General features: G+C 37.9%; 2 protein-coding genes and 1 pseudogene across 10 annotated transcripts; 2 read left to right on the top strand and 1 right to left on the bottom strand.

Moving 5' to 3' along the window:
• The first annotated feature begins 14619 nt into the window (after positions 1-14619).
• Positions 14620-96569, top strand: RAB27A (RAB27A, member RAS oncogene family). Of its 8 annotated transcripts, XM_079129996.1 has the most exons (7): positions 15048-15067; positions 37465-37560; positions 66562-66736; positions 74664-74749; positions 76114-76217; positions 80202-80325; positions 95039-96569. In XM_079129996.1, the coding sequence occupies exons 3-7, from the start codon at positions 66584-66586 to the stop codon at positions 95232-95234; spliced, it is 663 nt and encodes a 220-aa protein (XP_078986122.1). In that variant the 5' UTR covers positions 15048-15067; positions 37465-37560; positions 66562-66583; the 3' UTR covers positions 95235-96569. The 8 variants fall into 8 exon arrangements, with proteins under 8 accessions (XP_078986118.1, XP_078986119.1, XP_078986120.1 ...); XM_079129993.1 differs by lacking the exon at positions 37465-37560 and having other exon boundaries at positions 14933-15067; XM_079129994.1 differs by lacking the exon at positions 37465-37560 and having other exon boundaries at positions 14950-15063.
• LOC306655493 (mortality factor 4-like protein 2) lies at positions 86652-95027 on the bottom strand (annotated as a pseudogene). The gene has a single exon. The product of its transcript is annotated as a mortality factor 4-like protein 2 (transcript).
• A 3512-nt stretch (positions 96570-100081) lies between the features above and the next one.
• RSL24D1 (ribosomal L24 domain containing 1) lies at positions 100082-117747 on the top strand. Its single transcript, XM_079130013.1, has 6 exons — positions 100082-100242; positions 103940-104053; positions 107463-107535; positions 110371-110434; positions 115534-115619; positions 116698-117747. The coding sequence occupies exons 1-6, from the start codon at positions 100162-100164 to the stop codon at positions 116769-116771; spliced, it is 492 nt and encodes a 163-aa protein (XP_078986139.1). The 5' UTR covers positions 100082-100161; the 3' UTR covers positions 116772-117747.
• Positions 117748-123170: the final 5423 nt, after the last annotated feature.

Here is a 123170-nt window from a genome sequence, read left to right as displayed (position 1 = left end):
GTCTTTTCCTGGTTTGGGTATGAGGGTGATATTAGCTTCATAGAATGAGTTCGGTAGGGTACCCTCCTTTTCTATTTCCTGTAATACTTTGAGAAGTATTGGAATGAGTTCTTCTTTGAAGGTCTTGTAGAACTCCTTTTCTCTTCATGGAATAATTTGAGTATTATTGGCATTAATTCTTCTTTAAAGGTCTTGTAGAACTTGGCTGAGAATCTGTCTGGTCCTGGGCTTTTCTTGGTTGGTAGACTTTTGATGGCATCGTCTATTTCATAGCTTGAAATTGATCTGTTTAAATTGTGTATGTCCTGGGTAGATCATATGTCTTTAGAAATTTGTTGATGTCTTCAAGTTTTTTTTTTATTTATTTGAGTATAAATTTTCAAAATAGTTTCTAATTATATTCTGTATTTCAGTAGTGTCCATTGTGATATTTTCCTTCTTTGACACGAATTTTAGAAATTTGAGTTTTCTCTGTCTTTCTCTTTGTTAGTTTGGCTAAAGGTTTATCAATTTTATTATTTTTTTCAAAGAACCAACTTTTTGTTTTGTCAACTTTTTTGAATTGTTTCTTTTGTTTTAATTTCATTTTTTTCAGCTCTGATGTTAATTATTTCCTGACTTCTGCTTTTGGTGTTGATTTGTTCTCCTTTTTCTAGGGCTTTGAGATGTAATGTTAGGTCATTTATTTGTTGACTTTTTATTCTTTTAATATATGTGCTCAGTGCAATGAACTTTTCTCTTAGCTCTGCCATCATAGTGTCCAAAGATTTTGACATGTTGTATCAGCGTTCTCATTTACCTCTAAGTAGTTTTTTATTTCCTGCTTGATTTCTTCTTTCATCCATCCATCATTCAATGGCATGCTGTTTAGTCTCCAGGTGTTGGGAATAGCTTCTATTTTTTATTTTATCATTTATTCCTAGTTTCATTCTGTTATGATCTCATAGAATGCAGGATAGTATTTCTATTTTTTTGTATTTGCTGAGAGTTGCTTTGTGGCATAATATATGGTCTATTTTAGAAAAGGATTTATGTGCTGTTGAGAAGAACATGTATTCATTCGATGATGGATGAAATACTCTACATATCATTGATTGTATTTTTTAATTCTATAGTTTCTTTGTTTATTTTTTGTTTGGAAGATCTATCCAGTGGTGAGATAGGTGTGTTAAAGTCGCCTAGTATTATTGTGTTGTGGTCTATTTGATTCTTGAAATTGAGAAGGATTTGTTTGATGTACATTGATGCTCCATTGTTTGGGGCATATATATTTAAGATTGTTATGTCTTGTTGGTGTATGATTTCCTTAAGCAGTATGAAATGTCCTTCTTTAAAGTCCACTTTGTCTGATATGAGGATGGAAACCCCTGCTTGTTTACACTGTCCATGTGAGTGATGTTTTTTTCCCAACCTTTCACTTTCAGTCTGTGGATTTCTTTTCCTAGGAGATGAGTCTCTTGAAGACACCATATTGTTGGGTCTTTTTTTTTTTTTTTTTTTTTAATTCAATCTGCCAATCTATGTCTTTTGATTGATGAGTTTAGACCATTAGCATTCAGAGTTATTATTATTTTTTTTATTGTAAACAAATGAGATAATGTTGTTTCTCTGTTTGTACATGGCGTAAAGGCATACCATTTGTGTAATCATAAATTTACATAGAGTAATGTTGTTTGATTCATTCTGTTATTTTTTCCCTTCCCCCCACCCCTCCCACCCCTCTTTACCCTCTATACAGTACTTCCTTCCTCCATACTTGCCCCCCTCCCTAACCCTAACTCTAACCCTAACACTAACCCTTCCCTCCCCCCCATTATGTGTCATCCTCCACTTATTAGCGATATCATTCGTCCTTTGGCTTTTTGAGATTGGCTTATCTCACTTAGCATGATATTCTCCAATTTCATCCATTTGCCTGCAAATGCCATAATTTTATCATTCTTTATGGCTGAGTAATATTCCATTGTATATATATACCACAGTTTCTTTATCCACTCATCAATTGAAGGGCATCTAGGTTGGTTCCACAGTCTGGCTATTGTGAATTGAGCAGCTATGAACATTGATGTGGCTATATCTCTGTAGTATGCTGATTTTAAGTCCTTTGGGTATAGGCCAAGGAGTGGGATAGCTGGGTCAAATGGAGGGTCCATTCCAAGTTTTCTAAGGAATCTCCACACTGCTTTCCAGAGTGGCTACACTAATTTGCAGTCCCACCAGCAATGTATGAGTGTACCTTTCTCCCCACATCCTCGCCAACACCTGTTGTTGCTCGTATTCTTGATAATCGCCATTCTAATTGGGGTGAGATGGAATCTTAGGGTGGTTTTGATTTGCATTTCTCTTATTACTAGAGATGTTGAACATTTTTCCATATGTTTCTTGATTGCTTGTAGATCTTCTGTGAAGTGTCTATTCATTTCCTTAGCCCATTAGTCGACTGGATTATTTGAATTCTTGGAGTAGAGTTTTTTGAGTTCTTTATAGATTCTGGAGATTAGTGCTCTATCTGAAGTATGATTGGCAAAGATAATCTCCCACTCTGTAGGCTCTTTCTTCGCATTGCTGATAGTTTCCTTTGCTGAGAAAAAGCTTTTTAGTTTGAATCTATCCCAGTGGTTGATTCTAGCTTTTATTTCTTGTGCTATGGGAGTCCTGTTAAGGAAGTCTGATCCTAGACCAACAAGGTGAAGATTTGGACCTACTTTTTCTTCTATAATCTGCAGGGTCTCTGGTCTGATTCCGAGGTCCTTAATCCATTTTGAGTTTAGTTTCGTGCATGGTGAGAGATATGGGTTTAGTTTCATTCTGTTGCATATGGATTTCCAATTCTCCCAGCACCATTTGTTGAAGAGGCTATCTTTTCTCCATTGCATATTTTTCGCACCTTTGTCTAGTATGAGAAAATTGTATTTATTTGGGTTTGTGTCCGTGTCCTCTATTCTGTACCATTGATCTACCTTTCTATTTTGGTACCAATACCATGCCATTTTTGTTACTATTGCTTTGTAGTAGAGTTGAAGATCTGGTATTGCAATACCCCCTGTTTCACTCTTCCTGCTAAGGATTGCTTTAGCTATTCTGGGTTTCTTATTCTTCCAGATGAATTTCATAATTGCTTGCTCTATTTCTGTAAGGTACGTCATTGGGATTTTAATTGAAATTGCATTGAATTTGTATAGCACTTTAGGTAGTATGGCCATTTTGACAATGTTAATTCTTCCTATCCAAGAACATGGAAGATCTTTCCATCTTCTAAGGTGTTCTTTAATTTCTTTCTTTAGTGTTGTATAGTTCTCATTGTAGAGGTCTTTCACCTCTTTTGTGAGATTGGTTCCCAAGTATTTTATTTTTTTCGAGGCTATTGTGAATGGGGTAGTTTTCCTAATTTCTCTTTCTGAAGATTCATCACATGTATAAAAATGCGTTGGATTTATGGGCATTGATCTTGTAACCTGCTACTTTACTGAATTCACTTATGAGTTCTAAGAGTTTTCTGGTGGAATTTCCAGGTTCCTCTAAATATATAATCATGTCATCAGTGAACAGGGATAGTTTGAGTTCTTCTTTCCCAATTCGTATCCCCTTAATTTCTTTGGTTTGTCTAATTGCTCTGGCCAGAGTCTCAAGAATGATGTTGAATAGAAGTGGTGAAAGAGGGCATCCCTGCCTTGTTCCCATTTTTAGGGGGAATGCTTTCAGTTTTTCACCATTTAGAATGATATTAGCCATGGGCTTAGCATAAATGGCCTTTACAATGTTAAGGAATGTTCCCACTAACCCTATTTTTTCTAGTGTTTTGAGCATGAAGGGGTGCTGTATTTTATCAAATGCTTTTTCTGCATCTATTGAAATAATCATGTGATTTTTGACTTTAAGTCTATTAATGTGGTGAATTACGTTTATTGATTTCCTGATGTTGAACCAACCTTGCATCCCTGGGATGAAACCCACTTGATCATGGTGCACTATCTTTTTAATATGTTTTTGTATGCGATTTGCTAAAATTTTGTTGAGAATTTTTGCATCGATGTTCATTAAGGATATTGGTCTGAAATTTTCTTTCCTTGCTGAGTCTCTGTCTGGTTTAGGTATCAGGGTGATATTGGCTTCATAGAATGAGTTTGGGAGGGTTCCCTCCTCTTCTATTTTATGGAATACTTTGAGAACTATTGGAATGAGCTCTTCTTTAAAGGTTTTGTAGAACTCGGCTGAGAACCCATCTGGTCCCGGACTTTTCTTTGTTGGTAGGCTTTTGATGACTTCTTCTATTTCAGTACTTGAAATTGGTCTATTTAAATTGTTTATGTCCTCCTCGTTCAGTTTAGGCAATTCATATGTCTCTAGAAACCTGTTGATGTCTTCGAAATTTTCTATTTTGTTGGAGTATAGATTTTCAAAATAGCTTCTAATTATGTTTTGTATTTCAATCCTGTCTGTTGTGATATTTCCTTGTTCATTCCGAATTTTAGTGATTTGGGTTTTCTCTCGTCTTCTCTTTGTTAGTGTGGCTAAAGGTTTATCAATTTTGTTAATTTTTTCGAAGAACCAGCTGTTTATTTTGTCAATTTTTTGTATTGTTTCTTTTGTTTCAATTTCATTGATTTCAGCTCTGAGTTTAACTATTTCCTGTCTTCTACTACTTTTGGTGCTGTTCTGTTCTTTTTCTAGGGCTTTGAGCTGTAGTGTTAGGTCGTTTATTTGTAGAGTTTTACTTCTTTTATTAAATGCGCTCCATGAAATAAATTTCCCTCTAAGTACTGCTTTCATAGTGTCCCAGAGATTTTGATATGATGTTTCTTTGTTCTCATTTACCTCTAAGAATTTTTTAATTTCTTTCCTAATATCTTCTGTTATCCATTCATCATATAATAGCATATTGTTTAATCTCCAGATGTTGGAATAGTTTCTGTGTTTTACTCTTTCATTTATTTCTAACTTCAATCCATTATGATCTGATAGAATACATGGTAGTGTCTCTATCTTCTTGTATTTGCTAACATTAGCTTTGTGGCATAATATATGGTCTATTTTAGAGAAGGATCCATGTGCTGCTGAGAAGAAAGTGTATTCGCTCTTGGTTGGATGGTATATTCTATAAATGTCCATTAAGTCTAAAGTATTGATTGTGTTATTGAGATGTATGGTTTCTTTGTTCAATTTTTGTCTGGAAGATCTGTCCAGTAGTGAGAGAGGCGTGTTAAAATCACCTAGTATTATTGTGTTATGGTCTATTTGGTTTCTGAAATTGAGAAGGATTTGTTTGACATACATGGATGAGCCACTGTTTGGGGCATAGATGTTTATGATTGTTATATCTTGCTGATTTATGCTTCCCTTAAGCAGTATGAAATGACCTTCTTTATCCCTTCTGACTAACTTTGGCTTGAAGTCCACATTATCTGAAATGAGGATGGATACTCCAGCTTTTTTGCTGAGTCCATGTGCATGGTATGTTTTTCCCCATCCTTTCACCTTTAGTCTATGGGTATCTTTTTGTATGAGGTGAGTCTCTTGCAGGCAACATATTGTTGGATCTTTGTTTTTAATCCAATCTGTCAGTCTATGTCTTTTGATTGATGAATTCAGGCCATTAACATTCAGGGTTATTATAGAGATATGATTTGGTTTCCCGGTCACTTGGTTCATTTTTAAAATTTTATTTATTTATTTGTTTGACACAACTTGTTTCCTCCTTTATTTGACAATTCCTTTAGGATAATTCCTCCCTTTGCTGATTTGCTTCTTTGTTTTTCATCTCTTCCTCATGGAATATTTTGCTGAGAATGTTCTGTAATGCTGGCTTTCTTTTTGTAAATTCTTTTAGCTTTTGTTTATCATGGAAGGATTTTATTTCATCGTCAAATTTGAAGGTAAGTTTTGCTGGGTATAAGATTCTTGGTTGGCATCCATTTTCTTTCAGGGCTTGAAAAATGTTGTTCCAGGCCCTTCTAGCTTTTAGGGTCTGGATTGAAAAATCTGCTGATATCCGTATTGGTTTCCCCCTGAATGTCATTTGGTTCTTTTCCCTCGTGGCCTTTAAAATTCTGTCTTTATTTTGTACGTTAGGTATTTTCATTATAATGTGCCTTGGTGTGGGTCTGTTGTAATTTTGTGTATTTGGAGTCCTATAAGCCTCTTGAACTTGATTTTCCATTTCATTCTTCAGATTTGGGAAATTTTCTGATATTATTTCATTGAATAAATTGTTCATTCCTTTGGCTTGTTTCTCTAGGCCTTCCTCAATCCCAATAATTCTTAAATTTGGCCTTTTCATGATATCCCATAGTTCTTGTAGATTCTGTTCATGATTTCTTACCATCTTCTCTGCTTGTTCAACCTTGTTTTCAAGGTTAAATATTTTGTCTTCAATGTCTGAGGTTCTGTCTTTCAGGTGTTCTATCCTATTGGATATGCTTTCTATGGAGTTCTTAATTTGGTTTATTGTTTCCTTCATGTCAAGGATTTCTGTTTGGTTTTTTTTCAATATCTCTAACTCTTTATTGAAATGATCTTTTGCTTCCTGTATTTGCTCTTTTAATTGTCGATTGGTGCGATCATTCAATGCTTGCATTTGCTCTTTCATCTCATCATTCAGTGCGTGCATTTGCTCTTTCATCTCATCGTTTGCTTCCCTGATCATTTTAATTATGTACATTCTGAACTCCTTTTCTGTCATTTCTTCTGCCATGCTGTCATTGGGTTTTATTGATGTAACATCTAGATTTGTTTGCAGCATTTTCTTTCCTTGTTTTCTCATATTGTTCAGGTATCAGTGGACCGCTGAGATATTGCAGATTTCCTCTATTGACTTACAATGTCCCTGAAGATTTCTATATATATCCCCTCTTAGCCTTCAGTAGGCTGAAGTCTTGGAGGAAGTTGATAATGCAGTGCTCCACAAGTAAGCTGCCTCTCTAGGAGTGGTGGCCTTCAGGTGGGGTATAATCCCTGCTAGTGGGCAGAGGTGCCTCCACTTGTTGACCAATGGTCATCCAAAGGGGACCTAGGCTGCGGGCTGAGGCAAGGCCTGTTTGGGCCTGAGTCTCTGGTTTTACCGTCCTTGTGGGGAAACCTCACCCGGCAGGTAAGACTCACCCAGTGGGGAGGTCTCGCTGGTCAGTTCCCTCCTAGAGGTTCCCCTCAATTTACAGCTACCGCCTGGGCTGGGCTGCCTTCCTCTGCAAAGTTCCCAGGGGCCCGGCCCTACCTCCTGGGCCTGGGAGCCTCACCCTTCGCAGATGAATCTCCTTGGGCTGCCCCTCCTCAGAGTATCTGCCCGCAGTCCTGGAACCTTCGCTCCACCCTATGCCTGTCTCTGTGCAGCTCTTCCACCAAGAAGCCTCCTAGATCCTGGGACCCTGCTCTGCACCTAATCGCCTGGCTATGCGGCCCCTCCTCTGAGCAGCCACCTGGGGCCCCGTACAATCGCTCTGAGTCCCATAGACCCGCCACACGCCTCTTCCTCCAGACAGCCGCCCAGTATTCCGGTGCGGTCACTAGGAGTCCAAGCAACTCACTATGTGCCTCCACCTCCCACCAACCACCCTAGCCCTGGGCAATCAATCACTCCGAGTGGAAGTGACCCTCCCCATTCCTCCTCCTTCTCCAGATAACCCCCCCGGGTGTTCAGGAGCGGTCGCTCTGAGTGGCTCTGAATCCACGTGACCCGCAGCACGGGTCCTCTGGGCAACCGCCCGGAGCTCTGGTGCGGCCACTCACGACCAAGCGTCCCACCACGCTTCTCCTCCAGGCAGCCCCCCTGTGTTCAGGAGCTGTCACTTTAAGTCCAAACAACTCACCACTCACCTTCTCCTCTGAGCAGCCGCCTGGAGTGCTAATGCAGTCACTGCAAGTCCAAACGACCCGCCATGCTCCTCCTCCTCCTCCTCCTACTCCTCCGGGCAGGCCCCGGGGTTCAGAAGTGGTCTGAGTCCAAACAGCTCGCCACGCACCCCTGCTCTGGCAACCGCCTGTAGCTCTGGCGTAGTCACCCCGAATCCAAGCGGCCGCGCTCCTCTTCCTCCTCCTCATCCTCAGGGCAGGCCCCGGTGTTCAGAAGCGTCGTTCTGATTCCAAACAGCTCGCCGCGCAGCTTCTCCTCTGGCAACCGCCTGTAGCTCTGGTGCTGTCACTCCAAATCCAATTGGCCACGCTCCTCCTCCTCCTCCTCAGGGCAGGCCCCAGTGTCCTGAGTCCACACAGCTCTCCTCGCCACTCTTCCCCTGGGCACCCGCCGGAGCCCCAGTGGTTGCTCCGAGTCCCAGCGCTGTGCCGAGCGGCCTCCTTTACGATGCTCCCAGTTGTCCGAGTTCACTGCTCCAGCGGGGGGAGGGGCGTCTCGCTGGCAGTTCTACTTCATAAAGTTTCCTGCGTTCCGGGACCACCATCCCATCCGGGACGCCTTCCCAAGGGGTGAGAGTCACCCGGCTGCTTTGAGTTGGTCCCAAGCATCTCAATATCTCCTCTTTTGAATCCTGAGTCCTGGAGCAACATGAAATGCAGCCACCCTCTAGGCCGCCATCTTGAAACCTCCCTCCAGAGTTATTATTGAGGTATGATTTGTGTTCCTGGTCATTATGGCTTATTTTTTATTTTTAAATTTATTTTTAAATTTTTGGTTTTTAACTTGACTTGTTTTCTCCTTTGATTGACTTTTGCTTTATTGTAGTTCCTCCCTTTGCTGATTTTCTTTGTTTATTTTTCTCCTCATGGAATATTTTGCTAAGGATGTCCTGCAGTACAGGCTTTCTAGTTGTGAATTCTTTTAACTTTTGTTCATAATGGAAGGTTTTTATTTCATCTTCAAATCTGAATCTTAATTTTGCTGGATATAAAATTCTTGTTTGGCATCCATTTTCTTTCAGAGCTTAATATATGTTATTGTAGGACCTTCTGGCATTGAGGGTGTGGGTTGAGAAATCAGCTGAGATCCGAATTGTTTCCCCCCTATATGTAATTGGATTCTTTTTTCTCTTGCAGCCTTTAAGATTCTATATTCTGTATGTTAGTCATGCTCATTATACTGTGCCTTGGTGTGGGTCTGCTGTAATTTTGTACATTTGGGTTCCTATATGCCTCTTGTAGTTGATTTTCCATTTTATCCTTTAGATTTGTGAAGTTTTCTGAAATTATGTCATTGAAAAGACTGTGCATTCCTTTGGTTTGTATCCATGCCTTCATCTAGTCTGATGAATCTTAAATTTGGCCTTTTCATGTTATCCCAAAGTTCTTGAAAGTTCTGTTCATGGTTTCTTACCATCTTCTCTGTGTGGTCAACTTTATTTTCAAGAGTACATATTTTGTCTTCATTGTCTGAGGTTCTATCTTCCAAGTGGCCTACTCTGTTGGTGATACTTTATATTGAATTTTAAATTTGGTTTATTGTTTCCTTCATTTGGAGGATTTCTGCTTGATTCCTTTTTATAATCTCTGCCTCTTTATTGAAGTGATCTTTCACTTCCTGTATTTTCTCTCCAATACCATCCTTTATTTTAAAGATCAATCTATGTATTTTCTAAACTCCATCTCTGACATTTCTTCTGTATTATATATGTATTCTATTGTTGGAACATCTTGGTTTGTTTGAGGCACTTTGTTCCCTTGTTTTTTCATGTCATTTATGTGTCTTCTCATCTAGCAGCATGGAGCTGAGGCAGTACAGAGTCTACCCTGTAGTCTTATAGTGTCCCTGAACACTTCCAGTACCTCACCTGTAAGGGGGAGACCAATTTTAACAGCACCAAATGCAAACAATATACCACCTTAAACCAAATGACTCCTATTAAGGTGTTTACAGTTTTGTTACAATAGAAATGAAGTGTTCAATTATTGTCTACAATATAACAATATAACAAACAGTAAGTTTGCTGAAAGGGTTTCCTGTTTCAAATGATGGACAATGAGGGAACAGAAGTAGTGTAAGATTGATGTTCATGAGGGAGAGGGAGAGAAGATAGAGGTAAAAATTTATAGTAAGAATGAGGGAAAAATTCACAGAGGTTGGTTGTTAGTATGAGAGAAGTAAGAAAGAGAATCCAGGGAGACAGGTAGATGAGAGAAAAAAATATATATATTTAAAATTGTGGTGAATGGATGGGGTAAAAACAGGGGATCTGTGGGCAGCAAGGATTACCCCACAGAGAAACAGTATTTCCTCTGCTTTAACCCAAGTTATGGAGGGACAAGGAATGCAGCCTCCCTCTAGTGTGCTATCTTGGATTGTCCTACTAATAGAATTTTGATAGAGATCACATTGATTTGTAGATCGCTTTGAATATTATTGCTGTATTTATAATACTATATTTTTCAACCCATAAACATGGAATTTTGGTTTTTTTTTAGTTCTTTATTTCAACAGTGCTTTTTAGTTTTTAGAGTATAAATCATGAAATTCCATGGTTACATTTATTCCTAAGTATTTTTTGATGCCATTTTAAATGGAATTGCTTTCTTACTAATTTTCTTCTTGGTCATTCATTGATAATATGTAGAAACACAACTACTTTGTGCGTGTTGATCTTCTATCTTGGATCTTTGCTTATTTCATTTATTGGTTGAATAGTGCTTTGGATTCTCTATAATTTTTTTCATATAAGATCAGATCCTTGGTTCATTTTATTGGAAGGGGATATTTAGAAATCAAGATCTGTGTGCTAAATATGCTCTTAGCCACTATGATATAATTGCTTCTAGGATCTCTTAGCATACATATACATATATTTAAATCTCTTTATCTACTTCTATGTATCAAAATCCATGAGTACTTACTGATATCTCCAATTTCAATCCTATTAGTAATACTGTTTCAAATTATAGTGTTGGCAAAGGCCCAGGGAAGGAAATAGGATTTATACTGCACCAAGTTTTGTGGCTGGAGTTAGAATGGAGTTAGAAGTGGTACAGAGATGATTTTGAACTGATACACAAGAGAGTTCAGTGTTCGGTGTTCTTAATTTCTGTAATAACACACACTCCAGTTTTCCTCTTACCTCTTTTTTTTAAAAACATTTTTAGGGCTGGGGATGTGGCTCAGGGGTCAAAGCGCTTGCCTAGCATGTGTGAGGCCCTGAGTTTTATCTCTAGCACTGAAAAAAAAAATTAGTTGCAGATGGACACAATATTTTTATTTATTTATTTTTATGTGGTGCTGAGGATAGAACCCAGTGCCTCATATGTGCAAGCCACCACTGAGCTACAACCCTAGCCCTTACCTCTTTTTTTTTTTTTTTTTTAACAAATTAGATTCCTTTTCACACTTCCTCTACTCACACCTTAAATGCTAGCTATTCCTCTGGACTATGTAATAAGCCCCTTCCTGGCTCACTAATTCTTTTGTCTTCCAGTATCTTTTGGATAATAGCTCCACCACACCTTGTCTGTGCTTATGTATTTACACACCAAATAGCTTCACTTGGATGTTCTGTTGGTACTAGCTTGCCAAATTGGAACAGTCCTAAACTCATTCATTATGGCCTATTTCACACTCCCTCCTGCTGCAACTAGGCTTTCTTCCTATTACTCAGTGCTTCTTGACTGCCAAGTCTCTGGCCATCTCCAGAGACTCCTCTTTCTCCCTCACCTTCTATAACCACGTCCTCTTGATTGGCTCTCCTAAATATCTCAGATTTACCATTCATCTCCATCCTCATGACCACTGCCTTACCCATATCAGTATTATCTCTCATTTGGAATGAAGCATGCTAACTGACCCCCCAAACCCATTCTTAGCTTTATAACCATTAAGATCCTGAGTTCTAAGTTCTGGTCCTGCCTATGCCACCCCATTAGCTGTTTGACCTTGGTCAGATTGCTTGATTAACACTCAAGTTGCCTTTTCTGTAACATTGGGAAAATAATAGTAACTAGGAAAAGAATAGGGTAGTGGTCAGAAGTAAATAAGGCGATATATGCAAAGTTACTAGCATATTGGATAACTCATAGTAAATGATCATTAAATGTTAGTTATTATCATTGTCATCATTCTAGGATTTTTATTATAATCCAGTCAATGCTTATTTCTCCAGCTTATTCTTTGATTGCTTCCTTCCCCTCTTGAAGCTTTTCTGAACTTCTTAGAGTTTCTCTAGTATCGAATTCTCTTTTTTGCTTGTAGGGCTTTTCTTCTGCTCCCCTTTTCTGAAATACTCTTCTCTCTCACCTTCCTGTTTTATTTACCTATCTTAATTTATACATTACTTCCTCTTAAATGTCTTGATTTGGTGTCACTTTTCTGTGTTCCAATTACCACCCCCACCAAGAGCTTTTATTCTGAGATAGAATATCGCTATGCTGTCCGGGTTGGTATGGAACTCCTGAGCTCAAGTGATCCTCCTTTCTCACTCAGCCTCCTGAGTTGCTGGGATTATAGGTCTGCAGTACCACACTTGGCTCAGTTACTGAATTATTGTTCACTACCCTACTATGGCTTGAATTTAGTTTGTCCCACAAAGGTTCATATGCTAGGTTCAGTTCCCAATGTAATGATATTGAAAACTGATTCTTTAAGAGATGGTGCTTTAAGGAAGACATTTGGATCATGGGGCACTGACCTAGGAAGGGTCAAATGCATCTCATGGGAGTAGATCAGGTCTTATGGGACTGAGTTAGTTCCTATAAGAGCAGATTGTTTTAAAAGAAAAAGTCTCATGATTCCTCCTGCACACACATGTCCCATGTACACAAGGCCTTTTCCTTTTCTGCATCTATCATGTTATGACACAGCCAGGGGGTAGTAGGGGTGCTCACCAGTGCCCTGCTGTTCATATTTTTCAGTCACAAGATTCATAAGCCAAATAAAACTTTTTTTTTTTTTCCTTTTGTTAGGGGATTGAACCCAGGGATATTTATCCTTGAGCCACATTCCTAAGGCACCCCCCTCCCTTTAAAATTTTTAGACAGGGTATTGCTAAATTGCCTAGGGACTTGCTAAAATGATGTTGCTGAGGCTGGCTTTGAACTTTGAACTTGGTGATACTCTGCCTAATCCTCCCAAATTGTAGGGTTTATAGGTATGCACTACCATGCTTGGCTTAACCTCTTTTCTTTAGAAAGTTCCAAGTCTTAGGTACTTTGCTATAGTAACACAAATATGGACTAAGACAGTCTCCCAGATCTTAATTGATCAGTGGCTCTCAGGACTGGTCCTCTATACTTGAACATGAGACTACTTTTCCTTTTTTAACCTCACCAGCAGTCTGATGGCCCTTCTCACATGGGGAACAGCTCTTGAAATCGTCATACTATGATGAAATATTACCTTTACCCCCAAGTTTATTGTATTATGTTAGCCTGCAAATATTATTTTGAATGTATGGAATTGCCACATTGATTCAAATTGGTATAAGTAATTTCATGTGTTTCATCCTGTATGTGATTTTGTAAATAGCACACATTTGAGAAACTAACTGAGTACTGCAAACTGAGGTGATGCCGGTTGGAAGGATGTTGGGCTTGGGCAGGTAGGCCTGGGACAGCTGGAATTGGTGGTGGAGATAGACACACAGATCACTGAAATTGCCGTAGATGGTAAGAGAAGCTGCACTGAGGCTTCTCAGCATTTTGCTCTGCTTAGAAGTGGAATTATTACAACCCAAGACAGTAGGCCCAAAGGCCACAGTTTAGAACCCCAGGACATTGTTGGGTGAATTTGGCTGCCTCTCATCAGGGAACCAGGCAGCTTGAACCACACACATCCAGTCCCAGGTCTAGTATCCCTGCAGGTCCGCACAAAACCATGGGTACTTAGAGGAGGAAGCCACTTGGGGGCAGCAAAGGCTCTCAGATTTCTCCTGACCCAGGCTATTCCTGCAAAGCACTGTCTTTTATTCCCCCCCTTCTTTTTCATTAATTCACTTATTATTTCATCTCCCTTTTCTCTTAGTACTGTGGGTTGAACCCAGAGGCCTCTACCACTGAGCTACATCCTCAGCCCTTTTTATTTTATTTTGAAATAGGGTTTTGCTAAGTTGTTGAGGCTGGCCTCAGACTTGTAATCCTCCTGTCTCAGCCTCCTGAGTAGCTGGGATTACTGATGTGGGCAACCTTGTGGGCTTCCTTCTTTTCTCTCTCTTTTCCATTCTCTCTCTCTCTCTCTCTCTCTCTCTCTCTCTCTCTCTCTCTCTCTTCTTTCTTTTCTTTCATGGTGCTGGGAATTGAACTTGTACTTGTGAGGCAAGTACTCTACCAACTCAGTTATAGCCTCCAGTTCTCCTTATTTTCTTCTAACAATTGTTCTCACAGTCTCTTAGAAAATCAGTGATTTCATAGTCTGAATTAGACCCTATGAGCAGACTCCGTTTGTCATTTTTTCCCCAAATTGTGTGGGTGTAGTTTTTTTTTTTTTTTTTTCCTGCTTGAATTTTACCCTATTTCTTCCCATCTCATTTCCAAAACTTTTTTGTAGGGAAGGTCATGCCCAGGAGGACCCAAGCAAGGGGAGATGGCAGGAAGGACAGGGGCAGAGTTGGACACCTGGCGCTAATGAGTGGACTCCTAAACCCAGCGGGGATGGGGGCGACTTGTGGCCTTTCAGCACCCCTAGCTACTACGGGGGAGGCACTGATCGGAAGCTCTGAAAACACTTTCGGAAAATGGTTTTCCAGGGAGGAGATTAGTTGAAAGTCACCAAACCATACCTTGCAGCTCATGATCCTGGGGCAGTTTGTAAATGTCACCCTTGTATCTCAAAACGAAAACAACCCCTATCGTTTCTCGCCTTCCAGAACAGGGCAGCGGAGACTTGGGACGAGGCGAGCGTGGCCTTTTTGCGGCTCACGGGAAGACCCGTGGGGCAGGTGCAGCCGACCGGGAGCAGCGCGCGAGGCGGCCCGCGCCTTGGCCTGTCCTTCCCCTCCTCGGCCGGGCGCGGGGTGCTCCACTAGGTGACAGGAGGAAGCGGGAGGGGGAGGAAAGGGAGGAGGGCCCGCCCCCACCTCGCTCTCCTTTACGGGAAGTGATGTGGGGCCAGACGGAAAATACCCGCCAAGGACCCAAAAAGGGCCAGCAGCGGTGGACGCCGAGGCAGGGACACTACCGCGGTGGGGCCAGGACCGCCAGGCCGAGGCAGGTAAGGGCGGGAGGCTGCTGGAGGAGCGGAAGCGCGCTGGGGTCCCGAGCACCCAGCAGGTTCCAATCCGCGGAGGACTGAGCTAGGTGGCCGGTGAGCCGCGCGTCTGCCCCGGGACTGGGGTCGGAGCCTGCGCTCCTTCTCTTCCCACCCCTCTGCGTGTGAGTCGCCAGAAGTGTCTTTGCCTCCCCCAGGTCTTTAACGCCGACCAGCAATGACATCCGCCGGGCCGAGGGTTAGTCCCCAGAAGGGGCTGGAGTCAGAGGCCACCTCACGGTGGCAGCCAGGTGCTAGAATCCCTACAAGAAGGGGTGGAAACTTGACTGGAGGAAGGTCGGGGACCTTGCACACTGCCCCCAGTTCTCGCCTTCTTCCTGTTGTTCTCAGTTTAATTATTTGAGGTTTTTACATCCTTGTTGGTAAGAGTCTGGACTGCAAACTAGCGGTCTGGGAGAGTCTCCCTTTTCTCGTGGATTAGACAGAAAATCCTGCCTGGCAGCTGGGTCCTCTGTCATGACTGGTGTTAGGGCTGATGAATGACAGGCTTGGGGAGCTATTGCAAAGTCAGGTCTCTGTCCCAATAGGTAACCATTTGCAAAGTCTGACCTGAAGTGAAGAAAATCTTGTGAGCTCTTGGTTTAGTTTTTTCAGCTTTTGACTCCTGCTGGTCACCTGGGCCCATATGGCCTCAGAATCTTCTGCCCCAGAGTCCTCTTCTTTACCCCTAAGGACCAACAGTTGTTCTTTCTTAGTGGATGAATCCTCCCTGTATGGTTGGCTGATCAGTCAGATATTGGGTGAGTGGGGATATGGTTATGCCATATAAGCATTTTGTAATAATGTCTTAAAAACTTGCTTTAAAGGGAAAACACAGTCTGGAAAATAAGGCTTCTCCAGTTTGTTAGAAATGGAGAAAAACTACTATAATGCTGAAATAACTTGTGTAAGGGTGTAAGGGTTGTTCTTTTCTATATTTTACCTTGGTTTTAATTTTTCCATTTCTTTCTTCTTCTGATGGCTACCTTGATTTTTAGTTTTGATAAAAATGTAATTAATCCATATTCTTTTGTGCTGTGCTTGGTGTCAAATTTAAGAAACCACTGTCAAATTCAAGGTCATGAGGGTTTATACTTTTATGTTTTCTTATACCTGAGTTTTTATAGTTTTAGCTCTTACATTTCATTCTTTGATTCATTTTAATTTAATTTTTGTACATGATGTGAGTTAGGGGAGTTCAACTTCATTCTTTTTCATGTGATATCCAGTCCTTCCAGTAGCATTTGTTGAAGAGACTATTTCCCCCCTTTGAATGATCTTGGCACTTCTGTTGAAAATCAGTTGACCAAATGTGGGCCTTTATTTCTGGCCTCTGAATTTACTCCATTAATCTACACATCTATTCTTGTGCTGGTATCATATTGTCTACTTATTGTAACTATATAGTAAGTTTTGAAATCAGGATGTGTTCTGAACTTCGTTCTTTTTCAAGATTGTTTTGGTTGTTCTGAGTTCCTTGAATTTTCATGTGAAATTTAAGATCATTTTCTCAAATTCTATTGCCTTGGTTTTAGAGTTTATGTTAGAGTTTTGAAGTGGGCAACAGTCTCTAGGAATCTATCTTTGATTTTCCTTCCTCAAATCTACTTGAAAGTAGTCTTCCCCATCTTAGGGAATGGCAGCTTCACTGTTGCAGATGCTCAGATGAAATACCCTGCAATCACCCTTGATTCTCTTCTTTCTCTTATGCCCATTATCAAAACCCTCAGCAATTATCACTGATTCTACCCTGAGAATGTATCTAAGATAGTAACCATTTCTCACTCTTCCACCCATTTCCTGTCATGTTACCTGGATTACTGCCAAAGCCTCCTAAAGATCTTCCCTGCTGCCATTCTCGACCTCTGCAGTCTGTCCACAACATCGTAGCCAGTGCGCTCAAAACTCTCCAATAGCCTTTTATTATTTTTTATTTTTTAAAATATTTTTTGTAGTTGTCGATGGACCTTTATTTTTATTTTATTTATATGCAGTGATGAGAATCAAACCCAGTGCCTCACACATGTGAGGCAAGTGCTCTACCACTGAGCCACAACCCCAGTCCCTCCAATAGCCTTTTATCTCAGAAGGAACAACAGAGTCTTCAGAGTGGCCCATAAGACTCTTTTTGTGGTATATGGCTTTATCTTCTATTGCTCTTTTCTTTGCTTCTTCTGCTCCAGCCTTACCTTAAGGACTGTCATACCCAATGCTCTTCCTTCATATTTGTTCATTTCTTTCAGGTCCACAGTTATTTTTTATTTTTATTTAAAAAAATTTTTTTTAATAGTACTGGGGATTGAACCCAGAGGCCCTTAACCCCTGAGCCACATCCCTAGCCATTTTTAATATTTTATTTAGAGACAAGGTCTCACTAAATTGTTGAGGCTGGCTTTGAACTCATGATCCTCCTGCCTCAGCCTCCCCAGCCACTGGAATCATAGGTGTGCGCCACCACCCTGGTCTTAAGATTTTTTAAATAAACTTGATATCACCTGAAAAACAAAACAAGGCTTGCAGGTTATAAGTCTGAGCCTGAGAAGCAACACTGTCTTGCCATTGTTAAAATATTTTGATTTACTTCTGAGGAGGTAATTTTTCCTTTCCATAGCTTTCACTTTTAAATTTCCTCATGTAGATTTACTTGGACCATATTTGTTTCTCTGGCTTTTGGTCAGGAAATTGAGTTTATTATCCAGTTTCTCTTAAGCTGATTATCCTGGGAGCAGACATGAGCTCTGAATTGGAGGCAGGGATAAAGCTCTTGCAATTAACTTCATATCCATAGCAGGAGCAGATATGCAGAGTAAAGAGGATCCAGCTTGTTTCGAACTCCCTGTCTGGTCATATGGTACACAGAGGACACATCACATTCTTTATCTCATATGATTGACAATTAAATAACACTCATTTTTTTTTTCAGTCAAGTAAAATTAGATGCCTCACTCATGAGGAATGTGAACGTTTTGTTCCTCCTTTTCTTGTTGTGTTTGTTTGTTTGTTTGTGCTTCTGTGCATGCTACCCTTGAGAAGCTCTCCCATTAGTGCCTGCTTGTTAAGCATGTGTTCTTCCGCTGAGCTATACCTCCCCACTCCCTGACTTTTGATTCTTAAAAGTGAAATTCCACTTTGGGGATGGAGGTGGGATGCCAGATTTACTAAATAAAGAAAGATAAATTTGCATTTCAGATAAGCAATGAATAATTTTTTTACTATATCCCATGCAATATTTAGGACACACATTTACTAAAAGTTATTTGTTATTTATGCAAAATGCAAATTTAATTGGATTTGTAGTTTTTCTGGCAGCCCTAGTCAGAGGTCATGTTTAGGCACAGAAAATGCATCCTATCTTGATAATGTTCGAAGAATGACGGAGTAATGACTTATTCTGTGCATGCACCCATCTTAATAAAAGAGAGGATTTGTAAGCTCAAGTAGTATTAGAAGGTTAGAGAGCATTTAGTTTTATTTCAGCTTTTATAGTTCAGGAAATTTGTACCTAGAGAGGTTGAGTCACTTTGTCAATGTCACATAGAGTTAGTAGCAGAGCCAGAACTGGAACTCCAGGACCAGTAGTAGGTCTGTTGCGTGGTGCCTTACTTCAAGAAGCCTCAGGCAAGTTACTTCTGTTTTAGTGTGACCCCTAATCACTCTGTTGTCACCCACTCAGGATCACCACCTTGTCACACTGTTCTTTCAGTCCCCAGATCCATGTGGCAGCTTAGATCATTCCCATGAGAAACCCTTGACTCTTCTCTGAGAGCTACATGTCTACTGAAAGCTACTATTTGGTTGTGTTGTGATACCAGAAAGCCTGCCATTCAATGTGTTTTTATTCCTTTTAAGGTTTTATTAATATTCTTTTTCCCTTTTAAGGTGGACTAACCAAGAATAGTCCCACAACAGCCAAGTACTATCTTATTGAATGCCTGCTTACTTTGAGTGGCCTGTCTTACAAAACTCCTCATCCCTTTATATTTTGGCAGAATAAATATGAAAGCTTGTATGACGAGGGTAAAGCTGGGTAGACAGGCGTATGTGACTGATCTGTTAAAGATGTGTCCTATTGGTTGATTGATTTTTTTTTTTTTTTCAGTTGGGAATCAGATCCAGGGCCTTGTACATGCTAGGCAAGCACTCTACCACTAAGCTATATCCTCAGTCCCTAGATGTCTACTTTTAAATTATTGTTTTACTATAATTATTATTGTTTTAAATTTATTTGTACTGATTTAAGAAGGCATCTTTGAAAAATGAAACGCTTTCTCTAACTGCCAGTAAAAAAAAAAAAAAAAAAAAAAACCCTATATTTCAGAGTTACTAATCTTGTTTTTTTCATAGCTTTATTGGTTAATTCATATAAAGCCTTACCAGCTGCCAGGTCAAAGCATAATAAAATCGGTTGCCAAGAGACTGAAAAATCTGTCTGTTCTTATTTGCTGTGGTCATCCCCCACATGGGTGGCTGGTCAAGTCCTAGCTGGGTATGGCTAGATACTAATCTCCTGGGTATTTGTATCATTAAAAGCAAAGACAAGGTCTCAATCAGCTAAACAGGATTAGAGGGTATTTTTATCCTTGCATTACTAGCTGTAATATGGGATGAGACATACAGAAGACAGTTGTAATTGATATATTCATTTGAGATACTAAAAAATAACCTATAGTTTTTGTTGGAATTTTTTTTGTTGTTGTTTCTTGAGATGTATGATTGACTTTCATTACGAATCTCACTATTATAAGAAAGTGACCCCAAGAAATGAGTGAAGAGATCTAGCAACTCTTGAAAATATAAGGTACTGTCCTTGTAATCAGATTTCTAGACCTAATGTGGCCAAGCAAACTGCTGGTTGTTCTGGGCTTTCTCTTATTAGGGACAAGGCCAGCTCTCTACCCTGTTCTCTACCCTAGGCACAAGGGCTGTGAAGTGGGTTGCGGTATTTATCCAGAGCTCCTGCTTGAATGTGAAAGAACCAACACAGCCAGAAATCAATAGGCTAGGTTTTAGTTTCCATATTGCCTATAATTAATTATGTGAAATCATATCAATGGCTTTCAGCTGGGGGTGAGTTTGTTCCTGTTCCACTAGGGGATATTTAGCAATGTCTGAAGACATTTTTGGTAGTCACAACTGGGAAGTTACTACTTCCATTTAGTTGATAGAGACCAGAAATGCTGCTAAACATTCTACAGTGCACAGGGTAACAAAACATTGTCCTGTGTGACCTGTCACTAGTACCGAGACTGAGAAACCCTGCATTGAAATCATCGAACTTCTTTGGCTTGCATTTTCCCAAGTTACTCATTCTCTCTATCATTTATAGTTAACTAAACCTAGCTCCACCATTGTGGTCTTTCTCACCTGTCCCTCACCCCAAGTCTAAGTCATTCAGTGTAGGCTAGGGCTCAGGTATCTGTGCATTTTTAAAAAGCTCTGCAGGGGATGATGATTAGCAGTGGAGTTTGAGAACCACTATCCTCAAGGATCATGTGAAATGAGGTCTTTGGTGGTGTCAGGTTGGCCACAGAAGAATGGATCCTGTGGGGAAGCCTAGCCCTAGGAAGTGAGAGGCTGGCCTGCAACACCTGTCTGTGTGATTCACAGGGCAGAAGCCTGCCAGAGAGACCACAGTGGGCAACTGAAGGGTACACAGGGTGCTCTGGGCTGACTAGGGATAGATTTCCCAGCTGACCCCCATACCTATGCCATAAATGCCGTGAAAATAGTTAAGACTGGACAGGGCTGGGGATTTGGCTCAGTGGTAGAGCATTTGCCTAGCATGTGCAAGGCCCTGGATTCAGTCCCCAGCACTAAAATTATAAAACTGGACAGTTTCTTCACAAACACCCCATTTCCTGCTTAACTAGAGCTTCACTCAGAGTTTGAAAGTCAGTAACAAAAAAACACTCCCTGTGACTCATCAGCTTATTTTGCCACCCAGATAAGGAAGCCTCTTTTCTTATACTTGCAGAATTGAAGAGCTGGTAAGGAGCCTTTGAAACTCTATGGCCCAGGCCCTCCTCCATCTCCCAGGTTCAGAACTGTGTGCCCCAGGCCACATGACTAATTGATGGCGGGGAAGGTTCCTGGAGGCAGGTCTGCTGGTTTCCTGCTACATTCTTTTTATGCCCCTATGCTAATATTTCTTGATTGTAACTGATTTAAGGTGAGTAATCCAAAATTGTATTGTTTTATTGCTCAAAGGAAGTGGCTTTTAGATGGAATTTTATTAGTGATCAATGTGTCTTTGTCATGAGCATGTTGTCATTAACCTTGACCCAACACATTCTGTCTTTCCACAGTGAATAACAATAAATTGACAGGCTACACCACTTTCATCAGTGGCAGTTCATTGAATACTTGGTATTCATATGCTGGGCAATCATAAGTTTATTTCCAATCTTATTTTAATATCTGTAACACTCAAATCAAACATACTTCATACGATGGTATATAAATAGGTCACAGAAAGACTAAAAAAGGATTAAAGTCACCATTAAAGCTGTTATCGGATGCTGTGCCAAGAGCATAGGCAGAGAAAGAGATGAATTCAGAGTCAAAGAGTCACTCTGGGTGGTCAGATAAGGATTTTAACAAACCAGTTCCATCAAATTGTCAAAGCACAAGTTCTGTACAGATAGACAGCAGTTTTAGTTTCAGCATTTCAACTTGGAGTGGGCCATATGTGGTCATCACAGGCAGGAGAAACCACACTTTGTCCTGATGGGAATAGGAAATTAGAGGTTTGTCACTGTGATGATTTTCCCAGGCAAGGCCTGTGATGAGTAACCAAGTGATGGGGTCAGGGCGTCACTGTGTTCAATCTTGGGAGGCTCCTTCTTCTATGGGTCTGGAGTGAGGGACTCTCATCTGGTAGGTTGATAAGCTCCTGTGTCTGGTGTTCCTGACATGATCTGGGATGCCCATGAGTCCAGGTACTCCTTGATGTAGTTTGATAAATTGGCACATATAAGTTATGCTGGGTAGATGGTGATTGTTTACTTGTACAAACAAGTCATTCTACCTTGGTACCTGTACTCAAAGCGGAGTAACTTATGGAAAACTACTGCTTTACAAAATGGAGTGACCCAGGTTTAGGCACAGCTTAAAAGTTTTATACATTCAAGAGTAATTCAGAGCAATGCACAACCTGTTCTCCACAGTCTTCCTTGGACCCTTCTGAAGTATCACAGAAATGAACAAGTATTTTGTGATTTTTACCTTTTTAAAGCAAGTAGTCCAGAACCATCTAAGTGTCCATCATAACAGTTCCTTGGTAACATTCAGATTTAATTTCATGTCATCCCACAAAGAAGCCTTGCTGATCACTCTCCAATCACACTCTATCCTATCATTGTGTTATTGTCTTCATAGCACTTATTACTATTTAAATTATTTTATATTTATGTTCACCGGCTTATTGTCCATCTCTTCCTGTAAAACAGTCTTTATATGAGGATGGAGACTTTGCTTTGTAAACTACCATTTACTGAGTACCTAGAACAATACCTGGAACATGGTGGATGCTAAGTTAATAATGAATGAATTAATCAATGAATGAGAAAACAGTTGGTTAGAGAAGACTGTTTTACAGATTCAATCATAGGTAATTCATATTTTCTCCTACACATTGAATTTTAATCTATTTTTAGCACTAAACCAAGAATGCTAATTTATTGATACATGAGATATGAAACTGTGTAAGCAGACTAGATTCTTTTGTTTGAGGACTAGTATATTTGTTTCATGTTAAAACAAATTCTGTGGGAAGCAAATGTAGTAGGAGAAGGTCACTTGTAGGTGCCAACTCAAGGCACCAGGAACTTAGAAATCAAAACTACCCAAGGGTTTTCATGCTGGAAGGAACATGAAAGATCAATGTGTTAAGTTCCACAGGGAGTTTTGTTTAAAACATGTCTCCACAAAGCACAGTTTTTCAGTTGCTCTTTTGGAAATTCTAATGTTAGGTGTGGGGTAAATGCTATTCTACTGATTGCAGATACACATCCAGAGCTGGAAGCCAGTGACCAAGCCCACCTCTACTGTTAGGTTAATAAATCCAGGCTCAAAGATATCATGCTCTGCACTTAGGATCTCGCATCTAGTGAGAAGAGAGGTAGAACTCAGATGTCCCCATCCATTCTCTGCATCAGTCAAAAAGCACAGTAAGAAAGATTCTCTGGGGTAGAAGCAGCACAGCCTTGGTCTTAGAAATTGTTGATTTATTACTTTTTTGTGTATTTGCATGTAGGTAACTAGTCTGGTGTTAAACAGGAAATATACACAGCATAGTTTTCTTTTTTTGTTACAAAGTGTCAGATCAATTAGATACTTTGTAGATACTCTACAAAGTGTGAGTGTGGGCCCAGCAACATCACACCACCTGGGAACTTGTTAGAAATGGCAGATTCTCAGCTCCACCCCAGATTTACTGAATCTGAAACTGGTGGGGGCCCAGAGTATTTTAAAGCCACCTAGGTGATTCTAATATATGCTGAAGCTTGAGATCCATAATCTACTGGTACCCAGTCATTGGTTCAACCTGTTGACCTTGACCTTTGCAGTTGACAACTCATTAACACCAAGTCCTTCACTTAAGCTAGCCATCTGCTTTTCTTTCTTTTTTTAAAAAATATTTTTAGTTGTAGATGCAACAGTATCTTTATTTTATTATTTATTTATTTTTATGTGTTGCTGAGAATTGAACTCAATGCCTCACACATGCCAGGCAAGAGCTCTACACTGAGCTACAACCCCTGCCCCCCATCTGCTTTTCTTGGTAACATTTATTCAAAACATGAACTGTTGTTAAAGTCTTCATTAGAATATATTCAGGAGATGGGAAAGGGATTAATTCCTGTTGAGTCCCTGTCATATGTGAAGAACTGTGCTTGAAGCTGATACTTGTTATGTCATTCATTTTTCACACCCATCCTGCTAGGTAGGTATTATCCCTATTTTACAGATTAGGAACATGAGGTTGGTAAAGGTTAAATATGATCTTCACCTATGGATTTTTGCCTAGATATAATTGTGCATTTGGCTGTTGTCTCCCTAGAACAGTGGCTCTCAAACCTTATGCATAACATGGAAGCCCCTGGGAAGTTTGTCATAAATTCAAATTTCCTTGGTCTTCTTTGCAGAGGTCCTTATTCCAAAGCCTGGGTGGGACCCAGGACTTTGGATTTTCATTAAAAGCTTCAGGTGATTCTGGCCCAGGGGGCATCGGATCATACTTGGATCCATTTACTCCTGCCCTAATTGGTTGACCGTGACCCTCAAGGCTTCTCTGACATTTTGTGGGTCTCTTGGGGATGGGTAGAAGAAATATGAGTGTGAGAGGAGGGAACTTGGGGGCCTTTATAATGAACAGAAGTCTTTATATGCTGCCTTTGTTACAGGTTTCCCAGGCTGTGTTTTGGCTTTGGATAACTGGTGGTCCTTTCTGTCATCTACCCCCAATTTTGTAACTTTTGTCATAGCAATTTTGCCCTTGTGTTAGTGTTGTGCACATATGTGAGTGACTTCCTCCAGGCTGTATTAATATCTATGGACTACTGAATTGCTTCAGGTCAGAAATGGTGTTGCGTCTGTTTGGTGATGAGAGCCCTTATTTTTTAGGTGTAGAATTAATGAATGATTTGGTGACCCATTAGAAGACTGAATGATTTGGTGCCATTGTGAAGGGAAAAAAAATGAGATACAAAATAAATTTCAGGTATGATGCTTGATATCCTTCTTTGTGAGGTGGCATGCTAATTTCTGACCACAAGTTTAGAAGTAGCTACTGTAGTGAATACCCCAGGACTTCCACAGTGTGAAAAAGACATGTGTGCAAAGACGGTGGAAACTGGATAGGACCTTGCCTAGTAGAGAAGTCAACCAACATTCAACTATCAAGTTTCTTTATTATGTCTTAGTCCTTGAAACAAATTGTGTGGGCAATGGTGGGAAAAAATTCACAAAGGCAAACATTTCAATTCCTGGGATCCACCAAATATAAAGCAAGTTACAGGTTAACTTGCTAAGAATACTTTATTTTTCTCCCCCTTTAGTACCAGGGATTGAACTCCGGGGCATTCGACCACTGAGCCATATCCCCAACCCAATTTTGTATTTTATTTCGAGATAGGGTCTCACTGAGTTGCTTAGCACCTGGCTTTTGCTGAGGTGATCCTTCTGTCTCAGCCTCCCGAGCTGCTGGGATTACAGGCTTGTGCCACTGAGCCTGGCCAAGAATATTCTCTTAAACCACCTAATATCAGAGTTGATAATAAGAGAATGCAATTGAGTACAGTAGCTACAGCTACCATGTGTCAGAAATTATACAAACATTCTCTCTATTAATTCTGAACACCTTTTTACAATAGATATTATCCTTCATTTTATGGTTGATGTAATAAGCTCAAAAGGATCAATTGAGTAATTTGCCCAGTGCTGGGGTGGGGTTTCCAGATGCAGAACTTTTAATGTTACGACTCTGATGATCTCTGGTATACTGGAATGTTATCACCCTGAGCATCACCTAGCCTGTTGACCCACGGTTGACAGTAAGGAAGTAAGCCCAAAGGGTTCTGAGCAGACAGATGGCTCAGAACTTATCATCCTGCTTCACAGAGAGACGTTTAGAACATTTCTTGGTGCCCATTTTCCTCTATTTCACACACTATTCTCTTAAGCTTGGTGATTTGGTTTCCAGGTACTTAGTTAGAAGCAGCACATCAGAGGGAGTAGGACTTGTTCTAGAAGGACACACTGATTTCTGTCGTGAGAGAGAGAACTGGCTGATTGACAGTACAGGAGTACAGGTGAAACAGGGAGAATGAAATATAAACTCATCCAAGATGTGAAATAAATATACAGGAGCCACATATTACAGAGGCAGATGTACCTTGAAAATAGCTATTATTGATCCAACTACTATGTGTCAAACATAGTTTTAGGCACTTTCTAGACATTATTATGTAGTTCAGTCTTTACAAAACAATCCTATTATTATTCCACAGATGAACTAACTGAGGCAGAGAAGTTAAGTAATTTGCTTATGGTCACCCAGAGTGGTAAACCTGAGATTCAAAGGCAATTTGTCTTGCCTTTCCTCCCATGTTTCCTTGTAGGAATTTTACAGGTTGTGTGTGTGGTGTGGTACTGGTGATTGAATTTAGTAGTGCTCTACCACTGAGCCACATACCAGTCTTTTTTTTTTTTTTGATACAGAGTCAAACTAGGTTGCTGAGGCTGGCCTGGAACTTGCAATCTTCCTGCCTCAGCCTCCCAAATTGCTGGGATTCCCACTGTCTTCCACCAGACCTGACCAGTTTCAGGTCTTATGTTTAAGTCTTTGAGTTGATTTGTGTGTGGGTGTTGTGTAAGATAAAGGTCTAATTTCATTCTCTGCATGTGAATATCTAGTTTTCCCAACACCATTTATTGAAGAGTCCATCTTTTCCCCATTGTATGTTCTTGGTTCCCATATTGAAAAACAGTTGACCATATAGATGGGTTTATTTCTGGGCTTTCTATTTTGTTCCTTTTTTTTTTTTTTTCTGCCTTCATACTGTTTTGATTACTATAGCTTTGTAATATAATTTGAAATCAAGAAGTGTGATGCCTCCTGCTTTGATCATTTTGCTCAAAATTGCTTTTGCTATTTAGGGTCTTTTGTGGTTCCATATGAATTTTAGGATTTTAAAAATTTCTGTGAAAAATTCCATTAGAATTTTGACAGAGATGCATTGAATCTCTAGATCACTTTGGGTGTATGGATATTTGAATGGTTTTCTTCCTATCCATGAACATGGGATATCTTTCTATTTCTTAAGTTGACTTTTATTTCTTTCATCAGTTTTATAGTTTTCAGTATATAGATCTTTCACTTTTGTAGTTAAATCTATACCTAAGTATTTTGCTTTGTTTTGTTTTATTGGTATTGGGAATTGTACCCAGGGGCACTTTACCACTGAGCTGTATCCCCAACCCTTTTTATTTTGAGATATGTTCTCAGTGAATTGGCTTAGGGTCTCACTAATTAGCAGAAGCTGACCTTGAGCTTGTGATCCTCAGCCTCCCAAGTTGCTGGGATCACAGGCATTTGCCACTGGGCCTGGCTAAGTACTTTATTTTTTGATGCTATTGTAAATGAAATTGCTTTCTTAATTTCCTTTTCAGATAATTCATTGTTAGTGTTTAAAAATACTAATGACTTTGTATCCTTCAACCTTACTGAATGCAATTATTAATTCTGATAGTTTTTTAAAAAGTCATGTTTTCTATAAACAATGTCATGTCACCAACAAATAGAGGTATTTTAACTTCTTTCTTTTTTCGTTAGGATGCTTTTTATTTTATTCTCTTGCTTAATTGCTCTGACTAGAACTTTCCAAGACTGTGGTGAAAGGAAGTGGTGAGAGTGAACATCCTTGTCTTATCTCTGATCTTAGAGGAAAAGCTTTCAGGTTTTCACCATTGGGTATGATGTTAGCAATGGGTCTGTCAGATATGGCTTTTACTGTGTGTTGGGGTACATTCCCTTTATACCTAATCCGTTGAGAGTTTTTATCATGAAAGAGTGTTGTATTTTTTAAAATGCTATTTCTTTCTGTATTAAGATGATTGTATGGTTTTTATTCTTCATTTTGTCAATGCGGTATATCATATTTATTGTTATTTATATATGTAACCATCATGTGTCCCAAGGATAAATCCCACATCATGATGAATAATTTTTAAAACATATTGTTGAATTTGATTTGCTTGTATTATGTTGAGGATTTTTGCATCTCTGCTCATTTAGGATATTAGCCTGTAATTTAATTTTCTGATAGTGTCCTTGGCATTATTATAATGCTGATTTCATAAAACAATTTGAAAAGCATTTTCTCCTCTTTAATTTTCTGGAAGAGTTTGAGAAAGATTGTCATTAATGTTTCTTTAATATTTGATAGAACTCACCAGTGAAATCATTTAGTCTTGGGCTCTTCTTTTTTTTTTTTTTTTTAATTACTGATTTAGTCTTTTTACTCCTTATTAGTTTGTTCAAATTTTCTTTTTTTTTTAAGTTCAGTCTTGAAAGGTTCTCTACATCATGGAATTTATTCTTTTGTCTAGGTTATCCAAACTGATATATTTGTGAATTTTTCAATTTCCCTCTTGTTATTGACTTCTAGTTATCTAATAATTTTCTTACTGATTTTCTGTCTGGAGGACCTATACATTGTTTAAATTGAGGCACTGAAATTCTCTATTATTATTGTATTGTCTATTTCTCCCTTCAGTTTGCTTAATATTTGCTTTATATATTTAGGTGCTCCAAAGTTGGGTGCATATACAATTTTATATCCTCTTTAAGAGCTGACCATTATAAAATTACTGTATAATTACCTTCTCTTTCTCTTGTGACTGTTTTGACTTAAGGTCTATTCTGATATAAATATAGCCACCCCTGCTTTCTTGCATGAAATATCTTTTTCTATTCCTTTGCTTTCAGTCTATGTTGCCCTTACATCTAAAGTGATTCTTTTGCATGGAAGCAAATAGTTGGATCTCAGGTTTTTATTAATTCTATCAGTTTATGTCTTTTGATTGAAGTCTAATTCATTTACACTTTATTATTGATACAGGACTTTATTATTTATTAAGGACTTACTACTGCCATTTTGCTCATTGTCTTCTGAGTGTTTTGTAGTTCTTTTGTTTCATTCTTCTTGTCTTGATGTGTCTAATAGTTTTTTAAGCAGAATTCCACCATTTCCTCTGTTTTGAGCCCCAACATTTCCCTCTCTCAACTTCCAGAGATTTTGGGCCCCTAAATCTCTGAGACTTTCTGGAGAGCCTTGGATTTCCCTACCGACAGAGGAGTCTGCTTTTCCGGGTCTTCTAACCAGTTGCCTCTTATCCATCTACTTTTTAACTTTAAACATTTTGTTGCTTCTACTCACCTGATCTTAGTCCTTATGAGTTTGTATCAAAAACAATAAAATTCTCTTTATTTTTATATTAGTGAGATTTGGGGAAGTAGCAGAACTAGATGTACATGATCAGTATGCCATCTTTTCCCTGAAGTCTGAAAGACATTTTAGAAAGCTTTGAATGCAGCATTATCCTAAAAAGTTTTTATTGTTTTAATGAGAAGACCTTTGGCACTCTGAAAAATGTGTTGCTTCAATTTTGCTGGCTGTTCAAAGTATAGTTCTGGGTCTAGAACATCTGTATTACCCAGGCATCATCTGGGTGCTTGTTAGAAATAAAGAATCGACTTCTTCACAGACATATTAAATCAGAATTAGCATTTTGAAACATACCCAGGGGATTCTTATACACAACAAAGGCTGAGAAGTGCTAATATAAAACATTACTTAATTTCTACTATAATTAGAATAGGTGAACTTTAATGATTCTGGATTTAAAAATCTTGTTATATTTTCTTGTTAAATTATTCTCCAAATTCTAAAGGATAATAAAGAAAATTACATAAGTTTTCATGAAAATGTATCCTTTCTCCCCTTTATAAGCCATGCCTTTGTATCTGAGTCAACATCAGATGTTAGCCAAAAATTCTATTTCATTTACCTTGAGAGACATCATACTGGTTATGTTCAGGTTTTTTAGTTGCCCACAGCTCTTGAGGTTTTGGTGTGATTTTGTAGATTGGACTGATTGAGTCTTCAGTCACATTTGAGCTGCCAAAATGAGAGGGTAACTTCTCCTAGAGGCAAGGGATGGATCATTTAATTATATGCTCAGTGTCTTGTCTAATGATTAGTAAATGCTCAAGAAGTGACTGTGGGGTGAATGAACCAAAGATAAATGTTTTCTACTTTTTTGGTATTAAAATTTTCTTTGATTAACAACACCACCAGAAAAGGTAAATATAAGATGCAATGTCTGTCTTCAACATATTCACAAACCAACAAGGGAACTCCAGGAATAAATTGGGTAATTATCAATTCCAGTTACAGATATAGTAAGCACAGAGAAGGGACATCTAATTCAGTATGGCTGGCAGGAGGAGTCAGGGCTAAGTCTCTTGATGATCAGCTTGATGGATTTAGAGCTGTGGCGCTCACACTTTTACGTGTATCAGAATCACCTGGAGTGCTTGTTAAACCACAGACTGCTGCATTCCATGCTCAGAATTTCTAATTCAGTGGGTGGGGCCAAGAAGGTGCATTTCTAACAATTTCCTAGGGACCCATGATATGAATCTTGGGGCCAGATTTTGAGAACCACTGGTTTAGAGAATGACAAAAAATTCTGGTGGTTGTACTTTAGCAGCTCATAGGCAGCAGACAGGGAGTGATAGGAGATACTGGAGGCAGAAGCCCAAGGAGTGCGGATCTCACTGTGGAGGTTCTGGGAGCCGTGGAGCATAGTGTGGAATCCCATTTATCTTTGGAAAGAACAATTTGGGTGTGGGGTTGAGGATGAATCAGAGGCAGGACCAGGTTTGGGATCTAAAACAAAATAAGTGGTTTATCATAGTCATCCAAAAATAATAAAAATAATTAAAAATCGGAATGAGGGCGAGAGGAGGAAAGACGCTTGGGATACGGAGGCCAACTGGAAGTGGGAGGGAAAGAGAGGGAGGAGTCACTGAGGGCCGTGGGATTTCTGGGTGTGTGCTGGGATTGTTTCTGCAGGAGGAGACGTGGGTCTTAAGCAGTGATGGGGAGAAAAGCAAGGGAGGAGAGCTGAGTGCAGGACATGTGGACTTTGAGAAGCTAGTGGGATATCTGGGAGGAACCCCACTGACAGTTTTACGCATGGTTCTGGAGGCCAGGAGCAACGTCTGGTAAGTAATCCACTCTGTCTCCTGCCACATCCACTTGATCTCTATTCGTTTGGCTCAGTCACTGTATTTGCAAAGAAACAATACCAACAGAACCTTTAAAGGTCTTGACGACCGCGATACTTTTCGAGGTGTTTTCTCAGGAAAAACAAATGTAGTTTTTTGATTCAGAGGGACAAATGAGATTTGAAGCACTGGTCTTCTAACCCTGGAAGAGGTTAATAAAGCCGCCTCTGTCTGAGAGCCAGAGGAATTGGATCATAGTAAGCTTGAGAGGGGCAAAATCACTTGACTGATCTGCAGGGCCATGTGAGGAACAGCTGAGACTAATTAGCCGGATTGTGGTTTTTTTACAGAGATGCCTGACTTTGAAAGTTGATGGAGTGAACTGCTTTTCAAAAGACTCCTTTGAAAAACTTTGATAAGCAGGCCATTTTGACTTTAACATTTCTGTCTTAACATTAGAGAAAAGGTAACCTTATTGAAGAGGACATGTGATTGGAAGTTGTCAATTACTGATGTTTTGGCAACCCTAGTCTCTAAAGTTTGAGAAAAACACAATAAGCAGTTCTCCACGTCAAGGTATGGTTTTGCATTTATCTTTTTTTATTCTTGTAGTGGTTTTGAGCTTTGCCATGCCAATTTTTAGATACTTAAACAATGGGCAGTTTATCGTAAATGTCATTGAATTGTTGTTCTTTAGAGACTTCTTGATGTCTGCTCACTTTCCTGAGATTTGTTTGAAAAGTATGTTTTTAATGACCAGCAAGTGGGTACCAATACCAAGTGTATTTTTTCTTTTTCCCCCCCTTTGCTTTCATAAAGTAATACAAATGTGTATTCTCAGATAAAATGATGAGTAAGAGAGTTCATAAAATAATTGAATTACTCTAAAAATCTTGCCCATCCTCTGAAAAATTTGTCCACAAAATTCAAGTTTCTTGGGATTTTGTTTTTAATATTGTTAGTAGCTTTCATGGAGAAATGTAAGTATGTGTTTTAGTATAAGGTGTATTTTTTAAAATTTAAATATGCCTTCAAATTATGGTCAATTTTGTTAGGTTTGGTAAGCACATGTAGTCATGAAAGGAAAATCCCATTTATTTTAGAGATACATAGTGAAGAACTGGAGGAGTGAAAGGTCTCATGTGTGGTTTCATTACACAGTTCTCTCTTCTTTTGGGTATTATATTAGTTTGCTATAGTGGGTAGCAAAATACGATAAATTAGGTGGCTTCAACATCATAAATTTATTGTCTCAAGGTTCAGGAGCCTAGAAATCCAAGATCAGAATGTCGGAGGGTTGACTACTGGGGCTGTGAGGAAGAATCCATTCCAGGCCTCTTTTTGGCTTGTAGATGGCTGTCTTCTCCCTCTGTCTCCTCCTGTCATCTTCCCTCTGCCTGATGTGGTTCGAATTTCCTCTTCTTGTAAGGACAACAGTCATATTGGTTTAGGGCCCACCCTACTGACCTCTTTTCAACTTGATTACCTCTAGAAAGGTCCCAGCTTCAAAGGAGTTTACATCATGAGGTACTGGGAGTTAGGACTTTAAGGTGAGAATTTTGGGCAAACAAAATTCAACCCATAAAAGGTAACGTTTGAAAATTTTCTTAATATGACATTGAAATTTTGCCTTCCAATGGATGCAGTAACTATCTACTAAGCCAAGTGCCTGGATTGTGCTGGATGTTGAATGTGTAAAGATGAGTAAGACATGGTCTTGTCCGCTGACCCAGGGTTTAATCAAATGTACAGATTCAGCTGAATGTGTGTGTATTTACTTCTCGCTTCTGTTGAGTTGCAGCCACTCTCCTAGTTTGTGTCCCTGGAGGTCCAATCAGGTCCCTGGCACATGGACACCTAACATCCCATGAGAAGCATGTGGAAAGACTCCCTTGCTCTGAGTGTGCCCAAGCGTAAGTTAAGGAGTGGAAGGATTCTTAAAGTTTGTCTGGTCCAGTCTTCTCCTTTTGCAGTTGAAGCATTTGAGGCTTAAAAGTGCCAAAGTCATTTGGCTGGTTACTGTCGGAGCTTCTCCATCCTGCAGGGTGTCCTGCCCTCCACTTAATGTGTTGACCAATATATCATTTTGTTTTCTTTGTCCTAAGCCCATGCTTTTTACCTTGGAGTGAACCCAGAGCTCCATCAGAATTCACTGTCAGAAAGAGCCTTGATTAAAAGCTGACATTCTGTCCAGTTTTGAGGATCTTAAGTGCCACAAAGAAAAACATGAACATTTTGGGGAGAAGTATTTATTCATGAGGGTTTCTCACACCTAGAATGTCCAGTTTGATTGAATATATTCCCAAAGAGTTAACCCCACCTCTTGGTTGTCTTTTCTGTCTTTTATCAGGTTCTCTTGTCCCTTCTAGGTCTACTATTCAGTGAGTGATCTTGCAGCCATTAGAGTGTAAGCAACATTTTCCTTTCTTTCTTTCTTTCTTGCTGCTGCTGCTACTCACAAAACAGGAACTGTGACAAAAAAGGAACGTGCCGATGAAACCATCCTGGCCATCAGGGTGGCACCATGGCACTCAGGGTCTGCCTGTTAGCAGGGCCTGGCCTGGCCTGGCCCTCTGGGCTGCCTGCCTTTCTGCTGTTTCAGCTTCTGTTCTCTCCAGACCCTCAGAACCTGAGTACTCCACAGGAAATGGTGCCCTTCCCAGCCCCCACCCTGTTTCTGTTTTCTCTTCTCAGGATTGAAGCTTCCTGAGATATCTGCCCATCTTTTGCTATTATTCCTTTCTTCCTCCCTCTGAACTTGGTTGATTTAGAGCCAGAGCTCAGGGCACAGAGTACATGATAACTCATGAGACATTTAAAGCCCATTAAAAACCAGAACTAATCCTGGTAGGAACAATTATTTATTTGCACATCCATGTCCCCCCGACCCCCACCTTGCAGTGCTGGGGATTTAACCAGGGCCTCACCTACTAGGCAAGTGCTCTACCTCTGAGCTACAGCCCGTCCCTTTATTTTTGCTCTGCCTTCTGTACTCTTGGTGTTGCTGCAGCATGACTGAGTTGCTCAGAGGTCCCATGGTAGCAGCTGGGGACTAGGGAAGAGTGGCTGACTGATGAGGTGGGGTTGCTGCTTGAGGGATGAGTCTGCACTGCTGCATCTCTGGAGGTAGGAGTGGCTTTGTCCAAACAGGTATAAATCATTCTTCCAAGAGCTGAGAGCACTGATTGCTTTGGTTTTCCTTGTCTTCTCCGTTTCATATGCTACCAGACTTCTCTTCTTATGAGGAAGTCTGAGCAGGGATCCATTAGCTGGATTCATCTCCCAGCAAATTGTGAATGGATCCCTGTTTTCACAAAGAGAAAGTGCAAACTGCCTTAAGCTCGGATCTCTGTGCTGCGGTGAGCCCCTCAGCCAGGGACTCTCACTGTTTAAAAATCTCCTCCCTAGTGTCCTTGGATCTCTCTTGCTGCTCCTCATATTTTGCCTCTTTCTTCACTCTAAATGTGCATATCTTCTCTCCCATGGCCTCAGGACATAAAACTGTAAATGACCCATGTCCTTATTTACTCTTTTGAGCTTTAGTTCAGTTCTCCAGATGCTAAACACAATTCCCATGTGGGTTATGTCCACACAACATAATGCAGTATTTGAGAGTTACCTGAGTTCAAATCTTTTTTCTTTCATTTACTGGCTGTGTGACCTTGGATAAGTTTCTTGATCTTTTGTGCATCAGTTTTCTCATCAATAGATTAGGGGCCTTATAGGGTCATTGTAAAGATTGCAGTGTTAATACTTTAAAAGGTTTAGAAAATGCTTGGTGTTAGCTGTAATAATAATAATGGTCTCAAACCATCTTTTCTTCTCTCAGTTGATAATACCATTCACTCAGTTATTAAACCAAAAGTCTTAGTTATCTTTAACTTCTATCCTGTTCAGTTAGGAAATTATATTGATTTCTGCCTCCTAAATATATCATGACTTAATCCCTTCTTCATCATCTTTACTGTCACTGACAATTTAAACCCTCACCATCTCTTCCCTTACATCTCAGTCACTTTGAACTACTCTAACAAAGCACCGCGGACTGAGTGACTTATATGCAATAGAAATTTATTCCTCATGTTCTGGAGGCTGAAAGTCTAGGATCAGGGTTCCAGCATGGTCAGGTGCTGGTGAGGACTCTCTTTCAGTTGCAGACTCCCAACTTCTCATATCCTTATGTGGCAGAAAGAGCAAACCGATTCTTTGACCTCTTCTTATAAGGAAATCCCATTCAAGAGGGCTTTGTCCTCATGACCTAAGGTCTCCCCAAGGCCCACCTCCTAATACCATCACAAAAGTCTTCGTGATGTACATGACTTTTGGGGAGACACAACATCACTCCGCATAACACGTGTACTTCAGATGCTCTTTTTATTCCTAGTCTGTGGCTGGCTGCCAGGCATAGATCTCAGGTTCCTGTCCTGCATAAAAGCCCGCAGTGGCTTCCCATTGCCCAGAGACTAGCACAGACTTTTAGAGCCATCTAAGAGTCCTTTTAGGCCAACATCCCAAACACTGTTCCATCTCTTTAGCCCCTGCTCTGGACACATCCCCCACCTCCACATGCCATTTTGGTCACATCCATCTGCTGTGAACCTCTTGATGCACCCTAAGTAACTGTCGGATTCCTGTAGCTTTGTAGGTGTAAAAACTACCCCCCTTGCACCCACCCTATCTGTCAGTCAGCCTCACATGTGCTCCCTTCTCGATGACTTTTCAACCCCCTCTGTCTTTTTGTACTTTGGATATCAGACATCTCTTACCAAATTCCATCAAAGATCAGTTACACTTTTTAGATTAATATTAATGATCATTTTGCTTATAATTTCTGTTATCTTTAAAGGGTAATGCTTGTTTGACTGACATGAGTTAAAGCCCTTCCCCACCTTATCTTATGGACTATGTAATTTTTGTCCATTCACCTCTGTCACTTGTCCTCGTGCGTGTGTGGATACTGGTGTTCTTTTAGTCCTTGGCCCAGAGGTGCCTCTGTGAAGTCTGATTCCCTGCCTAGGCAGAATGGGCTCCTCCTCCTTCCTCTGGCTCTGTCTCCCCAGCCCTCTCACCTCCCAAAGTTTTGTGCACACTTTTGTTAAGGTTCTTGTTTCACTGCCTTCTTATTGTTCGTTACCATACAGAGCTCACGTACTGGGGTGCTGCTCTTCTGCCATGTGCTGTGGTGACGAGTGCATGGCCCATGTTCAGCGCTTGCCTGTTGTGTTGATGTGTAAACTGATGAGCTTCTAAGCTGCCATCTCAGTTTCAGTCATCAGGCTCGCTCTCCTCTGTGCCTTCCAGGTTCACTGGTATATCTTTCCATCATGGATGGAAACCACGCATCAAACTTCACTTAAAATTACTATCGGCTTCTGGATTGGTATGCATAAGTTGCTCTGCATTCAATTTCTGTTATATTTGAAGAACATTTAATATATATATTTCTCAGGAAGAATTCTTAATGCACCATGGGCAGAACAATCTGTTCCCATGTCATTCTATACATTTTCTGTAATTTTCACATTTGTCATTTGAGCCAAGTTAATTTTTCTCTAAAATATCTTAAAAGTTATATTAAAAAGCAGATTCCCATTTAGTATAGTTTTTAGAGTTCTGGAAGTGTTTAAAACTAAAAGTGACAAAAGGTGTGTGGAAATCACAAAATGAGGATTTGCTTGTTGTTAATGGTGTTAAGAAATTTAATCACTGCTGTCAGTAGTTGTGGGACTTTTTGGAGTTAGGTAGGGATTACCACTTTGTGTTTTGTTGTGATGTTTAATTTGCTTTCTTTTTTTAAAAAATATTTTAGTTGTAGATGGACACAGTGCTTTTATTTTATTGTATTTACCTTTATTTTATTTATTTTTTTAATGTGGTGCTGAGGGTCATACCCAGGGCCTCACACATGCTAGGCAAGCACTCTACCACTGAGCCACAACCCCAGCCCCTAATTTGCTTTCTTAGAACTAAAGACTCTAGACTTTTGTTATAGAGTGGTTTGCTGTTATCAATTTCTTTTGCCTTATGTACCCCTTTTCATTTCTAGATCACGCCTGCTCTAACATCCTCATCATATATATACATATATATATGAACACACACTATATATATAGTGTTTGATAGTGTTTGTTATCAGTATATATACATATATATACTTTTATAAGTGTTTAAGTGTATATAATAAGTATATGTGTGTGTGTGTGTGTGTGTGTGTGTATATACACTGTTTTCAGTGTTTGAGATCCAGTGCAGGGCATTGAGAATACTAGGCAAGTACTCTACCTCTGTGCTATATCCCCAGCCATTCTTTGTTCAAATGAAGATGCATTTCCATGGAGTTAAATGGAATACAGATTATGTATAGGTTTAATGAAAATAACTTGGCCAAATTATTTTTTTTTAAGTGGGCCCTAAATAATTAGCCAGAGCTTAGAAATTTGTTTTCAACTTCTTATTCTTGTCTTTTATACCAGGGATTGAATCCAGGGGCATTTGACCACTGAACCACATCCTCAGTCCTTTTTATTTATTTATTTGTTTGTTTGTTTGTTTGTTTTTGAGACAGGTCTTACCAAGTTGCTTAGGACCTCACTAAGTGACTGAGGCTGCCTTTGAACTTGCTATCCTTCTGCCTCAGCTTCCTGAGCTGCTGAGATGACAGGTGTGTGCCACCATACTTGGCTGTTTTCAACCTCTTAAATTTTAAAATTAAGATGTGATTTTGACATGTGGTTTGTCTCCTTCAACAGATAGTGTTGCATTGCAAAATGTGCAAAAAACATTCTTTATCTAAGATGCTTACCCAATTTCTGGTGTTATAATATAGAGCTTGAGCTCTAGTGTATAAAGGCAAATGTAGTATTAAAAAAATTCAAAAGATAACTAAGGAATTTTTGTTTTTTTCTGCAGTGTAAAGCACTCTTTCAGTTGAAATTTTTCTATAATAATTCTACCTCTAAGTGACTATATCTCAAGTTTTTTTTTTTTTTGCTTAAGATGAGCAATGTAGGCACATGATTTTGGGTAAGATCACTTTGAGTACCTGGTACTTATTAGATATTTTATTTTTGATTCACTTGATTATTTATTATTGATTACCTCCTTCCTGTCCCCTGGAGGGTGGATGAGAAGGAAACAGAATGACTTTGAAAGAGAACTCTTGAGTAGAAAATATAAATCAAGAGCAGAAGCTGGGAAAGTGAGGAAAGAAACTAGGAAAATGGAAAGATAAATATCAAAGGCCAAATAAATGCACAAGCTGATAAATTCATAGATTAAAGGAGGAAAATCAGGTAGACGTGGTGATACACTCCTGTAATCCCATCTAGTTGGGAGGCTGAGGCTGGACAATCACAATTTGAGGCCAACCTCAGCAACCTGGTGAGACCCTGTCTCAAAAAAAGAAAAAAAAATCACATCATCCCAGTAGATGCAGAAACAAATTTGATTACATTGACATTTATTCATAACATTCATACTTAGCAAACTAGGAAGAGGTGAACTTCCCTAACCTGATAAAAGTATCAACCAAAACCCTACAGCAAATGTTCTGAACAGTGGAACATTAGAATCGAACAAGAGTGCCCCCGCCCCCCCCCCCCAAAAGACAAGAGAGCCTGTATAACCATGTCCAATAATTTAGGGGGTTCTAACAGCAAGTAAGATAAGAACTAGCCCCGGTGTGGTGGTGCATGCCTGTAATCCCAGTGACTCGGGAGGCTGAGGCAGAAGGATTAGAAGTTCAAGGCCAGCCTCAGCAATTTAGTGAGACCTTATCTAAAAGAGTTGTGGGGGGCACTCTGGGGATGTGGTTCAGTGGTTAAGTGCCCATGGGTTCAATAACCAGTACCCCCCCAAAGAACTATATATGTATATGTATATATTTAAGAACTATATATAAGTGTGTGTATATAAACTATATATATGTAAGTATATGTAAGAACTATATACATTGGTATAAAGATTAGAAAGGCAGCAACAAAATTCAATTATTTTCAACTAATAAGTTAATAAATTATTAGAGTTAATATAAACAACATATAGAAGAAATCTATATGTTGTGAAGAAATCATAGTAGTGAAAACATAAAGTATCAATAAGTTGAAAGGTATGCGACCTTTTTTTCTTTTATTTCTTTTTTTGTACTAAGGATTGAACCCAGGGGTGCTCTGAGCTACATACCTAGTTCTTTTTTTATTTTTTAATTAAATAATTAAAATTTTTTTTTTTTTTTTTTTTGCTATGGTGGTGGAGATTGAACCCAGGGCCTTGTGCACGTGAGGCAAGCATTCTACAATTGAGCTATATCCCCAGCCCCAAGATATGGAATCTTTATGAAGAGAATTTATTTATTTATTTTTTATTTTTTTATTTTTTTATTATTATTTTTTATTGTAAACAAATGGGATACATGTTGTTTCTCTGTACATGGAGTAAAGGCATACCATTTGTGTAATCATAAATTTACATAGAGTAATGTTGTTTGATTCATTCTGTTATTTTTTCCCTTCCCCCCACCCCTCCCACCCCTCTTTACCCTCTATACAGTACTTCCTTCCTCCATACTTGCCCCCCTCCCTAACCCTAACTCTAACCCTAACACTAACCCTTCCCTCCCCCCCATTATGTGTCATCCTCCACTTATTAGCGATATCATTCGTCCTTTGGCTTTTTGAGATTGGCTTATCTCACTTAGCATGATATTCTCCAATTTCATCCATTTGCCTGCAAATGCCATAATTTTATCATTCTTTATGGCTGAGTAATATTCCATTGTATATATATACCACAGTTTCTTTATCCACTCATCAATTGAAGGGCATCTAGGTTGGTTCCACAGTCTGGCTATTATGAATTGAGCAGCTATGAACATTGATGTGGCTGTATCTCTGTAGTATGATGATTTTAAGTCCTTTGGGTATAGGCCAAGGAGTGGGATAGCTGGGTCAAATGGAGGGTCCATTCCAAGTTTTCTAAGGAATCTCCACACTGCTTTCCAGAGTGGCTGCACTAATTTGCAGCCCCACCAGCAATGTATGAGTGTACCTTTCTCCCCACATCCTCGCCAACACCTGTTGTTGCTCCTATTCTTGATAATTGCCATTCTAATTGGGGTGAGATGTAATCTTAGGGTGGTTTTGATTTGCATTTCTCTTATTACTAGAGATGTTGAACATTTTTTCATATGTTTGTTGATTGCTTGTAGATCTTCTTCTGTGAAGTGTCTATTCATTTCCTTAGCCCATTAGTCGACTGGATTATTTGAATTCTTGGAGTAAAGTTTTTTGAGTTATTATAGATTCTGGAGATTAGTGCTCTATCTGAAGTATGATTGGCAAAGATATTCTCCCACTCTGTAGGCTCTTTCTTCGCATTGCTGATAGTTTCCTTTGCTGAGAGAAAGCTTTTTAGTTTGAATCTATCCCAGTGGTTGATTCTAGCTTTTATTTCTTGTGCTATGGGAGTCCTGTTAAGGAAGTCTGATCCTAGACCAACAAGGTGAAGATTTGGACCTACTTTTTCTTCTATAATCTGCAGGGTCTCTGGTCTGATTCCGAGGTCCTTAATCCATTTTGAGTTTAGTTTCGTGCATGGTGAGAGATATGGGTTTAGTTTCATTCTGTTGCATATGGATTTCCAATTCTCCCAGCACCATTTGTTGAAGAGGCTATCATTTCTCCATTGCATATTTTTGGCCCCTTTGTCTAGTATGAGAAAATTGTATTTATTTGGGTTTGTGTCCGTGTCCTCTATTCTGTACCATTGATCTACCTTTCTATTTTGGTACCAATACCATGCCGTTTTTGTTACTATTGCTTTGTAGTAGAGTTGAAGATCTGGTATTGCAATACCCCCTGTTTCACTCTTCCTGCTAAGGATTGCTTTAGCTATTCTGGGTTTCTTATTCTTCCAGATGAATTTCATAATTGCTTGCTCTATTTCTGTAAGGTACGTCATTGGGATTTTAATTGGAATTGCATTGAATTTGTATAGCACTTTAGGTAGTATGGCCATTTTGACAATATTAATTCTTCCTATCCAAGAACATGGAAGATCTTTCCATCTTCTAAGGTGTTCTTTAATTTCTTTCTTTAGTGTTGCATAGTTCTCATTGTAGAGGTCTTTCACCTCTTTTGTGAGATTGATTCCCAAGTATTTTATTTTTTTCGAGGCTATTGTGAATGGGGTAGTTTTCCTAATTTCTCTTTCTGAAGATTCATCACTTATGTATAAAAATGCGTTGGATTTATGGGCATTGATCTTGTAACCTGCTACTTTACTGAATTCACTTATGAGTTCTAGGAGTTTTCTGGTGGGATTTCCAGGTTCCTCTAAATATATAATCATGTCATCAGCGAACAGGGATAGTTTGAGTTCTTCTTTCCCAATTCGTATCCCCTTAATTTCTTTGGTTTGTCTAATTGCTCTGGCCAGAGTCTCAAGAATGATGTTGAATAGAAGTGGTGAAAGAGGGCATCCCTGCCTTGTTCCAGTTTTTAGGGGGAATGCTTTCAGTTTTTCACCATTTAGAATGATATTAGCCATGGGCTTAGCATAAATGGCCTTTACAATGTTAAGGAATGTTCCCACTATCCCTATTTTTTCTAGTGTTTTGAGCATGAAGGGGTGCTGTATTTTATCAAATGCTTTTTCTGCATCTGTTGAAATAATCATGTGATTCTTGACTTTAAGTCTATTAATATGGTGAATTACATTTATTGATTTCCTGATGTTGAACCAACCTTGCATCCCTGGGATGAAACCCACTTGATCATGGTGCACTATCTTTTTAATATGTTTTTGTATGCGATTTGCTAAAATTTTGTTGAGAATTTTTGCGTCGATGTTCATTAAGGATATTGGTCTGAAATTTTCTTTCCTTGATGAGTCTCTGTCTGGTTTAGGTATCAGGGTGATATTGGCTTCATAGAATGAGTTTGGGAGGGTTCCCTCCTCTTCTATTTTATGGAATACTTTGAGAAGTATTGGAATGAGCTCTTCTTTAAAGGTTTTGTAGAACTCGGCTGAGAACCCATCTGGTCCCGGACTTTTCTTTGTTGGTAGGTTTTTGATGACTTCTTCTATTTCAGTACTTGAAATTGGTCTATTTAAATTATTTATGTCCTCCTCGTTCAGTTTAGGCAATTCATATGTCTCTAGAAACCTGTTGATGTCTTCGAAATTTTCTATTTTGTTGGAGTATAGATTTTCAAAATAGCTTCTAATTATGTTTTGTATTTCAATCCTGTCTGTTGTGATATTTCCTTGTTCATTCCGAATTTTAGTGATTTGGGTTTTCTCTTGTCTTTTCTTTGTTAGTGTGGCTAAAGGTTTATCAATTTTGTTTATTTTTTCGAGGAACCAACTATTTATTTTGTCAATTTTTTGTATTGTTTCTTTTGTTTCAATTTCATTGATTTCAGCTCTGAGTTTAACTATTTCCTGTCTTCTACTACTTTTGGTGCTGTCTTCTTTTTCTAGGGCTTTGAGCTGTAGTGTTAGGTCGTTTATTTGTTGAGTTTTACTTCTTTTATTAAATGCGCTCCATGAAATAAATTTCCCTCTAAGTACTGCTTTCATAGTGTCCCAGAGATTTTGATATGATGTTTCTTTGTTCTCATTTACCTCTAAGAATTTTTTAATTTCCTTCCTAATATCTTCTGTTATCCATTCATCATGTAATAGCATATTGTTTAATCTCCAGATGTTGGAATAGTTTCTGTGTTTTATTCTTTCATTTATTTCTAACTTCAATCCATTATGATCTGATAGAATACATGCTAGTGTCTCTATCTTCTTGTATTTTCTAACATTAGCTTTGTGGCCTAATATATGGTCTATTTTAGAGAAGGATCCATGTGCTGCTGAGAAGAAAGTGTATTCGCTCTTGGTTGGATGGTATATTCTATAAATGTCCGTTAAGTCTAAATTATTGATTGTGTTATTGAGATCTATGGTTTCTTTGTTCAATTTTTGTCTAGAAGATCTGTCCAGTGGTGAGAGAGGCGTGTTAAAATCACCTAGTATTATTGTGTTATGGTCTATTTGGTTTCTGAAATTGAGAAGGATTTGTTTGACATACATGGATGAGCCACTGTTTGGGGCATAGATGTTTATGATTGTTATATCTTGCTGATTTATGCTTCCCTTAAGCAGTATGAAATGTCCTTCTTTATCCCTTCTGAGTAACTTTGGCTTGAAGTCCACATTATCTGAAATGAGGATGGATACTCCAGCTTTTTTGCTGAGTCCATGTGCATGGTATGTTTTTCCCCATCCTTTCACCTTTAGTCTATGGGTATCTTTTTCTATGAGGTGAGTCTCTTGCAGGCAACATATTGTTGGATCTTTCTTTTTAATCCAATCTGCCAGTCTATGTCTTTTGATTGATGAATTCAGGCCATTAACATTCAGGGTTATTATAGAGAAATGATTTGGTTTCCCGGTCATTTGGTTCATTTTTAAAATTTTGTTTATTTATTTGTTTGACACAACTTGTTTCCTCCTTTATTTGACAATTCCTTTAGGATAATTCCTCCCTTTGCTGATTTGCTTCTTTGTTTTTCATCTCTTCCTCATGGAATATTTTGCTGAGAATGTTCTGTAATGCTGGCTTTCTTTTTGTAAATTCTTTTAGCTTTTGTTTATCATGGAAGGATTTTATTTCATCGTCAAATTTGAAGGTAAGTTTTGCTGGGTATAAGATTCTTGGTTGGCATCCATTTTCTTTCAGGGCTTGAAAAATGTTGTTCCAGGCCCTTCTAGCTTTTAGGGTCTGGATTGAAAAATCTGCTGATATCCGTATTGGTTTCCCCCTGAATGTCATTTGGTTCTTTTCTCTCACAGCCTTTAAAATTCTGTGTTTATTTTGTATGTTAGGAATTTTCATTATAATGTGCCTTGGTGTGGGTCTGTTGTAATTTTGTGTATTTGGAGTCCTATAAGCCTCTTGAACTTGATTTTCCATTTCTTTCTTCAGATTTGGGAAATTTTCTGTTATTATTTCATTGAATAAATTGTTCATTCCTTTGGCTTGTTTCTCTAGGCCTTCCTCAATCCCAATAATTCTTAAATTTGGCCTTTTCATGATATCCCATAGTTCTTGTAGATTCTGTTCATGATTTCTTACCATCTTCTCTGTTTGTTCAACTTTGTTTTCAAGGTTAAATATTTTGTCTTCAGTGTCTGAGGTCCTGTCTTCCAGGTGTTCTATCCTATTGGATATGCTTTCTATGGAGTTCTTAATTTGGTTTATTGTTTCCTTCATGTCAAGGATTTCCGTTTGGTTTTTTTTCAATATCTCTAACTCTCTATTGATATGATCTTTTGCTTCCTGTATTTGCTCTTTTAACTGTCGATTGGTGCGATCATTCAGTGCATACATTTGCTCTTTCATCTCATCATTTGCTTCTCTGATCATTTTAATTCTGTACATTCTGAACTCCTTTTCTGTCATTCTTCTGCCATGCTGTCATTGGGTTTTATTGATGTAACATGTAGATTTGTTTGCAGCATTTTCTTTCCTTGTTTTCTCATATTGTTCAGGTATCAGTGGACCGCTGAGATATTGCAGATTTCCTCTATTGACTTACAATGTCCCTGAAGATTTCTATATATATCCCCCCTTAGCCTTCAGTAGGCTGAAGTCTTGGAGGAAGTTGATAATGCGGTGCTCCACAAGGAAGCTGCCTCTCTAGGAGTGGTGGCCTTCAGGTGGGGTATAATCCCTGCTAGTGGGCAGAGGTGCCTCCACTTGTTGACCAATGGCCATCCAAAGGGGACCTAGGCTGCGGGCTGAGGCAAGGCCTGTTTGGGCCTGAGTCTCTGGTTTAGCGTCCTTGTGGGGAAACCTCACCCGGCAGGGAAGACTCACCCGGTGGGGAGGTCTCACTGGTCAGTTCCCTCTAAGAGGTTCCCCTCAATTTACAGCTACCGCCTGGGCTGGGTTGCCTTCCTCTGCAAAGTTCCCAGGGGCCAGGCCCTACCTCCTGGGCCTGGGAGCCTCACCCTTTGCAGATGAATCTCCTTAGGCTGCCCCTCCTCAGAGAATCTGCCCGCAGGCCTGGAACCTTCGCTCCGCCCTAAGCCTGTCTCTGTGCGGCTCTTCCACCCAGAAACCTCCTAGATCCTGGGACCCTGCTCTGCACCTAATCGCCTGGCTGTGTGGCCCCTCCTCTGAGCCGCCACCTGGGGCCCCGAACAATTGCTCTGAGTCCCAGAGACCCGCCACAGGCCTCTTCCTCCAGACAGCCGCCCAGTATTCTGGTGCGGTCACTAGGAGTCCAAGAAACTCACTTCGTGCCTCCTCCTCCCACCAACCACCCGTAGCCCTGGGCAATCAATCACTCCGAGTCGAAGTGACCCTCCCCGTTCCTCCTCCTTCTCCAGATAACCCCCCGGGTGTTCAGGAGCGGTCGCTCTGAGTGGCTCTGAATCTATGTGACCCGCTGCACGGGTCCTCTGGGCAACCGCCCGGAGCTCTGGTGCGGCCACTCAAGACCAAGCGACCCACCACGCTCCTCCTCCAGGCAGCCCCCCTGTGTTCAGGAGCTGTCACTTTAAGTCCAAACAACTCACCACTCGCCTTCTCCTCTGAGCAGCCGCCTGGAGCGCTAATGCAGTCACTGCGAGTCCAAACGACCCGCCGCGCTCCTCCTCCTCCTCCTCCTACTCCTCTGGGCAGGCCCCGGGCTTCAGAAGTGGTCTGAGTTCAAACAGCTCGCCACACAGCCCCTCCTCTGGCAACCGCCTGTAGCTCTGGTGTAGTCACCCCGATTCCAAGTGGCCGCGCTCCTCTTCCTCCTCCTCGTCCTCAGGGCAGGCCCCGGTGTTCAGAAGCAGTCGCCCTGAGTCCAAACAGCTCGCCGCGCAGCTTCTCCTCTGGCAACCGCCTGTAGCTCTGGTGCAGTCACTCCGAATCCAAGTGGCCACGCTCCTCCTCCTCCTCCTCCTCAGGGCAGGCCCTGGTGTCCTGAGTCCACACAGCTCTCCTTGCCACTCTTCCCCTGGGCAGCCGCCGGAGCCCCAGTGGTTGCTCCGAGTCCCAGCGCTGTGCCGAGCGGCCTCCTTTACGGCGCTCCCAGTTGTCCGAGTTCACTGCTCCAGCGGGGGGAGGGGCGTCTCGCTGGCAGCTCTACTTCACAAAGTTTCCCGTGTTCCGGGACCACCGTCCCATCCGGGATGCCTTCCAAATGGGAGAGACTCACCTGGCTGCTTTGAGTTGGTCCCAAGTGTCTCAACATCTCCTCTTTTGAATCCTGAGTCCTAGAGCAACATGAAATGCAGCCACCCTCTAGGCCGCCATCTTGAAACCCCCCTCCCATTATTTTTAAATCAATATCTCTTGGATCCTTTCCTTCCAATTCCCATGGTGCTGCCCTCATCTAAATGCTGACCTCATTTAAATTCTCATGGTTAAACTCTGAACTTTGAACCTAGAATCATAGAGCACAGTGTTGGTGTTTGGAAGAGGTTTATTGGGTTTAAACTTTATTTCGTCCTTGAACAAACAAGGTGTAGAGAGTGTTGGTGAATGATGGATCATTCACAGATGGTGGTGGAGGAATTAGAAGCCCACGCACCAATGGGTGAGTCATCCAGTCTTTAACAAGCTATATCACCTCATAAACATTCTTTTGAACTTATAGCCAGTTTATAGTTATTAGTAAATTTGTCTTATCTCTATTTGCCTATAAGTTTTAAGGAAAGGATTATATCTTATTCGTTTTAATATCCTTTGAAGTGATTAGCAGGACTCCTTAATGCTTGTAAAACTGAAGTCAAGACATGCCTTCAGCTGGGGATGTAGCTTAATGGTAGAGCACCTTCCTAGCATGTATGAGGCCCTGGGTTTCGTCCCTAGCAGTGCAGACAAGACAAACCACAGAAAACATGCCTTTGTACCAAACATACTTTCTTTCCTATTCCTCACCATCTGGTTGTATCTTGCCTGACTTGGAAGGTGTTCTGCTCGGGTCCTGGTTCTACTTGAAAGCATAGTCAGATTGCTGCCCCCATCTAGCTTCCAGGGTCTGCTTGCCTTATCAAACAAACATCTTCCAGGTATCTAGTACACACTTCACAAATGTGCCCATATAATATGTCCTTTAATCCTTCCAAGAATTTGCTAGATAAATATTCCCATTTCAAGGAAACAGATGAAGAGAGACTAGCTACACTACCAACCAGAGGTCTCACAGCTGGTAGGTAAGTAGCAGAGTTCAGGTCTACTGACTTCAAGTCCGTTTCACTTTTGATATCCCATGCTGGTAGTCCACATGGTGTAACAGATGTTTTGCTCCCTGCTAACAATGTCTTGTTTGTTCTTTGTTGCACTTGTGTTCATCTTGCTTCCTTACCCAGATTACTAACTTCATGAAGGGAGGTGGTGCTAGATCACAGGTTTCTATCATGCCATCCATAGTTAAGAACAGAATACTGGAGACATAGTAGTTGTGTATTAAATCCTGTTGAGTGGCACACAAATGTACCTTATTTGTGTGTACATGTATTGCTGGGGATTGAACTCAGGGTCTTGTGCATGCCTGGCAAATGCTGTCCTACTGAGCTATACCTCCAGGCCCTCCAAATATAGTTTAATTTAACAAAAAAACACAGCTATTAGTGGAGCCCTAAGACACTTTTTGGTTATTCCTGAATGAAATCAGCAGGGCACAGAGGGAACCAGAGGAAGGAAGAGGCTGTTAGAGAAAGCCAGATGGTAGACACAGTTAACAATTGAGCAACTGGCCAGTTATCAGTCTTGTGGTAAGGGGCTGTGGAGAGGCAACACGCAGAAGGCAGTTTTCAGGAAATATGCAATTTTACTGGAGAGTTGAGACATGTTCATGAGATGGGAACAGGGTATTTAGAAGTGGCATAAACTGTACAAGTTAACCAACCAGGTAAAGCATTCATGCACATTGAGAAAACATTGGTTGAAGGAATACCCAGAAGAGGATGTGGTTTGGGAGACAGGTTTCCAAGGTGAGAGAAGAGTGGGTAGAGATACATTTGGCTTAATTCATGATCATCCTACTAATTATTTGGGCCATGAAGAAAGGAACATAAGTAGGTAGGATGTTTCCTTTGAAATAACCTCCCTTCCCATTTTTCCACTGTGGGAAGCCAGTAGGGCTTTATCCCCAAGTCCTGGTGATCAGAAGTGAAGGGAACACAAATAATTTTATGTCATCTGTGCTTGGAGGTGAGTTATGCTGACCAATTCTTGTGGTGCTGCTTAATTTCACATATTCTTATGCATTTTCCATATAAATCAGAGATGTTTTAGCAATTCCAGTACTTTGACAACTAAACTATGTTTACAGCTCTGCATTTTCCCAAGTCACAAAAGCCATTAACAGATATTTAACTATATGCATATGATATAGATATATGAGAAAACATATATAGAACAGGTCAACTATAAGATCAAGACCTTTTAGATTAGAAATAATAGAATTTTAATATCTGTTCCTTCCTGTGTCAGAAATTTTAAGTCTGTAAGAGCTGAAAACATGGGTATCTCAACTACATAGAGACACCAGAAACCAATGGAAATTATTTCAAATTGAACATTATAATTTTTATGCATAATAATTTTTTTAACAAATGTAAGATGTTTAATACAGAATAGTTCATACAAAAAAGGAGTAAATGGGACCCTTGATAAAATTTGAGGAGCCTTTTTTTACAAAATTGACCCATTATTTTATTACTATTACCATTTCTTTTTTTTTTATTGTAAACAAATGGGATATATGTTGTTTCTCTGTTTGTACATGGCGTAAAGGCATACCATTTGTGTAATCATAAATTTACATAGGGTAATGTTGTTTGATTCATTCTGTTATTTTTTCCCTTCCCCCCACCCCTCCCACCCCTCTTTTCCCTCTATACAGTCCTTCCTTCCTCCATTCTTGCCCCCCTCCCTAACCCTAACTCTAACCCTAACACTAACCCCTCCCTCCCCCCATTATGTGACCTCATCCACTTATTAGCGATATCATTCGACCTTTGGTTTTTTGAGATTGGCTTATCTCACTTAGCATGATATTCTCCAATTTCATTCATTTGCCTGCAAATGCCATAATTTTATCATTCTTTATGGCTGAGTAATATTCCATTGTATATATATACTACAGTTTCTTTATCCATTCATCAATTGAAGGACATCTAGGTTGGTTCCACAATCTGGCTATTGTGAATTGAGCAGCTATGAACATTGATGTGGCTGTATCTCTGTAGTATGCTGATTTTAAGTCCTTTGGGTATAGGCCAAGGAGTGGGATAGCTGGGTCAAATGGTGGTTCCATTCCAAGTTTTCTAAGGAATCTCCATAATAATTAATTTTATCCATCATATTCTGTGCAGTAGATTTTTTTTTCTTTTTTTTTTTTTGCCATGCTGGGGATTGAACCCAGGGCCCTGTGCTTGCAAGGCAGCACTTTACCAACTGAGCTATCTCCCCAGCCCCTGCAGTAGATTTTTAAATGTAAGAACTATTATTTCTTGGACATTCGTATGTAAAATTTTAGGGTAATATATCTAGGAAAATTGAGTAATGTGATTATTGCCTATTTTTAGAAGTTTTGATTTATTTTCTGTTTGGTAGATATACATCAATTTTATTTTTATGTGGTACAAATACATATTGAAAAGTCCTAACTTAAAAGGAATACCATTTATAATATTTTTTTAAAATAGTGAATTATCTCCTGAGATCAAACACTTAACTCATAAACTTTTACAATGAAATTTCTTGGAATGTGGAGACTAACATTATACTATAAAATGTTACATTTGGCTGATGATGAAGAGAAGGTCTGGCCTCAGGGGCCCAAGTTCTAACCTGGATGCTTGGCTTTCCATCTGTCTAAGGTAGGCAGGAGAAACAACAAAGGACCTGATTTGAATAGTTTGGGAGTCCTTAAAATCGGATGGGCGGAGCGGGGCAGAACAAGTGTATTGAGTAAGTTGTTTGACTTAGAAAGCAAGAGAAACTTTGGCTTCTAATAAAGCAACAACTACTACCATGGATCATTTCTATATTGTTCCTTCCGACTCTGATGAGGTTTGCTCCAAAACCTGTATAGATAGACATACCGGATTCTCAGGCTACTCTCCCTCCCAAATTCATAAGCCATTTCTCGAAACTCTTTTAATCCTGCTCTTTGTTTCTTGGTGTTTGACTTTGATATGACTTCAACTACTTTTCTGGGCCTCTCTTCTACTTAATCTGTACGGTCTGGAGTTCACTGTCTGCTGTTCTCACGTGAGCTTAGGTGGGGAACACTAGGAGTTTCTCTGCCCCCGCTTCCTCAGGCCCTTTTCTCTTTCCCTGAAACTTTCTAATGGTTTTAAGTAACAAAACTTTCATATAAAACATTCCTCATGACCTAGCAGTTAGCTGGATCAAAGGGTTCTATGAATAAAATATAATATTAGAAATATCTTCAGAATGCATAGAAAAAAATCAAGTTAGTGGAGATAACAAAGTTTTACTCTGATAGGAATTTTTATTCTGATCAGTATTTTTCTACTTCTTTATGCTATTCTGTACTATAGTAAAGAGTGGCTTTTGACAAAGTATAAATATTATATTTTCAGTTATTTTAGGTTTGTTTTGTCAACATTTCATTGTCTTCTTTTGAAGCATGTCTCAACTTTGGAGGGTTTCACCCAAGAATAGATTCTTGAGCCCCCACTGACACTTGCAGTGTTTTCTGATGGTCTCAAAGGGTCCATTTAGCAGGAGAGGGTCACCAATGTAGTTGAGGACAAATATCTTCCCAGTGGTTCCTTCTTCTCTGTCTTTAAAGGACGTTGGTGTCCTGTCCGCAGGTGGGTGCTGCTTCTTGATTGTCTTTTGGTTGGTTTGACCTAGATTTTTTTTTAGGACCCTTTAGCCCTAGGTTCAAGTAAAGCTCTTACTTTCCAATGAATGACCCAACATTGGTGTCCCCAGGACTCTTTCCTAAAGTTTCATCCTTTCTCTCAAACTTTCTATAGCCCCTCTTGGATGGAGTGCTTACCAGGACCATATTTGAGATTTTTCTCCCAGATGAGAGGAGGCTTAGAGGGAGTAAGAGAAGTGGCATCTTCAGGAGATGCTGACTCAAAAACCCTGGTTGACTTTACAAATGAGCTGCCAACTTAAGGTGTTCAGGCACAGTGGAAGTGTTTCATACAAAGCCAAAGGCAGGTGGGATGATTTAGAACTGGGATGAAGGCAGAACTTTCAGCATTGGTTTTCTGGATGTGTGCAGTGGAATCCTTGTTAGGTACTTGGTGGGTCCACATGCCTGAGTCTTAACCTTCTCTCCTTTCATTGGAATGGTTGTACTTTCATGAGGTGATATGTAAGGTTTCTTTTGAAGAACCAGTTTTATTGCTAAAGAAAATTTGCAATCGGCTAGACTAGAGCAGTTCTCTGAGGCAATGAAAGGTTGGCTGCAATGACATTATGTAGATTTCCTCAGACCTTACATAGGAGTATGGAGCTTGCTGCAAAGACATTTACGTGCTGTGGAAAAGAAGTAGCCCAAACTTAGAATAACTCTATCATATTTATAGAAGTCAGATAAGAAGGCTTCCAAACATAAGTAACCTCTGCAGTGATCTACAGTAAAATGTTCTGATGAAATGTATAATTATTCCTTATTGCTCAATTGACTGTCATAACAGGATGAAAGCAAACACATGCAGAATACATGTTCCCGGACTTCCCTGTCACTTATTGAGTGTGGCTCACATGTGCTTTTTAAAGTAATTTCATGAGTGGAAACATAAATCTATTCCCCAGTCCTCTCCCCCTTCCAAACGAAACCGAGGGAGAGGGAGGAGAGAGAGAGGGAGAGGGGAGGGAGAGGGAGAGGGCCAGCACAAATTATAGCGTTCTCAATTGATTAACATATCAATGGAATTTTCAAATAACATGTATACACTAAAAGCAGAAATAATAGCAAAGTAGCATAAGTAAACAACGTTAGTCTCTAAATTTGGTATGTAACTCATTTGTATACTTTTTCATTAAAAAAGAATGGGGAGAAAAATTAAAATTGAGTAAAGGTTTTCAGAACTCTTAAAGTATCCCCATGAATTCCAGATTTCCTCAGAACACAAATTGAAACCCATAAATTTAATGCAGCTGAATAATGACTACAATGCCTTGTTATTTAATGGTGCTTTATATTCATCTTTTTTCTTTTTTTGGTACTGGGAATTGAACCCAGGGTGCTTAACCACTGAGCCACATCCCCAGCCCTTTTTTGTATTTTATTTATAGACAGGGTCTTGCTGAGTTGCTTAGGCCTTGCTAAGTTGCTAAGACTGGCTTTGAACTTGTGATCCTCCTGCCTCAGTCTCCCGAGCTGCTGGGATCATAGGCATGTGCCACCAAGCCCCACTATCTTCATCCTCTTTAATGTGTTACCTTGGGTTTATTTTCTGAATATAAATATGATTCAGTTTTTTAACATACCTTTCTTAGAAACTAACAGAAGAAGTAGCAAAAATATAAAAACAGATTAAAAATCACAACTAATTAACTTGAATATATAGATATATACATACACACATGTATAATATACATATTATATATTATATAATTATATATAATATAATTATATATTATAATTATAATATACATAATATATACATATTATTTTGCATCTAACAAACAGGGCACACAAATTATTTTCATGTAACCACCAAAAACAGTTATAAAATAACTTAAATTTTCCCCAATTTGATATTATGCAGACCATATTTACTAATTATAATGTAATAATTAGAAATCAACAATAGTAATAATAAATAATTTTAAAAAGCTAACTGTGATCTGCCGGGTTAGTTTGAAAATTGGATGGCTTCAAGTCCATGGCTGTTCCTCAGTGCCTTTGCATAACTCAAGGCACACCTCATTCTATACACAGCTGCAGATAGAAATGCAAACAGTCAATTCTAAGACCCTGCATATGGAATAAATAGAGCAAGGAAAGATTTCTTGAGAAGCAATAAGAAGTATATCTGATTAGACTTTATCTTTAGGTAAGTTTTTTTTCCCCTTTCATTTTGATTCATCATTAAAGAATATGATATCTGGGAGCAGTTAAACATGTGTTTTAAATCAGTGGAGAGAGAACCACAGAGCCTCTAGCTGGCTGTCTATAGCTTATCAATACTTAATGGCAGGGGCTAAGAATCCTAGCATCATTATTTCACTTGTGTTAAAACATCAGGAAATGGCTTAATTAAAAAAAATGAGTTAGCATATAGTGGAAATATTCACAGGTAATAATGTCTTAAACTCATGATGAACTTAGTTTGCCGCTCTTCCATTTACATTGAAACCAAACCTGGTACAGTACTGAGAAGCACTTGGGTTTCTGAAATGGCTCCATTCCCAGATGTTGCTGCGGGTAACTCTTTTCCTTACTGGAAAAGTAGAATTTCCAGAAGACATAGTAGATTATGAGTTTACTGAAAAGGGTTGAACATCTAGAGGTTAGCATAGCAACTCGCCGTGTTCCAAGAAAAATGCGTATTCACTGACTGGCATTGTTAATATAAGGTCAGGGTTTGCACACCCAAATTGGAGATTTGGGAAAAGAACCTAGAGATGAGGGACAAGAGAGCCGGAGAAGGAGAAAAGAGAATAGATTAAGCTATGGCATAGAGTAAAGGCTGGAAGTAGGGCTTTACGATGCAGCATGAGGGTGTGGTAGGGCAGATGTTTGAAAATAGAAATAAAAGCCAGCTGGAGGAGATGGAAGTCCTATGGACTTACCTTGTACTGAGGACAGAGAACAGATCTGCTCTGATGTGGTTGGTCAGGGTGTGGGGTAGGTAAGGGAGGTGTGAAGCCATACCTGGTGTATCTTGGAGCGGTTGTAAGTATCTCTGTGTCAAACCAATATTAAAGTCAAACCAATATTAAAGTTAAACTTTGGGATAGGGTGTGTGTGATAGGAGCCTTAGCATTTATAGTCCTGTCTGTATGAGCTTACAGCACATCTTATCACAGAAAAGTAAAGTATAGTTTGTGCCTTTTGTTTGATGATCATAGCCCACTATAAAGATCATTCTTATAAGAAAACAGTGAAGACATCACCCTGGTGTGTCAATGGTTGGGTCTGGAAAGACAGGGTATTATATATTCTAGACACAATTTCTGCATGGGGTGAATAAATAAAGAATACTCATTCTCATTTTTTTGAAGAGTCAATAATAAATGAGCCTCCCTCTTTCTCAGTTACTGCCCACTCAGGGGTATTTGACTAATTGTTTTATTTTTGGGGTAGTCGTCCTCCGCAGGTCTTGCTTCTTCTAATAATTTTTTCTTAGAATGAAAGAAGTGTCATTGCTTCTTCACAAAATGAAGGGTTGCTTCTTGATTTGGTGTATTTTCCTAACAGATTAATGTCTGCCCTATGTTGCATCAGGTGAAAAACCTGAGGTGGGTGGGTTGAGACCAGCCATGTGTGTACAAGGCCTTCACAGCACGTTTCCTATTCTGGAGGACTAGTCTTGTTGGAAGCCCCGACTGCATTTTTAGAAAGGCGTTGTGTATTTTAGAATCTTGGAAACCCTCTTTCCAATTTTAAGTCCGTCGAGTGCTTCCTGGGTAGAAAACCTCTCAGTCCTCACCACAGTGGTAGTTCTGCCATTTCTAATACTTCTGCCTTTGAGTTGGGCCCAGAAATTTGATGGCACTCCAACTCAACAGCTACACATTCTACCGCTTCAGAGACTCTTAGTAGCAGAATTCCCTCTATAAACTTGAAGATATCCTATCTCTGGGTAGTTTAAGTTACTTCTCCTTTTCCATCTTTGGAATATATTTTGACTCCTTTCTTTGAGAGCTTTATAATGTTTCAATGTCATTCTTAAGATACAGCAGGAAAAACACCAGGCTTAAGGCCACAAGATCAGTGTTCAGGGCTGGGGTTGTGGCTCAGTGGTAGAGTACTTGACTGGCATGTGTGAGGCACTGGGTTTGATTCTCAGTACCACATATAAATAAATAAATAAAATAAAGGTTCATTGACAACTAAAAAAATTTTTAAAAATCAGTGTCAGGCCCTGTTTGTAATCATAGGAACAGCCATGATCTATTCATCCCCAACCTGGCCTTTTGCTACTCCCTTTATACAATTAGTTGGTGGTATTCTGCTATTTGAATTTAGAAGACTCTGACTCCAAAGTCTATGTTTCACTGCCCTCTGTGTGCCCACAAAAAGCAACCACTGATTGGGAGAGCTCCTTACACATTTTGCCTTTTTATCTAATTCTTGGTGACCACCCAGCCGACGGTGTCCTTAAAGATACACTCAGCTATGGGTTAGTCATTCCATTGCAGGGATGTATGTTTGTGTCCATGGTGGGACTTTTGCATTATTTGAGATATTACTCAGCAAATCAAATAGCCACTCCCATCCCCACTGTATTGTCTATATTTTTAAATGACCTATTGAGAGCTTTTTCCCTATTACTCTATAAAGCAAGAAGTATTGTCACAAGCTAAAGAGCAATAGCACCCGATGTTTTGGTAAATTTTCAGAATTTGTGAGTGCCTGGAGGAAACTTACAAATTAGGATATGTTTGAATGTCCTGGCAGCCTGCGGAAATTTCTATTTAATTCAACACTGTTTGCAGACTATTTGTTTTCCCTAAAAAGAATTGTGATGTTGGAATATCAACATCTGCCACAAGTTAGTCTTTTTACCTCATTTGCATGGGGAAAACTATATTTTTATGTAGCAGGTACCTTGATTTAATAAATATTTAATCAAATGATTTGAAAATTTAGATCCTGTTGGTTTTTAGCCACGAACAGCTCTTTTCAATGTCAAGAATGGATCTCTGATATTGCTACAAAATACTGTATTTATGAGAATACATTTCTAAATCATAGGTTATAGGTGAATACATAATGCAGTTAAAATCTAGTTGCAATCTTATATTATAAATTTGGATAAAATCAAACTCATCTTTCAATCAGAAGACCAGAAAGAGCCAGTTCCAATTTCCTTCTACTTTTCAAGGCTGTTATATTTCCACTTCTCTATGCCTGAGATTTTTGCACAAACAGGGTGGGTGTCAGTTCTTTGTATTCTCATGTTTCACTCTGGACCTGTCCAGGAGGGTAGAAGCATATCTACTCACATCTAAACCAGAACTGTCCACAGAGGACACAACTGTCTCCTCTTGTGGAAGTGGAGGTCCCTGCTGTGGGGTAGTGTGCATATTGCTTTTGTAGTGAAAGTAGCTCTGTTTCACCTCAGTGTATAGGATTTGCAGTGGTCTTAAGAGAATTGTAGCCAGGGCTCATTTGGTAAACAAGTTGCCCCAGCTCATCTCTTTGTACATTATGAAATGCTTCTATCCTGTCTTACTCCATGTGACTTTTCTTGCCTTGTCTGTTGTCTTTAGTTTTTGTATTCCTTCAGAACACAGGGATGGGTAAATAGTGATGTCATAAAACAAACAAACAAAGTCAATGCTTTTTAACACTAAACATAAAAACACTGATAAAATTCATATTCCTATGACTGTCATTGGTAGGTGAACATTTTTCCCTCTAAATGAATCCCTAGGTAAGGAACATTAAATTGTATAAAAGAACATGTGGCAATTCAGTTCTCAAGCATTCTGGTGTTCTGTTGCCTGAAAGTAATACTTACATTTACACATTACTATTTCTACATAGAAGTCATTTTGGGGCTGGTCACAGTGACAAATGCCTGTAATCCCAGTGGCTCTGGAGGCGGAGGCAGAAGGATCACAAGTTCAAGGCCAGTCTCAGCAATTTAGCGAGACCCTAAGCGCACACACACATACAAAGATAGGACTAAGGATTTAGCTCAGTGGTAAAGTGCCCACAGCATTTTAGGATTTTGGACTAGGGAAAATGAAGTCCATAAGTTACAGAGGAATACTGTGATATTAGATTAACCATTTTAAATATTCAAAACATTTCAGGTACCAAAATTCTTTACAATAGATCCTATGTTTCTTTTTCTCTTCCTCCCTCTTCACCCTCTCTCTTGTGGTACTGAACTATATCCCTGGCACTATTTATGTTTTATTTTGAGACTCCCTAAATTGCTGAGGGATTTGTGATTCCCTTGCCTCAACCTCTCAAGTTGCTGGGATTAGAGGTGTGCATCACTGTGCCTGGCTTTATCTTCTCTTTCTAAAAATTTCTTTTTGTTCTCTATTGAGCTTCGTGTATTTATTCCTTTCACATTTTCTTCACACATGTGCCACATGACTTGTGCATGTATCTGCAGGGGAAAAGCCATATGGGGGTCTGAATTTGGGTGCCATGTTGCATTGTGAGAGAAGTTTAACACGTTCATGAGGATTGACCTCTTTGAAAACCCAAAGGCAGGTCTATTCACTGAGAGAGGTTAAATTGGGATGCAGCTTTAAGTGTAAGGTCTGAGGTGGAGAAGGGGTGAGAAGATGTATTTTCATGTTGAGGGTAACTGCCTTGGCTCCCCACTATACCATGGCACCAAGTGCATAATGGGTATTCAGTAGGTATTTATTGAATGCACAGATGAGTGAGACAGCCAGAGGAGGTATCTTTATAGAGAACTTGAGGCAGTAGCAGGGTAAATAATCTTGCTTTAAGAGGAAAATACTAAAGGGTTGAGCAAATCTATATGGAAATGAAAGCTTTTATGATTTTTCTGTTTTCTTACCATTTTGAAACCATAGGAAAGAAAGACTCAAACAAAGAAAATTTATGGGAGATACTAGTATTCAGAAGAGTCACTTTAAAAAAATTGCTATTTTTTAAAAATAGCAAGTCCCCAATTCATAAAGGTCTCTTTGGGGGAACCTGGCCAAAGAAAGGGCATTTTGATAGAAGGACTACAAAAGCGGAAGTGCAGCAGATCCCCACCCCAACATCTCTGAGTCCAAACTTCAGTCATAAAGCAATTTGTTATTATAACTGCTGGCACTTCTAATAGCTCTCTCTTTTTTTTAAAATTTATTTTTATTGTAAACAAATGGGATACATGTTGTTTCTGTTTGTACATGGAGTAACAGCATACCATTTGTGTCATCATACATTTACATAGGATAATGATGTTTGATTCATTGTTATTTTTTCCCTTCCCCCCCACCCCTCCCACCCCTCGTTTCCCTCTATACAGTCCCTCCTTCCTCCATTCTTGCCCCCCTCCCACCCCCCATTATGTGTCATCATCTGCTTATCAGTGAGATCATTCACCCTTTGGATTTTTGAGATTGGCTTATCTCACTTAGCATGATATTCTCCAATTTCATCCATTTGCCTGCAAATGCCATAATTTTATCATTCTTTATGGCTGAGTAATATTCCATTGTATATATATACCACAGTTTCTTTATCCACTCATCAACTGAAGGACATCTAGGTTGGTTCCACAATCTGGCTATTGTGAATTGAGCAGCTACGAACATTGATGTGACTGTATCTCTGTAGTATGCTGATTTTAAGTCCTTTGGGTATAGGCCAAGGAGTGGGATAGCTGGGTCAAATGGTGGCTCCATTCCAAGTTTTCTAAGGAATCTCCACACTGCTTTCCAGAGTGGCTGCACTAATTTGCAGTCCCACCAGCAATGTATGAGTGTACCTTTTTCCCCACATCCTCACTAACACCTATTGTTGCTTGTGTTCTTGATAATAGCCATTCTAATTGGGGTGAGATGGAATCTTAACGTAGTTTTGATTTGCATTTCTCTTATTACTAAAGATGGTGAACATTTTTTCATATGTTGTTGATTGCTTGTAGATCTTCTTCTGTGAAGTGTCTGTTCACATCCTCAGCCCATTTGTTGATTGGGTTATTGGTATTCTTGGTGTAAACTTTTTTGAGTTCTTTATATATTCTGGAAATTAGTGCTCTATCTGAAGTATGAGTGGCAAAGATATTCTCCCACTCTGTAGGCTCTCTCTTCACATTGCTGATAGTTTCCTTTGCTGAGAGAAAGCTTTTTAGTTTGAATCTATCCCAGTTGTTGTTCCTAGTTTTTATTTCTTGTGCTATGGGAGTCCTGTTAAGGAAGTCTGATCCTAGACCAACAAGGTGAAGATGTGGACCTACTTTTTCTTCTATAAGATGCAGGGTCTCTGGTCTGATTTCAAGGTCCTTGATCCATTGTGAGTTGAGTTTTGTGCAGGGTGAGAGATAGGGGTTTAGTTTCATTCTGTTGCATATGGATTTCCAGTTTTCCCAGCACCATTTGTTGAAGAGGCTATCTTTTCTCCATTGCATATTTTTGGCACCTTTGTCTAGTATGAGAAAATTGTATTTATTTGGGTTTGTGTCCGTGTCCTCTGTTCTGTACCATTGATCTACCTGTCTATTTTGGTGCCAATACCATGCTGTTTTTGTTACTATTGCTTTGTAGTATAGTTGAAGTTCTGGTATTGTGATACCCCCTGCTTCGCTCTTTCTACTGAGGATTGCTTTAGCTATTCTGAGTTTCTTATTCTTCCAGATGAATTTCATGATTGCTTGCTCTATTTCTGTAAGGTACATCATTGGGATTTTAATTGGAATTGCATTGAATTTGTATAGCACTTTTGTTAGTATGGCCATTTGGACAATATTAATTCTGCCTATCCAAGAACATGGGAGATCTTTCCATCTTCTAAGGTCTTCCTCAATTTCTTTATTCAATGTTTTGTGGCTTTCATTGTAGAGATCTTTTACCTCTTTGGTTAGATTGATGCCCAAGTATTTTATTTTATTTTTTTTTTTGAGGCTATTGCAAATGGAGTTGTTTTCCTCATTTCCCATTCAGCTGTTTCATTGCTTGTGTATAAAAATGCTTTAGATTTATGCGTGTTGATTTTATAGCCTACTATTTTGCTGAATTCATTGATGAGGTCTAGAAGTTTTCTGGAGGAGTTTTTTTGGATCCTCTAAATATAGAATCATGTCATCAGCAAAAAGTGACAGTTGGTCTGGGGGTCCTGGCGACAGGGAGCAGTCAGTCGATGTGAGGGCTCCAGAGGCAGGGAGTGATCAGTCGGGCTGAGGAATCCTGGAGATGGGGCTCAGTCAGTCTGGCCAGGGGTCCTACAGGGCCTGGCTGTTGTCTCAAAATGGCAGCAGCCACGTGTAATCAAACCTGCAGTTACTGTGACAGAGAACTTCCAGGCAACAGCAGGCAGCTGGTGCTCCACTGGCGGTCGGCAATCAGTTTGCTGACTGTTGTGGGACGATCGGGAGGGGAACCTCGAGCGTTGGGTGATGGATAAGTGTAAGGCAGGTGATGGACAGGCGAGAGGCAGGCAAATGGCTGATGATAGGCGCCTGACAGTGAGCAATCTGCACTCAAAAAAGGTGTCGATATGCTGGCTGACTGCAGGTCACATCACAGCAGACAAATGGGGTAAACAGCTGGGGATCGATAAGCAGCAAAAACTGACTCACCAAGAAACAGATATCTTCTGCTTAAAACCGGAGTTACGGAGCGAAAAGGAATGCAGCCTCCTCTCGTCCACCATCTTGTGAGGAGCCCCTGATAGCTCTCTTAAAAAAAAAAAAAAAAAAAAAAAGAAAAAAAAATTTTTTTTTTTTTTAGTTGTTGATGGACCTTTATTTTATTCATTTATTTATATGTAGTGCTGAGAATTGAACCCAGTGCCTCACACATGCTAGCTAAGTGCTGAGCCGCAACCCCAGCCCCTTCTGATAGTTTTTGATTTCTGATTCAAAGCAACTAAAATAAGGTTTCTGGCTCTGAAGGACAGAGCAAAAATATGTTAGAAAAGGATTGGATACTTTAAAAAAAAAAAAAAAAAAGTATTGCAATTTTGGAGACTTGGAACCTAGCCCAGCCCCATTGCTAACTTAACTGGTTTGTTTCAGATCTTTCATTTTCCTTCTCTGGGTTTATCTCCTCCTCTGTAAGGACATAGAGCATTCAACTGATGAAAACTCCCAGCTCTGAAAGTGCCAAAAATCACACAGATAAAACTCAGATATTAGAATGCCAAAGTACCTTTTTTTGATGGATAGAGACACCCAAAATGATTATACCTAAGTTGAATTTCTATGATTTTTCTGAAGCTGTTAACACTTTAGCTAATAAAAAGTTTCAATGACTGAAAACAGAACAAGCCACATGCTTACATTTTTCTGTGGATTATCTCACTTAGTCCTTAAAATAATCCAGTGAGGTTATTAATGTTGTCAACTCCATCCATTTTACAGTTGAAAGAATGGGACTTAATTTAAAGAATTTGGACCAGATCATACAGAGTGGAGGAGTCAGAATTTGAACCCAATCCTCTATGTCATCGCACTGAGAACATATCACTCTTTCTGTGGTGTAAATCTTGTACAAATTACCTTTAAGGATGATGATCAGATAAAATTATGTCTAGTACTGTTTGTGACACATGGTAGCTATTCAGTTAATATTATCTCTCCCCTTTTTTACTCTCTTTACTAAATACAGGCAATTGAGGGAAATTTATCTTTCAAAAAGTGGCTGATCTAGCTAGTGTAGTTTAGAATGATTCTGCCTAATGATAGGAGAGCCTAAGGTTGGATTCTATGACTTTAACATGAAGCCTCATGGAGAATTTGAGCTACTGTGTGGGTGTTTGTGTGTGTGTGTATGAGAGAGAGACAGAGGGAGAGAGAGAGAGAGAGAGAGAGAGAGAGAGAGAGAGAGAGAGAGAGAGAATCCTTCTCCTTTCTTCTTAATTGAGGTCATTTCCTTCTTATTCCCTGAAAAACAATTAAAATATGTTTTATTTTTTAAATAAGGAAGAAGATCCCTGACTTTCTGTCACCAGGCAGCTGTCACCACACAGAACATGTTGAGGAGGAAGTGGGTGTTCCTTGCTTTCTATTGTTAGTCTGATGAGAGTGAGGGTGGAGAGCACTTTGGAAAAATATTTGTGTAAGGAGGAGAGACAGAAGTGAGCTGAAGGAGAAAGTCTTTTGTGTGTCCCAAACTGGGGGCACCTTGATTTCTTAGAAGACAATTCCTTGAGGTATTTAGACATGATTTCCTCAAGGAGTATAGTATTTAAATGTTACCTCAGGTTCAAGTGCTTTTAACAGGTCATTATATTCTATTTTTTTCACTTCTTAGTTCAGGAACTCAGTGTACTTTCTTATGATTCTAGGAAAGGAAGGAATATTGCCTGCATGTTGACCCATGGAAGATGGAGTGCTAGATGCTGCTGTTGATAGAGCTAATATTTATATAGACTTACTGTGTGCCAGGCACTGTTCTAAACTTTATATACTAGCTCAATCCTTGCAACAGTTCTCTGAGAGAGTTTTACTATTTTGCTTCATCAAAAAGTATTGATGGAACTTTCTTGATCTCACTAGAAGATGCTAATGGAAGTTTTTTCACACAACTATATCTCTAGTGACACCTGATTTATGAGAGCAATTGCAAATTGTCCTGCACTGTAAGACTATGAAATATAAAATGCACCCCAGTTTTAAAGAAGTTAAAATAAGAAACTATATATATGTATGTTTGAATTAATAAAATAGGGAAAAAGAAAATGTGGCATATATATGCAATGGATTACTATAAAAAAGTGAAATCCTGTCATTTGCAACAATATGGATAGAACTGGAGGAGTTATGTTGAGCCTGGCACAGGATGACAAGTACCACATGATCTTACTCATGTGGAATATAAGATGGTTGCTCTCTTACAAGCTGAAAGTAGAACAGCAAGTTACCAGAGGCTGAGGACAGGTCGATCAGTGAGTACTAAGTTGCAGTTAGATAGAAATAAGGAGTTTTGTGTGCTATTGCATAGTAGAGTGAACATAGATAACAACAATGTACTATATATTTCAAAAAGCTAGAAGAAAGTGTTTTTTAAATATTTTCACTATAAAGAAATGATAAATATTTGAGGAGATAGATGTATTTACCTTGGTTTAAACATTACATAGTGTACATACATGTATCAAAAATCATACGTGACCCTGTAAATCTGTACACACTTATGTAAAAAATGAATTTAATCAAGAAGAATTAATAAATAGGATACCACTCTCATTTTACAGAAGAGGAGCCTGAGGCAAAATGGGTTAAATAAATTTTCCAAAGTTATATGATGGCGTTTTAATCTACAGAGTTTGGTCCAAGAGTCCTTGCTGTAGGCTTTCATTATTTTCCCTCTCTACTGTACTTTGACTTTGAACCCATTCTACTGTACTTTGACCAAGAATTGTGCCAAACCGCTAGGTGCAGTGGTCCACACTTCTAATTTCAGTGACTCAGGAAGCTGAGACATAAGTTCAAAGCCAACTTCAGCAATTTACCGAGACTCTAAGTAACTTAGTGCGACCCTGTCTCAAAAAAAAAAAAAAGGGTTGTGGATGTGACTTAGTGATTAAGTACCTCTGAGTTTAATCTCTGGTACCTCCCTGCCTAAAAAAAAAAAAAAAAAAAAAAGTTTTGTATGTAGAACTACTTTAATTTAGCCTTTTAATCTAAATTAATATGAACCCATCAAATTCTTTTGAACAAATATAAGCTTACTAAAATGGATGAGAGTATTTTATATGGATTTGGATTTGTTTTTAAGTGGATTGAACTCTTCTGAAATAGAGGTATCTATTTAAAATGAATTGTAAATGGTCAGAAGCAGCCTTGGGAAGACCAGAATTTATTTGAAAATGATCCTTGTTGACTTAATAAACTACTCTGAACAAATTAACTATCTTTTGTGCTAGAAAAGTGTGTTTTGAGCTGACCAGAGACAATTTTAGAAATTGTTCTGGGCCTTTAGAGCCAGTCTGAATGTCCAGCATAGGAAGGGAGTGAGTCAACATTTACTGAGAACTAGTATATGCTAAGTGTTGTTCTGAGCCTTCTACAAACGGTATTTCCTTCAATCTTCAGAACAATTGTATGAGGTAGTGAGTGTTATCTTCCTTTTTGTAGAATGGAAACCTAGATATCTAAGGCTCAGAGATGTCCAAGTAGTTGGTAGATGGGAGATTTGGGATTCAGACTCGGTTCTGCTTGACTCCATGTGTCTTATTTGTAAGGTATCATACCACAGCTCACTTTAAAGCCCACTATGCCTTAAGAAGAAAATGAGCAACTGATGTGAAGCTTTGGGTAGGATAGATATTGTACTGTGAATCAGGAGATCGAAGTACTAGGCTGTGCAGATTAGTTAACCTTTTTGGGTTCTGTGTTATCCTATAGAAAACCAAACTTAGATTGCATTATTTTGTTTCCTTTTCTCTGCATTCTTCTTCTGCCCTCGTCTTCACATACTGATCAAACACCTATTTTCTTTCCTTAGGATTAGAAAGTTACACCCAGCCAGGCATGGTGGCGAATGTCTATCATCCCAGTGGCTCAGGAGGCTGAGGCAGGAGGATCATGAGTTCAAAGCCAGCTTCAGCAAAAGCGAGGCACTAAGCAACTCAGACTCTATCTCTCAATAAAGTACAAAACTGGGCTGGGGATGTGGCTCAGTGGTCGAGTAACCCTGAGTTTAATCCCTGGTACAAAAAAAAAAAAAAAAAAAAAAAAAAAAAAAAAAGTCAAATTCAGAGAGTCAGAGGTGTATTTATTTTAAAATTGAGAAGAAAAAAAAAGGCATCTGCTGTCTGAAAAGTACAAACTATGACTAATGTTAATAGTATCTAAATCTTTGAGTTGTGGAACTTGTTTAGTTTTCCCTTTATGATGCCTTGGTTAGCATTTTAACATGAGTAGAAAACAAAACTCAAAGATCACTAGCAGATTTACCTGTATGCTTCTTCACCTATGAAAATTAAATACATTTAATTATTGATATAACAGAAATAGTTTCATCCAAGGCTTTGAATTCCACTCAAATGGATTTTGAGAATTCTAGAATATTGATGCCATTGGTAATAACATTTTCTCCTGTTTTAATTGATACAAAAACATAGAAATGTCCAACTTTTCCACAATTAAGAGAGGAAATAAGGTAGCCACAGTGTGTTTTCTTTCACATTCTTATTGCAGGATTGGAGTTGCTTTCTGCTTCAATTTGAGGGGAGCTATACCCCTCTCCCCGCTTTCAATTCTTAACTCTTATTTTGGAATAACTTGGAACCAAGTGAAGTGCTATGATGGCCTTGTTAGGATGTTTATACTCAACCAGGAAAAATCCGACTTTTATTTCTTAAATACTGTGAAGGATCTTTTAGAGAGGATTTCTGTTGCATGTCATTAATACTGGTGACCCACACATGCATACAGAACCTATTAACATGGGAAGCTCTCCTTTATAAAGTGCCACCCTGCATAGTGTGCAAATAGACCTAGGAATGTTTGTAGAGGCTCTGCCCATATCCACTGGTCAGTCATGTCTGAGACGGGAGGTCCCAGATCTGCACTAAGGCTCTCTAAGGAAGTACCTTGCAGTGACTCTTGGATGTCAGCATTAGGATTTTTGAGCATAAGGTAAGTTACTAAGTTGAGGATGGGTTGGGGGAGGCAATCGTGATATCTATAGAAACCAACCTCTAGAAAGCTTTGAGTATTAGAGCAAAGTTTCAGAATATGGGCCTTTGTGGAAAAGACAAGGAGAGAAAAATCACCATCATCTAATAGAGGGCCTCTGGCCTGTGTGTGGACTGGTAAATATGGGCATTTGAATGGGCAAGTAGACTTGTCTCTGGCAATAGGATAGCTGGATATTTTTCTAATTTTCAGGAGAGTTTATTGGCATTAGAAGTGGAAGGATAAAAATAAATAGAGCTTCACCAGGGAGAGACTTCATTTCTAGTTGGACTGATATTTTGGATTGGCATCTATTTTGGAGAGGGAGAGGGAAAAGAGAGGGAGAGGGAGAGGGAGAAGAATGCAAAACGATGATTGCAAAGGACCCAACACAACCATGGTTAGGTACTGCTGGTGCAAACAAAATTTTCTTCTTTAAGGTGGACTTTTGTTTTAGTCAATACTGAGAAACTGAGTTTTCAGCAGTTTTTGTTAGAATACCATGGTGTAGGGGTAGGTAAATGAGCCCTTAGCTACAGACCTGTGGTATCTGAGTACTAACAGCCCCAATATGGAACTCAGTTCTCAAGTAAACAGTAATATTCCAGAGAAGTCTGATTTAGTAAATAGTACATATTAATAATGCATAAAGAAGCCACAAGTCAAATTTTACTTATGAATTAGCAATGTCTTGAAGGAACTTTAATAACATGTGAAAATGAATAGGATAAATGAAATTGCGTAGTTGTCAAAAAAAGAGAAGCCAGTGATCTAGGGCTAGGAAACTGAAAAAGGAGGGAGAATTGGAACCACTTCCACTCCAAGAATTTCTAAGATACCTTAAAATATTATCCTTCCTCCTTTCTCTTATCAGTTTTTGTTCTGTATGGTCTGTAGATAATAGTGATTATTATCTTATTACTGATTTTCATTCTCACTGGTACTATAATAGGTATGTTAAATGAAAACTAAACTTATTTACAATTTCAGTAGCATCTCATTTAGGTCCTCATGGAAAGTGAACACTATATAACCCTCTCTTCACTGAATGCCTAGACACATAGGTTTTACATAGAAGCACTTGTTGAACTGAATATTAAGTAGCTACTTTGTTACTGAATAACTCACTATTTTCTAATAAACTAATAAAAATGCATTTGTTTGTATTTTTCAGGTGAATCACTGAGTTCTTCATTATGTCTGATGGAGATTATGATTACCTCATCAAGTTTTTAGCTTTGGGAGATTCTGGAGTAGGGAAGACCAGTGTACTTTACCAGTACACAGATGGTAAATTTAATTCCAAATTTATCACGACAGTGGGCATCGATTTTAGGGAAAAGAGAGTGGTAAGTCCTATATCCTTCTATACAAAAATATAATCTCTGAGTAAACATTTGCCTGTTCAGTTTACCTCATAGGAATTAGGAGGACAAAGGTTGGGATCTAAAATTAAAGGGTACCTATGAAAGTGTGTTCCATTCAATCCAGGCAACAGGATTGAGAAGGCTATGCTGAAGGATGCATATAAAACAAGCAGACAAAGTAAAAGTGAGCAGTTTTTTCAAATTTTCCCTTGGTTCTCTTTTGGCCCATATCCTCCCTTGGAAACCCCACAAAGTTATTTGTGTACCTTTGTAAACCCTGCCAACCACCCTCCTCCACATACCCCCGTATTGCAGGTAGGTGTATCTTTTACCTTTGGTAGCTTATAATTTTAAATGGCATTTATCTTAATTAAAGCCTCAGCAATTCCACATGGAACACTGAGTGATGGAACTCATCACTATGGCCCAGAGGATGAAATTAGAACAGGAGTGGGAAATGCTAGTGGTGGACATGATGCTCTGTGGAATGATAAGGGGAGAGGTTTTGTTTATACGTATATACAAACACATATATACATTTATGTATACATATGTGCATGTACATATATGTACATAATATGTATATATACATATAATAAGCAAAATTCATATATATTTTTAGAGAATTACAAGACCGCAAGTTATTTTAGGGAAAGTAGGAGGTCATTGTGTCATAGTTGCAGAGTAGGAAGATGACCATGGACTACATTTTTGCTGAAAAAATCTGGTGACCATGAATCAGATCAAGTTGTCAGGAGATTAATGAGAATAGCCCTTCCATGAAGCGTGTTCTACCAGGGGAGTTACAAGGTCCCTGGCTTCCAGGACAGAAGCATTAATTTCCTTTTACCCACTCTAGGTCTTTTTCCTTACTACCAGAAAGTCTTATAGAGACTTAGACCCACTAGGTAAGAAAAGGATCCTAATTAGATTTTTAGTGTTGACATATAATTAACTAGAGTTATAGGTTCTTCACCTGCAGACTCACCCAAGCCCAGGTTGTGTATTGTGTAGTTCGGCCTACAGTGATTGTGTCTGTACTAATCATGAACAGAGTTTTTTTCTTATCATTATTACCTCAATAATGCAGTATAGCAACTGTATTTCATAGTATTAATATTGTATTGGGTATAATAAGTAATCTAGAGAGGATTTAATGTATTTGAAAGGATATATGTAGGTTATGTGCGGATACTACACCATTTTATGTGATAGACTGAACATTTGTGGCTTTTGGTATCCTTGAGAGTCCTGGAAACCAGTGTCTGCAGATGCTGAGGAATGACTGTATATGTATATAAAAACTTTTGCTACTTCTCATTTTATAACTTTGTTTTTGTTTAAAAATAGATTTGTTGATATGCAGAGCATAATAAGCAAAATTATGTATTTGAGGTGTAGATTTCAATATTTTTAAGCATATTCAGAATGTGTAACCATCACAACTATTTAAATTTAGAAACCCCATACCTGTTAGTAGTCTTTCCCCATTCCTTCTGCCCATCAGCCACTTTGTATCTGTTCTCTTTGGATTTGCATATTCTGGATATATTATATAACAGAGTCATGTAATATGTGGCCTTTTATATCTGGGTTCCCACACTTAGCACAGTGTTTTTAAGGTTTGTCCTTCTTTTGGCATGTATCAGGACCTCATTCCTTTTTACGTCTGCATAATATTCCACTGACCTATTGATGGTCATTTTCAATTATTTCTCTTTATCTATTATGTGCAATGCTTCTATTAACATTAATACTGAATGTTTTGTAGGTGGGTATATGTTTTAAATTCTCTTGGAAATATGCCTAGGAGTGAAATTTTTGGCATATGATAATTTTTAGAGAATGTCTATATTCTTTCAAAGGTTCTTTACCATTTTGCATTCTTACCAGTCAATATATGAGGGTTCCAGTTCCTCCACATTCTCCCCAACACTGGTTCTATTTCTATTTGGTTCTAACCATTCTTATCTGCATTATATGGATATGTAATATATATGATTATTCCATGTTGTGCATTATAAATATGTTTATAAATATCAATTATAAGTAGAAAAAGAATCAAAGCTAAAACAGTTCTAAGGAGGAAATTTATAGCTTAAAATACCTATATTGTTAAATAATATCTCATCAATAATTTAACCTTCTACCTTAAGAAACCAGAAACAAAGGAATAAGCTAAATCCAAAGCAAGCACAGGGAGATAATAAAGATTAGAGTGGAGCTGGGTGAGGCAGTGGCATAGTCCTATGATCATAGCAACTTGGGAGGCTGAGTCAAGAGGATCACAAATTCAAAACTGGCCTCAGCAACTTAGTGAGGCCCTAGGTAACTTAGTGAGACCTATGGCTGGGGATGTGACTCAGTGGTCAAGCAGTTAAGTACCCCTGGGTTCAATCCCTGGTACCAGAAAAAAAAAAAAAAAAAAAGAAATAGAAAAAGATTACAGTGGAAATAAATAGATCTTTTTCTTGAAAACATCAGCTAAATACTAAAATAAAAAAAGGACAACTCTACCAATCTTATATAAATAAAAAGTTTGTGAAGAAATACTATAAATAACAGAGTGCCAACAAATTAGATAATATAGAAATAGATGAATAATTTTCTTTCTTTCTTTCTTTCTTTTTTCTTTTTTTCTTTTCTTTTTTTTTTTTTTTGCGGTGCTAGGGATTGAATCCAGGGCCTTGTACTTACAAGTGAAGTACTCTACCAGTTGAGCGATCTCCCCAGCCCAGATGAAGAATTTTCTACACACAAATGACTGAAACCTATTTAAGAATCTAAGTTGACTTATAACCAGTAAGGTGATTGAATTAGCCATCAGTTTCTCACAAAGGGAAGTCCAGGCCCAACTTGTTTATTGATGAATTTTATCAAATGCTTAAAAAGGAACCAATCCTTCCCAAGCTCTTCTAAAATATAAAAAAGGTGGAAACCTTCCCAACTCATTTTATGAGGCCAGTATTACCCTGATACCAAACTCAATAAAGACATTCTGAGGGTGGGGATAAAAACTACAGAATAATGTCCCTGCTGAATATAGACACCAAGATACTAGCAAACACAATCCAGCCACATTTTAAAAGGATTACATATCCTGAATAAGTGGAATTTATCACAGGAACAGGAAGGTTGTTTTGCCACAAAAAAATCAATTGATGTACCTTATTAAGAAAATTAATAAATAAAACTACATGCTCATTTCAGCAGACATAGAATAAATCCTTGACATATCCAATACCATTTCATGATAAAATACCCAATGAATTGGAATTGAAGGGAATGTCTTCAACCTGCTAAAGGCCTCTGAAAAAAACCATGGCTTTTAGTATACTTGGTGAGCATTTGAATCACTTCTATTCAAATTTTTACTCGGGGTTCTTGCTACAGCAGTTAGTTAAGAAAAAGAAAACATCCAATTGGAAAGGAAGAAATAAAATAGCATATAACATGATCTTGTACATAGAAATCTTAAGGAATAAATATACACAAACAAACAAAAAGACTACTAGAACTACTAAACAAGTACTCATGCAGTATACAAGATTAATTGACAGATAAATTATATGTCTATGTATTTCACAGTGAACAGTTTAAAAATGAAACTAAGAAAACAATTTACAATAGCATCTAAAAATTCAAATATTTAAGAATAAATTTAAAACAAAAGTGCAAAATGAATACTCTGAAAACTTCAAAATATTGTGAAAAGAAATTTTAAAAGCTCAAAATGATGGGAAAAAAATTCCATGTTCATGGATCAGAAGACTTTGTATTGTGCAGATGGCATTACTCTCCAAACTGATCCATAAATTTGGTTCAATCCTATCAGAATCCCAGCTGGCTTCTTTACAGAAATTGCAAAATTAATCCTAAAATTCATATGGAATTGCCAGAGACCCAAAACAATCTTGAAAAAGAAATGAATTGAAGGACTCATACTCCCCAATTTCAAAACTTACTATAAAGCTATGGTAATTAAAATAGTGTGGTATTGTGCTGGGGTTGTGGCTCAGGGCTAGAGTGCTTGCCTTGTATGTGTGAGGCACGGGTTTGATCCTCAGCACCGCATTAAAAAAAATAAATCAAGTAAAGGTACTGTGTCCATCTACAATTAAAAAAATATAAAATTTTAAAAAATGGTATGGTCTTAGCATCAGGTTAGAGATATAGATGAATACAATAGAATTCAGAGTATAGAAATAAGCCTTTACATTTATGGTCAATTAGTTTTCAATTAGGGTATCAAGACCATTCCAGTGGGAAGAGAATAATCTTTTAAACAAATGATGTTGGTATAATTGGACAGTCACATGCAAAAGAGTGAGTGTGAACCCCTGCTTGCACCGTATCCAAAATTAACACAAAATGGATTAGGGACCTGAATGTAAGAGCTAAATCCATTTTACTTATATATTCGTTAAAACACACACACACGCACACACGTACACACAAAAAAAACCCCCCACAAAACTTTAAATCCCAGTCTAACTCCTAACTCTTTCACTGGCCTTCAATTTATTTTTTATTCAACAAGTTTTTAATGCTGTGTTTTTGTTTTCATTCACCTCAGAGTATTTTGTAGTATCCCTCATAGTTCTTCCTTGACTCCTTGATTATTTAAGAGAGTGCAGTTTAATGTCTACTTATTTGCAAATTTTGTAAATTTTTCTTTCTTATTGATATCTAATTCTATTCCATTGTGGTTGGAGAACATACTTGGTATAATTTCAGTCATTTGAGTTTATTGAGGCTTGTTTCATGGCCTAACATATGGTCTGTCCTTGAGAATGTTTCATGTGTATCTGAAAAGAAAGGGTCTTTTCTGTTGTTTGGGTGGGTCGAGTGGTTTATAGACGTCTGTTATGTCTAGTTGATTTACAGTGTTTTTCAAGTATCCTATTTCCTCATTGACCCTCCTAATTATTCTCTGATTAAAAATGCAGTGTTTTAGTATTTAAATATTATTGTTCAGTTGTCTATTTTTCCCTTTTTATTCCTTTATCTTCTTGATGGGTTGACCCTTATATCATTATAATATATCCTTCTTTGTTTCTAATAACAATTTTGGTCTTGATATTTCTTCTGTATGATATTATTATTGTCACTCCAGCTCTATTTTGCCTACTGTTTGCATACTGTATTTTTTACCCATCCTTTTATTTACAATCACTGTGTCATTGAATGCAAAGTGTCTTTCTTATAGTAGTATATAATTGTATCATTTTAAAATCTGTTCTGTTAATCTCTGCGACTTATTTGGAGTTTTTAATTTGTTTACATTTAATGTAGTTACTGATAAAGGAGAATTTGTGTCTTCCATTTTGCTGCTTACTTTTTATGTCTTAAGTCTTCTTTTTGCCTCAATTTTTCTATTACAGCCTTATTTTGTGTTCAGTAGATATTTTCCAGTGTACCATTTTAATTTCCTTTTCATTTGTTTACTCTATATTATTATTTTTCTCCTTAATTCCTGTGGGTATTACAATTGTCATCTTAATTTTTAATGATTTTGTTTTTATTACTATTAAGGTATCTTCAGTACTGTACAGATCTTTGATTTTATTTAGTTTCACTTTCTCTTCTGCTTTCTGCTGTCATTGTCATACAAATTATATCTCCATAAACTTGGTGTCTATCAACACAGATTTAGAATTATTGCCAAATGCAGTTGTATTTTAATCAGATGGAAAAAAAGAGTTACAAACAAAAATATATTTGGACTGTCTTTCATATTTACTTATGTAATTACTTTTACTGGTATTCTCTATTTCTTTTTATGGATTTGAATTACCATTGACTGTTCTCCTAGCTTGGTCTCAAGAATTGTCTTTAGTATTTCTTGTAGGGCAGGTCTGTTAGTGATGCATTTTCTGTTTTGTTTGAAAAAGTCTTAATTTCTCCTTCAGTTTTAGGGGATAGCTGTAAAAGGATGTAGATTTCTTGGTTAGATAATCTTTTCAGCACTTTAAAAACCATAGTTGTCTGCGATGCTTTTCATTTTTTGTCATTCTGTTTTCTTTCTGTTCTCAGACTGGATAATCTTAATTGACCTATCTTCAAATTTATTGATTATATTTTTCTGTCAGTTCAGATCTGCTATTGAGCCCTTCTAGTGAACTTTGCATTTCAGTAATTGATCTTTCCTTTCTTCCTTCAGTCCTCTCTCCCTCTCCTTTATTCCCATTCATCTTCCTTCCCTCCTTCCTTCCTTCCTTTTGTCCTCTACCACTGAGCTAAATTCCAGCCCCAGTAATTGTACTTTCAATTCCAGAATTTCTGTTCACTTGTTTTTATATCTATCTCCTTATTGCTATTCTCTATTTAGTAAGTCATTGTTTCATACTTTTTCTTTTTCATTCTTTCTTCTTCTTTTGTGTGTGTGTGTGTGTGTGTGTGTGTGTGTGTGTGTGTGTGTGGTGCTGGGGATTGAACCCAGGGCCTTGTGCTTGCAAGGCAAGCACTCTACCAACTGACCTATCTCCCCAGCCCTCTTTTTCATTATTTAGGCATAGTTGCCTTTAGTTCTTTGAACTTATTTCAAATGGCTGATGTAAAGTCTTTGTCTTTAACACCTGAGTTTCCTGAGGAATAGTTTTGATTGGTTGTTTTTTTCCCCTGTGTATGAGCTATCTTTTCCTGTTTCTGTGTTTGTCTTATAAATTTTGTTGAATACTGGACATTTAAAATAGTGTGATGTGGTAACTCTAGAAATCAGCTTCCTACCCCCTTTTGGGTTCCTTGTGTTTACTGTTCATGTATTCTGTCTTACTCTTTACTTCTTGCTTGAGAAGAGCCTCAAGGTCAGTCAGAGGTGAGATATTAGGGCCTTTTTAGGTCTTTCCTGGGTATCTGTACAGCCTTGCACATAATTGGTCTTGCAAGTTCCAAGCAATATTTGGGAGATTTAAAAATATCCTGTGGAAATCTCCCTTTTTTCCCTTTTCTGTTTAACATGTTTTTGATTAGACTTTTGTTTGCCCCAACTGATAATACTACCCCTGGTAGTGTGTGTTAAATGATTGCTGCTGATTATTTTTAACAAAAACTATAGAGGTAGGGCTGTAATTATAGAGTAATTTTCTGAGTGATCTGATGGAGACAAAGCCTAGGGATGGAGCTTTTCTGCAAGCTTCCCAACAATTCTTTGAAGATGGGGCTTATAGGGAACTCCAAACCTGTTCCACCACCATTATCTTCAGGCTCCCTGCTAGGCTGAGGGCTTCCATAGCTACTCTTGCATTTGTTGGTTTTTAATGCTACTGCAGAACTCAGATGAGTGGGATAGGGATAGGGCAAGTTAGAGGTTACTGTTTTTACCAATATTCAGCCACTTTTTCTTGAATAAATGCTCCTCCTAACATTGCAAGCTGTTGTTAATTTCCAGAGTTTTGTAAAAGCTTATTTTGACAATTTTCTTTTGCTACCATTTTTACCATGCTTATGGTGGAGATTTGTGGAGGTTCTTTCCCTATTGTTCCAAAATGCTTCCTATAAAATTGTTTTAAGAACATTTTAAAAAGATGGGACATGGAAAAGCCATAGAAAGGCATTATTTCTTGAAACTAGTGACCTGAAGGAATTTTGGGGAAAGGTAAACTGATTATAACTTTTATATAAATTTTTATATTATTTGCACATTTTATGATATAAACATGTATTTTTTAATCTGGTAATTGGAGCTCTTTTTACTTGTATAATATACTTATAAAGTATATATTTTAGTACAAATTATTCTGTTATCCAAATGCAAATATTTGACATAAAAATGCCATCATGTTTATCTTCTAGATGGGATTCTCTTGAGAAGTTTAGATGCCTTGGGGATTTGTACTGAATAGAAAGGCAAGAAGAGTTCACTTGTCTCAGAAGTTCTTTTGATTTCTCTTTTACTTTGCTACTTTAGGTGTACAGGGCCAATGGGCCAGACGGAGCCATTGGCAGAGGCCAGAGAATCCACCTGCAGTTATGGGACACTGCTGGGCAGGAGAGGTATGCAGTCTTCAGTGATGTGCTCCTGACTGGAGGAAGGAGACGGCTACACTCTTCACACAGTGACCTGAGCAGGAAAAGTCAGCCAATTAGCTGATTTGTGCCTGGATAAGATATGCTACCAAATTAGCTGTAAATTCACTAGTCCAAGATGATAATGGTGGCTTTATTTCAGACAAGGTCAAAGGAAAAATGAATCCTTTTCAAATTGAACCTTATGACTTGTAGACTTTTTTTTTTTCTTTTTCTTCATTTATTTTTTTAGACTTGTACACTTTTCCCCATGTACTGTTGCTGTTACTCAACTATAAGAAAGTTACGAAGTTACATGCATTACCTAATTGTGGAAATCTAGTGGAAAATCTGGTTGGAATTAATTCATATGGTCAGAGGTTATTTGACTAAAATAAACCACATGACATCTTGATCTAAGATTGTTTTAGTTAGCTACAGCCTGTTTTTGTCTCACAGCCTTCTTGAAGGATTTTATTTATTTTTTTAAACTTTCTATGATGAAAAACTTCAAGCACATACCTTTTGGCAGAGAGGCCAGTACAATGAACCTAGGTACCTATCAGTCAATTTCAGTAGTTATCAAGTTGTGACCAATCTTATTGCATGTATGCCCATTAGTATTTCTCACTCCCAGAGTATTTGGGAACAAAGTTGAGATGTTGTATTATTTCATTTGTAACTGTTTTGGTGTGTATCTCTAAATAATAAGGGTTTTTAAATCAACAATTGATTAAACATATTTGAGAAAAATCTAATATTGCTGATTAGATGATTAATTTATACCATTATTTTCTTCCCTGGAGCCTGCCTATCAGTTCCAGGCTTTGCATATAATCAAAATGAGAAGAAACGGACTCTTAGAAGGAGAGAGAAGAGACAGCGGGATGAATCCTTGGAATAAGGCAGAGTACCAAGAAAGAGTAGGGAGTATCATTCCCACCTTAAAGCAAAGAAATGATTATCAGAGATAAGAGATCTATAAAGACTGAAATTAAAAGATCACGGGACACTTTGTAATGTAAAGCCAAGCTTTCCCAGAAGGAAAACTTACACAGCAAGCATTTTTGCTTTTGGCCTAATTAACTAGTTATACAATTAATTCTTGGCTGAGATTGCGAGATCATGAACTAGCTCTCCTCAGCTCTGTCTAGCAGGCTAGGTTTTCAGGTCCCATGGACTACTAATACATGACTTATATAAGTGGTAAATACTGGTACTATGCACTTTTGGAATGTCATCATGAGATTTGTTATTGAGGAGCTTTTGTAAGAGGCTGAGGGCATTGCTGGCAGCTTATATTTCAGGAGTGGTGCTGTGGTTTAGGTGACCAATCTGTTTTCTGTTCCCAGGTTTCGTAGTTTGACAACAGCATTCTTCAGAGATGCTATGGGTTTTCTTCTACTTTTTGATCTGACAAATGAGCAGAGTTTCCTCAATGTCCGAAACTGGATAAGTAAGTGTTATTTCCCTGCCTCTGCTCCCTTCTCCAGGAGGTAGAGTACCCCCTTATATCTACTTCTGTTGCGATTCTTTTGGAGAAGCTTTTATCGTAAATGCTATTTAAAAAAACATGGCATTAAGCTTAGGACCAAAGGTGACTGAAATATCCTGCTTTTACTAACTCTGATTTGTTAAGTATGTCTGTGCTCCAGCTACAAGGCAGCATTTTAAATGTCATCATTTAATAAGTCTATTGTACAGAGGAAACCCTTATCCTCATCATAAGATGAGGAAGTAGTTAAACCTCTAAGCATCTGCTTGTCTCTTGTGTGCTAATTCTTGTATCATCCCTGGTTGTTAAGGATATATTACATAGATGTAGCTGTCTGTTGAAGCATTAATGGACCATACCCCTGTCTCTGTGTCCTTTCTGTTCTTGGAAGCCCCTTCTCTGCTTTTAGGGGTAGAGCTTCTGCCAGGAGAACCTGGCATGGAAAGTTCTAGAACTGCATTGGCAAATGTCCTCCCTACCACAATATACACCAGGCTTCATTTTGCTTCTTTGAACAGATTCTAACCTCTGAAATGATTGGTTTCTAGCAAAGACAAATCCTGCTGTTTGAACAAATAACAGCTTTCAAACGTACATTTTCTTTGGTTATTTTAATATAATCCTAGAGAATCCATCAGAGAAGCCTGTAATGTTTTATTCTTTTTTTTTAATTTGCTATTTTATTTATTTATTTATTTAATTCATTTTTATTGTAAACAAATAGGATACATCTTGTTTCTCTGTACATGAAGTAGAGGCATACCGTTTTGTAATCATACATTTACCTAGGGTAATAGTTTTTGATTCATTCTGTTATTTTTTCTCCCCCCCACCCCCCTTATCTATCTATGCAGTCCCTCCTTCATTCTTGTCCCCCTCCTACCTCCCATTATGTGTCATCATCCACTTATCAGTGAGATCATTCGTCCTTTAGTTTTTTGAGATTGGCTTATCTCACTTAGCATGGTATTCTCCAATTTCATCCATTTGCCTGCAAATGCCATAATTTTATTATTCTTTATGGCTGAGTAATATTCCATTGTGCATATATGTATCTATATCTATCTATCTATCTATCTATCTATCTATCTATCTATCTATCTATCTATCACATTTTCATTAAATGAACAGTTTAGGAGACTGAACAGTGAGCTGAGTCCTCTGGGCCCAGATTGAAATCCGAATGGAATCAGGTAGTGTTTTTACTCCCCTGCTTTCCTGCAGTTCAGAAGAGTTAGCAGCATGCCCAGATTTGTTCCTCACCCAGGGCCAGCTAGTATTGTAACAAAACTTTAAAGGAGCCTAAATTTCTAAACTTTTTTTCTTTAACATCACATAATGCTGTAAGAGTCCAACAGCACATATTTTTCATATTTTGCCCTCTATTTTTATTTCTATTATCCCCTCTAACTGGAAAGCCCGCTCCACAACCACACCATTAAAAAAAGTCAGAGTTATGCCTGTTCTTTAAAACCTGGCAAATATGAAATTTTCTGTCATCAGTTTTATTAGAGTAAATTTTACCCTCTCCTCTTAACCCCCGTTAAAATTTTCACTGTTTGTAGGGTCCTTATCACATCTCAGGTTGTAGCTATTTAGGTATATACCTTTGTCTTTAGAGAGATTTTTCAAATAAGATTAATTTACTTTTTTTTATAAAAGTAATTCACGTAGTAGAAAAATAGTTGAAAGAAAACATCAAGTATAATTATACCTCCTAAAATTTCTAAAACACTATTAACCATTGTTTTTAGTAATATGTATATAACTGTTATAAATGATTTAATTTATTAATTATGTGGTTCTCAAGTGTGAGTGTGCATTGGAATCACCTGGAGGGTTTGTTAAAAATCAGATCCCCCCATTTTTAAATTTTAATTTATTTTTATTGTAAACAAATGGGATACATGTTGTTTCTGTTTGTACATGGAGTAAAGGCATACCATTTGCGTAATCATACATTTACATAGGGTAATGATGTTTGGTTCATTCTGTTCTTTTTTCCTTCCCCCCCACCCTCCCACCTCTCTTTTCCCTCTATACAGTTCCTTCTTCCTCCATTCTTGACCCCCTCCCACCCCCATTATGTGTCATCATCCGCTTATCAGCGAGATCATTCGTCCTTTGGTTTTTTGAGATTGGCTTATCTCACTTAGCATGATATTCTCCAATTTCATCCATTTGCCTGCAAATGCCATAATTTTATTATTCTTTATGGCTGAGAAATATTCCATTGTATATATATATACCACAGTTTCTTTATCCATTCATCAATTGAAGGACATCTAGGTTGGTTCCACAATCTGGCTATTATGAATTGAGCAGCTATGAACATGGATGTGGCTGTAACTCTGTAGTATGCTGATTTTAAGACCTTTGGGTATAGGCCAAGGAGTGGGATAGCTGGGTCAAATGGTGGGTCCATTCCAAGTTTTCTAAGATGCACTAATTTGCATCCCTACCAGCAATGTATGAGTGTACCTTTTCCCCCACATCCTCTCCAACACCTATTGTTGCTTGTATTCTTGATAATTGCCATTCTAATTGGGGTGAGATGGAATCTTAGATCCCCCCATTTTTACCCACTGTTCCTGACTCAGTAGATAAGGGGTGGACCCTTACATTCTAAGTTCTCAGGTGATGCTAAGGCTGCTGGTCCACAGACCTTACGTGGAGGATCACTGAATTAACTAATTTAATCCTCACCCTAGGAATATTGTCATTATCACCTTTTCTAGATGGGGAAACTAAGGCAATCAAATAACTTTCTCAGGGTCACACAGCTAGTAAACAAAAGAGCCACAATTCAAGCCAAGGCACACTAGTCCATGTTCTTGGTCATGATGGTGGGCATCTGAGGTGTTAAGAGAGCACAGATCCCCTTTGGAGACCACAGAGACTCCACAATGGACGTGACCAAGTCTTGAAGGAGAGTTGTGGCTGGTTATCGAGTGTGGGACAGTGTGTGCAGCAACCCAGAGGGAGGAAAAGACATGGCTTTCCTGGACACAGGTAAAACACAGTTTGGTTTTGCCAGTGTAGGTTTTGTTAACTCCGTTGTCCCTTGAGGGCTAAGGATAGTTTCTTGAAATTCCATGCAAAGTATCAGGACTGTGTTCATTTTTAGGAAATGCTTGCTGACTTTCTCTTGATAAGATACAATGGACACGAGTTCATAACAAGGAACTAAAATGTCAACATTTTTTTGGTTAATGGTGACAAAAAGTAAACTAGGCCATGTACTTTGAGATAGGCCTTATTGTGAAAGTCAGGGCTGCTTTAATTTTATTCTGTGATGTAAGAAATATGACTTTATTTTTCTTCTGTGGGAGATGAGATTATTTAGCATAGTGAAGATTTTTTTTGATTCATTGCTTTTTAATAATTATGCCTTCTTACAGGTTTTTAGGTGAAAAGAAAAAAAGTTATAGGACAAGAATTGCCATCCCTTGATTCTGGTGATGGAATCATTTACTGTTTATTCTGTGTCTTCTCTCTTCACTGAATTCTGTATTTTGTTTGTTTTAAATAGGTTGATTCTGCCTTATAATAATAAAAAATTGTGAAAGACATTTTAGGTAGAAATAGGTTAGTTTAGAGAAAGATAGTCCTTTTAAAAATGCCATTGCTCATGGAGAGAAAATGTTAAAAGAAAAAGTGTTTTTTGTGTGTATGTGTGGGCACACATATTTTTGAGTGTTATCACAGTCTCCCATGACTCTGATATAAATAATACTGAGATATGTATTAAAGACAGGAATAGGTTTTATATTTCTATCCCTTCCTTTCAGTTTACAGATTAGATTATTGATGTTTTGAAGTATTATATTGGTTTCTTAAATCTGTGTATACGTTTATGGTTTTCAGAACACTTTTGCATGTATTCTTTATTGATCATGTGCTTACATTCTTATTTGCCTACAATAAACTTTCTTATATTGTTAGGCCAGCTACAAATGCACGCATATTGTGAAAACCCAGACATAGTGCTATGTGGAAATAAGAGTGATTTGGAAGACCAGAGAGTAGTAAAAGAAGAAGAAGCCAGAGGACTTGCTGAAAAATATGGGTGAGTATTTATGTGGTGAAATACAGAGAAAACATTTTCATTATAAACATTAGTACATGAATGGGTAATAAAAAGAAAAAAGTGAAAAATTAAAGCAAAAAGCTTGGATGTAGACCTTGGGAAGTGTCCAATATCTACTTTTTATATTATGATAGTGGGAATCATAGAAAAATCATGGGATGAGGGTTTCCTGCAGGGCCATGATTAATTTCCTAACATTTGTAGAAAGACAGCTTTGATTGCAAATGTACTATGTGTGTAGGGATCTCCTTTTCAAGATGCAATCTGGAAACTCTAGGACAAGGAAATTTTCCATGTTGAGCAAAGAAATTCTAAAGTCAGTTCATATACTACTATAGAGAATTCTAGCATATGAGGTCTTATTGGGTATCACAGATCTGTGCTGGCTTTGACTGGGAGAAGAGGTGAAGAGCCCCTTTGGTTTAGGCTATATTTATGGTAGAGGGTTAGCAGAACACTATCTTCCTCCTTGAGCTCTGGGAGTAGGATCATAGTAGCAGGAGAATGAATTGGACATGACAGAAGAGTCAACTATTGCTTATTAAAGTATCATGGGCACCTGTACAAATGAACTGGTTTTATTTTGACCTCTGGTACTATGAGAACTCAAATGAAAATTCAGGCACTTGCTATTAAAAATAGGAGGCAGTGAGTGGGATTGGGAAGGGAGGGGAGGGAGATGGAGGTGGCATGGTGTAACAGGGGATGTTACCCACCTAGTAGTCTTGGGAATCCAAGGAGGCCAGGGGAGGACCTTTCCCACTTGGCTCTGTGACCACTGCTTAGTTCTTCCTTGGATTGAGGGAGGTTAAGAAGGTCCTCAAGGCTGGGCTTACACTGGCAAGCTAGTAGAAGGATAGGTTGGCCAGGTGAGAAGAAGGAAGAGTCTGGAGGACTTTGAATACCAGGTAAAGAGATTAGAGTTGGTCTCTGGAGGACAGAGGGTTGCTGAAAGCCTCCGAGCATGGAGGAATGTTATGCACACTTTTCCAAATCAGTCTGGGAGCCTTAGAAGAGGTGAAATGGAAGGAGGGAAGACTAGAGATAGGGAGATTGCAGCTGTGAGATAGGGGCTGGATTAATGGAAAAGGGAAAGGAGGGGTAAATCAGAGAAGACACACAGGTAGGACAGAACAGGATTTTAAATCTTTCTCCATTTGCAATTGGATGTGGAGGTTTCACCCAGAGTAGATGGTGTTTAACCATGTTCGAAATACCAGGGGTGCTTTTAATGTACTTATGCATGGGCTGCTGTGCTTCTGACATAGTTGATCTGGAGTTTATCAAGCAGTTTCAAATGAACATCTACATGTGAAGAGGTGTCACAGTGATTTGACTTTATGCACCTGGGTAAGGTGTTGGCTTTGTGTCTCATGCTGAAGCTTGAAGTCCACAGGACAGGCAGTCAGGAAAGGAAGATGGATGTAAAATGGAGGATGGAGGTAAAAAGTGAGAACCAGTTGGGACCCAGAAGGGTGTCCTGAAATCCATGTCAGCTCTTGTTGCCTCTGATCTTGATGATGGGATGTTCTGCAGAAGCCAGGACAGTCCATCACAAGGATAGCAACATACCTGGCTCAGGAGTCCGAGGAGCTACAGGAGGGTCTGGGGCAGGTGAAGCAGGTGCAGGTCTGGTTGCTGGTTCATGTCTGGAGATAAGAAACAGTCTATAGGAGCATTAAAATGGCTACTGCTTCACTTCTGCCCTCCTTATCTCCCCCAAATATTGTTTGTGGTCCACACAAAGCAGAAAGGAGATTCTGGAAAATATTCAGCCTAGCCAGGTTGATATATTGCAGAGGAACTACCAGGGAATTCTGGGCATTGGTGTCCTCTGCAGGATACTCATGTGTGGTGGTTGAGAATGACTGGGGAGATTCTGAGGTGAGGCTGAGAAAGCCCCACAGGCAGTTCTGATATGTACCCCACTCCACCCCACCCCTGAGAGGCACTCAAGGAAGTAGAAAGGAGACAGGGAGAGGACAAATACCACAGAGAATGCTGAAGTGTCGAAGTTGGGAACGGTGATGCAAGAGGGTAAGGAGGAAGTAAGCGATGGAGCAATGGAAGCCAGGTACCTAGACCATGCTTTTGAGAAGTGTGTCAGTAAGTGCAAGAGCAGGGCAACTAGAGGAGTTAGCTACAGCTAGCAAGTGTGTTCTTAGGTATTGGGGGAGAGTCAAGATTGACTTCTTCCCTCTCTGTGTTTCTTCAGTCCTTTGCTCTTTTCATCTGGTCTGGGTCTCAGAATTCCACTGTCTGCCTGGTAGCAGAGAGCCCGGAATTACTGTCTGTCACATTGGGGATCTGAGAAGTGTGGGGACTGTCTCTCACCTGTGTCCAGCTCATGACTGTGGGATGTTTCACAGAGAGGAGCCCGATCTGTAGTTGTTGAGTTGAGTTAAATGAGAAGAGAAGGAATTAATTGATTGGAATAACTGAAACTCTTGGAGAAGATGGGAAAAGATTGGAAACAGAGTTCTGATAGGATTTAGAAGGCAGTGTAGTTCTGTGGGCCATTTGGCACTTTTAGGTGAAAATATGATGGAGCAATTTGGTTCATATGTATTTTACAAATTTGACATAAACATTTAATGATTATTTTCACAGAAATCATGTTTCATTCTTCAAAATTATAACATATTCATTGGGGGCCCATGTACCAAAAGGATTGTGTCAATTTGTTCATCTGTGTATTTAACAGTCAAAAAACAGGGTACAGCTTATGGCATATTTCTTTATCATTTATATGTTCTGATAAATTTACATTTTTGTTACAACAGTTCATAAAAATGGACCATTGGTTCACAAGTAGTTCTGTGGCATATACATACATTTAGACAAGAGAGCTTGTGTCTCAGAAAAACTTTGCAGACTGAATAATGAACATTATAGTTCAAATGTGGAATACAAATCTGTGAGTGTTGGGACAAGTAAGTATGAAAAGGAGGACTTCATGCAGCAGCAAAATGTGCACGTGATGATGAATATCAGAAAGAAGTTTCAGTAGTTTAGGAGTCTACTTACCCCTAATTCTTTATGCATTTATTTTTGCTGTGAAACTTGGTTAAATTATAATTTGAAGTTCTTAGGTCATTTAAAAATTTTATTGTTAAATTTTTATTTGTAGATGGACACAATGCCTTTATTTTACTCATTATTTATATATGGTGCTGAGGATTGAACCCAGTACCTCACACATGCTAGGCAAGTAAGTGCTCTACCACTGAGCCACAACCTCAGCTCTCTTAGGTCACTTTTAACAAGACAAAATTATCTCTCTGGTAAACCAACTGAGATTTTCCAGAACAAATGCAAAACAGTGCTTTCAATATGTTGTATTGAATGCTATTGTCAATGTAGTCAGAGAAAATAGCAAAACAGAAACTTGTTCAAACTTGTGTACCAGTCAGCCAAAATGATTACAGTCCACACTGTTGCTCAAACACTTTAAAAATAATTACAAAGTCAGTGTTGAATACATGAGAATAGAAAACAGAATGAAATATTGACAATAATCTTATATGATACTGTTAGGTCTCAAACTTCAATATGTATCAGAATCACTGGAACACTGAGTCTCACGGAGGTACTGACTCAGTAGGTCTGGGACTGAGCAGATAAATTTACATTTCTAACTGGTTTCCAGATGCTGCTGGTGGTTCAGGATGGCACTTTAGGAACATGTGCAGAGGCTAAGTTCCTATCAGGTGTGCAGGCTAGCAGATATTTTCCTTGAACAGAATTATTTATACACAGAATATGAACTGGTTTTTTAGTTGCACCCTGCATGGGTGAGGGAAATGTGCCCAATGACTTTTCATTGGAAAGTTCATGCTAAAGAGGGGAGGATTTTTTTCTCATGTAATTTTATCATTTATGCTATAGATGGGAAGGGAAACTGGAGTTGGTACCGAGGAAGGGCTAACCACAAGTGAGCAAGCAAGGACTTCCCTCTGTGAGTAAAAATGGTTGGATCAAGATGCTGGTCCTCACTGCTTTATTCAAAGAGGATAGTTTGTGGTGATAATAAGTCATTTTTTCTTGATGCAGAGTTGAAGGAAGTAGAGATAATTGTGGATGTGACCAAAACATGACAAATGAATGTACATATTTCATGTTCTGTGCAAAGAAATGGGCAGCAAATTTCAGATGATTCCCACCCCCCCATCCCCCCACCCCCCCTGCACTGAACACTGCGGGCAATTGATGAGGAAGGTGCTCAAAAGTTTCTGGAACAAAAGATGAGTTAAAGGCATTTATTTGTAACATTAAAAATATTAGTATAAACCATTTCTTAGATTTCAAGTGACAAAGCTTAGCAGAAGCTGTCTCACCTAGTCTGAGCTAGACAAAATATGGTATGAATCACTTGATCTCTCCTAGTTTGGTTCTTTGCAAACTTGGTGACATCCTTCCTTGATAGGAGAAATAAATTAGTGATGGATCATTTGGTATGTTTTAATGGCACACAAATAAGCCATACTCAAACATACAAGTCTGATTTTTGGAGAGCAATACAACTCAGTAAAGGATCTGTATTTCCTTTGCCATGGTCTCCCATGTCCAGGCAGCACACCAGTCCTTTCCTGTAAATGTCATTAAGTTAGTATCCAGAAGACAATGAAAATAGCAAGACTCATGTCTCCCTTATGTGAAAAATTTCTCCATGATTTCTGGATCTATGCGTGACCAAATACCTAGAACCATTTAACAAAATCATCGAACATACGGTCATTTCCAGAAATTTCTAGCTGGGATTTAGGATCTTTTAGTTTTGTGGGAATAAATAATAGAAATGAAACCAGCTGGATGGGAATTCTGACCCACAGCATGAGTGAGACATGGATATCTTGGTGAAAAACTGCAAACAATATTGTCCCTGTCATTGACTTGAGGCTGTGAACTTTTTATTTAATTTTTTTAAGATTTGTGATTAATCTGTTTTTAAAAGAACATTAAAATTAGTTGTCTGCATGTACTTCAAATTGACATTTATAAAGTGATATTAAGATTAGACAGATTTTTTTCATACCTCTGGCAATACGGCTCCAGGACAATGCTACTTTAGCACCACCATGTGGAGAGAGGGAGCAATACCAATTTTCTGTGGTTATAAAGGGGGCAGTTGATCCTCTTGAATTTATGCTAAGATTACTAAATTTTTGGAAAAGCAGCATATATTTTTTTTAATTTTCATTGTAAACAAATGGGATACATGGTGTTTCTGTTTGTACATGGAGTAACAGCATACCATTTGCGTAATCATACATTTACATAGGGTAATGATGTTTGTGTTATTTTTTCCTTAGCATCATATTTATGAGAGAATAAAATTCCATCATATGGAAATTTATTGAACCCGTGCTGGGCGCTACTGCTTATGCTAAGCACGGAGCGTGTTATCTCATTTCCTCCTCACCAAGATCTCATGAACAGAGCTTCTTCCCCTTTACTGATAAGGAGCGGCTGGTCCCAGAGCTGGAGGCCAGAGTATGAGTAGTTGGTTCGAGAACCCAGAGTCTTTATTGCTGTTCTTACTCCTTTCTTTATGCTCACTCTTTCCTCCCCAGTTCCAGAATTTGAGATATTTTTATATCACTTTAAAAAATATACAATGTTTAATGAAAGTACTTAGGTAAAATAGCTCAAATCCCTTCTGAATATCAGAATATGTGGACATAAAAATATTTCTAGCTTCCATTCACTTCATTTTCCTGTGTACAGTTTAACTTTAAAACATAGGTACAAGACATATTTCTGTCTCAGTATCACATTTTCTTATAGAAGGAGAATCTTTTTTTGGGGGGGGGGGCAAAGAAAAATAAAGAATTTGGGAATGGCAAAATCCTCAAGAGGACTCTAGACTCTGATTCAATTTAAGCAGAAGTCTAAGTTAGTGTTAGTTTGCTCTGATGTTCTGGATACAGCAATCTAAATAAAAACATCAAAAAGTGTAGAATAACAATGTTGTGAAAAGTTTGGTTGTGACAGTTCATTGTCTTTAACAGCAAGAAGAGAAATAATGGAGAACAAAGTTAAAACATTTAGATTTATGTTTGAAATTCAATATGAAGTCACTTATTTTATTTTTGAAGTCATTTAATAGATGATGTAAAAAGAAAATTTACCATGGGTTAAAAAAATTCTTCAACTCATAACAATTTCTTTCTCTTAAATAAATGCTCTTGAATTAAACGTAATCCTTTTTTTAAAAATAAAAGAATCTATATCATGATCTATATTTTCAAATTTTTGCTATTCTTAATATTTCTACTTTTTTTCAAAATGGAAGAAGAGGCACAAAAACCATATTACCCTAATTATGCAAAAAAACCCTCCGATTAGTTGAAAGACTTTGAAGTTGTTAACCTGATTCTTGGTCCCATGACATGGAGTTTCATAAATGGCAGGAAAATATGCTTTTATTTGAAAATAAATACAAGTTTGTTACTTGATTTTGGTGTTACAGATTTAACCTATGTCTTATAAATATTGCATATCTTTTAATGAGTAACTTAAAATTTATAACTTAACTCCTTTACCTTGAAATTCTCCCAATTAAATATTTGCTTCAGTTAATAAACATTGATCAATAGCTCATAGTTCTCCTAAAAGTATCAGTCATTCATATGTTGGTATTAATCAGTAAAAGATCCATTTTCCCCAGCATTTGGTGAGGATCACTTGAGGGAACAGGGGTTTGATAAGGATGTGAGGGAGGCACATGCTTTGGAGCATGAAGCACTTGGCAGGACCTGTCTGAGAAAGCCATCCTTGATGTGGGGAAGTATGCTTCTGCCTTCCAGAATTAGGGCAGTCCAGTACTGTAGAGTTTATATTGTGCATTAAACCAACATTTGTGAACTAGCAGGGAACTTAATATTTACAATGTTGCTTTGACATGTAGCTGTGACTCTACATGATTCAGTGACATTATTTCTTTGGGATGGTGTGTTTCAAGTTTTAAATAAAAATTTGAATAAATTTGGTAAACTAACCCATTTCTACATTGGAAATAAACACCAGGTTTCACTGTGTGTCAGGTTATGATCTAAGTGCTTTAAACATTAGCTCATTTAATCTTTAAAAGAAGATACTGATATTTGATATTACAGATGAAGTAATTAAAGCATAGAGTTTAATAGCTTACCAGAGTTGCACAGTTGGTAAAATGTAATACTAGGATTTGAAGCCAGTCAACTCCAGAGGTTATACAGCTTTTAACCATTGCACCATACTGTCTATAACTGTGTATGTGTGTGTGTGTGTGTGTGTGTGTGTGTGTGTGTGTGGTGTTGGGGATTGAACCCAGGGCCTTGGGCATGCAAGACAAGCACTCTGCCAACTGAGCTGTTTCTCCAGCCCTGACTATAAGTTTCATGCATAAGTTTAGTTTTCAAAGTACTTGCAACTATATTTTCTTATATGTGCCTCAAAAGTGACTGTGAAGTAAGTTTCAGGAGCTGAGAATAAAGAAACTATGGGAAGAAAAAATAGCTCAATGGAGATTCAGTTGGGGAATTGAATGAGATCGAGAACTCCAGAGTTGGAATGGTATTTATAATTGACCTTAAGGGAATTTAAAAAATTAGGTGCACACCTGTAATCTCAGTGACTCAGGAGGCTGAGGCAGGAGGATTGCAAGTTCAAGGCCAGTCTCAGCAACTTAACAAGACCCTGTCTCAAAATAAAGTAAAAAGGACCTGGGATGTACCTCAGTGGTAGAGCACTTGCCTAGCATGCACCAGGCCCTGGGTTTATTAACTAGTACTGCAAAAAAAAAAAAAAAAAAAAAATGTACATAATTGTGATTTAGTATTTAAAGAAAATTTATTCTCAACTTTAAAAAAATTTGTTTTATTTATTTTGACTCATTGTATACAAATGGGGTACAATTGTTGTTTCCTCTGGTTATACACCAAGTAGAGTCGCACCATTTGTGTACATGTACATAGGGTAATGATGTTTGTGTCATTTTGTTATTTTTTCCTTCTCAACCACCCCCTTCTCAACTACTTTTTTAAAAATCTTTTTCTACTTCTTTTTTTTTCGTATTTCCAATTTATTCTTGGGGAGGTGAGTTTTAATAACTTTTTCCTGTCATAATATATTTCTGATTGATATAATGGTCAAGCTCTCTTCTTAAGTATAAGCAGTGTTCTGTAGACATTAGCTGATTCTTCGTGGGTATAAGTGAGAGGGATGAAGAAAATCTAAGTATTTACATTTTGAAAAAGCTCAATCCACAATTCTATTTTGTTGCAACCTGGGTTTAGCTCAATAATATCATAGACACTTTTTTTTTTTTTTTTTTTTGTGGTGGTGGAGATTGAACCCAGGGCCTTGTGCATGCAAGGCAAACACTCTACCAACTAAGCTATATCCCCTGCCCTATCATAGACACTGTTAAAGAAATATTTATTGAATTCAATCACAAGGTATGCTTTCTCATATTTCATCAAATATTACATGTGATGAGTGGGGCAGTGGGGAGGGACAAAGATGATATCTTCGTTTTGTGACAAGGTGACAAATGAAGATGGAAGAAGAAAGATTAATGGTAACTAAAGACATAGACAGGAAGTTTAAAACCTCCTAAGACTGTGTCTTTTCCCAACAAATTCAACTCTGATTGAGATACATTAGAGTCAGCAAATGAGAGGGCAATAAGACACGGACATGCTGGCATCAGTGGAGAACCCGTCTTGCAGAACTTGCAGAGGGGTGGATAAGTGCCCGAGTGAGGCAGAGGTTCCTCAGCCAGCTTTCCACAGGTGTGCTCAAACAGGAGAAGAGTGCAGTGGTTTTGTTGCCAGGCCTGTCAACTTCTGGAGAAAGTGTATTGACAAGATAGTGTCATGAGGAATCAGAATGGAGAAATCACCTTCTATCCCCACACATGTCCCCTAAACATGCTTCTTAGTAAAATTTCTGCCTGATTATGTCTTTCATTACTGTTTTGTAACAGTTCTGAAAAAAAAAAATTAAAGAGTTACAAAGAATTAAAAAGAAAACCTAGAAGATCTTCTGTGGAAGCTGCTACTTGCAAGAAATAGTAAAAGAATGAAGGAACTGGTAATCTGAGTCATGTAGAGTTAATATACAATGAAAATACAACAAAACAGTCTTCAAGAAAAAAATCATGGAGGATTTTAGAGTTCTGTTAAATTTAAGGAATATTTTACTGAACCCAACTGCAGACTCCCTGAGGTGCTACATCTTCTTTTGAAGTTTTTATATCTGAGAATATTTTGGCTACATGCTTTGCCAGATGGTGGAAAGGAAATCAATAGTTTGAGGTTGTAAAATTTTATCATCAATTTCATGTCTTTATTAAAATGCAGGAAGAATCTATCAGTTGATTAATTGATTAATTGATCCACAGGAAGATTGATTTCTCAAGATGATATGAAAACAGTCTTACTGTTTTGAAAAAATGCCTTGTAAGTTATTTAAAAAGTTACATATACTACCACAAGCACTTGGATAACAATAGATGGCTGTGTAAGATGAGATGGTCTTGAGGGATGCAGATGCTGCAGAATTTGAAATGTCTTAAGTGTATGGTTCAGGAATACAGCCTGGAACTGATAGACAGCAAAACCTTTGACAAACACTGCCAGGGCCCTTTGTTTTCTCTTCAACATCAGCTTTCCACCCCCAGCAAATGAAACAGATTATCTGTTTTGAAAATCTTCACACAAAAAATTTGGAACTGGTAGAACCTATGGTTGGGCTGGTTATACTGAGATCAGATTACTCTGGATCCAAATCCTAACTCTATTACTTTCTAGCATTGTAAAATTGGACAAATTACTTCATTTTTCTAAGACTCAGCTTAATCATTTGTGAAACAGGAACATTGTGTATCTGAATTCAACCATGGCTGTATTTATTGAATTATGCACATAAAATACATGTATGTAAAATAATTATTATTGAGCTACCCAAATTTTCCCTTCTTTTCAAAATAAATAATACATACCAATTTGTTTCAATCCAGGCAAACTAGAATGCTGTAAAGACGATAAAAGAGAAATCCCCAAAACAAAAAAGGAGTCCCCAAAACATGATAATAGTTGTAGTTCAGAAAATACTTAACAGCATGTTGTACAAGTTGAAGTCAATCATATTTTCCCCCTTTTAATAGTAGTTTTGGAAATAAGTATTCTATTAGCTAAACCCTGAGAGAACATTGAAGACCTGTGTGGGGAGATAGGAAGATCCCAATTTTATATCTGTGTCATTTATTAACTGAATGACATTGATTAGATCTCTTAGATTCTCTGGGCCTTTCTTGCCACAGGCCTACTTTAAGAACTTTTTTTCTTCTAGATAAAAATGGAAGGGCAATAGGACATGGGCCTGCTGGAATCAGTGGAGCAACCATGTCTGGCAGAACTCACAGATTCCATTCTTCTCCCTACCTCCTCTTGAGAAAATTACCATGTCTCCTTCCAACATGACATTGTTGGAGGACAACATCCATGCCCTACCCCTTCCCTTCTTCAAAGAATTTCCATTTTCTTGCTTTCCATTTATTTGCTTTGCTCTGAGAGGACTTGCTATTCAGGAGATGCAAGTGTGAACCCCAAGCTCAGGCTGACTAAATGTCTTAAGCCAGTTATGATGTTGTTATTCTTTTCTTTTTTTTTTTTTGCTTTGAAATTTAGAAAAAAGTTTTAAGATTTGAAGTATAATTCCTAATGTCAACTTTTCCAAAAAACTGTGATTACACAATAATGCATTGCCTCTATTATGTTAGAACATGCCTTAGACTCAAATACAAAAACCAAGAAACAAACCACCATCCTTCAACAATTTGAGGAAAGATAGAGTGCCTACACGATGACATGGATGGATTTGCAGAAGATGGGCTGTTTTACTTTAAGCTCTATGAAATAAAAATAAATATTTGGGTTTTTGGGTGGATACATTAAGTTGAATCTCTGGCACTAGGAATCAGGGCATTTTGGCACATGGCATTTAACACACATTAGAAAACTGTTTTGTCAAGGGATAGAAGCACCAGCATTCAAGCAGTGTTGTCAACTAGGCAATAAAATGTTCTCTTGAATGTTTGTTCTTTGTTGAATTGTTGCATACTTTGAAATGAGGAAAATAACTTGCACTCCTTTTATTTTCTGTCTAAAACAGTCAGAAAACAAATTTAAACATAAGCCCCACTGTACATTAACAATTTTACTTTATTTATTTTTTTTGAGATACTAAACCCAGGGTTTAGGCAAGTGCTCTACCATGGATGAGCTACACCCCTAGCCCTACCTTAACAATCTTAAAGAACATCAATTATACAAGAAAAAGACTATGAACAAAGTGTTTATAGATACAAGATATAACAGTGAGTGGTCAGTAGAACCTCACAGGGCTCTGCAGCGTTACTCATTGGCAGTAAACAGAGGTGCAGAACTCTTTGCCAGTTATTTTAGGAAATCATACAGATAGCCCAACAATAATGCAAGGTTCTTCTCCCCAAAGGGGAGTACAGGCCAACATTGCTCCAGTTCTTACAAATAATCTCAGTAGGTGTGGTGCTCCATAAACCTGCGACATGGTGCATTAGGGTGGGCCCAAAGGATTTTGGCACACTAGGACCTCTCACTTTGTAGAGCAGCCGAGTGCCCAACATCACATTGAAATATTCTTTATTCCTGCCCAAACTTCATTAACTGCTTATTCTTTATTACTGACATTTTCCTATGATTTCTTACAATTTGCAAACTCCTTTAAAATAGCATCTGCATTCTTAGCAGGGAGTTGAAACTGCTGCTTCTGCCTGGTTACTAAGTCCCACTCCTCAATAAGCCACGGTTGTAATTCTTCAGGAATCTTCACTTTAATTTCCATTCTGTTCTTAAATGTCTGTTCACTTTCCTGTTTCCTTTTTTTACTGGGGTTGGGGGAGAGGAGTAGTGCTGGGGTGCTTTGCTAATACTACCATCATGTACATTTTCAGGAGTCTTCTGTCTGTTTTTTCCTGTCTTGCTCACAGATTCTGAAGGGGGATTGTCCACAGAATGCCCCCACCCCACCTTCCTTGGAGTGCTGGCTCAAGATTCTTTGGTTGTAGACCAGCCATCTTCTTTTCTTTTTTTCTGTCTTCTTTCTTGAGGAGACACCTTTCACCTTACTTCTCTGCATATTGCTTTGAGTTCGTTGTTTGAAAATGTCTTCTGCAGATTGTTGTCCACAATTTTGAAAATCCTGCTTTCTGGAACACATTCAACCCCGCTTTTATTCCAAACAACAATCTTCCTTCTTTTCTCTCCCAAGAACTCCTAATGATTTTCCAGATGGAATCTTACAGATCTTCTGGGAAGGTCTGGAAGGATGAAGTGGAAGATAATCCCAGGATTGTGTAGTCAGGGATGGTTCCACAATAACCAACAGATTTCCTGATCCTTACTGAATGGTAAACAGCTTTTCTGATGATGACCTGAAATGAGAATCCAGTTCTTTCCAGCAACTGACATGTGATCACTACTGTGCCTTCAGCCTCCATAGTCACTACCATTCCTTTTGCCAATGTTTGGTTTTGACCAATGAGACATGAGGGGGAACTCTTTCCTCTCTTCTGAGAGATACACACAGAGAAAGAGAGTCTTCTTTCTTGGAACTTTGGTGTGTTGAGATGTCACAGCTGGAATGCTGCCTCTCTGGTCATGAAGGGAGTCAGACTGAGGAAGCCAGAACAGAAGGATGGCAGAAACTAGGTCCTTTGGTTGTAATGCTCAGCAGCTGAATTACTCAACTCTGCAACCTCTTTACTTTGGCCTCATGCAAGATAACAAATTCCCACTGTGACTTATGCATATTTGATCCAGCCGTTTCTGTTGCTTTCAGCTAAAAGCATTAAAAATTCTTTCTTTCTAGTCCAAGATGTTACACATTTAATACATAGGTTTGTTTTCAGAACAATATGTAATTATTTTGTGCTCTTTACACAAACATTGTTATATCAAGCAACTTTTTTTTGCTCAACATTTAATTTGGGGAATTTTTTCCATGTTGATACACTGGAGGCATTACATAACATTCCATAGTATGATGATAGCACATTTTATTCATCCATACACTTACTAATGGGCATTAAGATTAAAATGTTCACTGTTACAAGTAGTACTTCATTAAGTATTTTGTTTAGTGACGCATGCGTACATATGTGAGTTTCTTCTAGTTCTGTCCAATATGATAGCTAATAGACACATGTAGTTATTTAAATTAAAGTTAGTAGAAATTAAAAGCAGTTCATTAGTTGTATTAGTCACTTTTTAAGTGCTCAATAGTTACACATTACTATTGGACAGCATAGACATGGGCAATTTCTGTCATTGTGGAAAGTTCTGGATAGTGCTCCTCTAGGACAGTGCTTTTCAATTTTTCTCACAACATGGCACACATAGGAAATGATATTTGTACAGTTCCCTGAGATGAAACACTGGTTCAGAGACTCTGGCTGCCCAAGGCCCTTCTCAGTTTCCCCAAGGTGTGAGGGCTCCATGGTAACTCATTTACTATGCACCCACACTTAGCCTTAGACTGTGTATCTAGAAGTGGTGATGCTGGTCTATAGTGCATACACATTTTCACCTTTACCAGATGTTACCACATTGTTTCCAAAGTAGTTTTAACTGTACCAGCAGTAAATGCAAGTTCCTCTTTTCCTACAGCCTTGGGAACACTTGGTATTGGGGGACTCTATATTTTTATGCCATTTCTTTAATTTGCATTTCCCTTTTTTTTTGGTGAGGTTGAACATTATTTCACTAATGTTATTTCTTTCAGAGAATTTTCTGTTCATATTCCTTGTCTATTTTTGTCTTACCTTATTTATTGTTTTAATTAACTTGAGAAATTATATTTTTTGGATACTAACTCACTTATCAGTTATATGTAACGCAACCGTTTATTTTGGTCAGTAACTCACCTTTTATCTTTGTTTATGATATATGCCATGGCACTAAAGTTTAATTTTATTATTATCAAGATTATAGAGTTGGGTACACTGGTGCATGCCTATAGTCCCAACTACTGGAGGCTGAGGCAGAAAGATCCCTAGAGCCCAGGAGTTTGAGGCCAACTTCAGCAACACAGTGAGACCTGGTCTCAACAAAACAAACACACAACACAAATAAGATTATCAAGCTTTTCCTCTGTGTTTGAGCTACAAATATTTCCTTATGTCATAGATATTCTCTAACATTTTCTTCTAAGTTTTCAAGTTCTACTTTCACATAGAGGAATTTCATTTTTATATCAAGAATTAAGTTTTAAATTCTTTTTTTGGGTGCTGGGGATTGAACCCAGGGCCTTGTGCTTGCAATGCAAGCACTCTACAGACTGAGCTATCTCCCCGGCCCCAACTTTTAAATTCTTAAAGTCAAAAAGTTTTAATTCTATAATGCTTGTAAAATATATATTGCCATAAATGTATTTCCTTAAAAGAAAAGTAAATAATCTTTGCAAGTATCTTAAAACCTCTAGTTTTACATTTCTATTAGGAATATAGTGTGGATTATTTTACTTTTCCCTTTTGCCCTGGGGTGGTTAAATGTTTCTGTCCTCTTGTATATTTGTACTGAACTTATTCTTTAATATGAATTATCAAGGGCAAAGGTCACTGTCTCTCCCCTCCATATTGGTTATTTGAGTTGTCTCTGTCTTCCAGCATCCCCTACTTTGAAACTAGTGCTGCCAATGGGACAAACATAAGCCAGGCGATTGAGATGCTCCTGGACCTGATAATGAAGCGAATGGAACGGTGTGTGGACAAGTCCTGGATTCCTGAAGGAGTGGTGCGGTCCAATGGCCACACCACTACAGATCCATTAAGTGAAGAAAAGAAGGGGGCTTGTGGCTGTTGAAAACTCAAGTGAGCGAGATCGTATTTCTGGTGGCCCATGTCTGTGATCTTCTCTATGGCCAACACATGGCACAGGGAGATTAATAGGCATTGGGTACAAACTGCTTCTCCCTGTCTCCTTAGACCTACTAACTGAGTATCCAGTCTTTATTTTGTTGCAGCTTTATAAACGTTTAAGATTCAGCCTGAGAGTTAGGAAAGATACTTCACAGAGCCCAAAGTGCCTTTTACAACCTTAGCCCATGATGATAAATCATTCAAGGATTCATGAATTTGTAACCACAGAAGAGTGTATTACACAGAATGCTGAGGATACCACCGCCTGCCTTAATGCAAATAGACCTAGTCTCACATTAAGATTTTAGGAATGGTTATAAAATAATCACAGTTTTGAATCCAAATTTACAAACTCATACCATAGGTGACCTTCTAAAATCGCCATTTCAACCACTTGAATATTAAATAATAATATACACATTAATGTCTTTGAGCATTAATTTGATGTAAGCATCCCCTTTAACATGGATAAACTGGATTGATGATAAACTGATAGTGATTGTAGACTCACTATGATTTTTTGTTGGTAGGAAAAGGGTTGGGGATGAGGGCAGGGGTGGCTTAATCAGTATGAGCAAGTAAAGTGGGGTTTAATACTCTCAGCTACATTCCCATTGCTCTAAAGGGCTGACAGAAGGATCAGGAACTAGATCTCAGAGCTTCAATTCATTATAGTTGACCTGTGTACTGGACACATCTGAACATGGCTGGTGTTTATGCTGTATATGTGATAAACATTTAGCTTGTTTTTCTTCATATTTATAATTTTGGTCTAGCATCCTCTGACTGCAGTTTCAATTAGCTTGTAGACTACTAATCTTCTGTCTTCACTATTAGGCTCTGTATGGTTGATATTTGCAACTTGTTTTCTTCATTGGTGCAATTGAAGAAATTTGTTTTTAATTATATAGTATATTTGTTTGTTATTTGGCAGAAGAGAGATGGTTTTATTTAAACAGCCACATTTGTATTCTAGTTCAATCTAAGAAAAACTGAAGTGTTCTATAGCCTGTATTTTTCACTGGGATCATGGGTGTTTACTGTACTTGCTGAGTCTTGCCAAGACCATGTATTCTGCTGTTTTGCCAAAGTGTCTTTATACCAAATTAAAGGTGGTTTAAAAATATGCTTCATGGAAATAGTTTATAAAGTTCAAAGGTATTTCATTTAGAGGAAAATTCTTGTTTATTAAAGTGGTTTAAATAATGTAGATTAAAATTTCTAGAGAGCTAAGTGGTTGTTTAGAAGAAATATCACTTATTATAACTTAAAAATAAATCTATTTTGTGACAGTCAATATTTAGCAGAACTATAACTAGAAAAATACAAGTAGGAAGGAAAAATTACTTTCACATAAGTTTCACATGGCCTTTTATTGAGCACTTACCATGTTTTTTTTTTTTTTTTTTTTGCCCCTGCCTTTCTACCGCTTCTGTAATAAATCTAACCATGATACTAAGATTTTACATATTTCTATCCTTGAAACGAGGGCTTATTTTAAATACCAAAGAAGTCATGCATTTGAATGATATTCTAATGAGGAAAAGATCCAGATGTTTCAAGGGTAGGGCCATAATCACACAGCAGTGCCTTCTAAAGCTGCCATAAGTCTTCAGTGGAGTGTGCAATAATTTAGAAATCATACATCAGGGCACACTTATGTTATCTATTTGTATAATTAAAAATAAGACAATGTTTCAGTTTTCAAGAATTAGATGTATAAGTAGTTATAGATTCTGTTGGCCTTAAACATAGCACACAGTTAAATGTATGCATAAGAACTGCCTTTAGTAATTATATAAGTAACCAGTATTCTCTTTGAAAATCATTTGTTTAAATTTGATATCAAAGTACCATATTTTTGTGTGTCAATGTATTTTTCTATTTACAAACTGGTGTAAAATTAAAGCATATCTTCAGTGAACTTATGCCAACTAAGCGATAATAAAAGAGTGGTCTAAATCTGTCAAGTTTGTGTGTGACCAACAGTTCATTTCTCATCACAATATTTCAAATCACAGAAAGGATGTGATGCTAAGGGAAGACAGATTCAGAGATACAGATTCCATTAGATTCTCATTGAAGGTCCAGTAAAAAATACTCTGGAAAAAAATTCAAAATATTATAATCATTTATTGAGCACCAATACCGTAAAAGTGTTGTACTAGGCAACTCAGATAAACAAAACAAGGATGGTTAAGGCTTGAACTAAGAACTGAGAGACAATACAAGAGACACTGGAAAAGGTATAGTTACGAACTGGATGAGGAGGAAATGTGTGGAGAGGTGGCCAATCTGACTTGCATTTCTCTGGTACATTGGCTTCCTTGGATGGGTGAGAATATTCCTGCCCCAGAGCGCTTGCAATTGCTGTTCCCTCTGGAATGCTAGTATTTCATATTATCTGCATTGTTCCCTTTTCTGTCCTTTTAGATTGTTCATATGTTACCTGGTCCAGAAGGACTTTACAGACCATCTTATATAAAATAGTAGTCACTCCCTTTCATAACCCCAACCACACTGTCATTCTCTGACCTATTATCCCGCTGACTTTTCTTCACTTACAGCTACTCAATATATTTATGTTTCTCCCCATTCACTAAGACATAACCTCCACGAGGACAGAGACGTAGTTTTCTCAAAATTGTGTTGCCATCACCCAGAAATGGGCCTGGTATGTAATTGGAACTCAAATGTTTGTCAATTGACTGAGTAAAGAACTTAAGAGGTAAGAGGCTCAAGTGAAAGAGTTTTTATAACAGGAGTCACTATTGATGTTCAAAGATACAGGAGCAGAATTTGAAAACAAAACAGCATAAAAATGTTTAGAAAGGTTTATATATAATAGGTTTGTATTGGTTCAATATAAGAAATTAGAAATTTTGAGAAGTACACTCTTTTCCTGTGAAGTTCATGTGAAGATGGCCAATAATCTATTTAAGAAATGTGCAATAAGGAATGTTTCACTTTGCATTTTTACAAACTGGAAAATGTGATAGTTGTATTTTCCAGGTCTTTTTGACAGTGGGTGACTATATAACCAGAAAACTTTTCCATTACAAAATACTAAGATAATGCTGGAAAAAATTTAAAGAACCTATCTTTAAATGTACTCTTAATTTCTCAGTAAGGTAAATGAAATGCCTTAAGGCTGCCCTTTTTCTCCTCAAAAAAGACAACAGAAGCAACTTAAAACAACTTGATGCTGAACTTTGCTTTGGGTTTGATTTTGCCAGTATCAGTAATTGAGATACTTGGTCTTAACAGCTATGTACTGTTTGAGTCTGTTAGAAGTAGGGTGCTGGAACTGAAAATTCTCCTTCCCAGATACACACATAGCCAGGATCTGGTCTATGTCCTTAGTTTCCTGTGATAACTTATAACCATAAGCCTGCTTTTAACACAGGTTTGAAATTCAAGTTTATATGACCTAATTTTTCTAGGGAAAATACGCTAAAAATTAACATTGAAAATACGACACTCTGGAATAGAAACAATAAAAATCTGTTCAGAGGGAAAATTTCTACATAGACCTTGCAGGAATCCTGAAGAAAACATCCAACTATGGGTGAGCCACAATTTAAAATTACAATCCATTACTTCCTAACCCTTACCTCAATTATGAAAAAGGTCAGAAGGAGTTAGCATTTAAGAACTTCAAATAAGTGCTTCAATGGAGACCATGAAATAAAAATGTTTTAAATAATTACAAACATTAAAGGGATTAAAAAATCTGGGTAAAGAAGACGACAATGTTAAAGATGCTGGACTGATTTAAGTAAAAATAAAAAATTTCCGGCAATGAAAACTATAGAAGATGACTGAGTTTTCCAGTAATGATAAAAGACACACATTCTCAGACTCCGAATCTTATGTCTCAAAACAGGATAAATGTGTGAAACAGTATTGCCAAGATTTCATTTCCATTTGTTGGATGTGGAATACGTTTTTCTCCCTTTCTGCTTGGGTTTAATTGTAATAGTTGCAAAAGAAAATTAAAGTTTGTGAGGCTGGTTACTCACCCATTCAACCTAATGTGAAGCACTGAGTATGGTCATAGCATGAAGGGAACAGTTTCAGATGATGCCATCGGGTATGGGACTAAGAACACATGAAAGATGTGGCCGATGACACCAAAGGTGAAAGGAGGGTGCTCCTGGGGGCGGGAAGGGTAAGGCAGTTCTTGTTGAAGCAGCAAGATAAAACAGTTGTGAAGGAGCGGTGTAAGAGGTCAGGAGCACCGCAGAGGCGCTCTCCTGTGTAACTGTCCAGGATAGGAGAGGAAGATTCAAGAAGAGCAAAATAATTTTCCATCTCTTGGTTTATCGTTAAGTGTGACTCGTGCCAATGAGGGTTAACAGGCATCAGCAAGATGGAGAAAAGGGTGAACCGCATTTTCATCAGTGTTATAAAGAACAGGGAGTAAGAAAGACACACAAATATACACGTTTGTTACACCTGCCAAATCTGGGACAGAAATCAGGGCGGGCAGTGAAATTCGAGTTCTTAGAGACAGCCCAAGGTGTGCAGAGCACTGTGGGAAAAGCACAATAAAAAAAAGACATGAGACGTGCGTAAACGCCAACGAAAATCTGGGCGTGGGACAGTGAGCCGGAGGTGGCACATGCCTGGCGTTCCCAGTCTGACCAAGCTGCAGCTCTGCGCCTGCGCCAAGCGACCGCGCTTTTGCTCCCGCGGCCGCGGGGAGGCGCCGTCGTGTTCCCAGAACATCCCAAGGGCTCTCAACATCCCGCTGAAAACACTTGCCTTTTCCGGGTCGGGAGCGGGCACGAGAATCACTTCCTGTGACGCAGCGCGTCACTTCCTCTCCAGCTCGCCGTTTATTCGGTGGGTTTTCACGCGCGTTCAACATGCGTATCGAGAAGTGTTATTTCTGTTCCGGGCCCATCTACCCCGGCCACGGCATGATGTTCGTCCGCAACGATTGCAAGGTGAGGCGGCCAAGGCCAGCGTCTGCCCAGCCGCGCTCCCGCGGGCCCAGGGCGCGCCCTCTCGGCGCCGGTTCTGCGGGGCCAGCGGGGTATGGCCTGGGTTCTTCGCGCTGCTCTGTCTGGAGGGCCCCTTTAGTCAACTTCTCCGGCCTCTGGTTCCAGCTTGGGGATTTGCTGCTTTCTGTTGTCGCGAGCGGATCCCACCCTGGACGGGGTTGGCTGCGCTGGCATTCAGGAGCGGTCCTCGCCAGCACGGCGGGGAACCGGGGAAGTCTGTTGGGGCTCTTTGGTTATTATTGAGCCTGGGCCCATTTTTGAATTCAGTGAACCGTTGAACTCATGTCTCATCAAGCATATGCTAAGGATCGTGTCCTTAGGGACGAACAAGAGGTGGGAACTGTCCTTAGTGTGTAGAGCCTGATGGAAATGTTGCATATGCTTAATGGGAAAGTTACGTAGAGTTACTGGAGGTGAGTTGCTGAGAGTCATGTATGGAGAAAGTTAGAATGGGAGGTGACATTTATACCAGATTTTTGAATACTGCATAAGAAAAAGAGCAGTCGGGCCTGGTGGTGCACGCCTGTAATCCCAGCAGCTCAGGAAGCAGAGGCAAGAGAATCGCAATGTAGAGGGCAGCTTCAGCAACTTAGTGAGGCTTGCCTCACAATTTTAAAAAAGGTCGGGTGTAACTCAGTGGAGAAAGGAGAGGACATTCTCGTTGGAAGGAAAGTGAAAAGTTTGAGCAAAGATACGGAACAGAACAATTGTATCTCTGAGGAAGTGATTGTAAATGATAGAGGCTTGGGGAGGGCTACCGATACAGATAGAGGCCTGTGAACATAAATATAGAAGTGAGGCCTAGTTATGAAAGACTATGTGAATGATACATGAATTTTCCCTCTTATAACAGAATGAACCTCATTCCTCCATTTCCCAGAATTGAACCTGTCTTAACATTTGTGTCTGAATTACTGGACACTTGTTAATTATACAGATTCCTGGTTTCCATACATCTATGGAGTTGAAACCTTTGTTTCGGAGGCGAAGAGGATCTGAAAGGTGATTTTGACATAAAACTGTAGTTCCTACTTCTTCATGACTTTGTATCTCTGTTATAGACCAAAGGAATTAACCTCATTAAATTAAGAGCAAGGGGTACTACTGGAAGGTAGGGACCAAACCTCTGTGTGGGAACTTAAAGCATGTAGATGATTTTGAGTACTTGCTGTCAGGAACGTAGAAATTTATAAAAATGAACAAAAAAAATGCGAGATTGGGGTCTCATTCCTAGTGGGAAATGTGGTTTTGTAGATGATCTGGTCATCAAGATCTTAATGATTTTTATCCAGCAGTGCTTTTCAGCTGGATGTTGGAATTGTAACAACATCATGAGAGTTGTTGAGAGCTGGGTATTGATTTGGTAGGCACAGTGGAAGTTCAGGTTGATGAGGAAGCCTGTATTGCTAGCAAGGGCAGTTTTGAATTGGTTAGAAGTCAGAGTGGTCTCAGGAAGAGAGACCACAGTTGATTAGGGGAATTAGCAGAGGTAGAGGCCAAGAAGCACTGACAAAGAAAAGATTTCTCTTTTTTTATGTTGCTGATTCATTTCTAAATCTGTAGCTCCTCAGTTCCATATCTGAATTTTCCACTGGAGGGGAAGTTCTGCATGTATCTCAGTGGACCTACTGAAAGAGAAATTCTTACTGCTTCAAATTTTTTTGCTCTCTGAATTAATGCCACCCTCTCTTGCTCAGGTAGTTTTGTTAGAAATGGAGAGTCGTTGAATCTTTGATTTTTTTTGTGTCTACTTTTTCAAGTCCTATCCATTCTTTCTGCCTTTGCAAGAGTAGTGATGTCTTTACCTTCTTTCTGCTCTTCTATTCTAGTTTGGATTAGCTATGTCACCTGTGTAGCCTCCTAACTAGTCTTTCAGCCTTTATTTTCTTAGCTCTTGAGACTATTTTTCATAGTTTCATAGTTTCTTACTCTTCTGAGGTGGTTTCATAGGGCAAAGGTAGTGCTATTGCTCTATATTTTCCCATACTTTGTAAACAGGAAATATTAATACACCATGAATGAGAGCTTAATAAATGTTGGATGGATTGGTGGAAAAAGAAAGGTTCGAACAACATTAGGTTAGGGTAGTCTTTGAATCAGCATGTTGAATTTGAATTGGCATGTTGAAGACCGAAGATGACAGGGGACTAGATGAAAAGGAAAATGTGAGCCTATAAAGCTTTGACTTATGCACAGTCCATCCATTGCCTACTCCTTCATAGATTTAACCACTTCCTAATGTGTTTTTTTTATTACTTTATACATTATTTATATAGTTTTTAAATCTCATTGTATCTTGGTCCGATCTCAATCTTTTTTCTTTCTAAAGTGAGACTCACATTCTTAGACTAAGCTTCTTGAGATAGTGTGCTATGTTTTAATTATTCTAGTATTCCTATCACCTAATACACTCTCAGGCATGCAGGTTATTTGCTAATTGAATTATTTGCTAATTCAATTCCTGTCCCATCTCCAGTGACTCCAGTTTCTTCAAATACTTCATTGAGCTTTTCAGGTAATACCTATTAACTGTGGAGTCAAGTAGACTTCTCATTGCCTCTATTTGGAGTTGAGAAGACCCAGAACAAGTTCAGACACATCATTAGGTAACTGAGAAATGAAGATTTGCTTAGGGCTAATCTATTAGGTATTAAATGTTAGAGGCTTTTACTTTAAAGCTGATAATATTTGGACTGAAAGTACTAAAATACAATTTACTGATAACAGTTGCTTTGTGGGTTACTTTAGGAGCCTGTAGTAGTTCTCATGTTTTTTAGGTGATTTGAAATTAACTAAATGTTGTCATTCATATCTCAAGAGGGCTCTCTAGAAGGTTTGTGTGTAGATAGGTGTAAAGGAAGGTGTCCTACTGTGTGTAGTCACCTACTTGAAGTTTCCTATAGAATAATGTATATAAAAGTAGTCACCTGCTTGAAGTTCCCTAAAGAACAATGTATATAAAGTAAACAGTATTAAGATTTAAAATAATGCAGTTTAGACTTACAAAACAAGTCTTCATACTCCATTTCAGGGACACATTGAAGCATCATTAAGTTATAAGTTAACTACTAATTAAAGGATTGTGTCTTTGGGGATGAAGGTGGAGAATCAATGTGTTAAAGACTCTTATTATTAAATCTGTCAGTACATTCTTTAGAAGACAAAATCTAGTGTCAGTTTTATTTGCTTTGAAATTTTGTGCTTTTAACAAGAAAGATGAAAAGAATCAAAGGAGATTTCAAAGTGATTGAAACTTTTGCCCTCATTGGATTAAATAGAATGTTAATTTGAGAATTGTCCTGATTCGAAAGGGACTTAAAATAGCTTATATTAAAACTGTTCTCCTTTATTCAAGATCATTGTAAGATTTTATTGTTATTTGATAAAAATGGTTAGTAGCTTTTATTTATATTTCAGGTTCCTTAGCCTTTAGTTGGTTAATGATTAAAGGTCACAAACCAGTTCTATTTTCATTTATTCTGATGTGTCTCTCATGTTACTAAATGGTGTTCTGAGTAAGTAGAAAGAATTATGAATGGAAATTGTTATTTCTCAGACTTCATAGTATTTTTTTTGTCTTATAAGGGTAGAACAATTTTTAACATTGACCTTTCAGTACTTTAACTTAATTTTCTTATAGGTATTCAGATTTTGTAAATCCAAATGTCATAAGAACTTTAAAAAGAAGCGCAATCCTCGCAAGGTCAGGTGGACTAAAGCATTCCGGAAAGCAGCTGGTAAAGAACTTACAGTGGTAAGTTTACTTAACTGTTAATATGATTTTTATATTGTCCAAAATTTAGTTTGGGGGAGGGTGTATGTGATCTAATTAACCATAATAGGGGTTCTTATAACATGATTGTGAGTGTTTTATTATATTTGGTTATGAAAATAATCTTATTCTCACATGATCCTAGAAACCATCATTCTGTAGACTTTTGAAAAGGAAAAAATTCCCAATTTTGTAGGAAGTTTTTTCTTATCCTCACAAAACTATTTTTTAGCTCTTAGAAACAAAGGAGAATCATTTAAGAGGATTGGGGCACAATTGGAAATTGCTGTTGAAGGATTTTTGTTGTTGTTATTCTTTGTAGATATGCATGACAGTAGAGTGCATTTTGATATATTGTACATACATGGAGTATACTTTATTCTAATTAGGATCCCATTCTTGAGGTTGAACATGATGTGGGGTTACAGTGGTCATGTACTCATATGTGAACATAGCAAAGTTATTCTGATTCTTTCTACTGTCTTTGCTATGCCCATTTCTCCCTTGCCTTCATTCCCCTTTGTCTAATCCAATGAACTTCTTTCCTTTCCTTCCCCCTTATTGTGTGTTAGCATCTGCATATCAGAGGAAACATTTAGCCTTTTGTTTTTTAGGATTGGCTTATTTTACTTTGCATGATATTCTCTAGTTCCATCCATTTATGGGCAAATGCCATAATTTCATTCTTCTTTAAGGCTGAGTAATATTCCATTATGTATATATACTGCATTTTCTTAATCCATTCGTCTGTTGAAGGGTACCTTGGTTGGTTCCAGAGCTTAGCTATTGTGAATTGAACTGTTATAAACATTGATGTGACTGTATCACTGTAGTTAGCTGATTTTAAGTCCTTTGGATATATACCGAGGAATGGGATAACTGGGTCAAGTAGTGGTTCCGTTCCAAGTTTTCTGAGGAATCTTCATACTGCTTTCCAGAGTGATTGCACCAAATTGCACTGGAGTTAGATGAAATCTCAGTGTAGTTTTCATTTGCATTTCTGTAATTGCTAGTGATGTTGAACATTTTTTCATTTATTTGTTGATCATTCGTATTTCTTCTTCTATAAAGTGTGTGTTCAGTTCCTTAGCCCATTTATTGATAGGGTTATTTGGTTTTAGGTGTTACATTTTTTGGGTTCTTTGTATATCCTTTAGTTTAAAGCTCTATCTGAGGTGCAGGTGGGAAAGATTTTCTCCCATTCTGTAGGCTGTCTCTTCATGTTCTTGATTGTTTCCTTTGCTGTGAAGAAGCTTTTTAGTTTGATACCATCCCGTTTATTGGTTTTTGATTTTATTTCTTATGCTTTAGGAGTCTTGTTGAGGAAGTCAGTTCCTAAGCTGATATGATGGAGTGCTGGGCCTACATTTTCTTTAAGTAGGCGCAGGGTCTCTGGTCTCATGTCTGGGTCCTTGATCTATTTTGAGTTGAGTTTTGTGCAGGGTGAGAGATAGGGGTTCAGTTTCATTCTGTTGCATATGGATTTCCAGTTTTCCCAGCGTCATTTGTTAAAGAGGCTGTCTTTTCTACAATGTGTGTTTATGGTGCCTATGCCTAGTATGAGATAATTGTATATATGTGGGTTTGGTCTTCATATTTGTTTTGGCTCTTACTGTGCCATTTTTGTTATTGTGACTCTAGTATAATTTAAGGTCCAGTATTGTGATACCTCCTGCTTTACTTTGCTTGCTAAGGATTGCTTTGGCTATTCTGGGCCTCTTATTTTTCCAAATGAATTTCGTGATTGCTTTTTCTGTTTCTATGAAGAATGCCATTGAAATTTTAATAGGAATTGCATTAAATCTGTACAGTGCTTTTGGTTGTATGGGCATTTTGACAATATTAATTCTACCTATCCAAGAACATGGGAGATTGTTCCATCTTCTAAGTTCTTTTATTTCTTCCTTTAGTGTTCTGTAGTTTTCTTTGTAGAGGTCCTCTACCTCTTTTGTTGGATTGATTCCAAAGTATTTTATTTTTTATTGAAGCTATTGTGAATGGGATAGTTTTTCTAATTTCTTTCAGTTGATTCATCATTTGTGTATAGGAACACAATTGATTTATGCTATTCAAGGATTCGATAAGCAGTTAGATTAATTAAAGGATTCTTATATGACAATGAGACTTAAATGAGGTTTATAATAGACTCATTTATCAGTTTCTCAACTTCCTTAACTGGATTTTGTGTCTGAGAACAGAGGAATTGTTGATAGTATCGGTGCTAAGAGGAATAGTAGGAAGTCAAGAGTTGGGGAGATTGCATTGGGTGTGCCACCCTGATCATATTGCTGTTGTTGAGTTGATTAAAGGATCTCTTGATGTTTCTTCCCTATAAAGGGAGAAGATGAAGGCTATAGCATGGGCTACCTTTGAGGAGTATGATCTTTAAACTGTCCCCTTCTTCTATGGCCTTCTCTCAGAACCGATGACCTCTTTCGCTCTGTACTGCTTAAAGCTGGTATTTACAAATGTTTGGTATGAATCCCTTTTCTGGCTTCCTAGCACCAGAGTGTTTTGGTGAACTTGAAATATTATTAAATAGGATGCAAGTGCAATCATAATTATTGTCACAAAAATAATGTTCAGTATGGACGAGAAGCAGCAAAGCACCTCAAATGCAAGTGAAGAAAATTACGGTCCTAGTCTTTGCTGGTTACGAGTTATTTTTTTGCTGAGGTTATTGTGATCTGAAGAAAGGCAGGTGTTTATAAGTGAAATAGCTAAATACAAAGTTGGTGATGTTCCATATGTTTATGTGAGACAGATTAGAAAACCAAGAAATACTTGTTGCTTTTCCAAAATTGTTAGGCATGTTTTAAGATTAATAGGATCATTAATTATCTAAAAACAATTAGCATGTCAACATTTGGAGGGGACCCGAAAAAGTGCAGGGCCGAGTTATATTGTGCAGATGTCTAGTTTTATACCTTTTTCCATAATAGATAGATACTTAAGTTGAACCCTGTGAAATTCTTGATGTTTTGACTTTTTTTTGATCTGTGAAAAATGGCAGCTTTTTATGATTTAACCTAATAAAGCTTTCTGACTGTGAATCTTCCCTGGGAATTGGAAATTGGGGAAGCTTTCCCAGTTTATACATAATCCCCAACATTGTTACATACTCCTCTAAGAGACCACCGTAATATTCTCCACTCCTCTTCCTTTGAGACTCACCTGTATGTAGAGAGATGTTTTCAATAAGTTAAACATTTTATAAATGGAGGTATATAAAGGAGAAAAAGATTGAAAACCTGTATTTTCTGGGATCACACTCAGTGTCATGGGGGTGGTAAATCTTAATGTGTGTCCTCCGAACTTTTATGAAAAGGAAGATGTTTTAAGAACTGCTTCTTTTCTACTTCTCTTACCAACCCTGTGTTTCTTTTTGCAGGATAATTCATTTGAATTTGAAAAACGTAGAAATGAACCTGTCAAATACCAGCGAGAACTATGGAATAAAACTAGTAAGTCACAAAGGAATACAAGGAATATTCAGGAGAGACTGGTTTAGGGTGTTACTATAACTTTAAATGTCAGTTTGTTTAATTATTAAATTTGTAATTTTCATTGCTTTGCTTTTAAATTCTTTTATTCTTATTTTAATGGTTGTTGTATTTATATATTTAATTATGAGCTATCTGAAATCCTTTACAGAGTTGGCTGAGGGTCCATTATAAAAATAATATAATTTTAAAATTTGAAGTGCCCACACAGAGGTGTCAAAAATATAACAAAACTCTGAAACAACAGAGAAGGAAAAATATTCTTGAGCTGAGTGTGGCACAGTTAAAATACACATAAAGCCCCAATGCACTTTACAAGTTTAGATCATTTAGTTTAGGATTATAATCTCTATTTTGTAGCCATTATAAGGTTTAATACTTCAAAAAGTACCGGACTAGGAATGTAGCTGAGTGGTAGACTGCTTTCCTAGCATGCTTGAGACCTGGGTTCCATCCTCAGCACTGAGGGGAAAAAAAATACAGCATTTAAGATCATTGCAAATTTTCCTAAGAGAACTTCTAAGTATTTAACGTAGGTAAAAATGAAACTATAGGTTTTACTGAAATTTAAAACAATATATATTCCCCCACTCCCACCCCATGAAGAAGGCAGAGACTTTAAAGAAAAAAGTCCCATGTGTGGTAAAACTTAGACTATTGAGAGAGCTTGTAGATTCCACTGTTGATGCGGGGTCCAGGCCCTTGGCCTTGCCTTCTCTTTATCCCATGGCTGTCTTTATGCCTTTAGCCATTTCTAGTATTGAGTGGAGTAACATGGATTGTTAACTAAAGTCCTAAGGCTTAGAATTCCACAAATTTTGTCATTCTCTTGATGGATCATAGAGGTAGGTCATTCCTTTCATCACATTTCCCCAGTGAATCAAGAGACTTTAAGAGAGAGAAGTAGTGAAATAGCTGTGGATCCTTAAAATAGTATTTGATACCTTCAAAAGCTTTGTTTATCTTTCTGGACCTTTTTTTTCCCCCAGATTTGGAATTGCCTTTTCTATATCGTGTCCTAGGTATTCTGCCTACCTCCACTTTTCTTTGTCTTATTTTCCCACCTAAAGTCTTTCTCTTCTTTTTATAATTAGAGGAAGAACTAATTTCTGAAAAGCAGTTGAGTTCATTGGATTTATTTAATAAGGAAATAGCATTGATTCAAACGTAAGGATTTCTACAGTTTATCTAGGGGTTATTAACTTTTTAGAATTCTCAAATTGATTCTAAAAGGTACTCTCAGCAGGACAAGGACATCATTGAAAGGTTCTAAAGCATTTCTGGACCTCATTCAGTGTTACAGTGTTATTTCATTTTGACTTTTGATTCCTTTTCCTTTTTTTGTTTTGTTTTGTTTTTGTTGTTACTTGAAAACAGCTCAGGTCATTTTTACATATTTTATAAGTGTTTTTATTTGATGGGTATTTATGTTGATGTTGAAATTGAAATGTATAGCTCACTTTAGTCATGTGGATATTCAGTTACTCCCTGCTGATTTCATGTTTTTTACGTTGCTTATGAGATATATTACTATATTCTGTGAATCTTTAATAGACTTTCTCTGCATTTCTTTATTTATTTCAGTTTTGTATACATTTAATAAGCACTGCCTGTGGTATACAGAGATGAATAGGTCACACATAGCCCCTGCCCTCTTTTAATTGAGTACTCTTATTTTATTGCCATTAGATGGTAATTGGTTCAGGTATTTTATAAAAGAGTCTCATTCCCTAGCCCCACTCATTACAGAGCCCCATTCTGTAAATTCTATAAGAAGCAGTGTTCCATTTATTTTTTTTCTCCTTTCTGTACAGATTGTTATTCTTTTGTATTGCGATCCTAAAAATAGACTTTTGAAAAAGAACTGCTGATAGTATGAGAACCTAAAAATTGTTTCTTACTGTTTTATATAATAAAAATTGTCAGTAGTGTTCCAGAAAAATATATTACTTTTCTAAGGACTTTGTTCATTCCCAGCACTCCCCATTTTCCATATATGTGTGACTAGTCAGAATTAAGATGTGCTATAAATTCATATTGGATTTTGAAGACTTAGTATGAAAACAGGAATAAAATATCTGATTAATAACTTTTTATGTTGCTCTACATGTTGAAAATGACATGTTTTGGATATGTTGAGCTAAACAAGATTTATTCTTTTATTTCCACCTGTGCCTTTTCTATTTTTTTTTTTTAAATAGAGCTACTGGGCAATTGAAAATTATATATGTGGTTTGTCTTATATTGGGCAGTACCGATATAAATTCTGGAATAAAATTGAACTCATTTTCTTGAGTTCCTTTAGTTATGGTGGTTGAGAATGTAGCAATATTGGTTGATTGGTTCATTTTACTACTATTTATCATGCCCAGACCATATCCCAGGCACTTGAAAAAATATGACTAGGTGCTCTTTGTTTATGGAGATTACAAAGGTGCTTTTTGTTTATGGAGATTACAAACTGAGAGTGGGATTAGTTGTCAATAATCCAAGCTCTCTAGAATAAAATTGAAAAGCACTAGACTGGCTTAAAGTATAAGAAAAGTTTAACATCAGTAAAGGCTTTGCAGAATAAAAATTAGAGATGATACTTGTGAAAGAGAAGGTTGACAGTGATGTCAACTCAAAGTATATACCTTTCTGAGCTTTTTCAGTAGGGATTGTTTTTGCAGTGGATTTTTTCCACTAAAATCTATTTCTAAATCAAAATAACAAATGTTTTTAAAGCACTTGTTGATTATAATCATACTGCTTGAGTGTACATGCATTTGCTGATTTTTTGAATTTTTTTTGTAGTTGATGCAATGAAGAGAGTTGAAGAGATCAAACAGAAACGCCAAGCTAAGTTTATAATGAACAGGTATGAATATTTATATTGAGTAACTCCAGAAAAAATGATCACTAGTAAATATTTAGAAGCATTACTATCTTTTGAGACTTTTATTTTGATGTAACTTTCGGTTTGCAAAAAACTTGAATGAATAATATAAGGAACTGTCATATATTCTGTTATCATTTTTTTTTCTGTTATCATTTTATCAAGAATTTTACTTAATCCTTGACATTATATAGTAGGTTGAAGATGTAATGCCCTTTCTTCCTGAGTATACTTTAATAAGAACATTCTCTTTCATAAACAGTGTAGTTATCAAAATCAGGGAATAAACATTGCTGCAATACTATTATGTATCATCTGTGTACCTGATTTAGAGTTCATGAGTTGTACTCATAGTGTCCTTCATAGTAATTGAAAAATTCTGGAGCATGCATTGCATTTAGTGGTCATATCTCTTGACTTCTTTAATCTGGTTAGTTTCTTATCTTTTGTTTGTCTTAATATTACATTGATATTTTTGAAGAGTACAGGTTGTTATATTATGGAATGTTCCCCCCCCCCCTTTTTTTTAAAGAATTTTTATTAGTGCATTTTAGGTATAGTAGTAGTGGGGTTCATTTTGACATAATCATATATACATGGAATATAATATGCTCCATTTCAGTCCCCATTGCTTCCTCTTTACTTCCTTTCCTCCATCTCCCTATTTCCCTTTTTCTACTCTACTGGTCTTCTATTTATTTATTGTTTCTTCTTTATTTGAAGCTCTATAAGTAGAGGTGAAATTGATTGTGATATATTCATATATATACATAGCATAATTTTGTTAATTGCATCTCACATTTCTTCCCTTTTCCCATCCTTTCTCTTTCCCCCTTAATGTCCTTTCTCTACTCCACTGGTCTCCCCTCTATTTTCTTGGGACCCTTCCCCATTTTCCCCCTACTTTGCTCTAGCTTTTGTGTGTAAGAGAAAACATTTGATCCTTAATTTTCTGAGTCTGGTTTATTTCACTCAGTATAATGTTATTCAGTTCCATTTGTATATCAGCAGGTGCCATAATTTTAATTCTTTATGACTGAAAAAAACTCCATTGTGTATATATACCATATTTTTTTATCCATTGTCTGTTGGTGGGCACCTGGGGTGGTTCCATAACTTGGCTATTGTGAATTGCCACTGATATGACTGTATCAGTATAGTATGCTGATTTTAGTTCTTTTGGAAAATAGTAAAGAGTGGGATAGTTGGGTCATATGGTATGGTTCCTTCTAGTCTTTTGAGGAATCTCCATACTGTTTTCCAAAGTGGTTATACTTTATACTTTTTACTTTATACTTTTTTTTTATATAATTTGCAGTTTCACCAACAATGTATGACTGTACCTCACCAGCATTTATTATTTGTATTCTTGATGGTTTGCTGTTCTGACTGGAGTGAGATGAAATCTCTTTATTTTGAATATTAGGCATTTTCATTATAATGTGCCTTGGTGTGGATCTGTTGTGATTCTGTGCATTTGGTGTTCTGTAAACCTCTTGTATTTGATTTTCCATTTCATTCTTCAGGTTTGGGAAATTTTCTGATAATATTTCATTGAATAGGTTGTTCATTCCTTTGGTTTGTATCTCTGTGCCTTCCTCAATCCCAATAATTCTTAAATTTGGTCTTTTCATGATGTCCCATAGTTCTTGGAGATTCTGTTCATGATTTCTTACCATCTTCTCTGTTTGGGAGACTTTATTTTCAAGATTAAATATTTTGTCTTCATTGTCTGAGGTTCTGTCTTCCAAGTGGTCTAGTCTTTTGGTGATGCTTTCCATTGAGTTTTTTATTTGGTTTATTGTCTCCTTCATTTCAAGGATTTCTGTTTTTTTTTTTTTTGAGAATCTCTATCTCTTTGTTGAAATGATCTTTTGCTTCCTGCAGGTGCTCTTTCAGCTTATTGGTATTATCATTCATTGCCTGCGTTTGCTCTCTTATCTTGTCCTTTTCTGACATTTCTTCTAACATACTGTCATTGGATTCTATTACTATAGAATCTAGATTTGTTTGGATCATTTTTTTCCCTTGTTTTTTCATGTTGTTCATGTATCTTCCCCTCTAGCAGTGCAGATCTGAGGTATTGCAGATTTCTCCCTATAGGCTTATAGTGGCCCTATAGGTTTCCAGAACCCTTTCTTTAAGGGGAGATCAGTATTAGCAGTGCCCAAATCAGACACTATGCAATCCTAGGCCAAATAGCCCCTATGGGGACAATAACAAAATTGTCATAAAAAACAAAATGAGTTCATATATTATCTTTGGTAAAACAAACAGGTTTGCAATAAGGTCTGCAGTTTCTAATGGAGGACAAAGAGGATGCAGAGGGATGTAGAATGTGGCTGTTAATGGAATAAGAAAAGAATATACAGAAGTTCTAGAAAATAGAAAGGGTGAGAGTGTAATCAAAAGAAATCGGGTGTTAGCATACAAAAAAGGGAGAAAGAGACTCTGAGGGAAGAGGTAAACAAAAGGAAAAGAAAGCAAGAAAAGTAAAGAAATAAAAACTTAAATTTTTTTAAAAAGGAGAAAAAAGAAAATGTACTGTATAACAGTCATATACTAATGAAACTTCCCGGTGTTCAGTAGCCTGATGCATGAGAGGTACCTGACAATGAACTTCAAGCCTCCAGCAGGCGTCACAGGATGAGATTTGCCCCATCCAAAGATTGGAGCTAGGCTTCCAGGATTATCCAAGATGGCCGCTCTGGCTTCGAAATGTGTTGGCAAATGGGGAACTGCAGCTCAGGGGTGGATGTGGTCAGCTGGAGGTCCTGGAGATAGGATGCAGTTGGTCCAGCAGGGGTCCTGGAGGTCCGGTGTGTTTGGTGTGTGTAGTTGTGGGATCCTGGAGGCTGGGTGCAATCAGTTGGTCTGGGTTCCCGGTGATAGGGCGCAGTCAGTTGGTCTGGGGGTCCTGGCAGCAGGGAGCAGTCAGTCGATGTGAGGGCCCCAGAGGCAGGGAGTGATTGGTCAGGCTGAGGGATCCTGGAGACGGGGCTCAGTCAGTCGGGCCAGGGGTCCTAGAGGGCCCGGCTGTTGTCTCAAAATGGCGGCAGCCACGTGTAATCAAACCTGCAGGTACTGTAACAGTGAACTTCCAGGCAGCAGCAGGCACCTGGTGCTCCACTGGCGGTTGGCGATCAGTTTGCTGACTGTTGTTGGACTATCGGGAGGTGAACCTCGAGCGTTGGGTGATGGATAGGAGTAAGGCAGGCGATGGACAGGTGAGAGGCAGGCAAATGGCCGATGATAGACGCCTGACAGTGAGCAATCTCGAGATGAAATCTCAGTGTAGTTTTGTTTTGCTGTTCCTCTGATTGCCAGATAGTGAACAGTTTTTTGTGTATTTTTTGACCATTTGTATTTTTTCTTTTGAGAAATGTCTGTTTAGTTTTGTTCATTTATTGATTGGGTTATTTGTTTCTTTGGTGTTAAGTTTTTTGAGTTCTTTTTATAGAGAATGTTTCTTAATTTGGGTTTGTCTTATGTTTTCCTCATGATTAGGTTCAGGTTAGTTACCTTGGCAGGAATATCACAGGAGTGAATGTGTGTTTGCATGCATCACATTAGGAAGTACATGATGTCACCTTACTGTGAATTTGATCATTTAGTTAAGCTGGTGTCTGCCAGGTTTCTCCTGTGGAAAGTTACAGTTATTTTCCTCTTTAGTAATTGATATGAATGATATATGGAGACTCTGAAGATTGGGATATTCCTTAAATTTATACATACTGTTTTAGCATCCATTAGAGATCTTACCTGAAGTATTTACTATTGCAATTGCTGCCAAATGGTGATATTTCTAATTGTATCATTTCTTGTACATTTCCTAGTTGGCTTTCTCAAGTTAGAAAGAGCTTTCCCTTTCTCCCCAATTTCAAAATCATTCCTTTATTCATTTATTTATATGTTACCTGTGTATTCATGGATTCTCATGTTCTTCACAGGGTTACTTCTTTATTGTCATGATTTGTTTTGATGGCCTGATTCCAATTCCATTTTGACAGTTCCTCTTCTTTCTTTGAGTGCTTTGCTGTTTTATGGCTAACAAGAAGTTTTTAAGCTTCATTTTGTACTTTTCCCTGCTCCAACACAGAATTAAGCTCTTTCTCTGAATCAAGAACATTTGCTTTTAATCTGTTCATTGTGTAAGTCTGTCAAAGCATTGAAGTTTTTAAGATCTGTGGCTTAAAAAAATGTTAAAGCATATCAGAAAAGGGGCCTGAATATTTGAGAACTAGTTTGTTAGCACTTTTGTTGACCATCACTGGTGTTTTGTGCTCTTCTAATTACTGATTAAAGAAAATCACATCACACAGAGCTTGTTATTTGAGAAAAAAAGATCTAGATACTTTAACAGATAATAAATTGCCATATGTATATAATAGAAATTGATGCCTGAGATTTGTTAACTCTTTAATCATACCTTTCATTCACTCAGTATATATATATATTGAGCACCCATTTTGTGTCAGACCAGGCACCAGGAGGAATACAGTGAATGAACTAGTTGGTAGTTTTTTTTTTTTTTGGGGGGGGGGTAATGGGTATTGAACTCAGGGGCACTCAAACATCGAGCCACATCCCCACATTTTGTTATTTTTGAGAGACTGAGTCTCCCTGAGTTGCTTAGTGCCTCGCTTTTGCCGAGTCTGGCTTTGAATTTGAGGTGCTCTTTCCTCAGCCTCCTGAGCTGCTGGGATTACAGGTGGGTGCCATCATGCCTGCCTTAGGAAACAATTTTTTTGAGTTTGATTTGATGGGGTAGAAAATGTACATCTATAAGGATTTAATAGGTGACTTTACCTTAAATTTGGGAATAGATGCAAGGCAGGTGGAAAAATTCATTACTTGCCACTTGAGAATAATTTGAGAGAAATGATAGACTGTTCACTGACCCTCCTTCTGGGTGATGGGAATAGGGGAAGAAGAAAAGGGAGATAACAAAGGGTAATCATCCAATTTGCATTTCTCATCAGTATGGCTTACTTAGTGAAATTTAGTAGCAATACTATGAATTAATGTCTCTTAAAGAAGTTTTTAGTACCTTAAGTTTGGATTGACATGTTTCATCCTAGATTGAAGAAAAATAAAGAGCTACAGAAAGTTCAGGATATAAAAGAAGTCAAGCAAAACATCCATCTTATCCGAGCCCCTCTTGCAGGTGAGTACTATATTGTATGGGAGTTCTTTGCTTTACATACAGAGATGAAATGTAGATTTTTGTGTTCTATGTAATTGGGTACCAGCTAATTTTCTAAGGGCATTTTAAAAAATTTAACTTATTTCCTATAGTACACTTGTAATATGATTTTATTTATAAAAATATAATAAGCCAGAGGCTGAGGCAGGAGGATCACTTGATAAGTTTGAGACCAGCCTGGACAACATAGTGAGACCCTATCTCAAGGAAAAAAAATCAATTTTTCTCAGTTTTGGCCAATCTGTTGTATGTGGTGTTTCTTTTTCCCCTTCATAATACCCTTCCATACAGTATTTCTCCCACGTTAAACAAAGTGATCTGAGTATAATTTCATAAAAGAGTTTTGCTGCACACCTGTTTTGATTATTAGTGTTCTCAAACTCTGGTGCATATTGGGATGACTTGGAGGAACTTATAAATGTAAAGTCCCAGGCTCTTAGTAGATCTCCAGGTGATTTTGATACTAAAATCTGAGGGCTACTTTTTTGTATTAAAACTTTCTCTTTTGTTATTTATGGTAACTTACTGGTAGTCACTCATTTGGGCAGTTGAGTGCAAAGTTTTGAGGTGCTAGTAAACCAGTCTTTTACTCAGCTGACACCAAGTATAATCTTTTTTCTAATTTACTTATGTTCCTTACTTAAAAGTAAGGGAGGGGAATTTTGCCTAAGTCTTAAAGGTCAAATTGTGAAACTGCATGTAGAGTAGATTTGTGTAAAAGTCCTACATAGATTATATTTGTACCAAATTCTGTGTAAACAAAGTAGGCAAAATTTGTTTCCAAATACACCCCCAAAGCAACAGAAATGAACCATAGTTATCTTATTGTTAAAATGGGGTTTTTATGAGGGTGAAATTCACAATGTCTCTAGATGCTTATTACTTTATGCATTTATAAGATCTGTAAAAGTTTAGCTATTATTCTTAAATTTCTTAGAATTGATTAATGTTGTAAAGCACACAGGATCCTTTATAAAGTATTGATATAAATTCTGTATGGTCACATTGAATTAATATGTTTATTTTTATTTATTTAAAGGCAAAGGAAAGCAGCTGGAAGAAAAAATGGTACAACAGTTACAAGAGGATGTAGACATGGAGGATGTTTCTTAAAAATCTCAATCTATGTAACCATTTCTATATGTACATTTGAAAATCTCCTTTGGAGACTTAGAACTTAATTCTAAATTATTGATTTTTATATATGGTCACTGAAGTGGAAGGTGATTACAAATACTTTTCTCCAATGTTGCTATCTGCAAAGCATCAGATTATGAATGTTAGATTGCACCTCATTGTAGCGTCTTCATTGATAGACGTGCTTATGTATGTAAATCATGAAAATTCTGTTTATAAATGCACAAGTGGATTGTGGACAGAATGGTCATCCTTTTTGGATAATGGCACTAGGCAGCATTTATGTAATAACTAATTACAAAAATTCATGGCCAGTGATATAATAAAATTTTCATTGCCCTAAAATGTTCCCTTTATTATGTTATAGTATACAACAAGGAGCTAAGAATTTGTACGACAATCTCAAAATCACTTATTTTTATTGCAGTATTTTTTGTTTTGATTTATTAGCTTAAAGGAGCATAATGACCTCATATGATGAAGCCTAGTTATGCTGGGCTATTTTGACCTGGGTTACCTGTTGTTGGCAGGTATTTGTGGATATATTCCAGGAGAGCTGAATAATCTTACTTGAAATGGCACTATATTATTTCTGCTTTAGAGAATACTCAGTTCTAATTTGTGATTCCTGTTAGATCAAGCTCCCTCCCTCTTCCCGCTGCCTAGCGATGATCTAGAAGCAAAGAAATCCCAGTATTTTTAAAATTTTGTTGTGTAGTTTTTCTTTTTTTTAAAAAACAGTTCCTAATTGTTACGGAAAATAGAATTTATGGGTATAACATCTGCCCATTATTTATATATAAAATAAAAACATTTTTCAGTGAGTGCCTACATATTATTCAAAGGTGCTGAACAAAGTATGAAGTATTTTTAGTTGGAAAAAATTAACTTTCTCTGCCCATACTACTTAATTAGGAGATATAGTTAATTAAAGAGAAATATATGCTTAGTATTTGGTTTCTGTATTTTTATATTTATGACTAAGTGTATTAAGGATATTGAATAATAGTTTATCTTTTTTTCGGGGAAAGAAATTGGAATACATTACAAATTCTTAGGGTAACAAAGTAATGACTAATTTTTTATTTCAATATCAGGTAGTGAAAATTAATCCATCTCTGGACCAAGTGTTAGAAGATCTAAATTCCAGTGTGGTTTTGCCTTTGTATTCTTATAATAAATATATAGTATATTTGTAAACAACATTATTGATGTGAAGATTAAGGGAAATAATATAGGTGAGGAAAGGTAGTTCTGGAGCTGTTTTCCTATATACTGTATTTGTTTTAATATGAGCATGTTTAAAATTACTGTTAGGAAACAAGTTTTCTTACTTCCTTTGTAGGGAGGAAGCTGCTATTGCTTTAAGACCATCAATTTTGGAAATTGACTGAATTGAAGAACTGATGTACTTAAGTTTAGCATCCTGACGGTTGTCTACACCATCAGGATTTCATAGTATTTTGAGAACCCAGATCTCATTCAGAATTATATGAATTTACATGCCATGTTTTTATCCCTCCTTTCCTCTCTCAGTTTGGTTGGATCACTGAGAAGAGTTGGTTAACCCTTTAAAAACATGGCCTTTGGTTGCATGGTACAGTGCTTTTAGGCTGCTGCTGTTTCAGCGTATCTGGTTGAGACCTATGCTGAGCAGTTAGCATAACACAAAAAGTATCAAATTTTTTTGACACTTTCTACATAGAACTTTTATGTTCTCTAATTGTTTAAGAAACTATAGGATTGGAATTGTGGGAAGGGATATTCTTACTACATTCCTTCTAATACCTTTTAAAAATGTAGAAAGAAAATTTCCATGTTAAAAACAAAACTATTTCTTAAAAATAGAAACCTTAGGATTATCCTGTAGATAGGAATTTGAGAAGGACTTAACAATATCCCCCAAAGTAGATGGCATGATTCTCATTTTATAGATGGAAAATTTGAGGTCTTTAGCTAAAAAGATGGAGGAGGTAGGGACTTGTGTTCATACAAGTCTGTTTATAAAGTTGTTCTGCTATACACAGAAAAGACTTACCCAGTCTCAGATGAGTCTCACAAGCCCGGATGATTGCTAACAGAAGACTGTGCAAGTTACTTGAGTAACATTTAATGTGATTGTGACTTAACTTCTTTATCTGAAAAATATAATAATGGGCTCAACCTTAGAAATGTTAAAAATTCAGTCAGTAAATGCATATACTTATTTCAAAGCCATCACCGTAGTAAATGAGTTAAAATATTAGCTACCAGGACCTATTGTGTGGGTTCACAGTAGCAGCCGATTTTGACTCAGGAGAGAGATGGAGGGTGTTAGGATTTAGGGATAGCTGTAGTTAAACTGAGTATGGTGTACTTAATCCCAGTGTCAATTTTAGCCTTTAAATTAGCCAGGAAATTCAGTTACTAAGAAGAGCATCTTATTCACCACACATTGAAGAGTCAGAAGGGGAATACGTTTCTGGTTCCTCTTAGTAATTTAAAAAGATGAATATCCATAATTTTAAGGGATGATTTTAATGATATAAGGGGTATACTTCCTCCCTCCCCGTCCCTAGTGTATATTTTAAAAGGAGATCTGGGAAAAGACATCAAAGTTTAATCTCTCATGGATAGTGTCAAGTCTTATATGAATGAGGACTATGTAAAAGTGAACATGGCAGCTTACTGAATTAAGTGTATTAAAAGAAAAAATCAGTATTAACCCATTTTGTAACTTCATCCCAGATGTGGAGCATCTATAAAAACTTAAATACAGTATATAATGTACGAATATAATTATATAATTAACTATAATATAGTGATTATTAGTGTTAATATATATAAGCTCTAGTTTATAATTTCCAAACCATTTTAATGCACACATGTCAGTTTCATTGAAATATTCACAGAATTGAAAACATCGGACTTACTGGGTCAAAAAAAACACACCCAGTTTCTAGGGCTCTGAAGGAATTTTTTGAAGTCTGTGTTCCTTTATTAACATACAGCAAGATTGAAAAGGTGACCTACAAATTTTACCTTGCTTATCTTTTTTGCTGAGTGTATCAGTCAACCTCTTGTTGATTTGAGTCGTTTTTACATGTATTGGTGAAATTGTTTGAAGGGAGAAATGACCCTTATGCTCCTGGTCCCATGGGTAGCATCTCTGACTTAAGCTGTTCCAAGTGAACACTCTCTAGGGTTTTAATCTTTTATCATTTGAAGTTATCAGGGGTTGGAGTTAAAGCTTCTACCATATGATCTTCCCTGGAGTGCTGGTTGCCTGCTCTCTTTCTCTAGCCTTTCACTAATTCTGTGGCAGCCTACAATCCTGCTTATAATTTTTTTTTTTTTTTTTTTTCCAAAGTTTGCAACCCACAATCTTGACTGGTAGACATCCCCTCTTCTCTAGCAAAGCTAGGCAACCTATTTCTATCAATCACCCAGAGTGCGGGAATGGTCTCTTGAGATACAGGTACCAGGTGTATGGAAAGTGCTCAATAAATGTTGACTAAATGGAAAATGAGTGTGTACCTATATGTTAAGTTTACTTTGATCTACTTTAGAATCAGTGATTTGAAAGACAAAGAATAAGCTACAGTAGACACTAAAAGGGAAGCAGCCTGACATGCCTGCATTGTTGGGAAGGCTAGCTGCAGGAGAGTTTTGGTCTTGAGTTGCATACCTGCCTTGCTAGTTAGTTCTATGTCTAATGGAGATAGTCTGAAGCCATATTTTTGAGTCTGGCTGGAGTATTCAAGGAATCCCAGGAAAAACAGTGAACTGTTTTTGGCAGGTTTCTTAAAGAACATTTGTCTGAATTTTGATTTGTTAACAGAATAATCACTTATTTCAGGAGCCAGAGTCTAAAAATAGAAATAAGGAAAACTACTTGTGGGGGAATCTGTTCAGATATTAAAAATACTATTTCAAAGGAACAATAACTTACCAAAAAGTATAGACTGGCCTCTTTGTGTTTTGAGAAACTATTTGCTTTTGGAAAGGCAGTTGTTTTGCTTTCAGAATTCCAGCTGTTAAGTACTTGTTTTGTATTCTAGCAAGATGTAGATAGATGCTCCTCATCTTCTGGTGGGGTTATGTCTTGATAAACTCAACATAAATTGAAATTACCTTCAGTGAGATTATGTTTAATACACCTAATCTACCAAATGTTACAGCCTAGCAGCACAGTACACCCCAGAGTATCATTTGTTTACTTGTGATCACATGGCCGACTGGGAGCTGCTGCCCAGCATCGCAAGGGAGTATTGTACTGCAAATTGCTAGTCCAGGCAAAGGTCAAAAGTCAAAATTTGAAGTATGGTTTAAGTCAAACCATCTTAAACTGAGGACTTCTATGTTTGGTTCAGTGCCAAGCTATGGATTTTTAAGGGGAATACCAATGAGAAATAGCATTCCAGTCTGAGTTACCGTGTCTGCACTTGATGTCACGTATTTCTTCTGATATCAAAGAATGCAGTATAGACAAGTACTAAAGACAGTCCACTTGATTAACCACTTTGGATACACCATTCGAAGAAGATATGGTACGAAGTAATTACTCAAAACTGGGTTAGACTATAAGTATTTATATTGCATGTCCATTAAGTTTTTCTTCAGTATCCCCATATTCTTCATGCTCTAGAACTGGTAGCTTTTTGACTTTGTATAGATACAAGTTCTCCATTTCTAGAAGGGACACAAGAATTACCAGAAGATACACTGGAAGAATATACAGGGAAAATAAATGTTGTGTAGAGAAAAACACCTCAAAGTATAAAATATCCAGGCGACAACCTCTCAGTGCCTTTGTTTACACATTTGCACACGGGATATAGTGCCACTTAGTCCTGGAGTTGTGAGAATCCAATGCCATGACAATCATTGTGGCCAGGTACATTGCCTAGATAAAGGTACACTGGGTTAGATAGATCTCACTGCTGACAACCTGTCAAGTTAGATGAAGAACAGAAGGCGAGGGAATTGAATCCTTTGACTCATACACTGGCTAACTACTAACGGAACTTAGATTTGAGTTCTGTTGGGCTCTAATCCCTACTCTGTATCTTAAATAGCATCTAGCATGGTGCCTGATACGTATTTTGTGCTCATATTTTTATTCACTCGGAAGAAACCTAGCAGTAGAAGAAAGTGTTTTGGAGAAAGTGATAAATTTTATGGAAAAGTTTAATTTTTCTTGTGACTAGAGTGTTTGGGGCAGGCCTAAAACCATTTTTGTATGTATCCAAGGTCATGAATTGGTTATGGTTAGTGTGTAGTCAAGATCATAAACACCCTGGTTCAGTGTATGTACTCAAGGTCATAAACATTTACTTGTGAGCATGTGCCCACTTATGTCACCCACTGGCAATGTGCCTTTGGCCTGAATATAAAAAGGCCTGTGGAAATGGCTGGGGGTGAAGGCTGGCTGGGGGATATTGCCGCCTCTGAATAATATCCCAACCATCCCTCACATCTTCTTTCAACTGCTGGAATCCAGCACCTTGCTTTCTGGGCCTGAGCTTCACCCTCTGCCTGACACCAGGACCTCTAGGACTGATAAGTAATCATCTGTCTAAAATTGTATGTTAATTAAGACAGCAAATTTAATGAAGATTTTTGAAATTCTCTGTTTAAAAAAAATTAAGCATATCTATGCCACTAGTTTTTGTATAATTACAGGAGGAAATGCACATTTAGCCCTGAAATGCATGCTAATCTTGTTATCAAGAGATGAATTCTAAATTTTAACACCTGCTTTTATTTATGAGAAATTTCAGTATTCATTAAAGTGTTTATTGTCTGCTAATACCTATGTGAGAGGTATTTACTTCATTTAGCAGCAAAATAGTTATATTCAAGAAACTTGAATTAGTGGGAAGTGTATTCTTCTAGTCACAGTTTGTGTCTTTCAGGACTGTTTAAGTCTAGCAGTTATTTATTGTGCTTGTGCCAATCCTTAAATTCTCCAGAATTGTCAGGATTACTGCCAACAAGAATTCTGTCCTCTTACTAAGGGATAAGGTTCTGATGCTGACAAGCATTCAGAGTTATCTAAAACGAGAAGTGGGTTTGGAAGACACCTGATGTGCTGTCGGAGTCATCCTTCTAACAACTGATGTGGCAAAGAATCAGATTCTCACAATGCACAGCACACATGATAACATTTAATCCTCACTGTTAGTTAAAAGGAACTTAAATAGCATGGGCCTACTGAGCAAAACCTTCCTTTGAATCAATGAAATCTCCACTGGAGGTTGGGCATCTGCTATGGTCTGAATGTGTCCCTGCAAAAGCATGTATGGTGAACTTAATCCCCAGTGCTACAGTGTTAGGAGGCAGGGCTAATAGGAGGTTGTTAAGGTCGTGAGGCTTCCACCATCGTGAGCTGAT

Source organism: Sciurus vulgaris, assembly GCF_902686455.1.
Source record: "Sciurus vulgaris genome assembly, chromosome: 2".
NCBI classification, from domain to species: Eukaryota; Metazoa; Chordata; class Mammalia; order Rodentia; family Sciuridae; genus Sciurus; species Sciurus vulgaris.
The sequence above is the reverse complement of the archived record's forward strand: the minus strand, read 5'-3'. Positions and strand labels throughout refer to the sequence as shown.

Coding starts and splice junctions, on each gene's coding strand:
- RAB27A (XM_079129992.1), top strand. CDS start 14,669: ATGTCACCCTTGTATCTCAAAACGAAAACAACCCCTATCGTTTCTCGC. Junction 15,068..74,663: donor GGACCGCCAGGCCGAGGCAG/GTAAGGGCGGGA, acceptor TTGCTACTTTAG/GTGTACAGGGCCAATGGGCC. Junction 74,750..76,113: donor GACACTGCTGGGCAGGAGAG/GTATGCAGTCTT, acceptor TTCTGTTCCCAG/GTTTCGTAGTTTGACAACAG.
- RSL24D1 (XM_079130013.1), top strand. CDS start 100,162: ATGCGTATCGAGAAGTGTTATTTCTGTTCCGGGCCCATCTACCCCGGC. Junction 100,243..103,939: donor TCGTCCGCAACGATTGCAAG/GTGAGGCGGCCA, acceptor ATTTTCTTATAG/GTATTCAGATTTTGTAAATC. Junction 110,435..115,533: donor GCTAAGTTTATAATGAACAG/GTATGAATATTT, acceptor GTTTCATCCTAG/ATTGAAGAAAAATAAAGAGC.